Raw genomic sequence first — 143,809 nt, forward strand, 5'->3', positions numbered from 1 at the left:
CTAGTAGGATGGATTCAAAGCCACTTCTGTGACAAACATTGTTTACTTACTTAGTTAGTTACTTAGGCGATCCCTCGTAGTCCGAGGATAGTGGTCCTCTACGTATAGTATCCTGGCGGTGGGTCCGTAGGTGGCTGTGGAGCCCTATTCTTGATCTGCATCTTCTCCCACAGTGAGGGCATTGGTTTCCAGGTGGAAGGCGGTCCCAGTTGGGGTTGGTTTGACACGCCTTCCTCTTGGCACGTTTCTCTCTTTCGCCCTCCATTCATGCCTCTTCAAATTCTGCAGCACTGCTGGTCACAGCTGACCGCCAACTAGAGCGCTCAAGGGCCAGGGCTTCCCAGTTCTCAGTGTTCATGCCAGAGTTTTTAAGGTTGGCTTTGAGCCCATCTTCAAATATTTTTTCCTGTCCTCCAACATTCCGTTTTCTGTTCTTGAGTTCAGAGTAGAGCAACTGCTTTGGGAGACGGTGGTCAGGCATCCGGACAACGTGGCCGGTCCTGCGGAGTTGATGGCGGAGGACCATGGCTTCAATGCTGGTGGTCTTTGCTTCTTCCAGCACGCTGATATTTGTCTGCTTGTCTTCCCAAGAGATCTGCAGGATTTTCCGGAGGCAGCGCTGATGGAATCGTTCCAGGAGTTGTATGTGACGCCTGTAGATAGTTCACATCTTGCAGGTGTATAGCAGGGTTGGGAGGACAATAGCTGTATAAACAAGCACCTTGGTATCCCTATGGATGTCCCGGTCCTCAAACACTCTCTGCTTCATTCGGAATAAAGCTGCATTTGCAGAGCTCAGGCGGTGTTGAATTTCAGTGTCAATGTTGACTTTTGTGGAGAGGTGGCTGCCAAGTGAGTGGAAATGGTCCACATTTTCTAATGTTACACCATTAAGCTGTATTTCTGGCATTGGAGAGGGATTGGCTGGAAGAGCGCTTTGGTTTTTTCGATGTTTAATGACAGACCGAGCTTCTTGTGTGCTTCTGTGAAGGTGTTTAGAGTGGCTTGTAGGTCTTCTGAATGCGCACAGATGACATTGTCATCAGCATCCTGAAGTTCTATAACAGAAACTTGGTTTTGGCTTCCAGTCTGCTGAGGTTAAAGAGCTTGCCATCTGTCTGATAGATGATTTCCACTCTGCTGGGAAGCTTCCCATCAACAAGATGAAGTATCATAGCAATGAAGATGGAAAATAAAGTTGGGGCAATAACACATCCCTGTTTGACACTCGATTCCACTTTAAATGGGTCACTTTGGGAGCCACTGCTGTCCAAGACTGTTACCATCATGTCATCATGGAGGAGCCGCAGGATGTTGACAAATTTGTTAGGGCACCCAATTTTTTGTACAGAACTTCTATTTGCGGACTAAAAACCCAAATGCACTTTACCACTGTCACTCTCAAACACAACTTTCAAGTAATCAGACCAGTGTGATGGATGAGTTGGGATTTAGATCATCCTCAACCCTGTTATTTCAATAATAATGTACCGAGAACATGGAAAGGCCGTTATCTGGGAACATTAAAAAGATTAATTTAAAAAAGACTAATAAGAAGAGGCTTTTAATTGATTGTTTTACAGTGTTACCATTATAAACCACAAAGCCAGAGAATTTATGGCCTCCAGAAGGCAGCCCTGCATCAGAAAGTGCCTCAGGCTGGGTCTCTACCATTATATAATACAGTTTGAATCTGCATTATAGGATTGGTGTAGACCCATATAATGCAGTTCAATGGTATTAGATGGTTCTGCACTGACCACATAAACATCTTTGCAGAACCATACGAGAAGCTCAGCCTCTCACTGAACATCAAGAAAACCAAAGTGCTCTTCCAGCAGTCACCAGCCAATCCCTCTCCAATAACAGAAATACAGCTTAATGGTGTAATATTAGACAAGGTTGACCATTTCCGCTCCCTTGGCAGCCACTTCTCCACAAAAGTCAACATTGACACTGAAATACAACACCGCCTGAGCTCTGCGAGTGCAGCATTTTTCCGAATGAAGCAAAGACTGTTTGAGGATCGGGACATCCATAGGGAGACCAAGGGGTTTGTTTATAAAGCTATTGTCCTCCCAACCCTGTTATAAACCTGTGAAACATGGACAGTCTACAGACATCACACTCAACTCCTGAAATGATTCCATCAGTGTTGCTGGTGAAAAATCCTGCAAATCTCTTGGGAAGACAGGTGGACAAATATCAGCATGCTGGAAGAAGCAAAGACCACCAGCATTAAAGCAATGCTCCTACACCATCAACTCTGCTGGACTGGCCATGTTGTCCAAATGCCCAGTCACTGTCTCCCAAAGCAGGTACTCTACTCCCAACTCAAGAACAGAAAATGGAATGTTAGTAGACAGAAAAAGAAATTTAAAGATGGGCTTAAAGCTTACCTTAAAAACTGTGGCATAGACACCAAGAACTGGGAAGCCTTGGCCTTTGAGCACTCTAACTGGAGGTCAGCTGTGATCAGCAGTGCTGTGGAATTTGAAGAGGCACGAATGGAGACTGAAAAGGAGAAACATGCCAAGAGGAAGGCGAGTTAAGCCAACCCTGAAAGAGACCACCTTCCACCAGGAAACCGATGTTCGCACTGTGGAAGAATGTGCGGATTAAGAATAGGGCTCCATGGTCACCTATGTATCCACCGCCAAGACATTACACTTGGAAGGCCATTATATTCAGACAACAAGGGATTGTCTAAGATAATAATAATAATAATAATAATAATAATAATAATAATATTATGTATACCCTGCCACCATCTCATTGAAGGAACTTGGGGCAGCTCACAAAAGACTCCAAAGTGTCGCACATAAAATAACCAATACGTAAGCATAAAAACAATAACAACATAAAATTATAACAGCAATCACAACGAACGCGCATAACAAAAAAATCCTTCTTTTTTCTTCATTTTCATTCCTCTTCCCTTCTCTTTCCTTACTCCACCCTTTTCTTTCTTTTCTTTCCCTCCAACCTATTTCCTCCTTCCTTCTCCTTTTCATTCTTTCTTTTCTTTTTCCCTTCTCTCCCTTCCCTTCCTCCCTTTCCCTTTCCCCCCTATTTTTTCTTTTTCTCCTTCCTTCTCCCTTCCATTCTTTCCCTTCTTTTTCTTTTGTCTTTCCTCCTTTTTCCATTCTTCTCTTTCTTTTCTTCCTTCTTCCTTCCATTCTTTCCCTTCTTTTTCCTCTCTTCCCTTCCTTCCTCCCCTTTATCTTCCTTTCTTCCTTCCTTCCTCTTTCTTTCTTTTTCTTTCTCCTTCCTTCGCCCTTCCATTCTTTCCCTTCTTTTTCCTTTCTCTTTCCTCCCTCCCTTCCCCTTTTCTTTCTCTTCCTTTATCCCCTCTTTCTTTCCCCCTTCCTTCCTCCTCCCTTTCAATTCTTTCCCTTCTTTTACCTTTCTCTTCCTTTCTTCCCTCCTCTTCCTTTCTTTTCATCCTTCCTTCCTTCTCCATTCCATTCTTTCCCTTCTTTTTCCTTTCCTTTCCTTTCCCTCCCTTCCTCCTCCTTTCCTTTTCTTTCTTCCCTGTTTCTTTCTTTTTCTCCTCCCTTCCTCCTCCCTTTTAATTCTTTCCCTTATTCTTCCTTTCTCTTCCCCCTTCCTCCTCCTTTCCTTTCTCTTCTCTCCTATTTCTTTTTCTCCTTCCTTCCTTCTCACTTCAATTCCCTTCTTTTACCTTTCTCATCCTTTCTCCCCACCTCTTTCCTTTCCTCCTTCCTTCCTTCTCCCTTTCCATTCTTTCCCTTCTTTTTCCTTTCTCTTCCCTCTCTTCTTCCTCCTTTCCTTTCTCTTCCTTCCCTCCTCTTTCTTTCCTCCTTCCTTCTCAATTCCATTCTCTCTTTCTTTCTTTACGACATTTATATGCCACCCTTCTCACCCCGAAGGATACTGAGAGCAGCTTAGAAGATATATATATCTATAGATACAATATACTATACAATTAGCATAGTACAATATAGTTTAATATATTACTATATTGTAGTATACCATTATACTGTAATATCATTAGTAATATTACATGTAATATAAATATATAAATATTATATTTTATTAGTAGTATTATATTGTATTACATTATAATTTTATTATCAATATTATATCTGTATACAATATATTATATTATTAGCATAGCACAATATTGCACTATATTGTACTATACCATTATACTGTAATATTAGTAGTATTACATGTAATATAAAAATATATTTATTATATTTTATTATAAGTAATATTATATTATATTACATTATAATTTTATTATCAATATTATATGTGTATACAATATATTATATTATTACCACAACACAATATTATACTATACCACTATCGGTATTATTACTATTACTAATATTATATGTAATATAAAAATATAATTATTATATTTTATTAGAAGTATTATATTGTATTACATTATAATTATATTATCAATATTATATGTGTATACAATATATTATATAATTACCACACAATATTGTACTATACCACTATCTATATTATTATTATTACTAATATTACATGTAATATAAAATATAATTATTATATTTATTATTAGTACTATTATGTTGTATTACATTACAATTTTATTATCAATATTATATGTGTATATAATATAATATAATATATTATTACAACACAATATTGTACTATACCACTATCTGTGTTACTATTACTAATATTACATGTAATATGAAATATATAATTATTATATTTTACTAGTAGTATTATATTGTATTACATTATAATTATATTATCAATATTATATGTGTATACAATATATTATATTATTACCACAACACAATATTGTACTATACCACTATCTGTATTATTATTATTACTAATATTACATGTAATATAAAAATATAATTATTATATTTATTATTAGTAGTACTATATTACATTACATTATAATTTTATTATCAATATTATGTGTTTACAATATATTATATTATTATATTATTACAATATTGTACTATACCACTATCTATATTATTATTATTACTCATACTACATGTAATTTAAAAATATAATTATATTTCATTATTAGTAGTATTATATTGTATTATATGATAATATTATCAATATTATATCTGTATACAAGATATTATATTATTACCACAACACAATACTGTAATATACCACTATCAGTATTATTACTATTACCAATATTACATGTAATTTAAAAATATAATTATTATATTTTATTATTAATATTATGTTGTATTACATTATAATTTTATTATCAATATTATATGTGTATACAATATATTATATTATTACAACACAATACTGTACTATACCACTATCTGTATTATTATTATTACTAATATTACTAATATTAAATGTAATTTAAAAATATACTTATTACATTTTATTATTAGTAGTATTATATTGTATTACATTATAATTTTATTATCAATATTATATCTGTATACAATATATTATATTATTACCACAGCACATCAGTAATATATTACTTACTTACTTAGGCGATCCCTTGTTGGACGAGTAAGATGGTCTTCCATAATGGGTTTCCTTGTGGGTTTATAGGTGGCTGTGGAGCCCTATTCTTGACCCGCATCTTCTCCCACAGTGAAGGCATTGGTTTCCAGGTAGAAGGCGGTCCCGGTCGGGGTTGGCTTGACGCGCCTTCCTCCTGGCACGTTTCTCTCTTTCACCCTCCACTCATGCCTCCTTGAATTCTGCAGCACTTCTGGTCACAGCTGACCTCCAGCTGGAGCGCTCAAGGGCCAGGGCTTCCCAGTTCTCAGTGTCTATGCCAGAGTTTTTAAGGTTGGCTTTGAGCCCATCTTTCAATCTCTTTTCCTGTCCTCCAACATTCCGTTTTCCGTTCTTGAGTTCAGAGTAGAGCAACTGCTTTGGGAGACGGTGGTCAGGCATCCGGACAACGTGGCTGGTCCAGCAGAGTTGATGTTGGAGGACCATTGCTTCAGTGCTGGTGGTCTTTGCTTCTTCCAGCACGCTGACGTTTGTCCGCCTGTCTTCACGAGAGATTTGCAGGATTTTCCAGAGGCAGCACTGATGAAATCGTTCCAGGAGCTGCATGTGACGTCTGTTGACAGTCCACGTCTCACAGGCATAGAGCAGGGTTGGGAGGACAATAGCTTTATAAACAAGCACCTTGGTCTCCCTACGGATGTCCCGGTCCTCAAACACTCTCTGCTTCATTCGGGAAAATGCTGCGCTCGCAGAGCTCAGGCGGTGTTGTATTTCGGCGTCAATGTTGACTTTGGTGGAGAGGTGGCTGCCAAGGGAGCGGAAATGGTCAACGTTTTCTAATGTTACACCATTAAGCTGTATGTCTGGCATTGGAGAGGGATTGGCTGGTGACTGCTGGAACAGCACTTTGGTTTTCTCGATGTTCAGTGACAGGCCAAGCTTCGTGTATGCTTCTGCGAAGGTGTTTAGAGTGGCTTGTAGATCTTCTGAATGTGCACAGACGACGTTGTCATCAGCATACTTGAGTTCTATAACAGATGTTGTTGTAACTTTGGTTTTGGCTTTCAGTCTGCTGCGGTTAAACAGCTTGCCATCTGTCCGATAGATGATTTCCACTCCGGTGGGAAGCTTCCCATCAACAATTAATCTATTACTGATGCGCTGTGGTAATAATATAATATATTAATACTATAATATATTAATATATGAGCCTTAAAGTGGAAAATATAAGTCATTTTCCTTGAAATTAAATTAATTCCATTCCAGAAAGCTTATTGCAGAAGCTATTATTATTATTATTATTATTATTATTGTATGTACTTTGTCAGAAATCTTGCTACAACTCCATTCAGGTGTTACAAAATCACCTCAGGGAGCCATTCCTCACACTGCGCATGCGCGCGAGCCCGACTTCGACTCCCAGAGCAACAGCTTTTCCCGCTCTTTTCGCCTCAGCGCAACTTTGTCCCCCCATTGCGCATGCGCACCCTCCGCCGAACCTCTCCAGCCAGCGTTCGCTCGGGGACTCCACCTCCTTCTGAGCTCATCCTCCCTTCTGCGCCTGCGCGTTAGACCGCCCTTTTGGACCGTACCACGCTCAAACCATAGAAAGGGGGGAGCGTTCCGAATGGCTAGCTCTTTCCAGGCGAGACACGCCTCGAAAAATGTTTGGAAGTTACAATATATTTTTTGTATTACTCCTCAGTGCTTAAAGCGGATTATTCTTCCTCAGGACTAACGGGTTTCCCACGCTTTGGAAAAATCACCCCCTACTCGAGCGGAGTGTGGTTCATTCCGAGCCCGTCGCTTCATCTTGACGCTTCGGAGAGGAAGGAGGGCGCCGCCATTTTGTCGGCAGGAAAGGAAACGGAGGCCTGGGCCCGGGGAAGCCTTTCTGGATTTCCTCACGCCGTCGCCGGTTATTTATCGTCCCTTTCCGGCCTCGGGCCACTGGTGAGCGAGAGTATTCGGGGTTTGCGAAGAGAGAGATCGGAGTAGGCCGCGGGAGGGCTTTGAGGCCTAGTTTAGTCGTAGTGAGGGCGTGAGGCCTACCTTGTGTGGCTTGGGGCTCAGGCTGTTCCTGTATTGCTTTCGCCTTACTATTTATTGTGGTTGTCGTTGTGGCTTGGCACACAAACGTCTATGTCAGGATTGCCGTTTTGTTTTCGGACTTAATTATCTTTCAATTCCGCTTTATCTCTCCATACCGGGACTCACAATTAAAAACATAACAATACAACTTAAAATATACAATAATAAAACAATATCATCATTATATACTATTATATATTATCAGTAGCGTTATAACTAATATGTTACTATGATTATATTACAAAATATACAATAATAAAAACAGTATTATCATTGTATTGTCGAAGGCTTTCATGGCTGGAATCACTAGGTTCTTGTAGGTTTTTTCGGCCTATAGGGCCATGTTCTAGAGGCATTTTCTCCTGACGTTTCGCCTACCTCTATGGCAAGCATCCTCAGAGGTAGGGAGGTCTGTTGGAACTAGGAAAAGGGGTTTATATATCTGTGGAAAGACCAGTGTGGGACAAAGGACTCTTGTCTGCTGGAGCTAGGTGTGAATGTTTCAACTGACCACCTTGATTAGCATTTAATGGCTTGGAAGGAATCTTTCTTTGAGAGGTGATTTGATGTGCCTGATTGTTTACTCTCTGTTGTTTTGCTATTGTAATTTTTGAGTTTTTTAATACTCAAAGAAAGATTCCCCCAGGCACTTCCAAGCCATTAAATGCTAATCAAGGTGGTCAGTTGAAACATTCACACCTAGCTCCAGCAGACAAAAGTCCTTTGTCCCACACTGGTCTTTCCACAGATATATAAACCCCTTTTCCTACTTCCAACAGACCTCACTACCTCTGAGGATGCCTCTAGAACATGGCCATATAGCCCAGAAAACCTACAACAACCCAGTGATTCCGGCCATGAAAGCCTTCGACAATACATTAATTATCTTTCTATTCCGCTTTATGTCTCCATACCGGGACTCACAATTAAAAACATTACAATATAACTTAAAATATACAATAATAAAACAATATCATCATTATATACTATCATATATTATCAGTAGCGTTATAACTAATATGTTACTATGATTATATTACAAAATATACAATAATAAAAACAGTATTATCATTGTATTGTCGAAGGCTTTCATGGCTGGAATCACTAGGTTCTTGTAGGTTTTTTTGGCCTATAGGGCCATGTTCTAGAGGCATTCTCTCCTGACGTTTCGCCTGCATCTATGGCAAGCATCCTCAGAGGTAGTGAGGTCTGTTGGAAGTAGGAAAATGGGTTTATATATCTGTGGAATGGCTGGGGTGGGGCAAAGAGCTCTCTGCTGAAGCTAAGTGTGAATGTTTCAGCTGACCACCTTCATTAGCATTGGAAGGCCTGGCTGAGCCTGGGAAAATGTTCTGTTGAGAGGTGTTAAGATGTGCCTGGTTGTTTCCTCTCTGCTGTTTTGCTGTTGTAATTTTAGAGTTTTTTAATACTGGTAGCCAGATTTTGTTCATTTTCATGGTTTCCTCCTTTCTGTTGAAATTGTCCACATGCTTGTGGATTTCAATGGCTTCTCTGTGTAGTCTGACATGGTGGTTGTTGGAGTGGTCCAGCATTTCTGTGTTCTCAAATAATACGCTGTGTCCAGGCTGGTTCATCAGGTGCTCTGCTATGGCTGACTTCTCTGGTTGCAGTAGTCTGCAGTGCCTTTCATGTTCCTGGATTCTTGTTTGGGCAACGCTGCGTTTGGTGGTCCCTATGTAGACTTGTCCACAGCTGCATGGTATACGGTAGACTCCTGCAGAGGTGAGAGGATCCCTCTTATCCCATTTTCCCATTTCCAACAGACCTCACTACCTCTGAGGATGCTTGCCATAGATGTAGGCGAAACGTCAGGAGAAATGCCTCTAGACAACATGGCCCTATAGCCCGAAAAAAAAAGTACAAGAACCTAGTATTATCATTAATACTATTGTATATCATCGGTAGTATTATTTTTTTATTTTTTTATTTATCGTGTCATCCGCCACCAGAATATTGTATTACATTTCTGACAGAACAAAACAAACAGATAAAAACACACAAATTTTGCAAACTTGGTAGCTGATTAAATGTCCTTTGGCCAGTATCTGGCCCCTTGGAGTGCCTCTGGTGTTGCTGCAAGAAGATCCTCCCTTGTGCATGTGGCAGGGCTCAGGGTGCATTGCAGCAGGTGGTCAGTGGTTTGCTCTTCTCTACACTCGCATGTCGTGGATTCCACTTTGTGGCCCCATTTCTTGAGGTTGGCTCTGCATCTCGTGGTGCCAGAGCGCAGTCTGTTCAGCGCCTTCCAAGTCGCCCAGTTTTCTGTGTGCCCAGGGGGGAGTCTCTCATCTGGTATCACCCACGGATTGTGGTGCTGGGTTTGGGCCTGCCACGTTTGAACTCTCGCTTGCTGAGGTGTCCCAGTGAGTGTCTCTGTAGATCTAAGAAAACTATTTCTTGATTTAAGTCGTTGACGTGCTGGCTGATGCCCAAACAAGGGATGAGCTGGAGATGTCTCTGCCTTGGTCCTTTCACTATTGGCTGCTACTTCCCAGCGGATGTCAGGTGGTGCAATACCGGCTAAACAGTGTAATTTCTCCAGTGGTGTAGGGCGCAGACACCCTGTGATAATGCGGCATGTCTCATTAAGAGCCACATCCACTGTTTTAGTGTGGTGAGATGTGTTCCACACTGGGCATGCGTACTCAGCAGCAGAGTAGCATAGCGCAAGGGCAGATGTCTTCACAGTGTCTGGTTGTGATCCCCAGGTTGTGCCAGTCAGCTTTCGTATGATATTATTTCTGGCACCCACTTTTTGCTTGATGTTCAGGCAGTGCTTCTTGTAAGTCAGAGCACGGTCCAGAATGACTCCCAGATATTTGGGTGCGCTGCAATGCTCCAGTGGGATTCCTTCCCAGGTGATCTTCAGAGCTCGGGATGCTTGTCTGTTCTTAAGGTGAAAAGCACATGTCTGTGTTTTAGATGGATTAGGGATCAGTTGGTTTTCCCTGTAATAGGCAGTTAGAGCACCTAGAGCTTCGGAGAGCTTCTGTTCAACCATCTCAAAGCTCCCTGCTTGAGCGGTGATGGCACAATCATCAGCATAGATGAAACTCTCTGTCCCTTCTGGCAGTGGCTGGTCATTTGTGTAGATGTTGAACATGGATGGAGCGAGCATGTATTATACTTAATGCATTAATATTATTAATTAACATTATTTATTTACTGTATTTGTATGTTGTCTTTACTAATATAATATATTGTATATACATATAAGAGTTATAATATTATAATGTAATATAATTAATGCTAGTAATAATAAAATATGATTTACATTACATGTAGTATTACTAATAATATTACAATATATGGGTATAGTGCAATACACACACACACATATACAATTTATAATACTGATATTGTACTATGCGAATACAATATATCTTATTTTCTTACATATATAAAAAATGCTCTGCATAATGAGTACCTTTAAAACAAAACAAAAAACCTTAAAAACAAGAAAAAACGATGAACGAAATCACACCAAATTTGGCAACATGTCTCACAACCCAAGGAGTGACCATCACTCAAAAAATATGATTTTGTCATTTGGGAGTTGTAGTTGCTGGGATTTATAGTTTACTTACAATCAAAGAGCATTTCGAACTCCACCAATGATGGAATTGAATCAAACTTGGAACACACGACTCTCATGACCAACAGAAAATACTATAAGGGTTTGGTGGGCATTGACTTTGAGTTTGGGAGTTGTAGTTCGCTTCCATCCAGAGAGCACTGTGGACTCAAACAATGTGGGATCTGGACCAAACTTGGCACAAATATTCCATATGCCAAAATATGAACACAGATGGAGCTTGGGGGAAATAGACCTTGACATTTGGGAGTTGTAGTTACTGGGGTTTATAGTTCACGTACAATCAAAGAGCATTCTGAACCCCACCGACGACGGAATTGGGGCAAACCTCCCACACAGAACCCCCATGACCAACTAAAAATACTGTGTTTTCTGGTGGTCTTTGGTGACCCTTCTGACGCCTGGCTGCTTCCTTCCTGGGGAATCCTTTGTTGGGAGGTGTTAGCTGGCCCTGATTGTTTCCTGTCTGGAATTCCTCTGTTTTCTGAGTGTTGCATTTTATTTACTGTCCTGATTTTAGAGATTATTTTTTTTACATTTTTTTAAAAGAAAAAAAAGCCCCACAAAATCATGGCAATCAAGTTGGTTATTGTATTTGTGTGTCACAGTCTGTGTTTTAGGGAAATAACAGAAATATATCTTGTAAGCCACTCTGAGTCCCCTTCGAGGTGAGAAGGGCGGGATATAAATGCCGTTAAATAAATAAATAAATTCCAACTGTATTGCACAGATAATTATGCTGGGCCAAATGCTTTCTCCCAAACCCAAGTTTTCACTTGTTTGTGAAATGATAGCAGGGAAGGGGCCCATTGACTCCTACTAGGGAGGAGGTTCTACAACCGAGGGGCCGCCACTGAAAAGGCCCTGTCTCTCATCCCCACCAGTTGCACCTACAAAGCTAGTGGGACCAAAAGCAGGGCCTCCCCAGAAGATTTTAACCTCCGTGATGGTTCATAGAGGGAGGTGCGTTGGGACAGGTAAGTTGTATGAACTTGCCATTCGGGATCTTCAGGAGAGAGGCTCTTCTCTCAGTCCCACCTCCCATCTCAAGCTGGGTTGCTGGGAATGAGAGAGAGTGGGCCGCCTTGGTGGCTGCTCCTTGACTCTGGAACTCCCTTGGCCCCTTTCTTGCTGTCCTTCTGGCGGCAGGCTAAAACCTTTTTATTTATTTATTTATTTTTATTTATTATTTGTTTAAAGATAAAGATGTTTAAGTCAGGGGGTGTTGTGGTTCTATATGTTTTATGGTTTTAACTTGAATTGTTTTAAATATTAATTATGTGTAATACTGTTTTAATATTTGTTTATTTTAAGTTATATTGTAATACTTTTAATTTTGAGCTGCTTTGAGCCTCCGTGTGGCGAGAGAAGGCGGGATATAAGTAATCATAATAATTATGATGATTATTAACTGCATCTTTTCATCTTTCACATCCGGAAGCACCATCACGGCGGAGATGTCGGAGTACATCCGGGTGACGGAAGACGAGAGCGAGGAGCCCATCGAGATCCCGTCTGAGGATGATGGGACGGTGCTTCTCTCCACCGTCACGGCTCAGTTTCCCGGGGCGTGTGGCTTGCGGTACAGGAACCCCGTGTCACAGTGTATGAGAGGAGTCCGGTTGGTGGAAGGCATTCTGCACGCCCCGGATAATGGCTGGGGAAATCTCGTCTACGTTGTGAATTATCCCAAAGGTGTGTGATCAGAGGTTTCCTGTCAGTTAGTTGATAGATCCAAAAACCTGTACAGTTGGTCCCCGAGTTACAAACACCTGACTTACTAAACAACGCCTAGTTAAGAACAGGAGTGAGACAACAGGAAGTGAGAGAAATCCTATATGGTATTATTATTATATTTTTATAAAATTACATTAATTGAGGTATCAGTAGGTTAAATGTTTTTGAATATTTACATAAACTGTAATTTAAGATAAGACTGCCCAACTCTGATTAAGCCATTATCCTAACCTTTTTCAATGTAAATGTCCTTACGTATCCTTCCAATAATAATAGAGAGTAAAATAATAAATGGAATAATAATAAAATAATGGAAACGTAATAACAGTAATAGAGTGAAATAATAATCTAATAATAGAGTAAAATAATGGAAATGGAATAACAATAATAGAAAAAAATAAATATAATGGAGTAAAATAATAAATGGAATAATAACAATAATAGAGAAAAATAATAAATGGAATAATAATAAATAGGGTAAGATAATGCATGTAATAAAATAGTAATAATAAAAATATTGTAAATATAATAATATTAAATACACTAAAATAATAAATGGAATAAAAATAATAACAGAGTAAAGTAATAAATAACTGACTTGAGTATAAGCCAAGGGGGCTTTTTCAGCCTCAAAAGGGCTGAAAAACCCAGCTTATACTTAAGTATATATGGTAATCGAGCATTTTACATTACGTTTAACCCCACTTCCCAAAACCCTCTAAATGATATTCAAAAAATGGTTACGTGGAGGGCATGAGTCCATAGAACCAAGTTATACTGGTTAGACTCCAGTGTGACATGTCTTCCTAGAAATTTCAGTTGCTGATAATTTAGTAAAGAAAATCCTTGTTTGAATAAAAATGCCTTAACCAGATGTTGGAAGCAAAGTAGCATTGACTTCTCCGTGCTGATGGTCATATCCCTTTAGACAACAAGAGAAAAATGGATGAGACAGATGCCTCCTCGGCTGTCAAAGTGAAACGAGCTGTGCAGAAAACCTCTGATCTGATTGTATTGGGCCTTCCCTGGAAGACAACAGAACAGGATTTGAAGGAATATTTCAGCACATTTGGAGAGGTTCTCATGGTGCAGGTATTTATCTTTTTGTGTTTATGATTCTAATCTCCTTCATAAAACTTTGGATGTTATTGCTGGGCATGAAGCACTGAAATTGGTCTCCTCGTACTTTGGTTTGCATTTAATTTGGAGGAAAGAATAATAATAATACTAATATATTATAATTATATACTTTATATTACATGTAATATTACTAATTATATTACAGTATAATATTATAGTACAATATAGTAATATATAATATTAATATTGTGCTATGGTAATAATATAATATATTTGCATTTTACTTGTAAGCCGCTAATAATATAATATAATATATTGTATGTATATATATATATCTTGTAAGCTGCTCTGAGTCCCCTTTGGGGTGAGAAGGGCGCCATATAAATGTTGTAAATAAAGAAATAAATATTCCTTCCAGGGATTTATTTATTTCTTTATTTACGACATTTCTATGCCACCCTTCTCACCCCGAAGGGGACTCAGAGCGGCTTACAAGATATATATACATACAATATATTAAATTATTAGCAAAGTACAATATCAGCATTATTTTATTTTATTGTATATTGTACTATACCATTGTATTGTAATACTAGCTGCCCCCTGCCACGCGTTGCTGTGGCCCAATCTGTGTGTATGTTCTTTGTGTGTGTGTGTGTATATTTATGTATATGTGTGTTTTCGTGTGTGAGTGATTTTGCGCATTTATTTATTTATTACATGCGTTGTAATGTAATTTTTGTTTTTTGGCTTTTTAAGTCTCTTCTGCTGTGTTTGTCAGTGTTTTTATGACTGATGGTCACTCATTGGCCTGATACGCATATTGTGTCCAAATTTGGTGTCAATTCATCCAGTGGTTTTTGAGTTATGTTAATCCCACAAACAAACAAATATTACATTTTTATTTATATATATTATTAGTAATATTACATGTAATATAAAATATATAATTATAATATATTATGAGTATTGTGTTACATTATAATATTATAAATATTATATGTTTATACAATATATTATATTTAGCCAGACATTCAAGCAGCTTTTGTTGGACGTTGATGATAGCTTCTTTAAACATGCACAGTTTGCGTCCTTAATATCCTTAGCCTCCCTGTAATACAAAGAAATATTTTCTCTTCGATTAGTTAGATGCAATGGCTCTTGATAGGGGACGTTTGATGGGAGTTGGTCTCTAAGCAGCAACAGTTTGTGTGATGAGAATGTCATCAGAACATTTGAATACTAGTGCGCTTTAATTCAAGTATGGGCCATTGGTGTGGAGTTCCATTACATAATTTCATTTACCTTCTTGCAATCCTAGGTAAAGAAAGACATCAAAACTGGCCACTCAAAGGGCTTTGGTTTTGTAAGATTCACAGACTATGAAACCCAGGTGAAAGTCATGTCTCAGCGCCACATGATAGACGGAAGATGGTGTGACTGCAAACTCCCAAATTCTAAGGTACTTTATATGGCTTTTCCTCCGCTCCTTAAATATGTCACTCTAGTTATGTAGTGTTCCAAAAATTAGATTATCTGCAGTTGGAAATACATTGGTTTGTGATCCAAAGTCCTGTGCTGACATTAGATCCTAATGCCTCGTGGAGCTCTGATTGAAATGTCTCTATCAGGGGTCCACAAACTTTTTAAACACAGGGCCTCAAACTGTTGGAGGGCTGGATTATAATTTGGAAAAAAATGAATGCATTCCTATGCACAGTGCATGCATCTTATTTGTAGTGCAAAAAACACTTTAGAACAATACAATAATTAAAATGAACAATTTTAACTAATATAAACTTATTAGTATTTCATTGGGAAGTGTGGGACTGCTTTTGGCTGATGAGATAGGATTGTTGTTGTTGTTGTTGTGTGCTTTCAAGTCTTCAGACTTAGGTTGACCCTGAGCGAGGGCCGGGTAAATGACCTTGGAGGGCTGTATTCGGCCCGTGGGCCGTAGTTTGAGAATCCCTGGTCTATATGAATTCAACCAAAATTTTTATTTTATTTTATTTATAACATTTCTATGCCGCCCTTCTCACTGCGAAGGTGACTCAGAGCGACTTACAATATATATATATATACATAAAATATATTATATTATGAGCATAGTACAATATCAGTATTATATATTACTACGTTGTACTATACCATTATATTATTATAAGTAATATTACATTATAATATTATAAATATATGTTTTAATGTTATATTATATTATTAATAAAGCACAGGAGACAATATGGAACTGTCTTCTGCCCCCCTCTCTCTTCACTGACCAGAGCAGCAGTTGATGCCGGCGGGGGGGCAGGGGCTCCCAATTGATTACATAGGCAGGAGACAAAATACCTTAAAGGTAACGGCACTCCATGCAGTCATGCCAGCCACATGACCTTGGAGGAGTCTACGGACAACGCCAGCTCTTTGGCTTAGAAATGGAGGTGAGCACCAACCCTCCAGAGTTGGTTTTCCCTTAATGTCAGGGGAAAACCTTTACCGACCTTAAACTTTAGACGGCACAGTTCCAGGACTGGTATATGATTTCTGTAGTTAGTCACCACCTGCTTAGTTTTGAAATCTTATTTCCTACCTATTAATTATGTTATATATTCCTATGTCTAACTTTGGCTTCGGTGTGTGGGTTATTACAAAGTAGAAGCCCCTGGTGGTGCTCGGGTTAAACCGCTGAGCTGCTTAACTTGCCGAAAGGTCAGTAGTTTGTGGAGAGCAAGGTGAGCTCCCACTGTTAGCCCCAGCTTCTGCCAACCTAGCAGTTTGCAAACGTATGAATGTGAGTAGATCAATAGGTACCACTTCGGTGGTAAAGTAACGGTGTTCCATGCAGTCATGCTGGCCACATGACCTTGGAGGTGTCTATGGACAACGGCGGCTCTTCAGCTTAGAAATGGAGATGAGTCCCAGAGGCAGACGCGACTAGACTTAATGTTACCTTTAGGAGCTTCGTATTAACATACATCTTTTGTTCTGCATTGGTACCAGCAAAGTCCAGACGAACCTTTGCGTAGCAGGAAGGTGTTTGTTGGGCGATGCACCGACGACATGACGGCAGACGAGCTCCGTCAGTTTTTTTCGCAGTATGGAGAAGTGGTCGATGTCTTCATTCCCAAACCCTTCAGAGCTTTTGCCTTTGTGACATTTGCTGATGATCAGGTATCTGTCCAAAGTGCCCTGGGTATTTCCCCTGTTTGTGAATAATTTCTCATTGCGTGTGCATGGCTTGTGGAAAGTGGGCAGGGAGAAGTTTTCCTCTATGTTTCATAATAATAATAATAATCTTTATTTATACCCCGTCACCATCTCCCCAATGGGGACTCGGGGCGGCTAACATGAGGCCAAGCCCAAAAATGCAATACAACACAATGGAATGCAGAAAACAAAAATTACATCAGAAAATAATCACAATAGCAAAGTAAAATAATAAAGCAACTTCACACAAAATAAAATCAAACAGGATGGGAAGGCCAAAATGATAAAATAATAAAATGATAATAAAATAAGAAAACCCTGGGTGAGATAGGAATAAAAATATGTAAGTGAGGGAAGCCCAAGAATGATAAAAACAATGGGGCAAATGCCACGATATAAATCATATATCAAGCCTGGTAAATAAATCCAGACATGTTATTAGCCAATAAACAGATTGCTGAAGGATGTTTGCTCGGCCCTTATGGGGCATTGAGTGTTGAAAGGAGGCTCAGGTGAATTGCCGTATATAGACATTAATACATTTAGATACACACAAAACAAAAGCCAGGAAATTGGGTGGGTTTGAAAGAGAGCCATACAAACAAGGACATGAAATACATCTCCTTTCTCTCCTTGTCTCCCTTTTGCTTGGAAAAGAAAACACACTCTTCAGGGAGGGGAAGATGAGAGAGAAATCTATATAAATAAAAATGTAATGTTCGTTTGTGGGATTAACAGAACTCAAAAACTACTGGGGGAATTGGCACCAAATTTGGACACAAGACACCGAACAACCCAATGTATGTCCTTCACTCATAAAAACCCTGAAAAACACAGCAGAAGGGACTTAAAAAGCCCCCAAAAGCTAAATGACAATACAGAAAAAAGGAAGAAAGAGGGAGGGAAGGGGAGAAAAGAAAGAAAGAAAATAAAGAGGGAGGGAAAGAAAGAAGGAAAGGGAGAAGGAAGCATGGAAGCAAAGAGAGAAGGAAGGAAGGAAAGAAAGAGGTAGAGAAGGAAGAAAGGAGAGAAAGAAAGGGAAAGAAAAAAGAGAAAGAAGGAAGGAAAGAGGGAGTGAAGGAAGGGGGGAAGATGTAGAGAAAGAGGGAGGGAAGGAAAGAGAGAAGGAAGAAAAGAGACGGCAGAAGAGAAAGAAAAAGGGGGAAGGAAGGAAAGAGATAGAGAAGGAAAGACAGGAAGGAAGTAAAAAGGAAGTGAAGGAAGGAAGGAAAGGAGAGAAAGAGGGAAGGTTGTGATGGGTACAGCTAGTCTATATAAATGAAAATGTCATGTTCGTTTGTGGGATTAGCATAACTCAAAAACCACTGGACGAATTGACACCAAATTTGGACACAAGACACCTATCAGGCCAACGAGTGACCATCACTCAGAAAAACACTGAAAAACACAGCAGAAGGGACTTAAAAGCAAAAAAACCCAAAAACTACATGTGCAAAGCCACATTGTATATACTCGAGTATAAGCCGACCTGAATATAAGCCGAAGCACTCAATTTTACCACAAAAAATTGGGAAAACATATTGACTCGAGCATAAGCCGAGGGTGGGAAATGCAGCCACTACAGGTAACCTTCAAAATAAAAATAGATACTAATAAAATTACATTAATTGAGGCATCAGGAGGTGAAATGTTTTTTAATATTTACATAAATCTGTAATTTGAGATAAGACTGCCCAACTCTGATTAAATCATTACATATCTTCAATGTAAATGTAGTTACGTGTCCTTCCAACAATAATATAGAGAATAAAATAATAAATATAATAATAATAAAGTAAAATAAAGGAAATGCAACAATAACAGTAATAATAGAGTAGAATAATAATTGTAATAATAGAGTAAAATAATAAATGCAATAATAATAAAGTAAAATAATAAATGTAATAATAATCATAAATAGTGTAAAATAATAAATATAATAATAATAGGGTTAAATACTGCAAATGTAATAATAATAAAGAGAGTAAAAAATACATGAAATAAAAATAATACTAATAACCGAGTTAAATAATAAATAACCTTGACTCGAGTATAAGCCAAGGGGAGTGTTTTCAGCCTAAAAAAGGGGTTGAAAAACTAGGCTTATACTCAAGTATATACACACACAAAACACATATACACAGACTGGGACACAGCAACGCATGGCAGGGATGGCTAGTATATCATATATTGCAAGCAATGGCCTCCAGGCTCCACTGACCGGCTTGACCCCATGATAAGCTGAAAAAACTGGGCTTATCTTTGAGTATATACGATAAGTTATGGAAAGCTAGTTCTTTGGATCCAGAACCTTGTTTTGTTTTACTCCTGGGCTGCCAAGCAATGGTTTGTTTACAAAATATCTGCATCATAGTAACCTAGTTGAGCAAGGAGCTGTATTAATTGCAGTTGAGATTAGTCATGGGTCCGGTATTAGTGTTATCCATTTATTTCGTGTTTCCGTTTCGTACCGTCCATTCGGATGTCACAAAGCAGTACAACCCCCTTTGTCACTGAAGCTTAGAAATGTTAACTGCAGCTTATGTAAGGCAGTGAGTTTCTAAAGGGACCAAATGGCCGCTTGTATAAAGCAGGAACAGTATGAGGTATAGTGCTTTCGAAATGAAAATCATTCAGTCGCTCCAATTTTTAGGATAAGCAAACTCCCCATTACTGCAAGGGGAACAATATTACTTGGGAGGTCGTTATTGTGTTCTCCAAATTAAGCCCTGTAGACTAAATAGTTGCTGTTGTTTTAAAGCAGTGTTTCTCAACCTTCCTAATGCCGCAACCCCTTTATACAGTCCCTCATGTTGTGGTGACCCCCAACCATAACATTACTTTGCTGTAATTTTGCTACTATTATGAATCGTAATCTAACTATTTCCATTGCTACTTCATAACTGTAATTTTGATTCTGTTATGAATTGTAATGTAAATATTTTCGTTGCTGTTTCTATTGTTCGCGTTTTTGGTTTGCGTTCGGTTTCTCCTTACTGTAATTGTTGTTTGGGCTTGGCCTCATGTAAGCCACTCCGAGTCCCCATTGGTGGTGGAGTTTGGGGAAAATAGACTTGACATTTGGGAGTTGTAGTTGCTGGGATTTATAATTCACCTACAATCAAAGAGCATTCTGAACTCCACCAACAATGGAATGGAACCAAACTCGGCACACCGAGCTCCCATGACCAACAGAAAATACTGGTTTTCATAGGTATTGACTTGAGTTTTGGTGACCTTGAGTTTTGGAGTTGTAGTTCACTTACATTTAAAAAAACTGTTGACTTCAACAATGATAGCTCTCGACCAAACTTGGCACGAATACTCAATATGCCCAAATGTGAACACTGGTGGAGTTTGGGGAAAATAGACCTTGACATTTGGGAGTTGAAGTTGCTGGGATTTATAGTTCATCTACAGACCACTTTTTCCATCAGCCCACTTTGGTTGGGATTCAATGTTTACTTTTAAGCTCTTTTTTGTATTTATATATGAATTATTGTATGTTTACTTTTAAGCTTTTTTATTGTATTTCTATTTGAATTACTTCTAAGCTTGTTATTGTATTTATACTCGAATTATTATCTCATGTTTATTATTGTATGTTTAAATTGATATGTTATGTTTATTATTATATGTGTAATGCGGCATTGTATGCCATGGATTGTAAGCCACCCTGAGTCCCCCACTGGGGTGAGAAGAGTGGGGTATAAATGTAGAATAATAATAATAATAATAATAATAATAATAATAATAATGAGGGTTCTGAACTCTACCAATGATAGAATTGGGCCAAACTTCCCACCAAGAACCCCCATAACTAACAGAAAATACTGTGTTTTCTGATGGTATTTGGTGACCCCTCTGACACCTTGTGACCCCACCCACCCCCCAGGTTGAGAAACATTGTTTTAAAGTTCTTTGCACATGTAATTCTCTTCTCTGTCTCCTGTTCACAAAGTTACTCAGTCTTCCTTCCTTTATTCTTACAGGTTGCCCAGTCCCTTTGTGGCGAGGACTTGATCATAAAAGGAATCAGCGTCCATATATCCAATGCTGAACCTAAGCATAGTAACAGTAGACAACTAGAAAGAGGTGGAAGATTTGGTGGTAATCCAGGAGGCTTTGGGAATCAGGGGGGATTTCCTAACCGGGGCGGAGGCGGCGGAGGAGGAGGGCTGGGAAACAACCAGGGGAGTAACATGGGGGGCGGAATGAACTTTGGGACGTTTAGCATCAACCCCGCCATGATGGCGGCGGCTCAGGCAGCGCTCCAGAGCAGCTGGGGGATGATGGGCATGCTAGCCAGCCAGCAAAACCAGTCTGGGCCTTCTGGGAACAACCAACCCCAAGGCAATATGCAGAGAGAGCAGAACCAGGGGTTCAGTTCAGGGAGCAATTCCTATGGGAGCTCCAATTCGGGCGCAGCGATCGGGTGGGGCTCATCAAACACAGGCTCTGGCAGCGGGTTTAATGGCGGTTTTGGCTCAAGCATGGATTCCAAATCGTCTGGCTGGGGCATGTAAACAACGTAATACTGATTCTGTGGTGGGAAATCAGATTCCCGCCCTTCCCCTTAGAGCTCCTGGTAAGTATATAATGACATGCATATACTATAAAAAGAATAAATAAACAAACAGACAGGAGTTGGGAGGGGGATCCAAATCAATTTGTTCAGCGTGTAGTATATTTCGACAGTATTTTTGACACTTTTTTTTCTTTTGTAAGGAAGAGGAAAGGAAAAAAAGAGAAAAGATTAAATGGAATTTTATAGTTTTTTTCTTACCATGAGTTAGGAATATGGGAGTGGTTTGGAAGTGAACTGTTTTGCCTGATTTGGTAAACAACGCACTGCAATTTGGATTAGGGATTTGTAAAAAGAAAAAAGAGAAAAATATCTTAAAATTCCTCATTTTGCATGTTTCGAAAATGCAAGCCATTTTTCAGAAACTGCATCCTTTTTTCTTTTTTTTTTGGAAAATTAATTTGATCCCCCCGCCATAAGAATTTTTCTCTCTCTCTCTTTCTCTCCCTCCCTGTTTTCCCCCCAAAATGTCCCGTGCGGAGAATGCAATGTTGGTGTCGGCTTCTTTTCCTTTTAACACTGTCTTCCCCTCCTCATACTAAAAAAAAGTACGGTATGAAGACCTCATTTAAATCCTTGCCGCTCATCTCATTTCCAAAAACAAAACATGTGTTTGGAAGAAGCACTTCAAAAAAAATCAAAACACATTCAAAAAAACAAAAACAAAAAGCCTGCCTTAGGAAATACTCCATGCTTTCCTCATCCAAGACTCCTTCCATCACGCTGCACATTCTACTACGTCTTAAGACGGTGGGTGTTCCATTTTTTATCCGCTACTCTTTTTTTTATTTCATGGAGAGTCGTACTCAACGCTATGAACGCAAGGCTTGTGAGATGGAAACCGGAAAGGCTTGTCTGAACTTTTTGGAGACCTTTGTGTGGGCTTCGATTGGTGTTGCCGAGGAATGAGAGGGCTTGGTATGTGCGAGAAAGAAAGAAAAAAAAAAGGAAGGAGGCGCATGCAGAGAGAGACTTGGTGGTGCATTATGGGATATATAATATTTTTTTTGGTCCCCCCTTGGCACGATGTCCCTCGATCCCGTGGCTTTTTTGGTGAGAGAGTGTGCGGAGCGCAATGGGAGCGGACGTACGAGTGTTTTTTTGTTTTTTCTCTTGGCGTTCAGACGGACATCCCAATCTGGAAGAACTTAAAGGGGGACGTAGTGGGAGGGGGTGTTTTTTTTACTTAGTTAACCAATTAGTTGAATGTGTTAAGTGACAAGAATATCTGTAATACTTTTTTTCCCTCCTTTATGTCAACTCTGCTGTGAATGCTGTATGGTGTGTGTTCCTTTCTGTTCAATGATCCTGTAAGTGTGGTAACGTGACTTGACGGTGGGGCTTTTTGGACGGGGGCGTCTGGCTCGGCGGGGCGTTTTGCGGACCTTTTGCGGCAAAGCGCTCTCCTGAGCTCAGAGGTTCCCTTTGTGGGTGGAAGTTTCTCTGTCTGTAAGATATCCATATGAATGCTGTTTGCTGCAGTTCTGTGTTTGGATGCTTTTTATAAGATTTGTCAATGTAGGAAATTCTTAAATAAAACCGATTTAAGTAATATGTGTGTGTGTTTGAAAGCCCCCCCCCCCCCCCAATGCAATGAGTTCATAGCTGTTTTGGGGGGAAATGCATTTTTTAATTGGGTGAAAACTGTAAACATGTCTTTGTTTTTTAGTTTGCCTCTTTCATTGGTGTACTTGACACTCAATAGCTCAGATCCAGTCCCATCTTCATAGCGTTTTTGTGCAACACACATCTGAAATCTGGCTCTGCCAAATGAGGTACCCCTTTTCTCTTGAACAATTCCATTTAGGGTGCTAGGGGCCGTTCCGCACAGCCCTATATTCCAAAATATCAAGGCAGAAAATCCCATATTATCTGAATGTGGACTAAGATAACTCAGGGCCCTTTCACATAGCTCTATATCCCAGGATATCAAGGCAGAAACATCAGGAGAGAATGCTTCTAGAACATGGCCATACAGTCCGAAAAACCTACAACAGCCCAGTTGTCGTTCACCTGCATCCAGAGAGCACTGTGAACTCAAGCAATGATGGATCTAGACCAAACCTGGCATGAATATCCAATATTTATTTATTTATTTGCGACATTTATATGCCGCCCTTCTCACCCTGAAGGAGACTCAGAGCGGCTTACAGGATATATATACATACAACATATTAAATTATTAGCATAGTACAATTTCAGTATTATATATTACTATATTGTACTACACCATTTTATTCTAATATAAGTAATATTACATGTAATATAAAATATGTAATTATATTATTAGTATTATATTGTATTACATTATAATATAAATATTATTTGTATATACAATATATTATATTATTAGATTTGGCTTGGATGACTAGGACGGTTTTAAATGGTGTATTTTAATATTTTGATCAGTGTTTTTAATGTTTATGTGTGTATATAAGAATTGGAGTCCCAGCATTGAATGTTTGCCGTATATATGCTGTGCTCCGCCCTGAGTCCCCTTCGGGGTGAGAAGGGCGGAATATAAATGTTTTAAATAAAATGATAAATAAATAAAATCCCACAATATCTGCTTTGAACTGGGTTATCTTGAGTCTGCATTCAGATAATGTGGGATTTTCTGTCTTGATATCCTGGGATAAAAGGCTGTGTAGAAGGGCCCCCAGTTCAAAGCAGATATTGTGAGATTTTCTGCTTTGATATTCTGGGATGTAGGGCTGTGTGGAAGGGTCGTAGGAGGTGGAGAGCCCATACTTTCTTTAGGCCTCCATTATAGAACCTCTTTATTGCATTCTCTAGATTACCGAAAGGGTGGCACACTGAGTGGGTGGCTCAGCTCATTTAGATACGGGAAACAAGTCTTTAACCAAAGACAAACAAAGTGTTTTACTGTGTTTATGATCAGGGCCAACAACATCATGGACTTAGTAACTCTAAATACCGTATATACTCAAGTATATGCCAAGGCACCTAATTTTACTACAACAACCTGGGAAAACTTATTGAATTAAGTATAAGCCAGGGTGGGAAATGCAGCAGTTACTGGTAAATTTCAAAAATAAACTGGGGTGGGGTGGTTGAAAAAGTGGAGAAATGAGGTGGAAAGGGGGTAGCTGGAAAAGTAGAACGGATTGGAGTGGGAAAGGGAAACAACTGAGGTGTGAAATGGGGGCTGGAAACTGGGAAATGTTGGGATGGAAAGGGGGGTGGAAAAGTGGAAAAGACCTAGTTTATAAACTTGAGTGTGAAGGGGGGTTGGGAAAAGGTGGGGAAATTGGGGTGGGAAAGAGGAGCAGCTGGAAAAGGTTGGAGTGGGGAAAAAAGAAAGATTGCGAAATGAGCAAGATTGGGGTGCAAAAGGGGGCTGGAAAGGTGGAAAGATTGGAGTGGGAAGGGGCAAATGGAGAAGTGGGAAAGATTGAGGTGTGGGACTGGGAAAGATGGATGAGAAAGGGGCTGGGAAAGTGGGAAACTGCAATGGGAAAAGGTACAAGACTGAAATGGGAAAGTGGCTAGAACCTAGGAAAGGCTGGAATGGAAAGCGAGCTGGAAAAGTTGGAGAGAGGAGCTGGGGATAGTAAAGACTGGGGTGAGAAAGGGGTGCTGGAAAGGGGGAAGTTGGAAGGACTGAGGAGAGGAAGGTGTGTGGCCTCTCCTCTTCTCTTGGCATAGCAACCCAGCTGAGTCACTGTGCTGAGGGGATAGAAAAGAAAGGCATATGTGGGGAGAGGAAGTCGTGTGCTAGGAGGAGAGAAAAGTGAGGAGAGGAAGGCGAGTGCGAGCAGGAGAGGAAGGCGTGTGCAAGGGGGAGAAAAAGGCGCGTGTGAGGGGGAGAAGAAGGTGCGTGCAGGGAACTGAGCACGGTGACCGAGGAGTAGAGGAAGGCGTGTGCGAGGAGATGAAGGTGCGTGCAAGGAGGAGAGGAAGGCAAGCGAGGAGGAGAGGAAGGCGCATGCAAGGAGGAGAGGAAGGCGTGTGCAAGGAGAAAAAGTCACGTGCGAGGAGGAGAGGAAGGCGTTTGCAAGGAGGAGAGGAAGGCGTTTGCAAGGAGGAGAGGAAGGCGCGTGTGAGGAGTAGAGGAAGGTGAGCGAGGAGAGGAAGGTGCGTGCTAGGAGGAGAGGAAGGCGCATGCAAGGAGGAGAGGAAGGCGTGTGCGAGGAGAGGAAGGCGTGTGTGAGGAGAGGAAGGCGTTTGCAAGGAGGAGAGGAAGGGTCATGCAAGGAGGAGAGGAAGGCGTGTGCGAGGAGAAGAAGGCGTGTGCGAGGAGGAGAGGAAGGCGTTTGCAAGGAGGGGAGGAAGGCGCGTGCAAGGAGGAGAGGAAGGCGCATGCAAGGAGGAGAGGAAGGCGCGTGTGAGGAGGAGAGGAAGGCTGGTGCGAGGGGGAGAGGAAGGCCGGTGCGAGGGGGAGAGGAAGGCGCGTGCGAGGAAGAGAGGAAGGTGAGCGAGGAGAGGAAGGCTGGTGCGAGGGGGAGAAGGCGCATGTGAGGAGGAGAGGAAGGCACAAACTCCCCTCCCCTCGACACAGCGGCCCAGCTGAATTTCTCTGCAGAGAACTGAGGGTCCTGGTCGGAAAGTGTGGGGCTGAAAGAAGGGCTTATTTCAGCCCCACGCCTACCCACCAAGACCCTTGCTCAAGTATAAGCTGGGGGGACTTTTTCAACCTAAACAAAGGGCTGGAAAACTAGTCTTAGATTCATGTATATACAGTAATTGTTAAACTGCTAGAGCAGTGGTTCTCAACCTGGGGTCCCCAGATGTTTTTGGCCTACAACTCCCAGAAATCCCTGCCAGTTTACCAGCTGTTAGGATTTCTGGGAGTTGAGGGCCAAAAACATCTGGGGACCCCAGGTTGAGAACCACTGTGCTAGAGTCATTCCCCCCCCCCCCTCGGTTTATACTCGAGTGGATACGTTTTCCCTGTTTTTGTGGTAAATTTAGGTGCCTTGTCTTATACTCGCCTATGTACGGTAAATTATGTCCCTGCCAAATAACGAGGAGCTTGCAGTGTATTATTGTGTGCTTACCTTGGTCTTGGTGTTCACTGCTCACATCCAGTCTCGACACCCCGAATCCTGGCTCTCGGTGTAAAACAAATCTCTGTGTTTTCCTGAGGAGGACTATTGGTTAATCAGTTGCTTAGCCTTTTCTGCACCTAAATCCGATCCATTGCCAAACTGTATACCATCTGAATTTTGCATTTTAGCATTTGCACTAATCCCCGCTACTGCTTCTGAGTAACACTTAATATGGTATTCTCGGATCTCCCAAGCCACCCCAGGAAGGATCACGAGGGTAAGTTGTATACATCACCAGCATGGTTTCAATACTTTCTTTCAGCTTGTTTTGATTTATTTCCCCCTTCTTAAAGTGTAAGGCCAACTCTCAGCAGAAGGGGAAACGGGGTACCTTAATGCTGTAAAGTATGCGAAGGGTTCGACGCTCCCCTTCCTCGCATCCTTGAGTATATTAGAAATGTTTTCAAACATTATTCATATCTCGCATTTCCTTCATTAGTGTTTAAAGTGAGCTAATAAAAGGCATTGTCATAACTTGATTGTCTGGAGTCGTGTTTTGCTTGAGCTTTCCGTAGGCCCACATCGATGGCCCTAATGCAATTTAAAGTGGATGAATAAGGAACACAGTCAGTTTGCCACTCTTAGAAGGATCGTCTTGCTAATGAGCTTCATTTAGTAATAAACAGCATAGTAATTTAACCGAGGCCCTGTGTGAGCAAATGTGTTGTGTGTTTTGGTTACCTGCTGAGCGTCTCTTAATTACGGAGGCTTTGCTACTCAAATAGATGTAATGTTGACGATTTCCCTCTTACAGTCCAAATTTGTGTGGGTGTGAATTGAATCCCAGAGCACATTGGTCTCAGCAGTTGCAAATATAATGTTGCAGCTGACTGAACAGCGCTTCACGGGGGGTCTTGTCCTGTTCTTCTGAGTTGTATGCATCTGTGCTTTCTTTGTATAGCTGTTTCTGACTGTCAATACAGACTCCTTATAAGATCAAAAGGGAGCCACGGTGGCACAATGGGTTAAACCCTTGTGCCGGCTGAACTGCTGACCTGAAGGTTGGCAGTTCGAACCTGCAAGACGGGGTGAGCTCTCGCCTGTCAGTCCCAGCTTCTCAGACTGGGACATGAGAGATGCCTCCCACAGGATGGTAACCCATCCGGGCATCCCCTAGGCAACATCCTTACAGACAGCCAATTCTCTCACACCAGAAGGACTGCTGACCGAAAGATCGGTGGTTCAGATCTGGGGAGTGGAGTTTGCTCTTCTCTGCCAGCCCCAGCTTCCCATGCAGGGACATAAGAAAAGCCTCACACATCCGGGCATTTCCTGGGCAATGTCCTTGCAGACAGGCAATTCTCTCACACCAGAAGGACTGCTGACAGAAAGGTCAGTGGTTTGAATCCAGGATGCGGAGTGAGCTCCCATCTATCAGCCCCAGCTTCTCATTCAGGGACATGAGCAACGTCCTTGCAGACAGCCAATTCGCTCACACCAGAAGAACGGCTGACCAAAAGGTCAGCGGTTCAAATCCGGGAGACGGCGTGAGCTCTCATCTGTCTGCCCCAGCTTCTCAATTGGGGACATGAGAAATGCCTCCCACAGGATGGTAACATCCGGGTGTCCCCTGGGCAACGTCCTTGCTGACAGCCAATTCTTTCACTCCAGAAGGACTGCTGACCGAAAGATCAGTGGTTCGAATGCAGGATGCAGAGTGAGCTCCCGTCTATCAGCCCCAGCTTCTCATTCAGAGACATGAGAGAAGCCTCCCACTGGATGGTAACACATCCGTGTGTCCCCTGGGCAACATCCTTGCAGACAGCCAATTCTCACACAACAAGGATTTCTGACCAAAAGGTCGGTGGTTCAAATCTAGGGAGCAGGGTGAGCTGTTGTTTTTTAGACCCAGCTTCCCATGCAGGGACATGAGAGAAGCCTCACACAGTATGATAACACATCCAAGTGTCCCGATAAGCAACGTCCTTGCAGACATCCAATTCTCTCACATCAGAAAGACTGCTGACTGATACTCTCCATCCACCGCATTCCCTGCATCAACCCAGTTTGTAACTATATCCAAAAAAAAGAAATCAGATTTGTCTGGTATGACTTGTTTTTGACTAATATTTTGTTTCTAAGTGTTTGCAGACCACTTTGGTAATGATCTTTTCCAGAATCTTGCTAGGACCTGTTCCCAGGTAGGTACCCTGTTTTCCCAAAAATAAGACATCCCCTGAAAATAAGACCTAGTAAAGATTTTGCTGAATTGCTAACCCCCCCCCCCAAAGTAAGACCTAGCAAAGTAGCCAGGTACTTGAGAGCCCATATTTTTTGTGGCCCTGTGTGTGAGGGCCACTATATTTGTTATATACTGACAACTACTGTACAGTATATAATAAATTTCCTTTTTTTTTGTTCAACAACAAATGTGACTTTTTCAGGGAAATGGGGTATATGTAGAATTGTGGCATTCCGATTACTTGCGTTGCAATAGAGGAATGTATTATTTTATTGGAATAACATCATTCCTAAGAATTGCGTGCAATGGTGTCTTCAATCCATGAGATGTAATTCATGACTTTAGTGTACACGCCATACAGCCCTGCAGCCCCGCACTCCAAACCCCAGGATACAACACCACCAACAAACCACGTCCTGGTGTCCAAATCATAAAATACTAATGAGCCACCGCTATCTCCGCTGCAGGAATCGTTTCCCCCGTGGTCGTACCCGGCACAAAGCATATTTTCCGTCAGGACTAGTGGCTTCCCCTCCAAGCTATGGCCGGCGTAGGCAGCTTTACACTTCTTGGGATCCACAACGGGTAACTCAGTATACAACAAGAAAGGGGACTGCCTCCTTTTCTCGGTTTTCCCCCACCCAGCCACCACTCCGATGTCGCTCGTGTTCACGTGGAATCTGCCACTTCTTCCTGGCAAACAAATCGGGGTGATGTTGGCATTGATAGGGACTTTGTGTCTCAGTTTGATCAGAGCAATGTCGTTGTCAAAGTTGATGCCGTTGTTGGCGAAATCCGAATGGACAAAAGCGGATTCGGCCCAGGCTGGGTGGTAACGGGGGGAACGCTTGTTCAGAAGCCCCAGCTTCAGCGTCAGGGAGGATGCGTCCGCGGGATTGCTGAGGACGTGGGCAGCTGTTAAGATCCAGTTGTCGTGTAAGAGAGCTCCGCCGCCTGTTGCTCCTTGCGCGTCGGTGATCAGAACCTGCCAAGGAAACTGGCCAGGCCGTGCCCTTTTGCCACCAAATATGCGCTGCAGGGCGTTCGCCGATTGGACTCCACAAACTGGCAAGAGAAAAAGAATATCCATAAGTCATGGTTTTGATATGACAATTGAAACTTGATTGTCTTAGATTTAGTTCTCTTACTATTAACTTCTGGGAGTTAAAAGTCAACGTTTCTTGCAAGCCAATGGCATATCAAGGCTAATGAATGCTAACTCAGTGGTTCTCAGCCAGTGGGTCCCCAGATGTTTTGGTCTTCAACTCCCAGAAATCCTTACAGCTGGTCAACTGGCTGGGATTTCTGGGAGTTGCAGGCCAAAACACCTTGGGACCCACAGATAGAGAACCACTGATCTAGATCTATATAGTGACCTTAGGATGCCCTCAAGGACCATCTAGATCTATATAGTGACCTTAGGAGGCCCTCAAGGATCATTTAGATCTATATAGTGGCCTTAGGAGGCCCTCAAGGACCATCTAGATCTATATAGTGACCTTAGGGGGCCCTCAAGGACCATCTAGATAAGTGGTTCTCAACCTGTGGGTCCCCAGATGTTTTGGCCTTCAACTCCCAGAAATCCTAACAGCTAACAGATGCCATTGGCTTGCAAGAAATGTTGACTTTTAACTCCTATAAATCAATAGTAAGGGAACTGGAGCCCACATTTGGAGAGACAAGGATTCCCTAATCTCAGTGCATCTGTTTTAATTAATGTTTCCTGTATAATATCATGAGACAGTGTAACGGTTTGTGCAATGGACTATGACTGAAGGCCAGAGCTCAGGACTGGAAACGTTGGGTGACGTTAGGCAAGTCACAGTCTCCCAGCATAAAAGGACTTTAAAGGGGGTTATTTTCTCTTAAGCATCTTAATTTCACCTTGTACAGCTCTGAGATGGGATGTCTACAGTGGCGAAGTGATGTAGCTCTGCTAAAACGCAAGCTGTCTATATAAAGTTCAACTCCTGTTAGGTCTCGGAGGATTCCTATCCAAAACTGTTGGGTAGATTTTGGCCTTCTAAGATATACTTGAGCGTTTCTCAACCTGAGGGTTGGGACCCCTGGGTGGGAGGGTCGTGAGGGGGTTTCAGAGGGGTCACCAAAGATAATCACAAAACATATTGCTGATGGTCTTAGAAACCTGTTTGGCAGAGAAGGCTGAAGATCTCTTCCTTCAGTGAGGGCCCCTAGTCTAACTACTAGATCAGCGGTTCTCAACCTGGGCGTCGCGACCACAAAGGGGGGGGGGGTCGCTAGGAGGTTTCCGAGGGGTCACCAAAAGCAATCAGAAAACATATTTCTGATGGTCTTAGGAACGCCTTTGGCAGAGAAGGCTGAAGATCTTTCCGCCTGTCCTTCTCTTCCTTTTTGGAAACAGATGGTGAATCCTCCCACCAAAAGCCTTCCTCCACTTCTCTTCTCAGCCAAGGGGAGGGCTGTTTCTGAGGCTCCAAGCGGGAGAGCAGGCGTGGTCGGCGCATGTCAGCATGATGCGCATGTGCGGTCAAGGGAGAGTGTGCAAGGCTGGAGGGAGACTCATGCGAGGCTGGAGGGGAGGGCTGTTTCTGAGTCTCCCAAGTAGAAGAGCAGGTGTGGTCAGTGCATGTCAGCATGATGCGCATGTGCGGGCAAAGGAGAGTGTGCGAGGCTGGAGAGAGGCTCACGCGAGGCTGGAGGGGAGGGGAGGGCTGTTTTTGGTCCAGTGAATGTGCTAGAGCACCAGTCTCAATGTCTATCCATGTGTGGGGAAGGGAGAGCGTGCAAGGCTGGAGGGAGGCTCCAGCTTATACCAGCTGGATCATCAGGAAGTGGCAGTCCAAACGCCTGTAGGCTCAAAACTTCACCCGTGGCATTTTTATTTATTCAGGAGCGAATCAAAACAGTTGTACCCTTGGCATAAACATAGATGGAATAATGGTCTGGCTTAATGCATAAGGCAGCTAGCTGCCTGTGTTCCTGTAGCTGTGTTTGGGAAATGTGAAGGGAAAGTCCAGATGCATTTGTTCTAAATCAGAACAAGACAGATGAAATATTCAAGACACTCTTAACTTGGATATATCGCCAGCTAGCAAAACATAAAGTACTGAGTATTTTTCCCCTGAACACAAAATGAAATTTATTGCCTTGGCTGTAATGAAGAGAGATTTTAAAACTGGATATTGGCTGTTTTATGCTTCTGGCTTTTGAGAAATCACTTCCATCAAGCAGAGTTAACTTCCCATCTGTGACCGAAACATGTTTTCTGACCCAAATATTGGCAGAATTGTGGAAAGTCCATTGTGTTCTTGTAGAGCCATTATGTACCTTTGCCCGAAATATGGCTTAACCTAAAACTATTATCTGAGTGACTCATTTCTAGTTCGTTGTTTGCCTTTTAAATGTTCAGTCTGATGGCTTTGTTGCTACAAGGGTTGAATGAAAAGTAATGCCTCCACCTACGTAACTCCTAAACAGGTAGCAGTACTGGTATGCGGCAGGTACTGGCTTGTTCAGTAGACTCTCCTCTACAATTCCATTTTGGCAGGAAGCCTTAGCATTGAACGGTTGTGATGTTAAAGTGCGAAGTATAGAACCCTGCGCAGACGGTCGGTCAATGCAACTTAAGCAACATGCAGTCATTGAATTCTTGACAACAGAAGGTGTCACCCCAAAGGAGATTCATCAGAGAATGCAAGCTGTTTATGGGGATTGTGTTGATATGTGTCATTGGGCGAGTAAGTTTAAAGATGTTGCGGTGACACCTTCTGCTGTCAAGAACTCAATGACTGCACATTGCTTAAGTCGCATTGACTGACTGTCTGTGCAGGGTTCCATCCTTTGCACTTTAACAACACAACCGTTCAATGCTAAGGCTTCCTGCCAGAATGGAACTGTAGAGGAGAGTCAACTGAACAAGCCAGTACCTGCTGCATACCAGTACTGCCATCCGTTGAGGAGTTACGAAGATGGAGGCATTACTTTCATTCAACCCTCGTACATAATCTTTATAGGTTTCTTATAAAGATATTGTGGGAAATTAGAAGGAACTATACAGTAAAGTCTTGCTTAATCGACATTGACGGCTGGACAGAACGTCAGATAAACAAAAATGTCGGATAATACAGAGTCTCCTACTGCCCACAGGTTGGGAACCACTACTCTAGTCAGTCTATATACTCTTTTGAAGTGTCATGCAAAACTCTCAAACATTTTTGAGCGCCTTGTATGTGGCAGCTTCTCACATTACCTGGTTCACAGACAGGAGGAGCTTTCCTTCCCTTGGCATCTCTCCAGTAGCCATCAGGGGCACATTGGTAGTCGCCTAAATGAAAGAACTGAGTGAAAATCAAAGCAGTTTCAGTGACCTTTCAGGAAATAGTGAGCTCCTCGGATCATTGTGACAATCATTCTTTTTTGTTTACAGCTCCCTTGTTGCAAAGAGAAAGTATCCCGTTTTTATACTTTGAAGTCTTCTAGGCTGTAGGTTAGCAAATGATAGTTCAGGGTCCACTTTGACCAGGGACCACTTGACCAGGGACCACTTTGACCAGGGACCACTAGACCAGGGACCACTTCGATCAGGGACTACTTTGACCAGGGACCAGTTAAACAGGGACTATTTGACCAGGAACCACTTTGACCAGCGACCAGTAGACTAGACTCCACTTTGACCAGGGACCATTTCAATCAGGGACCACTTCGATCAGGGACCATTTTGACCAGGGACCAGTTAACCAGGGACTATTTGACCAGGGACCATTTTGACCAGGAACCAGTTAACCAGGGACTATTTGACCAGGGACCACTTTGACCAGGGACCAGTTAACCAGAGACCACTTTGACCAGGGACCACTTTGACCAGGGACAGGCTCCGATTTCTCTTACCAGAAAGCCCTGCTTTCAGAGCATAGTAGGGGCTCTCACAGGTGTATTTGATCTCTGCCTGGTATGTGGTAACATCAGGCCCCGTGGTGTAGACGAGGGTCCCATTTGCTGCGTCTACAGCTGGGCCACAGTCAACAACTGCAAAATGGAAAAGCATATTTAAAAAGTCTCCTGAGCAAATGGGAAATCCAAAAGAAACCTTCCTGTGACAACATATTCTGTGGATACCAATGTGTTGGATTTGAATGCAGATGACTACTGCAAATCCAAAGACCCTTTCTCAACCCCTTGTTGTTGACCTACTGGTACACTGAGCCATTGGCTTGTCCCAGGAACCATCCTTTTGACATATCGCTGTGAAGGATTCCATAATCTTCTCGTTCTGAGATGGAGAGAAAAGAATACATCCATGCATTTTTTCCTTGGAAAAAAAGATACCTGTGACATCTCATATGGGTGTTTTCCCTTGTGTGGAAACCAGGGTTAGAGAATGTGTTTGTTGTTGGCTATTGGTAATGATTATGAGGTGAAATCTGGTGTTTTCTTGCTGTGAATTTTTGCTTCTGTTTTTCCTCCCACTCCCAAATTTGAAATGCTGTTCTCTGTATACCCTACAGAATACTTTAAAACAGTGGTTCCCAACCTTTTTTGACTAGGGACCACTTGATCAGGGACTACTTTGACCAGGGACCACTTTGACCAGGGACCACTTTAACCAGGGACCTCTTGATCAGGGACCACCTTGACCAGGAACCACTTGACAAGAGAACACTTTAACCAGGGACCACTATGACCAAGGACCACTTGACCAGGGACCACTTTGATCAGGGACCACCTTGAACAGGAACCACTTGACAAAAGAACACTTTGACCAGGGACCACCTTGACCAGGGACCACTTGAACAGAGACAGCATTGACCAGGGACCACTTGACCAGAGACCACTTTGACCAGGGACCACTTGACCAGGGACCACTTTGACCAGGGACTACTTTGACCAAGGACCACTTTGACCAGGGGCCTCTTGACTAGGGACCACCTTGACCAGGGACCACTTGACAAGAGAAGACTTTGACCAGGGACCACTTTGAACAGGGACCACTTTGATCAGGAACCACTTGGACCAGGGACCACTTGGACCAAGGACCACTTTCACCAGGGACACTTTCACCAGGGACCACTTTCCAACATTAGTAGCAAAAGGGTTGTGAAACAGTTTTTGGTCAACTTTAGATTCGGTTTGGTTATTTGGGGTGCTGATTCAGAAAATTGCATTGGGTAGACCACATCAGCTCTGGTTTCTGATACAGAACATATGCCATCCAGTAGTCACCATCTACCCGCCCACCGAAAACCTTATTTATTAAGCCTCAGCACTATAAGACAGTTTGGCAAGACTAGTCGCTCTTGTTGCAATGGTGTAGTAGCAGTGAGACGGTGGACCATATTTTAATTCTTGCTCCACGATTCACAGGTTGGGAACCACTGCTTGAAAAGATATAAACAGTAGAGGATGGAACAGACTGAATTTGAAGTGCAATGGAACATGTTCTGTAAGTTACACACACATTTTTGGAACAAAAACACAGCAGCCACAACTGTTTTACCTACTTCCAAGACTACGTAGCCCGTATCACAGAGGAGTTGGTAGGAGTCTTTCATAATATATTGTGTTTGCGCTGGAGAGATGTGGCCATTGGATGGTGCTTCAGGGTTGGGGCATGGCAGAGCTGCAGAAAGATAAAAAAACAAATGTTTCGCAATCGTTTCCCAGCAAAGCGGACACATAACCTGTGACTGCCTCGTTGAACCCACAATTTCAATTCTGTTTGAGCCTTTTCTTTCTGGTCAGCTGCCAGGAGGCTCTCTTGAGATTGCTCAATCTCAGTTTTCACATTCTGGCCTTCAAAATGTTTTGGGCTTTGCCTCCCATCACGCCTTACCATTGGGCACGCTGCCTTGGTTAGTGAGAAGCTTAGTCTGAAATCATGTAATTATTTACATTTATATTCTGCCCTTCTCAGAGTGGATCACAGAACACATATACGGCAAACATTCAATGCCATTATACAGTGACAAGACAGAAAACTGTACATAGGTAGAGGTATATATATAGAGAGAGAGACTTTTCCTATCTTTGGCGTCTTGGAGGCTGTGCCCTGTTCTGATCATGGGGGGGGGGGGGGTGCACTCGCTCTACTTTCCCTGCCAAAGAGCTTTTTTCATAAACTTCCTCTTTGATCTAATTGCCGGCATTTATCTGCCATTTTCCTTAAGAGTGCCTTAAATACCTCACCGCTTTAAGCACTACCTATTTATCTACTCACATTACTGCTTTCAAGACTGCTAGGTAGGCAGAAGCCGGGCTAAAGGTCAGGAGCTCACCCCAACCCGGCTTTGAACTGTCAACCCTTTGGTTGGCAAGATTTTCTGCAACTGGCGGTTAACCTGCTGTGCTAAAGCCCGGCCCAAATCATTCACTGATTTGAGCACGTTCCTTGAACGCCCAAAATTCCTCGGTTCATTCCTTCATTATACTGTCCCTCTGGGCCTAGTCTTTCCCTATCCAAAGAAAGAGAACAGAGCATTGTCTCTGTTTATTTAATTAGGAAATGCCTGGGCCGGGCTTCAAACTACCAACTTTCCTATTAGCAAGATTTTCTGCATCTGGCACTTAACCTGCTGTGCTAAAGCCCGGCCCAAATCAATAACTGATTTGGGCACGTTCCTTGACTGCCCAAAATTCCTGGGTCCGTTCCTCTATTATTCTGCCCCTCTGGGCCTACTTTTTCCCTATCCAAAGTAAGATCTTGGAGCATTGTCTCTGTTTATTTGATTAGGAAGTGCCTGACCCGGGCTTCGAATTTCCACCCTTCCGATTATCAAGATGTACTACAGTTGGTGCTTAACCTGCTGTGCTAAAGTCTGGCCTAAATAATTCACTGATTTGCGCATTTCCTTGAATGGCCAGAATTCTTGGGTCCATTCCTTCATTACTCTACCCCTCTGGGCTTACTTTTTCCCTTTCCAAAGAAAGAGATCTGAGCATTGTTTTTGTTTATTTGATTAGGAAGTGCCCGACCCAGGCTTCGAACTGCCACCCTTCTGATTTGCAAGATTTTCTGCAGCTGGTGCTTAACCGGCTGTGCTAAAGTCCGGCCCAAATCATTCACTGATTTGGGCACTTCCTTGAATACCCAGCATTCCTAGCTCCAGTCCTTCATTATTCTTCCCCTGTGGGCCTACTTTTTCCCTATCCAAAGAAAGAGATCTAAGCATTGTCTCTGTTTATTTGAGTAGGAAGTGCCTGACCTGGGTTTCGAAGTGTCAACCTTCTGATTAGCAAGATTTTCTGCAGCTGGTGATTAAGCTGCTGTGCTAAAGCCCGGCCCTAAACATCACAGATCAATAGGGCTGAAGAACTTGGAGGCAGGAGAGTTGGCAGCAAGATTGAGTTCTGAGCAGAGCCTGGAAATATTACGTTCTTGGACTATATTTCCCAGAAACCCTCAGCCATCCTGGCTACTGGGCCTTGCCAGATGTTTGATGAGGCCAACCCCATGCTTGCCTTGGCTCTGTTGCAAACCATTGAGGAGGGGGCACCATGAACTGAACACTCATCTAGGGCCTTATGGTCATTTCGGTCCATTTCTACTTCTTCTTCCACTGCTGTGATTCTTCCATCTTATTTTTTCTTTCTCGCCACAGAAAACCCATTAAGGAGTGAAAGACAGAACGGCTGGACAATGGCTTTTGATTGGTAGCGCTAGGAGCCGGCCATCTTGGAAGCACCCCATAAGAAGGCGAAATGCGCTGGAAGAGCCCCGCTGGACCAGACAGAAGCCTGTCTCTTGTTATGGTCAAGCAGAAGCCCATGAGCAGGACACTCAACGTAGATATGCCCACCAACCTCTGCCAGTGCACACTTCTGTTAAAACAATAATATAGCCTCCTACCTGTTGTGTTATATCTGAGCTTCCACCCAGTGTGAGCTCCGGAGAGGTCCGTTGTGAACTCAATATCCACAATGTGGCTGCGTGTTTCAATTTGTGGAGGAAGGGTCTCTCCGCAGAACGGGCCGAACTCGCGCTTGGGTGTTTTTACCTGGAACACGGAAGAAAGACACTTCACTACTCAGCTAGGCCTGTCTCTTCAGCGTCCATCCGTGTGTCGGCAAACCTGCGCTTGATGAAGATGCCGTCTCTTTTCTCTCCTTCCCACAATCCTTGTTTGCCCTTTTATATGCTTCCATGTCAATTTTTTTACAAAGTCAAATAAAAACGGATTTTAAATGTGACTAACACAAAACAAAATTTTGCTATTTGCAATGAAACAGCAGGGGGGAAAATGCATTTTGAATTCAAATGTGGCTGTAGAGATGTATGTTTCAAATCTACTGTTGCAGAAAATAGTAGAATTATCTCCCCCAACATACTACATTGGCCATTACTGATCAAGTGAACTTCAAAGGCAAGGAGAGACGGGTGAAATCACTGAATTACAACTTATTAAGAAGCTAAGCTTTCTCACCTGTGGTTTGCATTAGAATAAGGGTTTTTTAAAAAAAAAAATCTGCAAAGCAATGGTTCCTAACCTGTGTTTGACCAGGGACCACCTTGACCAGGGACCACATTGACCAGGAACTACTTTGACCAGGGACCACCTTGACCAGGCACCACCTTGACCAGGCACCACCTTGACCAGGGACCACTTTGATCAGGGACCACTTTGACCAGGGACCACCTTGACCAGGGACCACTTTGACCAGGGACCACCTTGACCAGGGACCACTTTAACCAGGGACCACATTGACCAGGGACTACTTTGACCAGGGACCACCTTGACCAGGAACTACTTTGACCAGAGACCACCTTGACCAGGCACCACCTTGACCAGGGACCACTTTGATCAGGGACCACTTTGACCAGGGACATCTTTGACCAGGGACCTCTTTGACCAGGGACCATTTTGATCAGGGACCACTGTGACAAGGGACCACTTTAACCAGGGACCACCTTGACCAGGGACCACTCTCCAACATTAGTACCAAAAGAGTTACGAATCAATTTTTGGTCATCTTTAGATTCGGTTTGGTCATTTGGGGTGTTGATTCTGAAAATTGCGTTGGATAGACTACATCAGCTCTAATTTCTGATACAGAACATATGCCATCCATTAGTCGCCATCGGCTTGCCCACAGAATACCTTGTTTAATAAGCCTCAGCACTATAAGAGGTTTTTGTGAGACAAGCCTCTCTCCAATGTAGGAACTATGAGGCCACATACCTTTTTTTTCCGGACCACTGATGGTCCATAGATCACTTGACCAGGGACCACTTGACCATGGACTACTTTGACCAGGTACCACTCTCCAACATTAGTACCAAAACTGTGAGGCCACAGACCATATTTTAGTTCTTGCGGACCACTGGTGGTCCATGGATCACTTGACCATGGACTAGTTTGGCTAAGGACCACTTTCCAACATTAATACTAAAAGAGTTACGAATCAGTTTTTGGTCAACTTTCAATTTGGTTGGGTTATTTGGGGTGCCGATTCCGAAAATTTCCTTGGATAGACCTTTACCTTTACAGCTAATCTAGAAATACTGTATAAGGCCAACTGACCTTAAGGATGTCATAGGGACACGGCACTTCTGGATGGCTTTCCACGTCAAACGTTTCCACGAATTCCAGGATGACCATAAATCCTTCTTCCACCCGGATACCATAATGGCATTTGGAGAGTTTGGGATACGGGTTGGGATAATTCGGGCTGGTAAACTCTCCCGTCCTTGTTGTCAGCACCCTGCTTTGGCAGTCAGCTGCAAAGGAGAGAGCAAGGGGAAAAGAGGGACTCTTGAGGAAAACATTGAACGATGTATGCCTTTGCTCTGTTCCGAAAACAGTAACGGTGCTTCTAGTAGATGTGCTTTCGGGCACTGGATCCAGAAGGAGTTTGTCATGTCCTTCATGTGGTTCCCCGGATTGGCATATCGCTCATGATGAGCAATCATAGTTATTTCTAAGTCACATCTATCTTCATAAAGAATGTCTGCAAATCTCATAATAGAACAATGTTTATCAACATGGAGGTCAGGACACCTGGGGGGATTATGAGGGGGATTTCAGAGGGGTCGCCAAAAGCCATCAGAAAACATATTTCTGGTGGCCTTACAAACCCCTTTGGCAGAGAAGGCTGAAGATCTCTCCGCCTATCCTGCTCGTCCTTTTTGGAAACACATGTGGAATCCTCCCACAAAAAACCCTCCTCTGATTCTCCTCTTAACCAAGGGGCTATTTCTGAGCCTCCAAGCGGGGGAAGGCAGAGCAGGCGTGCTCGGTGCGTGACAGCGTGGTGCGCATGTGTGGGCAAAGAAGAGCGTGCAAGGCTGAAGGAAGGCTCACACTAGTGAGTCCCTTCAAGGCATGGGGGTTTTGTGTGGGATGTTTGGCCCAATTTTATCATTGGTGGGCTTCAGAATGCTCTTTGATTGTGGGTGAACTATAAGTCCCAGCAACTACAACTCTCAAATGACAAAGTAAATTCCCTGGCCCCAGTGTTCAAATTTGGGCGTATTGAGTATTTGTGCCAGATGTGGTCCAGTGAATGTACTAGAGGACATTCACTGGTTGGAGAGACTTTAGCATTCGGTCGGGACCCCAGAGGAGGTCATGAGGGGGTTTCAGAGGGTCACCAAAGACCATCAGAAAACATAGATTTCTGATGGTCTGAGGAACCCCTTTGGTAGAGAAGGCTGAAGATGTCTCTGCCTGTCCTGCTCTTCCTTTTGGAAACAGACTATGAATCCTCCCACCAAAAGCCCTCCTGTGCTGTAATTGGCAGGCCTGTCAGCCAAGGGGAAGGCTGTTTCTGAGACAGTAAGTGGGGAGGGGAGAGCAGGCATGCTCGGTGCATGACAGCATGTGTGCATGTGCACATGTGAGGCTGGAGGGAGGTTCGCATCAGCGAGTCCCTTCAAGGCATGGGGCTTCTGTGGGGGAAATTTGGCCCAATTGTTGGTGGGGTTGTAGGTGAACTATAAATCCCAGCAACTATAACTCCCAAATGTCAAGGTCTATTTTCCCCAAACTCCATCAGTGTTCACATATGGCATATTGAGGATTTGTGGCAAGTTTGGACCAGATCTATCATCGTTTGAGTCCACAGTAGGTAGGTGAACTACAACTCCAAAACTCAAGGTCTCTCTGGATGTAGGTGAACTACAATTCCCAAGGTCAATGCCCACCAAACCCTTCCAGTATTTTCTGCTGGCCATGGGAGTTCTGTGTGCCAAGTTTGGTTCAATTCCATCGTTGGTGGAGTTCAGGATGCTCTTTGATTGTAGGTGAACTATAAATCCCAGTAACTACAACTCCCAAATGACAAAATTAATCCCACCATTCTTCAAATTTGGGTGTATCAGGTATTTGTGCCAAATTTGGTCCAGTGAATGAAAATGCATCCTGCATATCAGATATTTACATGACAATTCACAACAGTAGCAAAATTACAGTTATGAAGTAGCAACAAATATAATGTTATGTTTGGGGGGGTCACCACAACATGAGGAACTGGATTAAGAGGTCGCGGCATTAGGAAGGTTGAGAAATAGTGACCTAGAGCTTCGGAGAGCTTCTGTTCAACCATTGTAAAGCTCCCTGCTTGAGCGGTGATGGCATGATCATCAGCATAGATGAAACTTTGTCTTTTCTGGCATTTGTAGGGATCACCACAACATGAGGAACTGGATTAAGAGGTCACGGCATTAGGAAGGTTGAGAAACACTGACCTAGAGCTTCGGAGATCTTCTGTTCTACCATTGTAAAGCTCTCTGCTTGAGCGGTGATGGCATGATCGTCAGCATAGATGAAACTCTTTGTCTTTTCTGGCATTTGTAGGGGTCACCACAACATGAGGAACTGGATTAAGAGGTTGCGGCATTAGGAAAGTTGAGAAAGACTGACCTAGAGCTTCGGAGAGCTTCTGTTCAACCATTTCAAAGCTCCCTGCTTGAGCGGTGATGGCATGATCATCAGCATAGATGAAACTCTTAATCGCTTCTGGCATTTGTAGGGGCCACTACAACATGAGGAACTGGATTAAGGGGTCGTGGCATTAGGAAGGTTGAGAAACACTGACCTATAGCTTCGGAGAGCTTCTGTTTAACCATTTCAAAGCTCCCTGCTTGAGCAGTGATGGCCTGATCGTCAACATAGATGAAACTCTTAATCACTTCTGTCGTTTGTAGGGGCCACCACAACATGAGGAACTAGATTAAGGGGTTGCGGCATTGAGAAGGTTGAGAACCACTGTCCTACAGGAGGGAGGATGTTGGTGACTAAAACAAGTGGCAAGTAGAAAAAATAACGAAGGATTTGAAAGTGGGACAGTGGAATGAGCCAGGGATAGAAAAAGGAAAGAAGTGGCATCGAAGGAGAGAAAGAAAAGGAGAGCGCAACAAGAAGAGAAGTATCTCTGCTTCCTTCTTCTCCTGCTTAACACATTTGGATCACAGCGACCTGCTGCTTTCCTTCCCAAACTCTCCCCCACACACGCTGTTGCTCTCGGTTGCCGCTTATGTAGGAGTGGAGATGATTTGTGCTTGGAAGCATCCAGTGGCAACCCTTGCTGGCATGCTTGCGGCCACAACGGTGTCCTGCCGGGGAGGGCAAGGCAGGACAGATCCGTTAACAAGTGCCGGAGGGGACTTCGCTTCCCAACAGCGCCTGGTGCTTCCTGGGGTCCGGCGATGATGATGCTCTCAATGCTGCTGGCAAGAACTCCCTGCCAACCGGTTTATGGAGGTGGATGGAGCAAGGGTTGACACGTACGCTGGGAAGCGTTTTCTTGTCACAGCAGTAAAGCGCTGGAGATGACGCAAAATGAGCATTCAAGCTATCAAGCCTTTCACCCGTTGTTGTTCTTCGCCCCCAAGTCACGTCTAACCCTTCTTTCCAGACGAAACTTTCCAAAGAGAAAGTTGGCCTGAACAAAGATCTCACTTTAAAACACTGTTTCTCAACCTTCCAAATGCCGCGACCCCTTAATAATGCTTTTAGTAATGAGACACTGAGCGCTTATGTTTTTACTGGTTTTATATGGTTTTATATTATAGATTAATTGTTTATAATGGTAATTTATGTTGTTGGAGGCATCAAATTGTGTCGACTGTAAACCTCCTTGAGTCGCCTTCGGGCTGAGAAAAGTGGTATATAAATATGGTAAATAAATAAATAAATAAATAAATATGCCATACGCCCAAATTTGAATACTGGTAGGGTTGGGGTGGGGGAGTTGCCTTGGAGGTGTCTACGGACAACGCCAGCTCTTCAGCTTAGAAATGGTGATGAGCACCACACCTCAGAGTCGGACACGACTGGACTTAATGTCAGGGGAAAACCTTTACCTTTGGGGGGGATTGATTTTGTCATTTGGGAGTTGTAGCTGCTGAGATTTGTAGTTCATCTACAATCAAAGAGCATCCGCCCTGAGCCTCCTCCAGGGTGAGAAGGGCAGAATATAAATGCTGTAAATTAAAAATAAACAGATACCAGCAAACATTCAATGCCGTGTTAACAGTACAATGAGACACATAAACAAAGGCAAAGGCTTCTCCTTTCATTTCCGGCTTTAAAGGCCAATGCACATCTCTGGCTCTTTGGGAGGTGCTGTTCTCCATTTCCAAACCAAGGAGCCTGTATTGTCACCACCTGGTTGTGTGACCAACATGACTGCTTGGAGCATCTTTCTTGCTGAAGCAATACCTATTTATCTACTCACATTTGCATGTTTTCAAACTGCTAGGTTGGCAGGAGCTTGGACTAACAGTGGGAGCTCACCCCGTCCCACAGATTTGAACTGCCAACCTTCAGCAGCACAGGGGTTTAACCCATTGCGCCAACATGGCCCAATGAGCAAATATGACAGGTTTATGCCTCAACATTTTGTGTCGTCAAGGGAATGGTTATGCCCCTCCGTATTAACTCCCCGACTATCCAGTATGTATTAAGAAAACCCTGGCTATTAAATAGGACAGGTATCTTGTTCGCCTTCCAGTCCTGACAACCAAACATTTTAGAATTAGTCCTCTTTTTGTGTTTTATACCTTTTTATATGGAGCCACAGGGAGCTTCTTTTATGATGAAGGGCTGTATTTTTTACGATGTCATAGTTTTGCGAGAGTGAAAAATCTATTTCTGTCTGTCTCTCTGTCTAGGTATATAAAGGCTTGCACAAGAAGAACAGTGTCATTTTTCACCCAGCCCTGGGCCATAAACTCGAGGGGTGCCGGGAGAGCTCTCAATTATACTTAGGCCTATATTTTTATTAGAGATACGCTGCATGGCCCACGAGAGACCTGAACTCTGAGAAACGAGCCTGTCTCAACTTGTGAACTCATGATGGCTGGATCATTAGGTCCGGAATTAACAACGGGCTGTAAATTACATTACCAAGCAACTGAAAAGCATAGCAGAATCCGAAGTGGAGGTGGAGGGGAATGAATTGACATGATGGGTGACTTTGGAGTTTAAGAGCAAGGTGAGATCGAGACAGAGAGAAAGGGATGGAGAGTCGACCCTTATCTTTGGTGATTCCTCCCTTTTCCACTTCTTGTGCATGTCTCTTTTGAGTCTTAGCCCAGTTAGAATGGATGCCCAAAGAACTTCGAACTGGGCTAAGATTCAAAACAGACAAGAACAAGCAGTTGAAAAGGGGAGAAACCACCAAAGAAGAATTCAAAACAATAACCAACTCCTGTACGGAAAATGTTTGCAAGGCTAAAGCACAAAATGAACTCAGGCTTCCAGCAAAATTAAAAATAATTTAAAGGATTTCTTTGCTTAAGTCAGTAGAAAAAAGAAAAACAAGGAGGTGATAGGCCCTCTGAGAGGAGAAGATGGGGCAATGCTGACAGGGGACAGGGAAAAGGGGAACTACTCAACGCTTTCTTTGCCTCAGTCTTCTCACAAAAAGAAAGCCGTCCACAACCTCAGCAACATGGAGTGGACAAAGGCCATGGGGAAATCCAACCCCAAATAGGGAAATAAGTTGTCCAGGGATACCTGGCCACTCTAAACAAATTCAAGTCTCCAGGGCCAGATCAACTACATCCAAGAGGAACTAGCGGAAGTTATTTCGGAACCACTGGTAGTCATCTTTTAGAGTTCTTGGAGAAGGGGAGAAGTCCCAGCAGATCGGAGGAGGGCAAATGTGATCCTTCTCTATCTTCAAGGGAAACAAGGGTGACCCAAACAATTACCAATGCCTGGTCAGCCTCATGTCGATACCAAGAAAGATTCTAGAAAAGATCATTAAGAAAGATCTTAACTATCTTTTTGACACCTGGAGACCTTAATGACACCTGGAACTTTTGAGTAGAGAATTCTACGAAATTACAAATCCCAGTGGATGGAGTTAAGATGGTGTCGAACTGCTAGAATTGTTCCTTCTCTCCCAATTTCTTTCCTTCCATTTTGGGACCCCGTGCCGACTTCCCCTTAAGACAATTCTTTGATCGGCTTGTGCTCCTTATCGGCAGCTCACTTTTGGAGGACCAGAGGGAGGCATTAAGCCTTGAGAAAACTCAGAAGGCACCGAGGAAAGTAATTCCTTTATTAACAGCAGGGGGCAAACCTAGGCGGGAAGGAAAGAGACCCGAGCTAGTCCCAGATTGAAGTTTGCAGCAGGAAAGCTGCAGGCGGTTCAGGAGGGAATCTCTCCGTACGTCTTATCTCTGTCTCCGCCTAAGTCTCGAAGAAGCAGATTTAGTTATTTCATTCATGCTGGAAAATAAAGAAGGGAGGAGAGAGAGGGGGACAGAAGAGAAAAGAAGCCGGTAAATAAATACAACCCTCCGGAGCAGGACGTATTTTCATTTTTCCTTCTTCATAACAGTGCATTTGATTTATTTTATGTGTTGCATTGGAAAGTCTGGTGAAGGATGATGTCCTGTCCGCACCGTGTCGATAACCGAAGCAGCACGAAGGACACAAAAGGATCAAAAGTAACTTACTACTGAACAAGACAGAGAGGAAAGGGGGAAAACCAATAGTGCCTCGCCAGTTAAGCATAGATCTGCCGCGGGTTAAACGGCTGAGCTGCTGAATTTGCTGAGTTAGTCATGGGGGTCCTGTGTGCCAAGTGTGGTCCAGGTCCATCATTGGCGGGATCATGCAAATTCTGCACAAATGGAGAGAGTAAGGAACACTGGGGTGTCTGTGGTGGAGGAAACGCAGAAAACCTAGGATGAAATTGTCACCATGTGAAAGCCTTCACTTGGGTGTGGGCAGTGTGGTGTTGGTGGAGGACATTGGCAGGACTCTTGGACAACATGTTCACGGGCAAGTTTGCTCTGGTTTATACAAATTTCACACCAATGGGGAGAGAGAGAAACACTGAGATGCCTGTGGTTTTTGAGGAAAAACAAAATCTAGGCTGGAATTTTCCCTGTATGAAAGCATTCCTTGGGTGATGGGCAGAATGATGTTGGTGGAGGACATTGACATGTTCACTATAACCTGCAATATCATTGGAGGGAGGGCCATTGGTGTCTCCTGAGTAGTGGGAGCTATCGCTGTTTGTGGAGATAGGAGGTTGTCTGTGGAAGTGGACATCCCAGCTACATACACACATACATATTTTCACTTTTATTAAGTGTATATAGATATAGATAAAGGAGCGCCTGATGGCACAGTAGGTTAAACCGCTGAGCTGCTGAACCCGCTCACCAAAAGGTCAGTGGTTTGAATCCAGGGAGTAGGGTGAGCTCCCATTGTTAGCCCCAGCTTCTGCCAACCTAGCAGTTTGAAAACATGCAAATGTGAGTAGATCAATAGGTACTATTTTTGCGCTCCATGCAATCATGCTGGCCACATAACCTTGGAGGTGTCTACGGACAACACCGGCAAATGGAGATGAGCATCACCTCCCAGAGTCAGACTCGACTAGATAATGTCAAGGGTCTGGGATGCATGTGGTGTTGTTTCTCCCTATCTCCATTTGTGGTGGCCACTCACCGGTGCAGGTCTTCTTGTCTCTGTGCAGCAGATATCCAACCCGGCAGCTGCAGTAAAAGCCGCCCAGGTGATTATGGCAGTGATGATCACAAATCGGCTCACCGTCGAGCTGCTGTTCACACTCATCAACGTCTGGAGGGGTTGGAAGAGAGAGAGAGAAAAGAGCAGATGAAATTTGGCTCACTTCAGGAATGATGGAACTATTTTGAATAGAGGTTCAAGTAGCCATGAAAGGGCTCATTCTCATGAAATGAAGTGAGAAAAGGAAACCATGGGTGCATCTGGACTGTAGCATTAATGCAATCTGACCCCACTTGAACTGCTATGGGGTAGTTTGACAAGCTCCTCCAATTTCCGGGCTGTGGCGCACCTGGTTGGGAGTCAGCTGCATTAAAAATCACAATGAGTTCAAAGCCAGCCCGGGTCGGAGTCTAGCTTGCTGTCAACCTTTACTGCCCGAAAGACAGTTGCATATGTTACGTAGGAAACTTAGGTACCACTTATGCGGGGAGGCTAATTTACGATGCCATAAAATTCTCCAGCAGTGTGAAAAAGAAAGAGGAAGTACTCCGTCAGTGTCACAAGTGGACAGTGAAGTGACAGCTCCGGGGAAGATAATTTAACTAATTTATGATGCCATAAAACTATCCGGCAGCGTGCAAAAGAATGAGGAAATACTCCATTGGTGTCACAAATGGATGGTGAAGTGACAGCTCCGGGGAGAATAATTTAACTAATTTATGATGCCATAAAACATAAAACAGCAGCGTGCAAAAGAATGAGGAAGTACTCCATCAGTGTCACAAGTGGATGGTGAAGCGACAGCTCCCCCGGTGGCTGGAATTCAAAGCATACCCTCATGAAGCTGGACGTTAAATAGCCTCTGTGTGTCTGTCTATATAGGTTGTATGTCTATGGCATTGAATGTTTGCCATGTATATGTGCATTGTGATCGGCCCTGAGTCCCCTATACTATAAATACTGTAAATAAATAAATAAGATTCACAAGGCCACATTCCTAGGAGAGGCCCTTCACAGCTTTTCTCAGAACAACTGTCTGAAGATGATTTGTTAGGTGTAGAAGTTAATGAGAGAGAAGATAATGAGCATTTAGATAAGGGTGAGAAGGGCAGAATATAAATACTATATCTATCTATCTATCTATCTATCTATCTATCTATACACACACACACACCCTATTCCTTTTCTGGGCCTCCCCATCTCTGCCAATGTCCCGCTCTCACCTTCAGCAGCATAGAATGCTTCAAAGCCGGTGAATTCCTTCTCGTTGGAGTAGTCCGAGCGAAAGGTCACTGCCAGGTTGTTGTCCAGCGAGTGGTAGGTCTTGTCTCTCGGGGCTTCCTCCGTGTCGGTGCTCTGGTGCCCACACAGAGTGGCCAATACATTTCCTCCTGAACGCAACTGGAAAATGGGAAGTGTGTGATTGGTGGTGAGGGAAGAACAACAAGCTATCGCCAACTTTGGCCGACCCTCCCAACATTTGATGGGTGAAAACTAGTAGCAACATCTGAGTGTGGTCAAGATGGCAAAGAGGTATTAATGAAGAAGGCAAGTTTGGAAAGGCTGCAGTGGTTTGCTTTTGCCTGAGCCAACTGGGAAGAATAAGGTTCTGTCCTCTTGCCTCATTACTTAATAGAATCCCAACTACTTGCATACTTGGAACTGAAGGAGGCTGAGAAGAAACGAGAAAAGTGGGGTGAGAATTGAACCCAAGAAGAAAAGAGGACAGAGAGGTGAAAATTATTGTTATCATTACTATTATTCTATTGTTGAAGGCTTTCATGACTGGAATCACTGGGTTGTTGTGAGTTTTCTGGGCTGTCCTGGGACCATGAGCCCCATAACCCCTGTATTGTATACTATGATGAAGAACCATCTCCATGCTTCTACTTTCACCTACTTTCACATAGTCGTATTCACACAGATAGGACAACTCCAGGTTGAAGTGGGTGAAGTAGAGTCGGATAGCATAGCCCCGGGGCACCGTGATGTTCCAAGTCCGCTCCTTGCTGTTTGGATAGATGTTGGGGAAATCTGGAGATGCGATCCTTCCATACATCTTCTCCAGCTGAAGGACATCTCCAAGCACCCCGTAGCAAAGGATGGCCAAGAAGAAGCAAGATCTATACAAGATGGAATGGTGGGTAAAATTACTTTCTTGAGGAGTAAGTTGGGTGGAGAAAGAGTGGTTGGTCCAATGTCACCCAATGAGCTTCAGAAGTAGAGGAGACCTGAAACTAGGCCTCCTAAACCTTAGTTCAACTATGCTTCCACAACAATCTTGGGAAGTATGTCAGGTGGAGAAAGAGTGGTTGGTCCAATGTCACCCATTGAGCTTCAGAAGTAAGTGGAGACTTGAACCTAGGCCTCCTAAACCTTAGTCCAACTATACTTCCACAACAATCTTGTGAAGTCAGGTGGAGAAAGAGTGGTGGGTCCAATGTCACCCAATGAGCTTCAGAAGTAGAGGAGACTTGAAACTAGGCCTCCTAAACCTTAGTTCAACTATGCTTCCACAACAATCTTGGGAAGTAAGGTGGAGAAAGAATGGTTGGTTCAATGTCACCCAATGAGCTTCAGAAGCAAGTGGAGACTTCAACCTTTTCCTCCTAAGTCTTAGTCCAACTATGCTTCCACAACTATCTTGGGAAATAAGTCAGTGGTTGGTCCAATGTCATCCAACGAGCTTCAGAAGTAAGTGGAGACTTGAACCTGGGCCTCCTAAACCTTAGTCCAACTATGCTGCCACAACAATCTTGGGAAGTATGTCAGGTGGAGAAAGAGTGGTTGGTCCAATGTCACCCAACGAGCTTCAGAAGTAAGTGAAGACTTGAACCTTAGACTCCTAAACCTTAGTCCAACTATGCTTGGTTGTTGTGTGCTTTCAAGTCATTTCCAATGAAGCTAGGATGAGCTTTCTTGGCCAAATGGGGCACTTGGAGGGTACATTCAGCCCTCGATATCCACATATGCTGTGCCCATGGATTCAGCTATCCATGGCATGAAAATATAATTACAGAGAGAAGATTCTTGACTCTTAGTAGAAGAAACATCTTAAGGAGAACCTACCTCATCACTGCAAAGCACTTCTTGAGGCCGACAGCTTTGTTTTGCAGTCTCTTCCTGGACTATTTACACTGCCAGGGATTCGTAGTCCTGCAAGTTCAGCAGTATTTGCCTGAATGTTGAACTCTGATCCTTATCTCATCCTTTCCACTAGGTCGGACCAAAAGGAAAACACAACCGATCCCACTCCAAGTTGTTTCCTTTCTCTCTTCTCTGTTTCTCAAAAAGGGAGACCGAATGGTTCAGTCTGCCACACCTTAGGTCTGAGTGCTGAATTCGAAAGTATTTCAAGGAGTATTAAGTAAGCAATCGAGAAATGTTTGTGTTGGAAAGGAGAGCAAAGTCAGGCCGGTGAAAGCAGGGGGTTGTTCAGGGAAATGCAGGATTACGTTCTGTAAAAAGTGAGTGTGGCAATATTGGTTTGCTTTCGACAGCTGGGTCTTCCCCACTCTTGTGCAATGTGAGTAAATAGACCGAGAAGCCAGCCTTCCATTCTGAAGTCAGGACAAAAAACAGAGGAGAAAGGGAAAAGGTTTTTACACTTTGCTAGGAGATGTGCTCCGGCATAGCTGTAGTTGTGGGAATTATAGTTCACCTACAATCAAAGATTGAAGAGCATTCTGAACTCCACCAACGATGGTACTAAACCAAACTTGGCACACAGAACTCCCACGACCAACAGAAAATACTGGAAGGGTTTGGTGGGCATTGACCTTGAGTTTTGGAGTTGTAGTTCAGCTACATCCAGAAAGCACTGTGGACTCAAACAGTGATTGATCTGGACCAAGCTTGGCACGAATACTCAGTATGCCCAAATGTGAACACTGGTGGAGTTTGGGGGAAATAGTCCTTGACATTTGGGGGTTATAGTTGCTGGGTTTTATAGTTCACCCACAAAGAGCATTCTGAATTCCACCAACAAGAGAATTGGGCCAAACTTGGCACACAGTACTCCCATGACCAAGAGAAAATAGTGGACAGGTTGGGTGGGCATTGACCTTGAGTTTGGAGTTGTAGCTCACCTACATCCAGAAAGAACTGTATACTCAAACAAGGATGGATCTAGACAAAGCTTGATGTGAATACTCAATATGCCCAAATGTGAACACTGGTGAAGTTTGGGGAAAATAGACATTTGGAGTTGCAGTTGCTGGGATGTATAGTTCACCTACAATCAAGGAGAATTCTGAACTCTACCAACAATGGAATTGAACCAAACTTGGCATACAAACCTCCCATGACCAACAGAAAATACTGGAAGGGTTTGGTAGGCATTGACCTTGAGTTTTGGAGTTGTAGTTCATCTATATTCAGAGAGCACTGTGGATTCAAACAGTGATGGATCTGAACCAAACTTGGCAGAAATATTCAATATGCCCAAATGTGAACACTGGTGGCGTTTGGGGAAGATTTGGGAGTTGCAGTTGCTGGGATTTATAGTTCACCTACAATCAAAGAGCATTCTGAACTGTACCAACAATGGAATTGAACCAAACTTTGGATACAAACCTCCCACGGCCAACAGAAAATACTGGGTTTGGTGGGCATTGATGTTAAGTTTTGGAGTTGTAGTTCACCTACATGCAGAGAGCACAGTGGACCCCTCTGACACCCAGGTTGAGAAATGCTGTTATAAGTAAAGTGGTGGGATCCCTATCTAGTGAGCCGGCATCCTTCCTTATTTGCCGAGAGAGAATTTCTCATTACTCGGACATCATCTTCCGCCCCTTTGCACTCGGAAGGTCTGATGGAGGAGGAATTCCATCCCTCGCTCGCAAGATGAATTGGATCCAGCCGTCCTGTAATTACTCTGCCATCCGATCACAGTCAGCCCTTGTTATCTGCGGAGGTGTCTTGTCACCGGCAAATCCCTCGCTATCTTGCCAGCCGTTCAATTCCAAAACATCAAACTGAGGCCTTTTAAAAAAAAAGCAAAGATCACAGAAAAAAATATTTAAGATGAAGGAAGTGAAAAACAGAAAATTCTCGTAGAAGAGGCGGGTTGATCAATGTACAGCTTTACTTGCACGGTGGCACTAAAAGGTTTCCTTGTCATGTGATGATTCATCTTGCCTTGTTCTTGTAATAGGATTGAAATCCTGACTTGGTGCATTCACATTGTAGAGTTAATGCGATGAGATGTAATTCACACTGGGCATGAATATTCAGCAGCAGAGTAGCAAAACGCAAGGGCAGATGTCTTCACTGTGTCTGGTTGTGATCCCCAGGTTGTGCCAGTCAGCTTTGATATTATTTCTAGCACCTACTTTTTGGTTGATAGTCAAGCAGAGCTTCTTATAAGTGAGAACATGGTCCAGAGTGACTTCCAGGTATTTTGGTGTGTTGCAATGCTCCATTGAGATTCCTTCCCAGGTAATCCTCAGAGCTCAAGATGTTTGTCTGTTCTTAAGGTAAAAAGCATACATCTGCATTTTAAATGGGTTAAGAATTAGCAGGTTTTCCCTGTAATAGGCAGTAAGAGCACCTAAAGCTTTGGAGAGCTTCTGTTCAAGCGTTTCAAAGTTCCCTGCTTGAGCGGTGATAGCACAATCATCAGCATAGATGAAACTCTCTGTCCTTTTGGGTAGTGGCTGATCATTTGTGTAAATGTTAAACATTGATGGTGCAACCTGGTTTTCCCTGTAATAGGCAGTCAGAGCACCTAAAGCTTCGGAGACTTTCTGTTCTACCCTTGCTTGGGTGGGGATGGCATGATCATCGGCATAGATGAAACTCTCTGTCCCTTCTGGCAGTGGCTGGTTATTTGTGTAAATGTTAAACATTTACAGTGTAAGCAGGTTTTCCCTGTAATAGGCAATCAGAGCACCTAAAGCATTGAAGAACTTCTGTTCAACCATTTCAAAGCTCCCTGCTTGGGTGGTGATGACACAATCATCAGCATAGATTAAACTCACTGTCCCTTTTGGTACTGGCTGATCATTTGTGTAAATGTTAAACATTGACAGTGCAAGCTGGTTTTCCCTTTAATAGGCAATAAGAACACCTAAAGCATTGAAGAGCTTCTGTTCAAGCATTTAAAAGCTCCCTGCTGGGGCATTGATGGCAGGATCATCAGCATAGATGAAACTCTCTGTCCCTTCTGGCAGTGGCTTATCATTTGTGTAAATGTTAAACGCTGATGGTTGAAGCTAGCTTTTCTTGTAATAGGCAGTAAGAGCACTTAAAGCGTTGAAGAGCTTCTGTTCAACCATTTCAAAGTTCCCTGCTTGGGTGGTGGTGGCACAATCGTCAGCATAGATGAAACTCTCTGTCCCTTCTGGCAGTGGCTGGTTATTTGTGTAAATGTTAAACATTGATGGTGCAACCTGGTTTTCCCTGTAATAGATAGTAAGAGCACCTAAAGCTTCAGAGAACTTCTGTTCAACCATTTCAAAGCTCCCTGCTTGAGCGGTGATGGCAGGATCATCAGCATAGATGAAACTGTCTATCACATGCGACTTGCAATATAGTGATTAAACAAAATTGTTTTATTGATCAGCTAATTGACCTTATCAAAATACATCTCATCCAAATAAAAGTATACATATACAGAAAGAAAAAGTGAAGGTAACTGATACACAAATACCTTAATCCTAAATATGTTCTCATCCCCCTTACACTGTATGCCAATTTGATCAATATACGTTAATCTCCTTTTAATATAGTGATGGGGCTGAAGCCCATTAAGGTCTGGTAAGGGCAAATATGTGTTTGCCCAGCCTTGCTTTAAAGCATACCTCTGGACTGGATTCACTGCCCCACAGACCTGGAAGCCAAGGCTCTGTCCAAATTGCAGCAAGAAATGGATATTTGTTGTTGACCAAGAGAGAAAGGAACGGCTTCGTTTGAACACAGCGGAGGCAGAGGAGGAAAGAGAAAGGCCAAGAGGAGGAGGAGATCTGTGTCTCAAATCAAAAAGATTGCCTGACATCCGAAAGACAGGAACACGGAGTGAGCCCTCCCAAAGCAGCAGAGGTGTGCGAGAAGGTGGCAGGAAGCCTCAACGAAACAAGAAAATGGAAGGACTGTGCGAGACGGCAGAGCCGGAGAGGGCAAGCAAATGCTTTTAAGTGGAAGAGGGCAGCGGGAGATACACTGGCCCTCTTAATGGGGTCTTCGGTGATGGAGGCCGGGTTGCGTCGGAGTTTCGGCTTGTGGCAGTGGAAGAAACGGAGGGCAGCTGATCCAAACCACGCCACGGCTGCATTCCAGGATGTTGTGACAAATCTGAGCTTGCTGATGTTCATCATGAGAGTCTTTATAGTCGAGTCCCTGCAAGGAGAGCCTCCAAAATCTTGATCTGGATCAACAGACTTTGAAGAATTTGTAGGATTTCCTTAGGCAAGAAATAGAGGTTGTTTTGCCAGTTGATTCCTTGGCAATCCCTCGTCCAGACACTAACCAGATCTGATCCTGCTTAGCTTCCAAGATCAGATGGGGTTTGGTGCCTTAGACATGTGTGCAGAATCATTTTCATCTGTATTGTCGAAGGCTTTGATGGCTGGAATCACTAAGTTCTTGTGAGCACAACTGACAAAAGTTCTTTGTCTCACCCTGGTCATTCCACAGATATATAAACCCTTTTTCCCAGTTCCAACAGACCTCACCTCTGAGGATGCTTGCCATAGATGCAGGCGAAACGTCAGGAGAAATGTCTCTAGAACATGGCCATATAGCCCGAAAAAACCCACAAGAACTTACATTTTCATCTGTTTTTTCATCACCTTAGTTATCTTCGGGAACACATAATGGGAAGCCCCCTCCCGGTACGAAAATCAGCTCGACTCGAAAGCAAACGGGATTGGGTACCGGCTCCTCACCTGCTTTTCGTTACATGTAGTATTCATCACATGGCCCGTGGAGAACTGCTGCATTATATTATTATTATTATTATTATTATTATTATTATTATTATTATTATTATTATTTCCGGTATTTCTACCACGTCTCTTCTCTACCCCCGAAGGGGGACTCAGGATGGCTTACATTTGGCAATGATTCGATGCCGCTATATATCAACAATTACAATAATCCCACAATAATTAAAATACATAACAGTACATAAAGCATTAATTAAAACAATAAACAGTATCGTCAGCTGTAGTGCCTTTCCAGTCAATTTCCAATCAAAGTGCTAAATTACGTCTGTTGTCCAAAAGCCTGATCATTATATGGTATCTTTACAATACATTGCAGGATTAAACCTTGCTGTGTTTAACATGTTTAACATCCCTTTTCTCCAAAATGGAAGCCATGGAAGCCATGGAGAAGCAAACATGTTCCCCTAACCAGTGCCCATCCCAGTCCAATGATTTACAGCTTCTTCTTAAAGCGACCCTGTTGTAGTCCAGCCTTTGATTGTGCCTGCTCCTGATCTCACTGGGGATTCTGGGTCTGTTAGTCAACCTGATGACACTAGGGATTCTGGGCCTGCAAGTCAGCAAGAGATTTTATGCCCTGAAAATGAGCGGTCTGTGTCTGAAGGCCACATTCCTGAAAGGTAGTTTACTAAAGAAGCAACGTCAGAAACAGAACTGAGCTCAGAGGATAAAAATGAAAGTCCAGGTGGACAAACTACTGAATAGTTAGATAAAAGATTTATGTTCCGTCAACATAGAGCTTCTCGGGAGAGTTTATGAAGGTCAAGATGCCTATTAGCCAAGAAGTCATTATCAGTTTCTTAGGGGAGAAGGCATGATTTTCTGTCTAAATTAGCTAGACCAGCAGACCGTTTAGATAGTCGAGGCAACATTGGTGTTTGAGTACAGAACTTAAGTCAAGTCAAGAGATTTCTAGTTCCATGTTACCTCTTGTTCATGTTTTATGTTTCCAAGCTTTTAAAGACTGTTCCTGAATCTCATGTTTTGGATTTATTCTGCTTGTGTATTCCTGGTTTTTGATGCTACTCATGTACTTCAAATTCTGTGGATTATTCCTAATATTTGGACTTTGGTTTCTTTTCTTCTGTTCAGGCTTTTTATTTGTATGTACAGAAAGCACCACGATGGAGGTCAACTTGGCTGCCTCTACCCGAGTTTCGTGGCCAATTCGTTAGCTTTTGCCTTTTCCAACTTGGTGATGCGGGCCACCGACTTCGGCCCCAGGACGTTCCTGCCCCAATGGTGGCGGATCTCGTCATATCTCTCATTGCAATAGGTCCACCAGTTTGGCCAAGGCTCCCTTGTCCTCCGGGTTCACTTGGGTGAAGACAGGTGCTGGTCTTGCGGTGGACGAGGCGCCACAGACAGGCCTTGCTCTTGATGATGCAGTAGGGGATCCCAATTTTCCGGCTTAAGACAGTCAGGAAGACCACTAGCTCAACAGGGTCCAAATCGTGGGCAATGACCACCAGCTGGTCTTTCTTGTTCTCCACCAACGTGGTCACAGTGTTGACCCCTGCCCTTAGGACAGGGGGCCTCTTGGTGGAGACGTTCCCCTTCCCAGCTGCCTTCTGCTCGGCCCTGGCCACCAGCCGCTGCTTCTTCTCCTGCTTGTTCTCCGACCAGTACTTGTGGGCCAGCTTCAGCAACTGGGCGGCTGTCTGGCGGTCCAGGGCCTGGGTGAAGAGGTTGATGATGTGGGGCACCTTGAACTGCTTGTAGAGGATGGCCCTCTGGCGCTGGAGCCGGATGTAGCGTGGCCACTTCACAAAGTGCATCAAGTCCCGCTTGGGCTGGATGTCCTGCCTGATGCCGAAGTTCTTGGTAGGCTTCTCGAGCGGGTTGACGACCTTCTTGGCCTCCTGTTTCTTGACCATGGCAGGCACTGATGCCACCTTCTTCCCCTTGGCCTTCTTCCCCTTTGGCATCTTGTCCAGTGGCAGTTTAGACAAGAAAACTTTGGTTTCTTATACTATTTTGCTGAACTGCTTTTCATGTGTATCCTTCAATAGCTTCCTTTGCTATTTTACCTTTGAACTGGAGTGTGTGTTAAGCACAGCCTTGGAGTGCAACAAATCCTCTCCTGATCAACTACAAATCATAGGACTTTGACCCCAATTTAAGGGCCATGGTTGCCCCAGGAATCTGTAGTTTTGGAAGGCACTAGAGCTCTCCATCTCAAAATTATACATCATTTGGATTCCTCAAGATGAGATTTGTGTCCTGTGCTTCTAGAATGTGAAAGAGATCCTGCTTGCCCCCATCTAACTTGTGGAACTGTTGAAATGCCCACATCCTCCATAAAGCACTTGACAGGCAAAGAAGATTTAGACAGATTGAAGGCGCAAAGCATGAATTAACTGTCCTCTACAAAGACCTGTTTTTCTCCAGCTTCCGAAAGAGAGGCCTGGCGTCTCAGTGGCATCCCGCTAATGGGACCTGATGGAGTCTCATGGAAAGGCCTTAATGGGTTCTGAAAGGTCTGTTTTGTGCACGGCACCCACCTTCCGCCGTTCCCGCACCTCGAAAGGACATTGTCTTTCGGGCATAATTGCAATCTCACACTTTCAAGGTCCAGGGGACAGGTGGGCAGACAGCTGCGTGGGCAGAAGGGTGACATTTTGCCAGCGGTTTTGGAGAGATCCAATCAAGGGGGGAGGGTCCACCTTGGAAAGGAGTGCGGGGGTCTCAAAGCTGGCGGAGGATCCCGTTCCATTAGTGTGTTCGACAGAGCCGAGAATCGGCTCTGGGGTTTCATCTAGACTTTAAAGGTACTGAGAGTGTGATGGAGTGGTTTGAAGGTGGGACAACGTACTGTGTGACCCTCAGCAAGTCACACTCTCTCAGCTTCAGGAAGGCTGTGGTGAAGTTCCTCAAAATACATCATGAAGGTCAGCTTGGTCGGAGTGATAGATCCGGACTCTGGGAGATTTAGGCGTGTATCTACGAGGGTTATTTGGAAAATACAAAGAATGAAGATATTTTAATAAAACTTACATGGATTGTAGCATAGGGATTACATTATTTTTCCACATAATCACAATTCAGTTCAATACATTTTGTCATCTGTAGGACAGGTTTGTGATTCCTGTGTCGAACTTTACACTGTAAACAGAATGAGTATGCTAAGCTCTAACCTTCACAAAGCCAGTTGATGAGCTACTGACGACTGGCACTGCTCGTTTGCTTCTGCTGGCTTCCTGCTACACGGCAGTGATACCAACTTCCTCTGAGAAAATTCCCCACAAGATCTACATGCTTTGTAAGCTTACTTTCCTGATATCCCTCATACAGCTCAATCTTCGCCCTTGGAAGGAAACAGAATGAGGACGCCCATCTCTTTCACCACAACACCAGTCGATGAGCTACTGACAACTTGCATTGCTCGTTCACTTCCACCAGTTTCCTGCTACACGGCAGTGATACCAGCTTCCCCTGCAAAAATTCCCCATGAGAGCTACGTTCCTTGTGACCTTACTTTCCAGATAACCCTCATATACTGTAGTTTGACTCTGTTTGAACTCAATGTTATGGTATTCTGGGAGTTGTAGGTTTACAAAGTCTTTAGTCAGGCTTTAGCACAGCAGGTTAACTGCCAGCTGCAGTAAATCTTGCCAACTGAAAGGTTGACAGTTTGAAACCCGGGTCAAGGTGAGCTCCTGGCTTTTAGCCCAGCTCCTGTCTACCTAGCAGTTTAGAAAACAGCAATGTGAATAGATAAATAGGTACCGCTTCAGGTCTATATTCCCCCAAACTCTACCAGTGTTCACATTTGGGCATATTGAGTATTCATGCTGAGTTTGGTCCAGATCCATCATTGTTTGAGTCCATAGTGCTCTCTGGATGTAGGTGAACTACAACTCCAAAACTCAAGGTCAATGCCCACCAAAACCCTTCCAGTATTTTCTGTTGGTCTTGGGAGTTCTGTGTGCCAAGATACATTCTCTCCCCACCCCCACCCCACCCCCGCAAAATTAAATTAGGTTTCCGAGTGGCCGAGCTAAAACCCATCTCAGCCCATCTGCGTGCCATTTGTGGCCAAAGGACTGTCCATCCGTTCTCATTAGCCGGCCTTGGAGGCCGTGGGTGGAAAGGGGCCGAGACCTGGTCAGCTGCCCTGCATGCTGGGCTAAAGAGTACCATATGGAGGCCCCCTAATCTCTGTTAACAAGCATCAGAAGAGCTAAATTGGAAGAATAATGACTCGTCCCTGGGCATGGCAGCCACGGCGGGCCAAGCTTCAGCACCAATTTATCAGAGCCAATTTCGACCCTGTTAAGTGGAGCCTGGCCGGCGAGTGGGAGAGATTAATCCGACGTCAAAAAGAGCAATGGGATATGCTTTTAATTCCACTCCCCCCCCTCCCCCCACCACCACCATTTTACTGATCGCCTTTCATCTCTGATTGCAAATGGAACACATTCCCCAATTGTGCCATAGCAGAAGAAGAGGACACTGGAGTCCAGCGACAACTCCCATCATCAGAAGGGGATGATGGGAGATCCAACTCAGGAACAACCTTCTCCATCATTGTGGGAACTATGATATACAAAAAATGAATATATTTTAATAAAACTTACCTAGGTTGTAGTATAGGTATTTCATTATTTTTCCACGTAATCACAGTTCAGTTCCATACATTTCGTCATCCCGTCGAACGGGTTTTTGATGCCTGTGTCATAGAGGTTTCCCATTGCCTTTTTCAGCCAGTTTGTCACTTCGATTTTCACCTTCGCCTCATCAGAAAAGTGTTTTTCACCCACGTGTTCCTTCAATTTAGTGAACAGATGATAGTCACTGGGTGCGAGATCGGTGGCTTAAAACATTTTAACTTCGCACTTGGAGGGAAACAGGATGAAGATGCTCATCTCTAACCTTCAGCACAATGCCAGTTGATGAGCTACTGACAATAGGCACTGCTCATTCACTTCCGCTGGCTTCTCGTTACATGGCGGTGATACCAACTTCCCCCATGAAAATTCCCCATGAGAACTACGTGCCTTGTAACCTTACTTTCCAGATATCCCTCATACAATGCAAACTTTGCACTTGAAGAGGAACAGAATGAGGATGCTCATCTCTAACCTTCTGCACAATGCCAGTTGATGAGCTACTGACAATAGGCACTGCTCATTCACTTCCGCTGGCTTCTCGTTACATGGCGGTGATACCAACTTCCCCCGTGAAAATTCCCCATGAGAACTACGTGCCTTGTAACCTTACTTTCCAGATATCCCTCATACAATGCAAACTTTGCACTTGAAGAGGAACAGAATGAGGATGCTCATCTCTAACCTTCTGCACAATGCCAGTTGATGAGCTACTGACAACTGGCACTGATCGTTCACTTCCGCTGGTTTCTCGCTATATGGCAGTGATACCAACTCCCCCCTGGGGGAATTTTTCTGGGGAATTTTCATATCTAACCTTCAGCATAATGCCAGTTGATGAGCTACTGACAACTGGCACTGCTCGTTCGCTTCCACTGGCTTCTCGCTACATGGCAGTGATACCAACTTCCCCCGAGAAAATTCCTCATGAGAACTACATGCCTTGTAACCTTACTTTCCAGATGTCCCTCATACAATGCAAACTTTGCACTTGAAGAGGAACAGAATGAGGATGCTCATCTCTAACCTTCAGCATAATGCCAGTTGATGAGCTACTGACAACTGGCACTGCTCTTTCACTTCCACAGGCTTCTCGCTATATGGCAGTAATACCAAATTCCTCCGTGAAAATTCCCAGGGAATTTTCATATCTAAGCTTCAGCACAATGCCATTTGATGAGCTACTGACAACTGGCACTGCTCGTTCACTTCCGCTGGCTTCTCGCTACATGGCAGTGATACCAACTTCCCCCATGAAAATTCCCCATGAGAACTACGTGCCTTGTAAACTTTCTGGATCTCCCTCATACAATGCAAATTTGCACTTGAAGAGGAACAGAATGAGGATGCTCATCTCTAACCTTCAGCACAATGCCAGTTGATGAGCTACTGACAACTGGCACTGCTCGTTCGCTTCTGCTGGCTTCTCGCTACACGGCAGTAATACCAACTTCCCCCGTGAAAATTCCCCACAAGAGCTCTGTGCATTGTGACCTTACTTTCTGGATAACCCTTGTATTTGCAATATAGTAGCAGAGGTATGTAGAAAATAAAATGTATTATTATAATTAGTAGTAGTACTAGTTTGATGACTGTTATAGTTCTCTGACTGTTATAGAAGTTTAATGAAGTTACTTAGTGCTGCAGTTCAAGAGAGCTGTGTGTACTAGAGCTCCCTAGCAGATAATAGGGAGTACTATAGTATACTATACATGCAATGAGACCTTGGTGGTCCAGAAAAATCAAATGGCTTCCCATCCACCTCTTTTCTTCCTTGCTGGATCCATCACCTGCAGACGCTGACCTATGAGTCACAGGCTTCCCTTTTCAATCCCTCCCCGGCAATTACATTGCTCTCCATGGGGTTTCCGCATGACTGCTCTGCTTACTAAATCCTCCCCATCGTTTAGCCTGGAGACGGGAAGGCTGAGAGATGATATGATAGCCATCTCTGAAGATCTGGAAGAAGGTCTTCATGCAGCAGCTTGGTTCCTGCACTTCCTGGGCCTTAGCAAGAAAAGACTCTGAATCTTAGATATGTTAAGGTTTCTAAGCAAGGCTTGTCCAAAGTCTGGCCTGCGGGCCAATTGCGGCCCATGTTCAAATGTCCACCGGCCCACAGCTTCTGTCAAGCAATATGCAGCACAGTTGACCATAAAATAGTTCATTTGCTTTTAATGTCAATGGTTCGAAGAATGTCAGGCAGAATGGTCGGCCCTCACTCATTTTCACCTCACCAAATCTGACAAAATTCACAAAAAGCTTGGACACCCCTGGCCTAAGGCATCTTGCCTAACCCCCTGCCATGAAGGAATACACAGCTAAAGCACTCCTGAAAGATGTCCATCTAACCATTGTTTGAAGACCTCCTGTAGCATCTTTTTGCTTTTTGGCTTTTTAAGTCCCTTCTGCTGTGTTTTCCAGTGTTTTATGGCCTGATAGGTGTATTGTGTCCAAATTTGGTGTCAATTTGTCCAGGGGCTTTTGAGTTATGTTAATCCCACAAACAAACTTTAAAAAGTATCTTAAGACCTGGCTCTGCCGTTGTGCTTTTGGAGAGTAGTCACATAATCTTAAGCTATTGTTCCCCTCAACGTGCTTGTCCTAGGAGTAAACCCCCCCTTGTATGAAGGTCGGTCTATCACCTTGCCTCTCCATGGGTTCTCACTCCTAAATAATTCTGCTCCTTCATCTCACCCTGAGTTTTTAAATCATTTTATGTGCATGCGGCCTGTTCACTGTTATTATGTTTAGTTTAGCGTGTTTTTTTATATTATTTGTTGTATTCTTATGTTTTGTACTTTATTGTGATGTTATTTTGTTGTAACTTGTATTTTATTTTATTGTAATTTGTTGTTTGGGCTTGGCCTCATGTAAGCTGCTCCGAGTCCCCGTTGGGGGAGATGGTGGCAGGGTATAAATAAAGTTTATTATTATTATTACTAGCCGTCCCCTGCCACGCGTTGCTGTGGCCCAGTCTGGTGATCTCGAAAATAAAGTAATGAGAAAGTGTTGGTTTCTAATATATGTAATGTCTTGATGCTTGTGGGTAAACAGTACTTCTTGTTGTTTCTTTGTCAGTAGAGATTGTCTGGTTTGCCTACTCTGGAACATGCAACATATTATTGTCCTTCTTTAGGGACCCCTTTCAAATATATCATACTATATCTCTCTCTGTGTGTGAATCATATCTCTCTATATCTATGGCTGGATGGGTTTGTCAGGAGGGCTTTGTTTGCGTTTTCTTGCCCTGGTGAAGGGAGTTGGATTGGATGGCCTTAAGTATTTTCTGTTGGCCATGGGGGTTCTGGGTAAGAAGTTTAGCCCAATTCCATCATTGGAGTTCAGAATGCTCTTTGATTGTAGGTGAACTTAAATCCCAATAACTACAACTCCCAAATGTCAAGGTCTCTTTCCCCCAAACTCCATCTGTGTTCATATTTGGGCATATGGAATATTCATGCCAAATTTGGTCCAGATCCATCATTGTTTGAGTCCACAGTGCTCTCTGGATGCAGGTGAACTACAACTCCCAAACTCAAGGTCAATGCCAACTAAACCCTTCTAGTGTTTTCTGATGGTCATGGGAGTCCTTTGAGCTAAGTTTGGCCCAATTTGGTCATTGGCGGAGTTTAGAATGCTCTTTGATTTTAGGTGAACTATAAATCCCAGCAACTACAACTCCCAAATGACAAAATCAATTTTTTGAGTGAAGGACATACATTGGGTTGTTAGGTGTCTTGTGTCCAAATTTGGTGTCAATTTGCCCAGTGGTTTTTGAGTTCTGTGAATACCACAAACGAACATTACATTTTTATTTATATAGATTAAAGGTGTGATGCACATTGTGATGCTTGTATGTGTATGCATATTATTATAAAGGGTATATAAACCAAGATAATTATTTTGTTCATGACCCTGTTTCCTGGAATACCAGCAGGGTCCATATCCAGTTAGTGCCAACCAAACATAAACCGTACTTTTACAGACCTCAGGGACTCTCTTTTGTCTCTTTTCCTCAAACCTTCTCCCTGCCATTTCAACGTGACGTAGCCCATGTCCGCAATGAAGAAAAGCTCCCCAAACCCCATGCAAATTCTTAAATGAGGGTGCCATAAAACTGAGAGAAGAGGAAGTGAGGTAACACAGAAACACGGAACAAGAGAACCATTTCACTGTGCGTGCAAGGTTGTTTGTCTTCCCAACTCTTTTCCTGTTCTTCTCTGATTCAAGAAGTTTGGGAGCGAAACAGAGAAAACAACCCAGTGTGCTTGAAAATTGGCCTGTGTTTGCCTCTTTGCTGTCGGCATCCTTCTTATCTGCAAACAAGCAGGCGATTCCCCCGCTTCCATACATTCTTTGCCCCATACCGCTCTCCATCACTATCTTTCCCAAAGCCCTGTGGTCCCAAACATAGTAAGATGGAAAGCCTCATTGCAACAGGGCTCCTCTCTTGCTCAGCATCGTCCCATCAGAGCCGGCAGCAATTGAAGTTGCGGCTATTCCTGATACCCCGACACCCCCCTTTTCCTTCCATGCGTACCCCCACCGTTGCCTTTCCAAAAGGCCACATTGTGCTTTTCCCCTTGCTTCTTTGCCTGTTGTGTCATCCCGCTGTTTTGATGCCTCGTTGAGCCAGCTCTGTGATTATGTTGTCTCTCCTGAGGCAACCGGAGGCCAGAGATTTCGATCCCACTCTGGCTGATTGTGAGGAATTTGGCCAAGCATGAGAGGGACTAATAATAATAATAATAATAATAATAATAATAATAGGCTAAATGTGACACACACACACCCTTTACTTGTAGCTGTTTGATCATCATCTGAGATTAACTCACATCCATTGGGCTTCTCTTTATTAGTATTGTTGTTGTTATGTTACAAAGAACTTCCTAATGTGTCTCCTCCTTTGGAGGTTTTAAGCAGAGGGTGGATGGGTATCTGTCAGGAGTGCTTTGGTTGTTTTCCTGGAAGAAAGGGGATGGACTGGAAGGGCCCTGGGGTCTCTTCCAACTCTTCTGTTACAGGTAGTAGCACTATCGCTTTGCCCTTCCATTTCCCTTATGGATTGGCCCCAGCTCTTCACTTGAACCCACTCTGAGTCTTAAAAGGAGCCAAACCTAATTTTGCAGGACTCAATGCTCCAAAACAGCGTTTCTCAACCTGGGGGTCGCGTCCCCTGGGGGGGTTGTGACAGAATTTCAGAGGGTCACCAAAGACCACCAGGAACCATATATTTCTGATGGTCTTAGGAACCCCTTTGGCAGAGAAGGCTGAAGATCTCACCCTGTCCTTCTCTTCCTTTTTGGAAACAGACAGCGAATCTTCCCACCAAAAGTCCTCCTCTGCTATGATTGTCTGGCCTCTCAGCTAAGGGGAGGGTTGTTTCTGAGACTCCAAGTGGGAAGGGGAGAGCAGGCATGCAAGGCTGTGCGGGCGAGGGAGAGCATGCAAAGCTGGAGGGAGACTCACACCAGCAAGTCCCTTCAAGGCATGTGGGTTCTGTGCGGGAATTTTGGCCCAATTCTATCATTTGTTGGGGTTCAGAATGCTCTTTGATTGTAGGTGAACTCTAAATCCCAGCAACTACAACTCCCAAATGTCAAGGTCTGTTTCCTCCAAACTCCACCAGTGTTCACATTTGAGCATATTGAGTATCCATGCCCAATGTGGTCCAGATCCATCATTGTTGGAGTCCACAGTGCTCTCTGGATGAAAGTGAACTACAACTCCCAAACTCAAGTTAAATGCCCTACAAACCCTTCCAATATTGGCTGTTGGCCGTGGGAGTTCTGTGTGCCAAGTTTCGTTCAGTTCCATCGTTGGTGGAGTCCAGAATGCTCTTTGATTGTAGGTGGACTATAAATCCCAGCAACTACAACTGTCAAAATCCTTCCCCCCAACCCCACCAGTATTCAAATTTGGGCATATCAGGTATTTATGCCGAACTTGGTCCAGTGAATGAAAATACATCCTGCATATCAGATATTAACGTTACGATTCATAATGGGAGCAAAATGACAGTAATGAAGTAGCAACTAAAATAATGTTATGGTTGGGGATCACCACAACATAAGGGAAGGTTGAGAACCACTGACGTACTAGGTCTTATTTTCAGGGGATGTCTTATATTTGGGAATTTTTTGAGAATTCTACAAAACTATAAAACCTAGGGTTCTAGAGTTACCTGAGGGCTGAGAAGGGGGGGTATACAAATACAGTAAATAAATAAATAACTTCTATAGGTTGTCATAATGGTTGTTTAGATAGTGTGACATTTGTGTAGCCTGCCCGCTATCGAGGTGTATCTGGTCCAGATTAAAACCAGGACGTCCCAGAGAAGAAGGAAACAAGAAGGAATCGCTTGGGCTGGGATAAGAGGCACGCCGAGGCCTTGCTTTATTTGTTCACGGAATCACCGTAATGCGACGGTTTGCATCATTGGAAAACGAACAAACGAACGAAAAAGCAGAGCCGAAACCACAAATGGGCAGAGAGATATGCTCTTTTACAAAGGGATGAGCCGTTGGTTGCATTCGAGATGGGAAAACCGGAACAAGAGTCATTCACCTTTCGAGCAATCTTTTTCCAGACCCGAGAAGAGCAAGCCCGCAAGACCTGAAGACCAGACCTCTGTTAGACGGACAAGGATCGACCCGGCGATGGATTTTTGTGTTTTTCTGGCAAGTTGAGACATTACGGGGAAGGGAACGTCGGGGACTTTGGAGGTGCAAAGGGCGAAAGGAGTGTTAGCAAGCGGTGAAGGTCTTCCAGAAGAAGTTTTTGCACGGGGCTTTGCGGTCCCGCTGGGTGAGCTGGGACAACCTCCCCAGCACCGACGCCTCGTCCTCCAGTTTGCTCTCCAGCGGATCTTCCGATTCGGAAGGAGCCGGCTCCCGACCCACTTCGGCCCCGTCCAAGAGCTCTGCCAGCATTTTCAGGATCAGGACTTTGCGGGCTTTGGTTTGCTCCTAGGAAGGCGACACAAACAAACAGGGGACGAGAGAAGAAGAATTGGACAGAGATGTGAAAAGAAGGTAAGGAATGGTAAAAAGTACAGTGGCATCCTTGATGAAAGTCTTAGCCCGGCAAGAAAGAGCGATGGAAGGAGAAAGAAAATCCATTCAAGCCTTGAGACAAATGGAGGATGATCATAACAACAACAACAACAATTTTATTTATATACCGCCACCATCTCCCCAATGGGACTCAGGGCAGCTCACAACAACACTCCAAAGTGCTGTACACATAAAATACGATGCTCCCTATGTTCATCATTTCATTCCTTCCTCGCTTTACCCTATTCTCCCTCTCGTCTCTCTTTTTTCTTTCTCTCTTTCATTCCTACCTTCATTCCTTCCCTCCCTCTCTCTCCTTCCCTTTCTTCTTTTTTTCCTTCCTTCCTCCTTACCTTATTTTCCCCTCTCTCTTCACTCACTCTCTTTCTTTCCTTTCTTCATTCTCGCTCTCTCTCCATTCCATCCTTTCCTTATGTCCCTCTTTATCTTCTTCCTTATTTCTTTCCTTTCTTCTTATTCCCCCTCCTCTTCACTCACTCTCCTTCTTTCCTTTCTTCATTCTCTCTCTCTCTCTCAGTTCCATCCTTTTCTTATGTCCCTCTTTATCTTCTTTCTTCCTTCTTTCCTTCCTTCCTCCTTACCTTATTTTCCCCTCTCTCTTCACTCACTCTCCTTCTTTCATTTCTTCATTCTCATTCTCTCTCTCTCTCCGTTCCATCCTTTTCTTATGTCCCTCTTTATCTTCTTCTTTCCTTCTTTCCTTCCTTCCTTCCTCCTTACCTTGTTTCCACTCTCTCTTCACTCACTCTTTCTTTCCTTTTTTCATTCTCTCTCTCTCTCTCTCCATTCCATCCTTTGCTTATGTCACTCTTTATTGTCTTCCTTCCTTCCTCCTTACCTTGTTTCCACTCTCTCTTCACTCACTCTCTTTCTTTCCTTTCTTCATTCTCTCTCTCCATTCCATCCTTTGCTTATGTCACTCTTTATCTCCTTCCTTCCTATGTTTCTTCCTTCTCCCCCTCTGTCCTTCCATTTCTTATCCTCACTCTCTTTCCTACCTTCATCCCTTCTTCCCTTCCCCCTCTCTCTTCCTTCCTTCCTTCCTTCCTTCCTCCTTACCTTATTTCCTCCTTGCTCTTCACTCACTCTCTTTCTTTCCTTTCTTCATTCTCTCTCTCCATTCCATCCTTTTCTTACGTCCCTCTTTAACTTCTTCCTTCCTTCTTTCCTTCTTTCCTCATTACCTTATTTTCCCCTCTCTCTTCACTCACCCTTTCTTTCCTTTCTTCATTCTCTCTCTCTCCAGTCCATCCATTTCCTATGTCCCTCTTTATCTTCTTCTTCCTTTTTTCCTTCTTTCCTTCCTTTGTTTCTTTCTCCTCTCCCTCTGTCCTTCATTTCTTATCCTCTCTCTTTCTCTTTCCTAGCTTCTTCCCTTCCCCCCTCTCTCCCTTCCTTCCTTCCTTCCTTCCTTCCTTCCTTCCTCCATCCATACCTTATTTCCCCCTCTCTTCAGTGACTCTCTTTCTTTCCTTTCTTCATTCTCTCTCTCTCTCCATTCCATCCTTTTCTCATGTCTCTCTTTATCTTCTTCCTTCCTTCTTTCCTTCCTTCCTTTTTTCTTCCTTCTCTCCCTCTGTCCTTCCATTTCTTATCTTCTCTCTCGTTCTACCTTCTTCCCTCTCTCTCCCACTTCCTTCTTTCCTTATTTCCCCTCTCTCTTCAGTCACTCTCTTTCTTCCTTTCCTTTCTTCTCTCTCTCTCTCCATTCAATCCTTTTCTCATGTCCCTCTTCTTCCTTCCTTCTTTCCTTCCTTTTTTCTTCCTTCTCTCCCTCTGTCCTTCCATTTCTTATCCTCTCTCTCATTCTCTCTTTCCTACCTTCTTGCCTCTCTCCCCCCCTTTCTCCTTTCCTTATTTCCCCTCTCTCTTCAGTCACTCTCTTTCTTTCCTTTCTTCATTCTCTCTCTCTCTCTCTCTCTCTCTCTCCATTCCATCCTTTTCTCATGTCCCTATTTATCTTCTTCCTTCCTTCCTTCTTTCCTTCCCTTTTTTCTTCCTTCTCTCCCTCTGTCCTTCCATTTGTTATCCTCTCTCTCGTTCTCTCTTTCCTTCCTTCCTTCCCTCCCTCCCTTTCTTCTTTCCTTCTCCCCCCCCCCCCCCGCTCTCTTTCTTTCCTCTCCACGTCTTCTCTCTTTAACTCTCTTCTCTCCCCTAATTCTCTCCTTCTTTCATCCTGTATTCTAAACCTCTCCATCAATTCCCTTTTTGTCAATTCCTTTAAAGCCATCGGTTTAATATATTTTTGAAGAGGGGGAAACCCTCCTTTGTGCTGGGATCTAAGCGCTTTGCATTCCTTCCCCATTAAAACCCATTCAAAGGGATTCGCAAAGTGACAAATGAGTAGCTGACCCCTGAATCAATTGCCCGGACAGGTTCTGTGCGCAAAGGTCATGAGAAATAAGTCCCATATTCCCGAACCCTGACAGCCTTTTGGGACTTACCCGGCTGCTCTGTGCTGAAAGCTTGTCTTCGCCAGGCAAAGCGGATGCCCTCACGGTCCAAACCAGGAGCAGAACCGCAAGGAGCCGTCCCATCAGCTGCATGGTGGAGCCAAGTCTCGCCTGTTTGAGAGGAAGCTGAGAGGCAGAGCAGCGACTGTTTCTTCTTCTCTCCAGTTACCAAAGGAGCCTTGGAGCATCGCCTTTTATGAAGCCCTCTCCCCCTCTTCACCAGTCCCCAGTGGGGTACCAAGTGACGCAGGCGGAGCAAGTCTGCCTGGCAGGCCAATGCCTTTCCAAGGGAGGGTCGAGGGAAATGAGCCGATCCAAAGAAACCACAAGCCCGGGATTGCACGCCAAAGCTGTGGCGGAAAGTGGGAAAGCATAATAGCGGGGGCGTGGAAGTGTTTTCCAACACACCGACACCCGAATGCTGAAGTGACTGAAAGTAATATATATTAGTCATGGACCCGAAATTTGTCCCATCCGTTTGATTCGTGTTTGCGTTTCGTTCCGTCCATTCGGATGGCACGAAACGGGAAGTCCCCTCCTGGAATGAAAATAGACTCAAAACGAGAAAAGAAGGAATAGGGGGGGAAAAGAAGAAAAAGAAAGAAAACAAGAGAAAGAAAAGGAAGAACCCACTTCAAAAATAACAGACAACTATTTACTCTATTTTTCTATCTTTTTCTTTTTTATCTTATTTTTTCTTCCCCCCCCCCCCCCCCCATATTCTTCTCTTCTTTTTTATTCATTTGTTTTTTAACGGAAATTCTTAATAAAGATTGTTTTTTTAAAAAAATGAAAATAGACTCAAAACGAAAAGCAGGTAGGAGCGGGTACCGGCTCTAAGCCTGCTTTCCCCATCGATTGCCGTGAGTGTAGGCCCAAAGCTGAGTGCCGCTCCTTATTCGGCACTCAGATGCAGGCCCTGCCAGGCCCGAGCACATAGCCCCGGGCACTTTGGGCCTATGGGTGAAGTTGTCCCTCCAAATAATAGTCTGAAAAAATAGTCTGAAAAAATGGATCTTTCAACCCCAAAAACAAAAAATGAAAATTTGACCTCCTGATTTTGGGGGGTTGAGTCAAAATGGATCGAGGACCCAACTGAAAGCCGGGTGACTAAATGGATCACGGTATGCCCCAAATGCACACTATGCATGGCCGTCCCCTGCCACGCATTGCTATGGCCCATATGGGGGTTCTGTGTGGGAGGTCTGGCCCAATTCTATCATTGGGGGGTTCAGAATGCTCTATGATTATAGGCGAACTATAAATCCCAGCAACTACAACTCCCAAATGTCAAGATTTTATTTTCTCCAAACTCCACCAGTGTTTACATTAGGGCATATTGAGTATTCGTGTAGAGTTTAGTCCAGATCCATCATTGTTTGAGTCCACAGTCATCTTTGGATGTAGGTGAACTACAACTCCAAAACTCAAGGTCAATGCCCACCAAACCCTTCCAGTATTTTCTGTTGGTCGTGGGAGAAATGTGTGTGCTGAGTTTGGTTCAATTCCATCGTTGGTGGGGTTAAGAATGCTCTTTGATTGTAGGTGAACTATAATATAATATATGACAAAATCATTTTTTTTGAGTGAAGGACATACATTGGGTTGTTAGGTGCCTTGTGTCCAATATATATATATATATATATATATGAAAGGATACAGAAAAATAATGGTTTAAACATTTGACAAGAGTCGGGTTCACACCTCCACTCAGTCATGGATAATCCTGAGCAAGTCACATTCTCTCAGTCTCAAAGGAAGGCCGTGGCAAACCTCTGAATCAATCTGGCACAGAAAACCCTAGAAGAGTTCTCTGACTAAAGGTCAGGATTGAGTTGAAGCCACTGAACAATAACAACAGTAATTGGAAAAACCCCAAGGAGCCATGAATGTAGGGAAGCAGATGCCCAAGTGTTGACTTGAGGTCCTTCAAACATCTGAGGAGCCTTCCAGGTGTTTGTAGGAGATGAACAGATCTTGTCGTCTTATTGAGGATATAGCCAGGCTGTCTTTTAGTAGAAGGTGGAGCAAAGTTGTCTTCTTGTAGAGGGTGGAACAAGATCATATTCTTGTAGAAGATGGAGCCAGATTGCCTGAAGATAAAATGAGGCTGTCTTCTTGTAGAAGGTGGAGATTATTGTCTTCTTGTAGAAGATACAGTGAGATTGACTTTTGTAAAGGGTGGAGCAAAGTTCTCTTCTTGTAGAGGTTGGAACAACATCATCTTTTTGTAGAAGATGGAGCCACATTGCCTGAAGATAAAGCGAGGTTGTCTTCTTGTAGAAGATGGAGCAAAGTTGTCTTCTTGTAGAGGTTGGAACAAGATCATTTTCTTGTTAAGGATGGAGCTAGGTTGCCTTCTTGTTTAAGACAAAGATGTGTTGTCTTCTTGTAGAAGATGGAGAAAACTGACAAGAAGACAATATCTCCCCATCTTCTACAAACACCTGGAGGACTCTTCAGATGTTTGAAGGACCTCAAGTCAATTCTTGGGCATCTCCTTTTCTACATTCATGGCTCCTTGGAGCCAGGTTGTCTCCTCCTCCAGAGGACTGTGCCTGGACCAAGACCCAAATTCCAAGGAAGAAGGTTCCAACTAAACGTTATAAATAACCCCACATATTTAATGATTTCCAACTGGGTTGAGGTGTCCTCCTCTTATCAAAGATCTCATTAATCATATTATAATCTGTTTTATTATAATTATAATTTGGTGCCTCAGTCGTGTCAATGTTGGAATTTCATCACAGTCTTGCTTTCAAGTGCTCTTTGTTTCATGTACCAAGTTTTTGCCAAGCTGCAGATTTGTGGTTGGGATTTTTCCTGCTGTCTTGATTCATGGATTCATGTACCTGGGTTCATTGATTTTTATGTAACTATGCATCTTGTTTCCCCTTGAAGCTTATGGACTATTTTATATATTGGAACAAAATCCTTAATAAGCTATTGATGTTTGTTTCGTTTTCTCATTTTGCTTAGATAGAAAGCCTTTTGTAAACAGAGGCTAAGACGATTGATTCGTTTACAGGAAAAGAGAGATAACAAAACTTTATCTGGTGGGAAGGTCAAGAGAAATGCTTTCCTTTCAGTTGTGGGGTCTGGAAAAAGCCTTATATTGATTTGTGGGAAAGCGTTGTCTCAGTCGGGTCAACGTTGGAATTTCATCATGGTCTTGTTTTCAAGTGCTCTTTGTTTCATGTATCAAGTTTTTGTCAAGCTGGGATTTTTCCTGCTGTCTTGATTCATTGATTCACATACTTAGCTTTATGGATTTGTATGTACCTGTGGATCTTGTTTCCCCTTGAAGCTTATGAACTATTTTATATATTGGAACAAAATCCTTAATAAGCTATTGATGTTTACTTTGTTTTCTCATTTCGCTGGACACACTTGGGAGGCAACGTTTGCCTCTGTTTGCTGGAACGTACCGATTTGGGCATCCTAATTTTTGCCAACATTTTTTTCCAGAACTCCTGCTGCACTCCCCAATTTTGGAGTGTTATTAAGGATATAAACTGAAATAAAGGCACTCATGGGCGCTAATAGCTAGCTAGGCATATATGTATTGAAATTGCGATTGCATATAAATATATTGATTTCTGGGAAAGCGTTGCCTCAGTCGGGTCAACGTTGAAATTTCATCACGGTCTTACTTTCAGGTGCTCTTTGTTTCATGTATCGTTTTTGTCAAGCTGGGATTTTTCCTGCTGTCTTGATTCATTGATTCACATACTTAGCTTTATGGATTTGTATGTACCTGTGGATCTTGTTTCCGCTAGAAGCTTATGAACTATTTTATATATTGGAACAAAATCCTTAATAAGCTATTGATGTTTGCTTTGTTTTCTCATTTCTCTGGACACACTCGGGAGGCAACGTTTGCCTCTGTTTGCTGGAACATACCGATTTGGGCATCCCAATTTTTGCCAACATTTTTTTTCCAGAACTCCTGCTGCACTCCCCAATTTTGGAGTGTTATTAAGGATATAAACTGAAATAAAGGCACTCATGGGCGCTAATAGCTAGCTAGGCATATATGTATTGAAATTGCAGTTGCATATAAATAGGGGTTTTAAGGGATATTGTTCATTTTGGTGACGGCAGGGAGAAAAACATAGAAATCGCCCCCAGCCGAAAGCCTTGATATGAGATTATGTTATGTAAGGCAGCTCTACAGAATGTAAAGCAGGAAGTTAATTCACTTACTCTCAGGTTACAGTATTGCTTACTCTCCGATTATGGTATATACCACCGACTTTGGTGGTATATTTCCCCCATTTTGGTCTTCTGACATAAATCCTAGAGATCCCACAATTGATATGGGATATACCTGATGTACCCAAACACAGTCGCCTCTCATCATGAAGGGATGCTGGCTCATTTGCATATTTAATTAAATGCAAGGCTCCCGCTTTGCATATCGTTTGAGTGAACCAAGGGGGAGCACTGGCTCGCCGCAGATTACAAGATCGCCCTCCAGCAAAGCCGTGTAAGCCCTTTCAGTTGTCCAAGGGAGATATCGGATATCTCAGTGTGAGAACGCATTAGCATTTGGAAACCAAGGCTTCAGGTCTTAGTGCTATCAAGGATTTCAAAAAGCATATATCCCAGACCCTATACTTGTTTTACATAGTGTAAATAATATACCAAAGTATCACTATATCATTTAACACCAACGCCAGAATCAACCATCTCGAGTATTTATGTTTTTTTTATTGTTAGCAGCTTTGGGTCTCTTTGTAATAGAGATAAGGTTGTGGGTGAACTACAACTCCCATCATGCCAGGTTAACCCCATGAAATCTCATCAGTACTTCAAGTTTGTTATGTTGGGCAACTTTGCTCTCAATGCATCATTGGTGGGATTCAGTGTGCTCTCTGGCTGTAGGGTAAACTACAACTCCCACTATGGTGAGTCAGTCCCCTCAAAGCCCTCCAGTAAGTTGAGTTAGTCATGGGGGTTCTGTGTGCCAAATTTGGTCCAGGTCCATCATTGGTGTGGTCATGTAAATTCCACACCAATGGAGAGAGTAAGGAACACTGGGATGCCTGTGGAGACACAGAAAATCTAGGATGAAATTGTCCCCATGTGGGCAGTATGGTGTTGGTGGAGGACATTGATAGGGCTCTTGGACTACATGTTCACGGCAAGTTTGCTCTGGTTCATGCAACTTTCACACCAATGGAGAGAGAGAGAAACACTGGGATGCCTGTGGTGGAGGAAACACATAAAATCTAGGCTGGAATTGTCCCCAAATAAAAGCATTCCACATACATATTTTCATTTTTATTATGTGTATATAGATACAGATAAAGGAGCCCCCGGTGATGCAGTGGGTTAAACCGCTGAGCTGCTGAACGTGCTAACCAAGAGGTCACAGGTTCGAATCTGTGGAGCGAGGTGAGCTCCCACTGTTAGCCCCAGCTTCTGCCAACCTATCAGTTCAAAGCCATGCAAATGTGAGTAGATCAATAGGTACCACTCCAACGGCAAGGTAACAAAGCTCCATGCAGTCATGCCTTCACATGACCTTGGAGGTGTCTGCGGACAACGCCTGCTCTTCGGCTTAGAAATGGAGATGAGCACCAACCCCCAGAGTCAGACACGACTAGACTTAATGTCAGGGGAAAACCTTTATCCTTACCTAATACTAATATCATATTGAAATTGAGCAATTTTAAACAGCCGCGGATAGTGAGATCCGTTCCGCAGATACCGAACCTGAAGCACGGATACCTAATGGCTTGAAATGGGGTACAGTGGGGTTAATCTAGACAGATAAAATATAATACCAAATGCATATATTAAAATACAGTAAAATAGGCTGAGAAGGCTCTTGTAAACAGTACAATCTCGGTCTGGTTCTGTTTTTCAAGGGATGGATCTCTCCGAGGTGCTGAAATGAGAAACTATGCAGAGCCTGTCACTCTCCGAGCAAATCTCTCTCATCTGAATGCCGTCTGAGCTGGAACAGGAGGTTGCCTGCGATAAAACCGTACCAATCTGAGTCCAGCCTGAGGCCGAGCCACTTAGATTAGCACCTCTGCCAAAATAATTTGGAAAATGGGCTTTACTCTTCATAGAGTTTGAAGAGTCCAACCCTTTGCCATACAGGGAACACATAACTTCTATTTCCAACCTCCGAGACTGTCTATTCCAACCTCAGATGGATTCAAGAGCGATTCCATAGTGCTGTGGTTCTCCATCTTCCTAATGTTTTAGAAGTGGGATGACAGGATTCAGTGATGCCAAACTTGGATAGTTGGAGGCTGTATGATCTTCATGTTCCCAAGGAAGTGTCCTCATAGGCCTTTCGTAGGGCAAGAATCACCCAGAGGAGGTTTATGAGGGCCTTCCTCTGAAGTAGAGCCTGCAGCTTGGGATATGTGTTGGTGGACTCCCTTCCGGGCCTGAACTGGGCCTGACCATGCTAAGCAGTAGAGCCTGCAGCTTGGTGGCATCAGAAGACTCCTAAAGAGCCGGATCTACACCAATATGGGAAGTCCCCATCCAACTTAGTTCAAGTTGGTCCTTCTAGAGCTGAATCTACACCATTATGGGAAGTCCCAATCCAACTTAGTTTGAGTTGGTCCTCCTAGAGCCGGATCTACACCAATACGGGAAGTCCCCATCCAACTTAGTTCAAGTTGGTCCTTCTAGAGCTGAATCTACACCATTATGGGAAGTCCCAATCCAACTTAGTTTGAGTTGGTCCTCCTAGAGCCGGATCTACACCAATATGGGAAGTCCCCATCCAACTTAGTTTGAGTTGGTCCTCCTAGAGCCAGATCCACAGCAATAGGGGAAGTCCCCATCCAACTTAGTTTGTCCTCCTAGAGCTGGATCTACACCAATATGGGAAGTCCCTATCAAACTTAGTTTGAGTTGGTCCTCCTAGAGCCGGATCTACACAAATATGGGAAGTCCCCATCCAACTTAGTTTGAGTTGGTCCTCGTAGAGCCAAACCTACACTAATATGGGAAGTCCCAATCCAAGTTAGTTTGAGTCGGTCCTCCTAGAGCTGGATTTACACCAATATGGGAAGCCCCCATCCAACTTAGTTTAAGTTGGTCCTCCTAGAGCCGGATATACACCAATGTGGGAAGTCCCACTTTAGTTTGAGGTGATCCTCCTAGAGCTGGATCTACACCAATATGGGAAGTCCCGATCCAACATAGTTTGAGTTGGTCCTCCTAGAGCCCGATCTACACCAATATGGGAAGTCCCAATCCAACATAGTTTGAGTTGGTCCTCCTAGAGCCGGATCTACACCAATATGGGAAGTCTCAATCCAACTTAGTTTGAGTTGGTCCTCCTAGAGCCAGATCTACACCAATATGGGAAGTCCCAATCCAATTTAGTTTGAGTTGATCCTCCTAGTCCAGATTCTTCCTCCAGAAAGGCCCGATTCTTTGGGGAAAATACTCACCGAGTTGTCCTCAGCAGAGGCCTGCTCCACAGCTATCATGGAGCAGATCAGGAGGAGAACGGCAAATAACACGGCAGGGAACTTCATGGTGGCTTCAACAGTGGTTGTCTTTCTGAGAGAAGAAGAGCTGCTCCTTAGATCTTCTCTACAAGTGAAGGTTGATCCTACTAGGGAGGATTGCTTCTTTATATAGGCCTCTCTCCCGGACACCTGGAACAAAAGCTGGTTCCTTTGTTCTTCTAATGTACATCTTGCAAGGAACACCTTGGATTTGCCCTTTTGCAGGGCAGGATTTATTGGGCACACTGAGTCTCATCCTGCCTGGCAGTCTCCAATCTTCCTTTGGGAGCTTCCCAGAATCTTGAAGGGGATCAAACACTAATCCCCATTGTCATTGTATTCATCAATGGGCCTTTGAACATCTCAAAATCTGGGGAAAAGAGGGTTGGCTCATACAAGGAAAACCTGCCTGTCTATTGGAGAAGCATCTTCACGAGGAGATAGGAAGCTGCCTCATACTATTACACTATGGCAGTATTTCTCCACCTTCCTAATGCTGCAACCCCTTAATACAGATCCTCATATTGTGGTGACCCTCAACCATAAAAATATTTTTGTTGCTACCTCGCAACTGTAATTTTTCTATTGTTATTAATCAACTTGCAAATATCAGGTATGCAGGATGTATTTTCATTCACTGGACCAAATTTGGCACAAACATCCAATATGCCCAAATATGAATATTGGTGGGGCTGGGGGGTGGGGGTTGATTTTGTCATCTGGGAGTTGTCGTTCTTGGGATTTATACTTCACCTACAATCAAAAAGCATTCTGAACTCTCCCAACAATGGAATTGGGCCACACTTGGCATACATTTCCCATGACCAACAGAAAAGACTGGAAGGGTTCGGTAGTCATTGGTCTTGAGTTTGGGAGTTGTAGTTCACCTACATCCAGAGAGCACTGTGCACTCAAACAATGATGGATCTGGGCCAAACTTAGCACGGATACTCAATGTGGCCAAATGTGAACACTGGTGGAGTTTGGGGGAAATAGACCTTGACGTTTGGGGAAAATAGACCTTGGAAGTTCTTGTTGCTGGGATTTATAGTTTACCTACAATCAAAGGGACCCTTGAATCCCACCAACAATAGAATTGGGCCAAACTTCCCACACAGAACTCCCATGCATTGAAGGGACTTGCTGGCGTGAGCCTCCTTCCAGTTTCGCCCTCTCTCCCTTACCTGTACATGTGCACCACTCTGCCATGCACCAAGCACGCCTGCTCTCCCCTCTCCTCTTGGAGTCTCAGATAGAATTGGGCCAAACTTCCCACACAGAAGTCCCATGCCTTGAAGGGATTTGCTGGCGTGAGCCTCCCTCAAGCCTCGCACGCTCTCCCCCGCCTGCACATGTCCACCACTCTGCCATGCACTGAGTATGCCTGCTCTCCCCTCCCCGCTTGGAGTCTCAGATAGAATTGGGCCAAACTTCCCACACAGAAGTCCCATGCCTTGAAGGGACTTGCTGGCGTGAGCCTCCCTTCAGCCTCGCACGCTCTCCCCCGCCTGCACATGTCCACCACTCTGCCATGCACCAAGCACGCCTGCTCTCCCCTCTCCTCTTGGAGTCTCAGATAGAATTGGGCCAAACTTCCCACACAGAAGTCCCATGCCTTGAAGGGACTTGCTGGCGTGAGCCTCCCTTCAGCCTCGCACGCTCTCCCCCGCCTGCACATGTCCACCACTCTGCCATGCACCAAGCACGCCTGCTCTCCCCTCTCCTCTTGGAGTCTCAGATAGAATTGGGCCAAACTTCCCACACAGAAGTCCCATGCCTTGAAGGGACTTGCTGGCGTGAGCCTCCCTCAAGCCTCGCACGCTCTCCCCCGCCTGCACATGTCCACCACTCTGCCATGCACCAAGCACGCCTGCTCTCCCCTCTCCTCTTGGAGTCTCAGATAGAATTGGGCCAAACTTCCCACACAGAAGTCCCATGCCTTGAAGGGACTTGCTGGCGTGAGCCTCCCTTCAGCCTCGCACGCTCTCCCCCGCCTGCACATGTCCACCACTCTGCCATGCACCAAGCACGCCTGCTCTCCCCTCTCCTCTTGGAGTCTCAGATAGAATTGGGCCAAACTTCCCACACAGAAGTCCCATGCCTTGAAGGGACTTGCTGGCGTGAGCCTCCCTCAAGCCTCCCACGCTCTCCCCCGCCTGCACATGTCCACCACTCTGCCATGCACCAAGCACGCCTGCTCTCCCCTCTCCTCTTGGAGTCTCAGATAGAATTGGGCCAAACTTCCCACACAGAAGTCCCATGCCTTGAAGGGACTTGCTGGCGTGAGCCTCCCTCAAGCCTCCCACGCTCTCCCCCGCCTGCACATGTCCACCACTCTGCCATGCACCAAGCACGCCTGCTCTCCCCTCTCCTCTTGGAGTCTCAGATAGAATTGGGCCAAACTTCCCACACAGAAGTCCCATGCCTTGAAGGGACTTGCTGGCGTGAGCCTCCCTTCAGCCTCGCACGCTCTCTCTGACCTCACATGTCCACCACTCTGCCATGCACTGAGTATGCCTGCTCTCCCCTTCCCACTTGGAGTCTCAAATAGAATTGGGCCAAACTTCCCACACAGAACTCCCATGCATTGAAGAGATTTGCTGGCATTAGCCTCCCTCAAGCCTCGCACGCTCTCCCTCACCTGTGCATGTGCAACACTCTGCTGTGCACTGAGTATGCCTGCTCTCCCCTCCCCGCTTGGAGTCTCAGATAGAATTTGGCCGAACTTCCCACACAGAACTCCCATGCTTTGAAGGAGCTTGCGCGTGTAAGCCTCCCTCGAGCCTCTGACACTCCCCCGCCTGCACATGTGCCCCACTCTACGATGCACCGAGCACACCTGCTCTCCCCTCCCCGCTTGGAGTCTCAGATAGAATTGGGCCAAACTTCCCACACAGAACTCCCATGCCTTGAAGGGACTTGCTGGCATGAGCCTCCCTCAAGACTCGCACGGTCTCTCACACCTGTGCATGTGCACCACGCTGCCATGAGCAGAGCATGCCTGCTCTCCCCTGCCTGCTTGGAATCTCAAAAACAACCCTCCCCTTGGCTGAGAGGTCGGCCAATCTCATCAGGAGGAGGGCTTTTGGTGGGAGGATTCGCCATCTTTTTCCAAAAAGGAAGAGAAGGACAGACGGAGAGATATTCAGCCTTCTCTACCAAAGGGGTTCCTAAGACCATCAGAAATGTGTTTTCTGTTGGTTTTTGGTGTCCCTGCTGAAACCTCCTCGCAACCCCCCTTGTGGTCGTGACCCCCAGGTTGAGAAACAGTATCTAGTAGTTAGAGCAGGGGCCCTCATTGAAGGCAGAGATCTTCAGCCTTCTCTGCCAAAGACGGCGAATATGTTTTCTGATGGTCTTTGGTGACCCCTCTGAAACCACCTTGTGACCCCCCCCCCCCCCAGGAGTCCTGAGCCCCCAAGGTTGAGAAATGCTGCACCATGGTTACCCTGGTAAATTAACACTGATCCCTAACAATGTAAACTCTGGGAGAAAGGCAAGGTGTAAACCCAATCAATCAACGAAAGGCGTTGCACAATGCCAGTGAAGTGTGTTTTGATGGCTGGAGATCCACCATGTTTCCTTAATCCATTCAGTCCCGTTTCCAAACAACTTTACCTTCTGCCAAAAAAGGACACAAGTACACATCTTTATCCAACACTTGGATTTCTTTAAATGGACTTTGGAGAGCGGCTCCAAAGATTGCTCCTTTCAACCTATAAGCAAAAATGGGTCATCCTTCGAAGAAGATGATTTCTCTGCGTTGCTGGCAAAGGATCTTCGCACAACGTCTCCCTTGGATGCCAAATCTTGCCCCTGTTTAGGGAAACATGAAGACAAGAAAGTGATAATATCTTGTATTATAGTGATAATGTCTTGTATATCTAATAACTGTTCCCTTTGAGCTTCCTTCTAAGTTAGGTCTCATCACTGTTGGTTGTTCCCATCTCCAACCTCATTGGCTTCAATGAAGTGGCATTTGTTTGGGCTGGGGTAGAAAGTGAAAAATGGCAACGGCTGTATTTCCCCCTGGAGAGAATACCTTTTGAGGGCTGTGCTATAGCACAGCTGGTAAATCACCAGCAGTAGCAATAAGCTCTATCAACCAAAAGATTGCCAGTTCGGAGCACGGGTCGGGGTGAGCACCCAACCGTCAACCCTGCTCATTATTTATTATTATTTATCTATTTACAGCTTTTATATTCCACCCTCTCACCCCGCAGGGGACTCAGGGCGGATTACAGTGTACACATATATGGCAAACATTCAATGCCAATTTTTGACATACAAACATATACAGAGGCTATTTAACTTTTTCTGGCCGCCAGGGGAGCTGTCGCTTTCATTGTCCATCTGCGATGCTGATGAAGCACTTCCGCATTCCCCGCATGCTTCCCCGCTGGAATGCTTTGCTGGAGTCTTCTTTATGGCCTCATAAATCAGTTAATTTAGCCTCCCCACACTTTAAGGTGGTACCTAATTTTCCTACTTGACAGATGCAACTGTCTTTTGGGTTGCAAAGGTCGACAACAGGCTACACAATTGGTTGTAAACCCACTCCAACCTGGGCTGGCTTTGAACTCATGACCTTTTGGTCAGAGTGATCTTAATGCAGCTGACACTCAGCCAGCTGTGCCACAATCCCGGTGCGCCCCATAAAATACCTCCCCACTTAAGTGGCACCTAATTTATTTACTCACAGCTGTTTTCAGACTGCTTAGGTGGACAGTGAGCTGGACTGAAGGTCGGGCACTCACCCTGACCTGGGCTTCGACCTGCCAGCCTTTCAATTGAAAAGATTTATTGTAGCTGTTGATTGACCAGCTTTGCGAAAGCCTGGCAACTTTTGCTGGAGGTTTATTTATTTATTGTATTTATATACAGTGTTCCCTCGCAACTTCGCGGTTCGCAGTTTGTGGACTTGCTGTTTTGCGGGTTTTTGCCTCCCAGTTTATGAATGGTTGCCATTGCCAAGAGCAGCCTTCTCATCCTGCTTCCTGGCAATGATGGAGTATGGAAGGGGTTTGTACTCTCCCTCTTGGGAGAGAGATTGCAAAGCAAAGCAGAGGTAGATAGCAAAAAAGAAAAAGATGTGCAGTGCCTTTAAATCTCTCCTCTCTTCTGCCTCACCCTCAGAACTTGATATACATATATAGCATCCCTACTTTGTGGATTTTCACTTTTCACGGGTGGTCCTGGAACGTAACACTCGTGATAAGTGATGGAACACTGTACCGCCTGTCAGCGTTAGTGTAAGTAGCCCACAGACTGACTCTAGCACTTGTAACTCTAAGTGTGATAAAGTAATTCATAAGTAGAAAATAAACTGCCGGGAGCAGTTCCGCAAGCATCCTGAAGATAAAGCTTGTTGACGGCAAAACAAGGTCACTCTACGGACAACCGAGTAAGAGAGTCTGTATATTGTTTTTGTTACAAGTCTGCATATCTCTGTTGAATGAAGAGAACTCACTGAAGATATTGTATTATGTTATGTTTTTGGTGAGAGCAACTCTTCTGTTTTGTTTTGTATGCAGTGAATACAACTTTATTTTCAGGACGTTTGCAGAACTGTTCCCGGCACAAAACAAAGGCTTTTCGACTCAGAATGAGCCCTCAAGCAAAGCATAGAACGCAATGCTCAAAAGTACAAACATACATGAGATAACAATACACTCAATTATCCCATCAATTAACAGTGTCAGCTGCAACAGAAACAGCCCTGATCCTTTCCAAGACTTAGGAAAGGTACGTTGCAAACTCTTAGGAAAGGTACATTGCAAACCTGCTGTGTCAGCTCCACTGGCTGCCGGTTCAGTTCAGAGCACAATTCAAGGTGCTGGTTTTGACCTACAAAACCCTGTACGGTTCCGGTCCAGTGTATCTGTCCAAACGTATCTCCCACTACGTCCCACCCCGGAATTTGAGATCATCTGGGGGGGCCCTGCTCTCGACCCTACCGCTATCACAAGTGAGGTTGGTGGGGACGAGGAGCAGGGCCTTCTCAGTGGTGGCCCCTCGCCTGTGGAACTCACTCCCGGGGGAAATCAGGGCATCAACATCCCTCCTCTCCTTCAGGAGGAAGGTAAAGACGTGGTTGTGGGACCAGGCCTTTGGGCAATCTGATAACTAACCAGACGAATAGGACCAACAGGACTGACAATTGTGGAATTGGAAATTGAACTATGAGATAGCGAACACTGACCGTCAATGAGGAGATATTGGTTTGTATTGGTTTTATTGGTTTTATGATTGTAACGCAAGAATTGTTGTTTAATTGCTAATTGATGTTATTTTGTTTTATTGCTGTTATGTGATGCGGGCATCGAATTGTGCCTTGCTTTTGTAAGCTGCCCTGAGTCCCTTTCGGGGTGAGAAGGGCGGGGTAGAAGTAACCAAAACAAACAAACAAACAAACAAATAAATTAAAAAATAGTAGCAACACCACCTTTCTTACCCCTAGGGGACTCAAGGTGCTTTACAACATACTAAAGGCAAAAATTCAGTGCCAACATACAGTACACAAAGAAATCATAATCTATGAACTTAAAATTGAACCATAGAATCGAACCATAGAATCACTTTGGAATCGAAGGATTTGGTGTCTGACCAAGAGGAGGCCATTCCACAGCTGGCTGCCCTATTTTGATCCTGGTCTTAGAAATCTTTCCACTTACGTCATCTGCAGTCTTCTCCTCGGCTTCGGTAACACAGATGGACCAAACCAGAAGAGCTACAGCAAGGAGAAGAGATCTGGCTTTCATGATGGATCTGGCGGAGGTCTCAATCAAAGGGAAATATAGCCACCAATTACTTCTGTCTTGTGTTCAGATGGTAATGTCCACCCTCTTTATATAACTATTGCGTTGCTGGACTGAACCCAAGGCCTTTTGGTGGAAGCAGCCAACCATTTCTTACATCCTTTCTGGATGGATGGTTTTTTCCTTAATTCACTAACCTCTTCCTTCATTGTTCCCTTATTTGTTCCAATTTAAGTAGGAGAATGTGTACAGTCAATTCCAGAATAGGTTCACGCACCATTACTTTCCCTTCTCTGTGTATCATTAACATCTTGAATGGACAACCTTCCAGAGCTTCCTGGACTGCAGGGTCTCCAGGTCTCCTCAGGACCTGGACCCTGTTCTCCGGTTCTCGGGGTCAGAGGAAGGAAGCTCAGAGTGAGAGCGCTGCCTTGAAAAGTGTGTGTTTTTATGCATACATCTCACTCCACACTGTTGGAAGCTCCCATCTTCCTCTCTTGCTGTTGGGCCAACTGAAGTTTAGATAGGAGAGCTTTCCCTGCCTATGACACCCTGCTGTTTCTCTAAACCATCTGTCGCACACCAAGGCTGTAAGCACACCTTTGAACCCACAAACACTCCAAAGTCCTTTAGCAAATAAACCGTTTATTGAATAATTGCAAACAGTATTAGAATGGTAAAAAAGCAAGGAAGATTATGCAAGGAGGTCTAGCAATATTCCAACCCGGCAGGGTATCCTATAGAGTCCATGAAAGAGTACAAAGTTAGTCCTTAGTTCCACAGCAAAATCCACGAATGCACAGTCCTTAGAATTCACACAGGAAAAGGATCCATAGTCTCTTGAAAAGCCAAGGAACAAGATTGCATAGATCCAAAATCCACAGGAGAAATACACAGGAAAACCTTCACCAACAACTTGAACATGAGTCTTGAACAGAGGTTTCCCTGAATCTTGACATGACATACAAAGGACTTAACCGGTAACCGACGTTGCGCTCACTGAAGGCAAAGCTGTGAAAGCCCCAATATTTATTCAAAAAGACCGACACAAAATGCATTCCGATTCCCTTGAGAACTCCTCTTTTCTCTTATCCTGACAGACCTCCTGACTCCCCCTTGCAGGTGACGATCTTGATGGATTTGACCCCTTCTATCAAAGTTTGATTCCTCCCGGTTGCTCGTTAATACATTCCTTTCACTTTCCTTATCTATCAACTCAAGCTGGTTCCCATCTGACTGTCTGTAAACAATTCTATCTAGAGAACTAACAATTAGGCTTGGGTAAGTTGGTTGGTTAGTTTCTAAAATCATAATTAATTCGGATTAAATTACCTTTTGATCCAATTTCGAGCCATGCAGGAATAGTGGGAGGAGCAATTCCGAACTGAAACAGCTTCCCCATTGTTTGGAATTATTTTCGGATGTGGCTTTGCACGCCCGGCGATGCAAAGAGGGACGAGGTGGGCGTGGCTAAGAACAGCTCTTCTTGAAGGCCACTGGGGGAGTGGCCTTCAGGAAGAGCTGTTCTTAGCCACGCCCACCTCATCCCTCTTTGCATCGCAGGGCATGCAAAGCGACATCCGAAAATAATTCCAAACAATGGGGAAGTTGTTTTAGTTCGGGGACTCCAGCAGCCGCTCCTGGTCCAGATAAGTGCAGGAGGGAGAAGCGCTCTCGCTTGGCCACGCCCACCCGGTGCCGCCTCCACCATTTGCGGACACCTTCCTTGCCACCTGGGATCGCCTGTTAAAGAGCAATGGCGTCCACTCTGCTGCACTTCTCCATCCACAGACTTCTCCCTCCACACGGGATGGAGAAGCCTGTGGAGGGAGAAGTGCTCTCTGCTCTCCCGCATGGCCAAGTGATGTTGGCTTTTATGGCCCGGAAGCCTGGCCACGCCCACCTGGCGCCGCCTCCACCATTTGCGGACGCCTTCCTCGTCACTAGGGATTTTCTGTTGTAGAGCAATGGCGTCCGCTCTGCTTCGCTCTCTGTTCTCCGCAGGAGAGCAGAGAGCGCTTCTCTCTCCACAGGCTTCTCCATCCTGTGTGGAGGGAGAAGTCTGTGGAGGGAGAAGCGCAGCAGAGCAGATGCCATTGGCGGTGGCGAGGGGCTTTGTGCGAGGCCAAGACAGGCCACACGGGCCAGATAGATGCCCTTGGTGGGCCGCATGTGGCCCGCAGGCCGTAATTTGAGGGCCCCTGCCTTAGACAAACAACTTACTACTTAATAGGCACTAGGCTTGGGTGGTTTTGTTCGTTAATTTCGTAATTCGTTATTAATTCGTATTTAAATTAGCTTACGATCCAATATTGAGCCATGCAGAACTACTGTGAGGAGTAATTAAAAATCGAAACAATTTTTCCAATTTATTTCGCATTATTTCGTAATTGTTTCGTAATTGGTTCAAAATTGTTTCGTAATCGTTTCGTAATTGTTTCGTAATTATTTCCGTATGTCTGGTGCAAGTTTTATAGTTGTTGTTTGTTTTATCAGTGATAAAAAATAAATTATCACACCAACAGTCAACAACAGAGGGAGAGGGAAGCTTCAGAAGTTCCCCTGTCCCATTTGGCGGGTTTTTTAGCATATTGCGCAATCGCGTCCGTCATTAATGATTTGATTCATAATTTTACGAAATTTCGTATATTTCGAACTTTTTTAAAGGAAAATTTCGGAATTCTTTTAAAAAATCGAAACGCAAGGGCCCCTCCAAAAACGAAATGAGTTTAGAACCAATTTTTTCCGTAGTTACCCAAGCCTAATAGGCACCCATGAAGTCATTTCTTTTCCCATGAATTTCCCCGCAACTTTTCCGCATAATCGCTCTGACTGGTGCTGCTTATTTTCTTCTCTAATCTGTAGTGTAAACGAAGATTTTTGTTGACCTCTGTAGCTCCAGGTGTTTTTCCCTGGGAGCCTTTTGTATCATTTATCTCTTCGCTGGACATCTTATCTAATGTTGCAGTTTCTGGCTCCTCCGATTGACCTTGAAGCCATGCATTTTCTGAGTCAGGTTTCCCCCAGAGAGAACCAACTTCATCACTTTGTGCCTCAGGAAATCTCACAGTTCTCTCTAAACCAGTGTTTCTCAACCTGGGGGTTGGGACCCCTGAGGGGGTCACGAAGGGGTATCAGAGGGGTCGCCAAAGACCATCAGAAAACACAGTATTTTCTGTTGGTCATGGGGGTTCTGTGTGGGAAGTTTGGCCTAATACTATTATTGGTGGGGTTCAGAACACTCCTTGATTGTAGGTGAACTATAAATCCCAGTATCTACAACTCCCAAATGTCAAAGTCTATTTCCCCCCAAACCCCATCAGTGTTCACATTTGGGCATATTGAGTATCCGTGCCAAGTTTGGTCCAGGTCCATCATTGTTTGAGCCCACAGTGCTCTCTGGATGTAGGTGAACTACAACTCCCAGACTCAAGGTCAATGCCCACCAAACCCTTCCAGTATTTTCTGTTGATCATGGGAGTTCTCTGTGCCAACTTTAGTTCAATTCCATTGTTGGTGGGGTTCAGAATTCTCTTTGTTTACAGGTTAACTATAAATCCCAACAACTACAACTCCCAAATGGCAAAATCAACCCCCCTGCCAACCCCACCAGTATTTAAACATACCGGGTATTTGTACCAAATTTGCTCCAGTGAATGAAAGTACATCCTGCAGATCATTATTTACATGGTGATTCATAATGTTAGGGTTCTGGTTGGGGGTCACCACAACATGAGGAACTGTATTAAGGAGTCGCGGCATTAGGAAGGTTGAGAACCACTGCTCTAAACCATCTTTGAACCCATCAGCCTCAGGCTGTACCACAACAGCAACCTTCTATGTTTAATGCATCTTATTGACTGACATTATCATGACTGATGCTTATGACATCACTGGGGTCCACCTACTGTGACATCACAAGAGGTCATCCCAGGTCTCTGGTCTGCAAAGCAGGGGAAAAAGCTCAGGACAAGAGCACCAAACACTTGTAAGCTCTGGACTGATAGATCTATTTCCATATTTTGTGAGCCTCGGCATTTAATTTACAGGAACCCAGCGTTGAAGGATGTGTTCTTGCATGGAGATGCCTTGAGGATTTATTGTTGTCATCATAGGATGGGATATGAAATTAGGATGGGTTGGGTCATTGCTGACATTGTTTAGTCCTGTTTCCATACCTTTGGACCTCCCTCCCCTTGAAAGAACACAGGAGCCTATATTTAACCCAACACTTATTTTATTTATGTAATTTGGACACATTTGAGGCGAGACAAGTGTGTTCCAATCCAGGCGTCATTCGGAGGCGCCATTGAATCAGTGTTGGGAAGAGCGGCCCCAACGGTGGCCGTCTTAGCCTTTAGTATCTCCAGAATAGGACTTGTATTTGTAGGGGTAGGATCTTCGTTCAATGGATCCCTTGAATTTCTCGTATCCCTTGAATTCGATGTTTTTCCGCTGTGGAGAGGAACAAGAAGGGAAGAAAGTTCTAGTACCAGAGAAAAAAAATATCTTTAGGAATTTCTAGGTCTCCCAGCATGGAGTTCATTGGAAAGACTTAGAGCACCGTTTCTCAACCTGGGGTCGGGATCCCTGGGGGGGGGGGGGGGGTTCAGAAAGGTCACCAAAGACCCTCAGAAAATATATATTTCTGATGGTTTTAGGAACCCCTTTGGCAGAAATGGGTGAAGATCTCTCCACCTGTCCTCTTCCTTTTTGGAAACAGATGGTGAATCCTCCCACCAAAGACCTCCTTCACTGTGGTTGGCCAGCCTCTCAGTCAAGGGGAGGGCTGTTTCTGAGACTCCAAGCGGGGAGGGGAGAGCAGGCAGGCGAGGGAGAGCGTGTGAGGATGGAGGGAGGTTTGCACCAACTATTCCATTCAAGGCGTGGGAGTACTGTGTGGGAAGTTTGGCCCAATTCTATCTGAGACTCCAAGCGGGGAGGGGAGAGCAGGCATGCTCGGTGCATGGCAGAGTGGTGCGCATGTGCAGACAAGGGAGAGCGTGCAGGGATGGAGAGAGGCTCACACAAGTGAGTTCCTTCAAGTTCCTGTGTGGGAGGTTTGGCCCAATTCTATCTGAGAGTCCAAGAGGGGAGAGCAGGCATGCTCTGCAGATGGCAGTGTGGTGCACATGTGCAGGTGAGGGAGAGTGTGTGGGGCTGGAGGGAGGTTTGCACCAACTATTCCATTCAAGGCATGGGAGTACTGTGTGGGCCAATTCTATCCAAGACTCCAAGAGGGGAGGGGAGAGCAGGCATGCTCGGTGCATGGCAGAGTGGTGCGCATGTGCAGACAAGGGAGAGCGTGCAGGGCTGGAGGGAAGCTCACACAAGTGAGTTCCTTCAAGGCATGGGAGTTCTGTGTGGGAAGTTTGGCCCAATTCTATCTGAGACTCCAAGAGGGGAGGGGAGAGCAGGCGTGCTCTGCACATGGCAGTGTGGTGCACATGTGTAGGTGAGGGAGAGTTTGTGGGGCTGGAGGGAGGTTTGCACCAACTATTCCATTCAAGGCATGGGAGTACTGTGTGGGAAGTTTGGCCCAATTCTATCTGAGACTCCAAGCGGGGAGGGGAGAGCAGGCATGCTCGATGCATGGCAGAGTGGTGCACATGTGCAGACAAGGGAGAGCGTGCAGGGATGGAGAGAGGCTCACACAAGTGAATTCCTTCAAGGCATGGGAGTTCTGTGTAGAAAGTTTGGCCCAATTCTATCTGAGACTCCAAGCGGGGAGGGGAGAGCAGGCATGCTCAATGCATGGCAGAGTGGTGTGCATGTGCAGGCGAGGGAGAGCATGCAGGCCTGGAGGGAGGCTCATGCCAGCAAGTTCCTTCAAGGCATGGGAGTTCTGTGTGGGAAGTTTGGCCCAATTCTATTTGAGACTCCAAGAAGGGAGGGGAGAGCAGGCGTATGAGGCGCATGGCAGAGTGGTGCGCATGTGCAGGCAAGAGAGAGAATGCAGGGCTGGAGGAAGGCTCATGCCAGCAAGTTCCTTCAAAGCATGGGAGTTCTGTATGGGAAGTTTGGCCCAATTCTATCTGAGACTCCAAGAGGGGAGCGGAGAGCAGGCGTGCTCGGTGCATGGCAGTGTGGTGTGCATGTGCAGGCGAGGGAGAGTGTGTGGGGCTGGAGGGAGGTTTGCACCAACTATTCCATTCAAGGCATGGGAGTTCTGTGTGGGAAGTTTGGCCCAATTCTATCTGAGACTCCAAGCGGGGAGGGGAGAGCAGGCATGCTGGGTGCATGGCAGAGTAGTGTGCATGTGCAGGCGAGAGAGAGCGTGCAGGGCTGAAGAGAGGCTCACACAAGTGAGTTCCTTGAAGGCATGGGAGTTCTGGAGTTCAGAAAGCTCTTTGATTGTAGGTGAACTATAAATCCCCTTAACTACAGCCCCCAAATGTGAAAGTCTATTTTCCCCAAACTCCACCAGTGTTCAAATTTGGTCATATTGTCTTTGGTCCAGATCTATCATTGCTTGAGTCCAGAGGGCTCTGGGTGTAGGTGAACTACAACTCCAAAACTCTCTCCCCCTAGAGGTGAGAAAAGCGGAATATAAATACTGTAAATAAATAAATTAAATAAATAAAGTCAATGCCCACCAAACCCTTGCAGTATTTTCTGATGGTCATGGGAGTTCTGTGTGGAAAGTTTGGTGGAGTTTGAAAGAGTTCAGAATGCTTTTTGATTGTAGGTGAATTATAAATCCCAGCAACTACAACTCCCAAATGACAAACTCAATCCTTCCCCAACCCCACCAGTATTCAAATTTGGGTGTATTCGGTATTTGTGCCAAATTTGGTCCAGTGAATGAAAATACATTACAATTCATAATAGTCGCAAAATGACAGTTATGAAGTCGCAACAAAAATAATGTTATGGTTGGGGGTCACCACAACAGGAGGAACTGTATTCAGGGGTTGTGGCACTAGGAAGGTTGGTATTTCTCCCTTTCTATTATCTGTTCCTGGTCCTGTTTAAAAGTGGAAATGGACCCAAGCTGGAGATGGGTCCAAAGTTAAAGTCTCTCCAACCACAAAGAGCAGCCTCCATGTTTTTGTATGACATCGGAAGACTCCTAAAGGGCTGGATCTACACCAATATGGGAAGTCCCCATCCAACTTAGAGTTGGTCCCCCTAGAGCCGAAGCTACACCAATATGGGAAGTCCCCATCCAACTTAGAATTGGTCCCCCTAGAGCTGAAGCTACACCAATATGGGAAGTCCCCATCCAACTTAGTTTGATTTGGTCCTCCTAGAGCCAAATCTACACCAATATGGGAAGTCCCCATCCAACTTAGTTTGATTTGGTCCTCCTAGAGCCAAATCTACACCAATATGGGAAGTCCCCATCCAACTTAGAGTTGGTCCCCCTAGAGCAGGATCTACACCAATATGGGAAATCCTCATCAAACTTAGAGTTGGTCCCCTAGAGCCGAAGCTACACCAATATGGGAAGTCCCCATCCAACTTAGTTTGAGTTGGTCCCCCTAGAGCAGGATCTACACCAATATGGGAAATCCTCATCAAACTTAGAGTTGGTCCCCCTAGAGCCGAAGCTACACCAATATGGGAAGTCCCCATCCAACTTAGTTTGATTTGGTCCTCCTAGAGCCAGATCTACACCAATATGGGAAGTCCCCATCCAACTTAGAGTTGGTCCCCCTAGAGCCACATCTACACCAATATGGGAAGTCCCCATCCAACTTAGTTTGGGTTGGCCCTTCTAAAGCCACATCTACACCAATATGGGAAGTCTCCATCCAACTTTTGAGTTTGAGTTGGTCCTCCTAGTCCAGGTTCTTTCTCTAGAAAGGCCCAATTCTTTGGGGGAAATACTCACCGAGTTGTCCTCAGCAGAGGCCTGCTCCACAGCTATCATGGAGCAGATCAGGAGGAGAACAGCAAAGAAGATGGCAGAGAACTTCATGGTGGCTTCAACGGTGGTTGTCTTTCTGAGAGAAGAAGAGCTGCTCCTAAGATCTGCTCTACTAGCGAAGGTTGATTCTACTAGGGAGGGCTGCTTCTTTATATAGGCCTCTTTCCCGGACACCTGGATCCAGATCCGGTTGCTTTGTTGTTCTAAGGTACATCTTGCAAGGAACAACTCGAATTTGCCCTTTTACAGGGCAGGATTTATTGGGCACACTGAGCCTCATCCTGCTTGGCAGTCTTCGGTTCCTTTTGAGCTTCCCAGTGCCTTCAATCTTGAAGAGCATCAAGTGCTAATCCCCATTGTCATTTGATTCATCAATGGGCCTTTGAATGACCCAAGATTTGGGGAGGGGGGAGGGATTGCCAGCATAAGGGAAACTTGGACGCCCATTAAAGAAACATCTTCATGGGGAGGTAGAAAGTTGACTCATACTAATCCAAGCCCTTGGTTCATCTAGCCTTGTCTTCCCAGTTGTTGGTTCCTCTAGCCTAGTCTTCCCAATTCTTGGTTCATCTAGCCTAGTCTTCCCAGTTCTTGGTTCATCTAGCCTAGTCTTCCAAGTTCTTTGTTCATCTAGCCTAATCTTCCCAGTTGTTGGTTCATCTAGCCTAGTCTTCCCAGTTGTTGGTTCATCTAGCCTAGTCTTCCCAGTTGTTGGTTCATCTAGCCTAGTCTTCCCAGTTGTTGGCTCATCTAGCCTAGTCTTCCCAGTTCTTGGTTCATCTAGCCTAGTCTTCCCAGTTGTTGGTTCATCTAGCCTAGTCTTCCCAGTTCTTGGTTCATCTAGCCTAGTCTTCCCAGTTCTTGGTTCATCTAGCCTAGTCTTCCCAGTTCTTGGTTCATCTAGCCTAGTCTTCCCAGTTCTTGGTTCATCTAGCCTAGTCTTCCCAGTTCTTGGTTCATCTATCCTAGTCTTCCCAGTTCTTGGTTCATCTAACCTAATCTTCCCAGTTCTCAGTTAATCTAGGCTAGTCTTCCCAGTTCTTGGTTCATCTAGCCTAGTCTTCCCAGTTCTTGGTTCATATAGCCTAATCTTCCCAGTTCTTGCTTCATCTAGCCTAGTCTTCCCAGTGTTGGTTCATCTCGCCTAGTCTTCCCAGTTCTCGGTTCATCTAGCCTAGTCTTCCCAGTTGTTGGTTCATCTGGCCTAGTCTTCTCAGTTGTTGGTTCATCTAGACTAGTCTTCCCAGTTCTTGCTTCATCTAGCCTAGTCTTCCCAGTGTTGGTTCATCTAGCTTAGTCTTCCCAGTTGTTGGTTCATCTAGCCTAGTCTTCTCATTTCTTGACATCACTATGGAGGGAGGAGCCGAGATAGGCAGTATCGATGCCTTTCTTCCACCATTACCATTTTGGGACAGAGTAAGTATAGCAAACATATGTAAATATTCCATCTTGAATCATCTCAGATGTTACTGGTCTTCCCTGTTTGGACTGGGAACAATAGGGTTTTGGTTTCTTCATGGAGCACAATGTTTTTATTGTTCGTATTATTTAGCCCAAAACAGGATTTTTTTCTTTCTAAAGGTCAAATTCCAAATTTGGATTGTTAGATAATGAGGAAATGAATAAATCTGCCACCATCTTCGTACAAGGCTATGGGAGGTGCAGTTCTATTGGGAATGCTGTGTCCCGTTCTGAGTATTTCTTCCTCCAAAAGATTCGGGATGGACAAAAAGAAGAATTTCTTGCCAAAGGGCAAATGAGTGTGAGATATTAAATTGCAAAATGGGAGGTGGAGGAAAATTTCAGCTGAAAATTTCAGGTTTCGAAAGGCCACGGATATGAAGGGCTGCCTGGCGAGTATCGCTAACCGCTAATGTTCCAGATCAGAAATCAGGATATCACCAGTCTGGAGGCAAACAACAAAAGCTTTATTCAATCTGCCAAAGAGATGCTATGTATTGCAATGGATGCCAAAATGTGCAAATGATGATGTGACTGGATAATGACAATAAAATAATAATAATAATAATAAGAAATCAAATATAATCCATCATAAGTTCATAGTCTTGGAAAAAGGAGGAAAGGCAGGAGTTTAAGGGGAGGTTTGCTGATCAGTCTCAGGATCTCTGTGCCATTCTGAGTATCTCTGTGTTTCTTCCTCTGTCAGAATATTTCTGAGTTTTTCTAACATTTTAGGAGCAAATGATTTTATGCTCCCTCTGGTGCAAATCCCAACTTTCTTAGCAGCTCCTTTGATGGCATTCCAAAAAGCTGATACTTGTTCATAGCAAGGAGGACGAGGGAGAAGAAGATGAAGAAGAGGGAGGAGAGGAAGGGGAAAGAGAAGAGGAGAAGGAAAAGAGGAAGAAGAGGAGGAGGAGGAAGAATTTGAAGAAGAGCAAGAGAAGGAGGTGGAAAAGAAGAAAGAGAGGGAGGAAAAAGAAAAGGAACTGGAGGAGAGGAAGAAGACGAGGAAAAGATCAAGAATAAGAGGAGTAGGAAAAAGAGGAGGAGAGGAAGATGAAGAATTCAAAGAAGAGGAAGAGAAGGAGGTGGAAAAGAAGAATGAGAGGGAGGAAAAAGAAAAAGAACTGGAGGAGAGGAAGAAGATGAGGAAAAGGAACTTTAGGAGAGGAAGAAGAGAAGGAAAAGATGAAGAATAAGAAGAGGAGGAGGAAAAGGAGGAGAGGAAATGAAGAATTTAAAGAAGAGGAAGAGAAGGAGGTGGAAAAAAAGGAGAGGGAGGAAAAGGAAAAGGAACTTTAGGGGAGGAAGAAGAGAATGAAAAGATGAAGAATAAGAGGAGGAGGAAAAGGGGGAGGAGAGGAAGATATAGATTTTGAAGAAGAGAAAGAGAAGGTGGTGGAAAAAAGGAGGAGAGAGAGGGGGAAAAGGAACTGGAGGAGAGGAAGAAGACAAGGAAAAGATGCAATATTAGAGGAGGAGGAAAAAGAGGAGGAGAGGAATGAAGTACAAAGTCTGGGTTGGGGTGAGCACCTGACTGTCAGCTCAGCTTACTGTCTACCTAAGCTGTTCGAAAACAGCTTGAGAGCTGTAAGTAGAGAAATTAGGTACCGCTTAAAAGCGGGGGGGGGGGGGCAGTATTTTACGGCACCATTAAAGGAAATACCAGAAATGCCGGCAATCAAAGGAAGGAAGTCTATGATGGTCTTCGTCATAGAGGATGGAGTGACAGCACGCCATGTGGCTGGAATTGAGCACAACCTCCAGGTTGCCAAAGATGGATGCCGACACAACATATTTCTGTCTGTCTGTTTGTTCTGTCTGTTTCAACAGCATTGAATGTATGTGTTCAGTGATCCACCTTGAGTCCCCTTGGGGAGAGAGGGTGGAATATAAATAAGAAAAAATTGAATGTATGTGGTTAGGAATATCAATTTATCCATATTTTCCTCAATTTTCATATCCGTTATGCCCAATAGAAATAACTCGGGTTTTATTTTATTTTTATTTTTGAAATTATCTTTATTGAGTTTTGTTTGATTACAGTCCAGTGCAGGGGGTGTAGGGGTTCTGAGGGAGGGGTTAAAAAGGGTGGGAGAGTTGGGGTGGGAAAGGGCGAGGGGGAGACGGGGGGGGGGGTACAGAGAGGGGAAAGGAAGTAAAAAGAAAAGAACAACAAAAAACAAAGAAAAAAAAGGTTGTGCACGTCAGCGTGATCGTCCCTCCACCCGTGTGCAGGGGCGGCTCTTCCATTACGCGAAGTAAGCGGTCGCAGAACACTTTTTTTTGCCAGGGGCGCAGAGGCGCCTCTGTAAATGCCCCTCGACTGCCACTTGAGTAGCGTCCCCTCAGCTCACAACAGCCCTAGCAGTCCGGGGGGAGCCTCGGCTTTCTTGCCTCGCTGCCGGGCGATCCTCTTCCCAAAGGGGCCGGGCCCTTCAGCCTCGCCTCGCCCCTCTCGTTCCTGCTCCACCCAGCCACCTGGTACACGAGCAGAGCCAGCGATCAATCGTTCTCCACGTTCGATCCCTTCCCCGTGACCGGCTCCCTTTCCCGATCTCCCGGCGCTCCAGTCGCCTCCTCTCCTCTCCCCAATCCACGGGTGGGCCAAGGGGGGAGCTGCCACGTCTGGCCCGCTTCGGGTCCGGAGGCGTTTCTGAAGACCCCAGCAGGCACACCAAAAGTCGGCTCTTCTCTTGACTTTCTCTTCAGCCATTGGGACCAAGAGAGAGAGAGAAAGAGAGAAAGAGAGCCCCTCTGGCTGGAGGTATCTCCCACCTCCGCTCCCTCCTTTGTTTTTGCGCCTACCTTCAGGAAAGGTGGGCATCTCCACCTCTCTCTCTCTCTTTCTCTCTCTCTCTCTCTTGGTCCCAATGGCTGAGGAGAAAGTCAGGAGAAGAGGTGACTTTTGGTCCACACGCCGGGGTCTTCAGTCACGCCTCCGGACCCAAAGCGGGCCAGGCAAGGGAGCAAGTGCGGCAAGTGTAGTTACTGGGATGTATAGTTCACCTACAATCAAAGAGCATTCTGAACTCCACCAATGATGGCATTGAACCAAATATGGCACACAGAACTCCTACTGTTTGCTTACCTTTGAAAATTACCTAGGGCCGCCTCTGCCCGTGTGACTTCCCAAAGTCTTCCAAGACGTCTTGAAGTTTTGTCCTTGTTCTTCTTCTTGTTATGTACTGGTAACTTTTCTCTCCCCAATCTTTCCTTCCTTAAATGCATTCTAGATCTATTACCATTGGTATTTCTCTTTTATTCATATATTCTTTAAAATCTGACCAATCAGTTCTTCTAATTGTGCCGTTAATGCTCTGTGATAGACTGTCCATCTGGATGATGTCTCGTGCTTTGATTATCCAGTCTTCCTGAGTTGGTATTATTTTTTGTTTCCACCTTCTTGCTAATACTAACCTTGCTGCTGTGCTTAACAAAAATAGAATTTTTTCTTGATTTTTATTCATTTTGCTTTCTTTTTGTATCCCTAACAGGTATGTTTCTGGGGCTTGTGGGAAATTTAAGATTTTTTGAGTGGCTTGGTGTATTTTTTTCCAGTATTCTTTAACCTTTCTGCAAGTCCACCATTGGTGGTAGAATGTGCCTACTTCCTTACCGCATTTCCAGCATCTGTCCGATATATTTTTCTTAAATTTCGCTATTTTCTCTGGTGTATAATACCAGCGAAAAAACATCTTGTACCAGTTCTCTTTAAGATCACTGGCTATTGTGTATTTAATTTTTGTGTTCCAAATTTCTTCCCATTGGCACATCATAATGTTATATCCCAAATCTTTAGCCCATTTCACTTGGCATTCTTTGACTTGCTCCTCTTCTGTATCCCAGAGTAATAGTTGTTTGTATAGAATTTTTATTAATTTTTTATTTCTCTCCATAACGATATCCCATAGACCTTTTTCTTGATTGAAACCTGCGCCGGGAGCTAGACAGGGGGAGTGTGTCCCTGTTGGTGCTCCTGGACCTCTCAGCGGCCTTCGATACCGTCGACCACGGTATTCTTCTGGGGCGCCTTGCGGAAATGGGTCTCGGGGGCACTGCTTTGCAGTGGCTCCAGTCATTTCTGGAGGGCTGTACCCAGAAGGTGTTATTGGGGGACTCCTGTTCAACGCCACAGCCTTTGACTTGTGGGGTTCCACAGGGCTCTATATTGTCCCCCATGCTGTTTAATATCTACATGAAGCCGCTGGGTGAGATCATCCGGAGTTTCGGGGTGCGGTGTCATCTGTACGCAGATGATGTCCAACTCTGTCACTCCTTCCCACCTGCTACTAAGGAGGCTGTCGAAGTCCTGAACCGGTGCCTGGCTGCTGTAATGGACTGGATGAGGGCGAACAAATTGAAATTGAATCCAGACAAGACAGAGGTACTCCTGGTCAGTCGCAAGGCCGAGCAGGGTATAGGGTTACAGCCTGTGCTGGACGGGGTCGCACTCCCCTTGAAGGCGCAGGTTCGCAGCTTGGGTGTGATCCTGGATTCATCGTTGAGCCTGGATCCCCAGGTTTCAGCGGTGACCAGGGGAGCATTTGCACAGCTTAGGCTCGTGCGCCAGCTGCGCCCGTACCTTGGGAAGTCTGACTTGGCCACGGTGGTACACGCTCTGGTCACATCCCGCCTTGACTACTGCAACGCTCTCTACGTGGGGCTGCCCTTGAAGACGGCCCGGAAGCTTCAGCTAGTCCAGCGCGCGGCAGCCATGTTACTAACAGGAGCAGGCCGCAGGGAGCATACAACGTCCTTGTTGTTCCAGCTCCACTGGCTGCCGATTTGCTACCGGGCCCAATTTAAGGTGCTGGTGTTATCCTACAAAGCCCTAAACGGTTCCGGCCCAAAATACCTTTCGGACCGCATCTCGGCCTATGAGCCCACGAGGACCTTGAGATCGTATGGGGAGGCCCTTCTCTCGATCCCGCCTGCTTCACAGACACGTCTGGCGGGGACGAGAGAGAGGGCCTTCTCGGTGGTGGCCCCCCGGCTGTGGAACACCCTCCCTGTTGACATCAGACAGGCGCCCTCCCTTATGTCCTTCCGTAAGAGCCTGAAGACATGGCTATTTGAGAGGGCATTTAACTGAGTGCTACAGTAACTGGAAATGACAACTGGAACGGAATATGGATTACGAGATTGGTTATGATTCTACGATAAGATGGAGTGGATTTTTTTAGTATAATTAGATGATTGTGTATTAGTGATATGTTGGTTTTTTGTCGTCATGGCTTTATTGTAAATTGTCTTTTATATGTTGTACACCGCTGTGAGTCGCCCTAGGGCTGAGAACGGCGGTTAACAAATGCAGCAAATAAATAAATAAATAAATAAATTTTCATCTTCCCTGTATCCCTCACGGATTTGGAAATAATTCAGCCATGTAATTTTCCCGTTTAGCTTTTTGAGTTCCTCGTAAGATTTTAACCCTAATTTGCCATCATTCTTTTTTTTCAAGCATTTGACGATATGTTAGCCAATTTCCTTCGCCTAACTCTTTCTTATGTTTCGCTTCCATTACTGATATCCATGGTGGTGTACCTTTGAACAACCTGATTGTATACTTTTCCCATGTTTTAATTAGGGCTGCCCTGATATAATGGTCGCTGAAACTTTTTTCCTTTTTCCTTTGGCCGTACCACAGATAACTGTGCCACCCTGCCCTGAGCTCGTGCCCTTCTAGAGTTAAGATTTGGTCATTTTCCAATGTAGCCCATTCCTTTATTGCTACCAGGTTACATTAGGGCTGGGCTGTTTCGTTTCGTTAATTCGTAATTCGTTAATAATTCGTTAATTTTTTTAATTACAAAACGATAACGAACCATTCTGGAGCAATTTATAAAAAAAAAGAATTTTTAAACACGTTTTGTAAATGCTTCGTATTCCGTTATTGTATTCGTTTCGTTATTGTTCTGAGGTCGTTTCGTTATTATTTCCGCATGTCTGGGGCAAGAAAATTGTTCCGAATCACCGGAATGGTTTGAAATAACTCGGGTTTTAGAGGGATTTTAATTTTCTGAAATTTTGGTAGGTTTTTTTGGATTTCTTTCCAATATTTTTTTGCCTTTTTGCAATGCCACCACATGTGGTAGAATGTTCCTTCTGCTATTCCGCATTTCCAACAATTAGGTTTCAAATTTTTATAGCATTTACTTAATTTGTAGGGGGTCATATACCATCTAAAAAATATCTTTGTCCAATTTTCTTGCCTGTCGTATGCTCGTAAATATTTTCTTTTCCCAAATTAGTTCCCATTCTTCTAGCCTTATCGATCTGCCCACGTTTCTTGCCCATTTTATCATACATTCTTTTACTCCTTCCTCCTCTGTGTTGCATTCCAGCAACTTTTTGTATATTCTGGATATTTTTTTTTCCTCCCTGTCTCCCAAATTACATCCCATTTATTTCTTTTTATCTCAAATCCTATTTTTTTGTCATTACCAAAATATTCTTGAATCTGCCTGTATTGCAGCCAGGTCATGTTGGGATAATTTTTATATATTATTATTATTATTATTATTATTATTATTATTATTACCTTAAGGAGAATGAAATGAGACGCAACCTCACGTTCATATCGCTTAAGCTTTATTTGCCACTGGAGATACTACAAGCGGGGCAGAAGACCAGGGTTTCCAAAGAAAGTAGGACCAATGGTGCTTTGTCCATGCTGGAAGGGTACGTGTTGAATTTCTTAATGTGGACATAATGGGGTTGCTGGGAGTTAGAGTTATGCTCTCCAATTCCGGAAAGGAAAGTACCTGGTTGGATTCGAAGGTGGCCATTTTTTCTGCAGAGCGGTGGATTTCGTGGCAAATCTATGCGGTGGTCTGGTGCTGGTTAATAAAAATCATAATCATCATCATCATAATCATCAAAATATTCAAAGACGCCTGAAAACATTGATGCTGCTGCGCCACCTGCTAGGCCTGCGCCCATAAGGCCAAACAGTGATCTGACGTCGCGTTCCTTAAGTTCTTCGCTTTTGATGTTCGATTCCTGCAAATAGAAGAGAATTCGCATCAAGAATCCAACGTTTACAAAGTCCAAAAGATTGGGGAGGGCTGGGTGGTGCCAAACTTGGTGACCATCCAAAGCATCTTATATCATGTCCAAGACCATGGCTGAAAGCCTACGTTGCCAACTTTAAAAGCCCCCCAAAAACCTCCCTTAAAAGCCAGCAGAGAGAAGGAGGGTGCCTCCTAACAGAAGCAGGACTTCTTCGTTGCAATATGGTGGAAAGGGGATGGAAACACAACTTTCCTTCTGACCCCATCTACAGATGAAACAGACCTCCTTTGCCTCTTGCAGCTGCTGGCTCTTAAGAGGGATTAGGAGGGCTTTTCGGGTTGTGGGACATTCTAGATGATAAAATGTGGTTTCATCTGGGGGAGCAGATAGTGACTACTGGATGGCATATCTTCTCTACCAGAAACTAGAGCTGATGTGGTTTACCCAATGCAGATTTCTGAATCAGCACCCCAAATAACCAATTCGTAACTCTTTTGGTACTAATTTTGGAGAGTGGTGCCTGGTCAAAGTAGTCACTGGTCAAAGTGGCCCTGGTCAAAGTGGTCCCTGGTCAAAGTGGTCCCAGGATAAAGTTCCCTGGTCAAAGTAGTCCCTGATGAAGGTGGTCCCTGGTCAAAGTGGTCCCTGATGAAGGTGGTCCCTGGTTAAAGTCACTGGTCAAAGTGGTCCCTGGCTAAAGTTACTGGTCAAAATGGTCCCTGGTTAAAGTCACTGATCAAGGTGGTCCCTGGTCAAAGTGGTCCCTGGTCAAAGGGGTCCCTGGTCAAAGGGGTCCCTGGTCAAGGTGGTCCTTGGTCAAAGTGGTCCCTCATGAAGGTGGTCCCTGGTCAAAGTGGTCCCTCATGAAGGTGGTCCCTGGTCAAAGTAGTCCCTGATGAAGGTGGTCCCTGGTCAAAGTGGTCCCTGGTCAAAGGGGTCCCTGGTCAAAGGGGTCCCTGGTCAAGATGGTCCCTGGTCAAATGGTCCCTGGTCAAAGTGGTCCCTGGTCAAGATGGTCCCTGGTCAAATGGTCCCCTGGTCAAAGTGGTCCCTGGTCAAAGTGGTCCCTGGTCAAAGTGGTCCCTGATCAAAGTGGTCCCTGGTCAAAGTAGTCCCTGGTCAAGGTGGTCCCTGGTCAAAGTGGTCCCTGGTCAATGTGGTCCCTGGTCAAAGTGGTCCCTGGTCAAGGTGGTCCCTGGTCAAGGTGGTCCCTGGTCAAAGGGGTCCCTGGTCAAGGTGGTCCCTGGTCAAAAAAAGGTTGGGAACCACTATCATAGAGTCTCAACCAATTCAACATAGTTTTTGGTAGCCACAAAAACAAAGTTTCTGGAGTATAGCAACTACTTTCAAAGTAAGGACTACACAATTAAACAGGAAATGACACTTTCAAACCAGGAACTTATTTTTTTCCAAATTTTGTTACATACTGTAATCATCATCTTCATCATCTATCCTTTATGTCTCTAAAACAAGACCCACATAGACTATATATTTGTGTGGCACTGGAAAACTCTGGGTCAAGACCCAAAAGATCTACCACACATTGGGTTGGTGTTTCTAGACCCGTGGTTCTCACCCTGTGGGTCCCCAGATGTTTTGGCCTTCAACTTCCAGAAATCCTAATAGCTGGTAAACTGGCTGGGATTTCTGGGAGTTGTAGGCCTAAACACCTGAGGACCCACAGGTCAAGAACCACTGTTCTAGTCCAAGTTCTTCCTCCTGAAAGTCCAGATCCTTGGGAGATATCCCCCACAATACTTTCCTCAGCCCAGGCCTCTTCCACGTTGGTTGCACACGAGATCAGGAGAAGAACAGCAAGGGAAGTGGCAGACAACCTCATGGTGGCTTCAACAGGAGTTGCCTTTCCAGGCAAAAGAAGAGCTAGTAGAACAAATCTGAGTGTTTGACCTTCTTTATATAAACCCTTCAATAGGATATCTGGAAACGCTTCAATAGGATATCTGGAAACAAACCCAGTTCCAAGGTACACCTTGCAAGGAACAACTTGAGCAGGACAGAAAATACTGCGTACACCGTGACTCGTTCTGCTCAACAGCCCTTGACCTTCCTTTTACATGTTGGTGGAGCTTTCCAGGATGATCCATAACCATTGTAATTGTCAATGGGTCTCTGAACATCTCAAGATCTGGCCCTGGCCAAGTGGAAAGGAAAGGCTTGGTCAACGCAATGGAAAACCAGGTGCCCATTAACTCTCCTTTTCTGCTCCATTGCTATTCAAACGTTGGGTTATATAGCTGGACATGGATCTACATCCTTCTTTGGTCAGGAAGGAATGTCTATATATATATATAAGGAAGGAAGAAACCACCCATTGAGGCCAAGCCGACTTGAGGAACGTCTTACGTTCTCCGTTGACCCAACTGTGTTGTCCCACCATGAAGGTCTCCTCCAGCTTGCTTGTCATCATGTTGTTGATCTGGGCCATGACTGTCATTGACGAGACATTGGGCACCACAGACGCAGTCCAAGACAACGTGGTAAGTGGGGAAAGATACTTCAGGGATACTAATAACAGGTTCCAAGTTGGACCTTGGTCAACCGTAATGCTTAAAGTCTCCTTCGGGAGAGATAAAGCGAAGTATAAATAAATATAAATATAATAATATTAATAGGAGTCAGAGAGATATTAATGGTTCATAGGGGGGTATGGGGGTCATAGTCATAAGGATCCCTTTAAAGAAATTACTGATTGTAAGATGCACCCCAATTTCAGTCCCGCAGCCACCTACAACAAGAGGTAAGATACTATCAGAAATATTAAAAATTAATGGGGTATTTTGATTATAAAAGTGTGAGTCAAGCACTGAAAGAGTTAGCAGGCCGAAGCCTGTTAGAGTCAGTGCGCCCACAGTAGTGTTGTCCTGAGGAGTGTGAAGTAAACCTCTGTGTGAGAGAAGCCTTGTGTGAGAAAGCCCCTTGTGTGAGAAAGCCCCAGCTGCTGCGTGTAAAGCTACTATGTATTTGTTTATTTGTGTTATGGCAACCTAGTTCTTGTACATTGTAATAAAATAATATGGTTGCATTAAGAAAAGCCTCCCATGGAAGAGATAACATTGGTCTCTGTGTATAGCTACTCATACTCTGCTATACATTTATGGGGAGGGCCTTTTGTTAATAAGTCCACTTTGTCTGTAGACACCTGGTAGATTGTGTGGCTGGCATACCTGCATAGAGCTCTGTTTACCTTCCCACTGAGGAGGTACCTTTTGATCTACTCTGTATGGTTTCGAACTGCTAGGTTGTCAGAAGCTGGGGTTAACAGCAGGAGCTCACCCCATCCCACGGATTCGTACCTCCTTCCAGTCAGCAAGTTCAGCAGCTCAGTGGTTTAACCTGCTGCGCCGCCACGACCCAACTAGCACCTAACTAACTAACAACTTCGTAACTAATAACTGCTATCTAACTTTGTAGAGGCTTAGAGTGAGTCTATCCAAGGAACTAAAATTTGATTTCTTCTTCTTCTTTCCCTCTTAGAAGGAAGTGTCCCATGTCGAGGTCCGAGAGCTGAACAAGAGACAGAAAAGACTGATCACCTTTTTGGGGAAGTGGGCGCTGAGGTTGACCCACTTTGTCTCCTCACACCGCGACCTGATCAAGCGGTTCTTTGAACTGTTCTCTGACCACGACCCGAATCACGAGTAGATCCCCTTGGAAGAACTTCCTGCACCTTCCATGACTTCCCGTGTGATCCACAACTCCCACCAGACGCCCTAGAGGTTATCACATTTGAAAGGACCCAAAAGGCCATAGGTCCAACCCCATTCTTCCATAGAGACAACTCCTGAAGATGCCCAAAGCCCTCCCAAGAAGCACCATCAAGAAGGTGTTCTCTACAACTTCTGCCAGACATCCTAGAGGTCATCTCATTTGAACGGACCCCCCATAGGACCCCAAAGGCCATAGGTCCGACCCCATTCTTCCATAGAGACAACTCCTGAAGATGCCCAAAGCCCTCCCAAGAAGCACCATCAACAAGGTGTTCTCTACAACTTCTGCCAGACATCCTAGAGGTCATCCCATTTGAACGGACCCCCCATAGGACCCCAAAGGCCATAGATCCGACCCCATTCTTCCATAGAGACAACTCCTGAAGATGCCCAAAGCCCTCCCAAGAAGCACCATCAACAAGGTGTTCTCTACAATTTCTGCCAGATGTCCTAGAGGTCATCCCATTTGAACGGACCCCCCATAGGACCCCAAAGACCATGGATCCGATCCCATTCTTCCATAGAGACAACTCCTGAAGATACCCAAAGCCCTCCCAAGAAGCACCATCAACAAGGTGTACTCTGCAACTTCTGCCAGATGTCCTAGAGGTCATCCCATTTGAACGGACCCCCCATAGGACCCCAAAGGCTATTGGTCCAACCCCATTCTTCCATAGACAACTCCTGAAGATGCCCAAAGCCCTCCCAAGAAGCACTATCAACAAGGTGTTCTCTGCAACTCCTTCCAGATGTCCTAGAGGTCGTCTCATTTGAACGGACCCCAAAGACCATGGGTCTGACCCCATTCTTCCATAGAGACAACTCCTGAAGATACCCAAAGGCCTCTTAAGAAGCACCATCACCTAGAGGTTCTCGGGGCACCATCAACAAGATGTTCTCACTAACGCCTCTTTTCATATCATTTCTGGAGACCAACCTGGTCTCAAACCACTTCTACACCTTGTTTACTTTATTTGTGAATGTGAGATTGCTTGCTGAGAATAAAAGCTTGCCTTCCGAGATCTCCTCTCCTTGATCTCTTTGTGGGTCTTTGCTCAATACCAAATGAGTCCAAACTTTGAAGCCACTATTTGAAGGGTCTGGACTCAATTGGTACTTCGATGAGCCACATACATTTCTGCTTAACATGGGAACTGCGACCAAAAGGAGCAGGTCTGGGATGGCTCTTCATCATAGAGGATGGAGTGACAGCACCCCCCTGTGACCGGTATTGAGCACAACATCCAGGTCGCCCAAGTTGGATGCCGACACAACATACCTCTACCTGTCTGTTTGCCGTGTATGTGTTTTGTGATCCTCCTTGAGTCCTCTTAGGAAGATAGGACAGAATATAAATAAGAAACAATCAGGGACAGCTAATCACCTCTCAACAAAGGATTCCCCCAGACAGTAAGAAGTCACACCTTGGAAACTGCTAGGCCATTAAATTCTAATCAAGGTGGCCAATTGAAACATTCACACCTACCTCCAACACACAATAGTTCTTTCTCCCACCCTGGACATTCCACAGATATATAAACCCCATTTTCCTAATTTCCAACAAAGGATTCCCCCAGGCAGTAAGAAGTCACCCCTTGAAAACCCAGTTTTGTAGTTTGTGATGACTCTTCATCATAGAGGATGGAGCGACAGCACCCCCTGTGGCCGGAATTGAGCACAACCTCCAGGTCACCAAAGTTGGGTGTCAACACAACATACCTCTGTCTGTCTGTTTGTCCTGTTTGTTTCAACGGCATTGAATGTTTGCCATGTGTGTGTTTTGTGATCCGCCCTGAGTCCCCTAAGAAACAATCAGGGATAGCTAATCACCTCTCAACAAAGGATTCCCCCAGGCAGTAAGAAGCCATACCTTGAAAACTGCATAAAATAAATAAAGTGTGTTGTTGTTGTTACTAGCTGTACCCACCAAGCGTTGCTGGCCAACCTTTTATTTATTTATTTATTTATTTATTTATTTATGTACGGTATTTATATTCCACCCTTCTCACCCCACAGGGGACTCAGGGCAGATTACAATGTACTTATACATGGCAAACATTCAATGCCATAGACACACAACATATATAGACAGACACACAGAGGCTATTTAACATTCCAGCTTCTGGCCACCAGGGGAGCTGTCGCTTCACCGTCCGTTTGTGACACTGATGAAGTACTTCCTCATTCTTTGCATGCTTGCTGGAGATTTTTTTTTATGGCCTCATAAATCAGTTAAATTAGCCTCCCCACATAAGTGGTACCTAAATTTCCTACTTGACAGATGCAACCATCTTTCGGGCTGCCAAGGTCGACAACAAGCTACACAATTTTGGTCAGAAGCTCATTCTGACCTGGGCTGGCTTCGAACTCATGACCTTTTGGTTAGTTAATGCAGCTGACTCTCAGCCAGCTGCGCCATTTCCTCTTTCTCTCCTTCTTCCTTTCTCTCCTTCTTCCTTTCTCTCCTTTTTCCTTTCTCTCCTTCCTTCCTTCCTTCCTTCCTTCCTTCCTTCCTTCCCTTTTTTAAATTTTCGTTCTCTCCTTCCTTCCTTCTCTTCTTCTTCCCTTCCTTCCCCTTTTCTTTCCCTTCCTCTTTCTCCTCTTCCTTCTTTCCTTCCTTCCTTCCCTATTTTTCTTTTGTTCTCTCCTTCCTTCCTTCTCTTCTTCTTCCCTTCCTTCCCCTTTTCTTTCCCTTCCTCTTTCTCCCCTTCCTTCCTTCCTTCCTTCCCTTTTTTAAAATTTTGTTCTCTCCTTCCTTCCTTCTCTTCTTCTTCCCTTCCTTCCCCCTTTTCTTTCCCTTCCTCTTTCTCCCCTTCCTTCTTTCCTTCCTTCCTTCCTTCCCTATTTTTCTTTTGTTCTTCCTTCCTTCTCTTCTTCTTCCCTTCCTAACCCCCTTTTCCTTCCCTTTCTCTTTCTCCCCTTCCTTCCTTCCTTCCTTCCCTTTTTTCTTTCGGTCTCTTGAAGCCGAGCACCCCCCCCCCCCCAAATAAGGGATAGTGACTTATAGTTCTGCAAAGGGCAAGGGCACCAGACTACACAATAGGGGTTAAGTCTTGATCACATTGCCAAGGCACTAACAACAACAAGGACCCCACGAGACTTTTGGGGAACGGCTGGATCTTGGGACTTCTGCCCTTCATGAGAGTTGTAGTTTCCCAAGGACCAGCTTCGATCCCAGCGTGGCAGAATTCCACCCAATGGCCCAGTGGGAAATCAACAGACTTTCCTTTTGGGGCTTTAATGTTTTGGACTTGCAAGGACATCTTTCCCGCTCATGAACTTCCCTCAAAATGAACTATGGACTCATATTGCTTGAAAATAATTTCTTTATTAAATGTCTCTGGTGGGTGGGATGGAGAAGGGGTGATGGATATGAATTTCCTATAATTTCTATATACTTTCCTTCTATGTATTTCCTTCACAAGTCTGACCTAGCCAGGAACTCTTTTGCCCTTTGGGAGGCTGAAAAGGCAATCAGGAATCACAAAAACACCTATTTACTTGGAACTCACATCTGAACAATGGGACCTGGAGTTACTATTTGACTTTAGGAGGGGGTCATCAGACTGTGATTTCCTCCTCTGCCAAGTTTCCCTTCACAACAAACATCCTTCCCAGCCTCACCTTTTACCTTATCTGATCCTGGAAGGGGAAAACCTGAATCAAATGATGATTATCCCTAATCACCGATCCATCACAAGAACAATAAAACTAGTTTCCTTGGCTGGCTGATCCCTCGGGCACAGGAAATCCAGGACAGTGGAAGGTCATCATCTTCTCTGGACGCATCGTTCCTCTTCCGTCCCGCCTCCCTCTCCCTGATTTGCTAAGGAGCCGAAGAGCGAGGGGAGTTTGGAAACTCTCAAACCTGTATTTTGCTATAAATATGCCTCTGAGCAATGTACTGGTATGCTTGTATGTGAGCTATCACTACAATTGCATCCGCTTCAGCTGAATCGCTCATTAAACCTCGATGCCTCTTCTTCGCTTTGGCAAGAGTCTCATTTCAATTTTTAATATTAATAAAATTGCTGGAATTAGGCTTCTCCGAAGGCTCGCCAAAGTAGCGTTCCCTCTTTGGTGGGAACTAAGGGTCCTCTCCCCTTGGAGTCGACCCTCCTAAGGTTCCTATTGACTTCACTCTCCTTCCTTCCTCCTCTTCTTCTTCCCTTCCTTCCCCTTTTCTTTCCCTTCCTCTTTCTCCCCTTCCTTCCTTCTTTCCTTCCTTCCTTCCCTTTTTTTCCCGTTCTCTCCTTCCTTCCTTCTTTTCTTCTTCTTCTTCCCTTCCTTCCCCTTTTCTTTCCCTTCCTCTTTCTCCCCTTCCTTCTTTCCTTCCTTCCTTCCCTTTTTTCTTTCATTCTCCCCTTCCTTCTTTCTCTTCTTCTTCCCTTCCTTCCCCTTTTCTTTCCCTTCCTCTTTCTCCCCTTCCTTCTTTCCTTCTTTCCTTCCTTTCCTTTTTTCTTTCATTCTCTCCTTCCATTCCTTCTCTTCTTCTTCCCTACCTTCCCCTTTTCTTTCCCTTCCTCTTTCTGCCCTTCCTTCTTTCCTTCCTTCCTTCCCTTTTTTTCTTTCATTCTCTCCTTCCTTCCTTCTCTTCTTCTTCTTCCCTTCCTTCCCCTTTTCTTTCCCTTCCTCTTTCTCCCCTTCCTCCTTTCCTTCCTTCCTTCCCTTTTTTCTTTCATTCTCTCCTTCCTTCCTTCTCTTCTTCTTCTTCCCTTACTTCCCCTTTTCTTTCCCTTCCTCTTTCTCCCCTTCCTTCTTTTCTTCCTTCCTTCCCTTTTTTTCTTTCGTTCTCTCCCTTCTTCTTCTTCTTCTTCTTCTTCTTCTTCTTCTTCTTCTTCTTCTTCCTCTTCTTCTTCCCTTCCTTCCCCTTTTCTTTCCCTTCCTCTTTCTCCACTTCCTTCTTTTCTTCTTTCCTTCCCTTTTTCTTTCGTTCTCTCCCTTCTTCTTCTTCTTCTTCTTCTTCTTCTTCTTCTTCTTCTTCTTCTTCTTCTTCCCTTCCTTCCCCTTTTCTTCCCCTTCCTCTTTCTCCCCTTCCTTCTTTCCTTCCTTCCTTCCCTTTTTTCTTTCGTTCTCTCCTTCCTTCTTTCTCTTCTTCTTCCCTTCCTTCCCGCTTTTCTTCCCTTCCTCTTTCTCTCCTTCTTTCTTTCTTTCTCTCCTTCCTTCCCTTTTTTCTTTTGTTCTCTCCTTCCTTCCTTCTCTTCTTCTTCTTCCCTTCCTTCCCCCTTTTCTTCCCTTCCTTTTTCTCTCCTTCTCCCCTTCCTTCTTTCCTTCCTTCCTTCCCTTTTTTCTTTTGTTCTCTCCTTCCTTCTCTTCTTCTTATTCCCTTCCTTCCCCCTTTTCTTCCCTTCCTCTTTCTCTCCTTCTTTCTTTCTCTCCTTCCTTCCTTCTCTTCTTCTTCCCTTCCTTCCCCTTTTCTTTCCCTTCCTCTTTCTCCCCTTCCCTCTTTTCTTCCTTCCTTCCCTTTTTCTCTTTCGTTCTCTTCCTTCTTCTTCTTCTTCTTCTTCTTCCCTTCCTTCTCCCTTTTCTTTCCCTTCCTCTTTCTCCTTCTTTCTTTCTCTTCTTCCTTTTTTTCTTTCATTCTCTTCCTCTTCCCTTCCTTCCCTTTTTTCCCCTTTCCTCTTTCTCTCCTTTCTTCCTTCTCTACCTCTTCTAAGACTGCAACTCCCAACAGTCCTACTGATCAATCTACCTACCTACTTACTTACCTATCTATCTATCTCTATATAAACTATCTATCTGGAGGATTGCTGGGAGTTGCAGTCCAGGAATAGGAAATGGGAAATCTGCAGGGATTGGGATGCTCTCAAAGAAATCCAAGGAGAAGAAAGCTTGCATTTTGGAAGCCGTGTATTTGGATCATCCTCCTCTCCTAAAGGACCTGGTCTAGGGGACGTTGGGAGCTGTAGTCCAGAAGAGAGTGTGGATATGCTATTCTGTGTTATGTTTGCCAGGGGAGTTGTTTTTTGCGCATGCACCGTAGCTTCTTTTTGCATTTTTGGATTTTTTAAAGTCTTTTCTGCTGTGTTTTTCAGTGTTTTTATGAGTGATGGTCACTCGTTGGCCTGAGAGGTGTATTGTGTCCAAATTTGGTGCCAATTTGTCCGGTGGTTTTTGAGTTATGGTGATCCCACAAACGAGCAGAATATTTGTACACACACACACACACACACACACACATATATATATAAAGCCACTATTTGAAGAGGTTGGACTCATTAGATACTTAGATGAGCCATATTAATTTCTGCTTAACGTGGGAACTACCTGAAGGAGAACGAAATGAGACGCAACCTCACGTTCACATTGCTCAAGCTTTATTTGTTACTGGCGCTACTACAAGTGGTACAGACCAAGGTTTCCAAAGAAAGAAGGACCACTGGTGCTTTGTCCATGCTCAAAGGGTACGTGTTGAACTCCTTAATACGGACAGAGTGGGGTTGCTGGGAGTTAGAGTTATACTCTTCAGTTCCAGAAACGGAAGTGCTTGACTGGATTGTAAGGTGGCCATTTTTTTCTGCAGAGCGGTGGATTTCGTGGCAAAGCCATCTGGTGGTCTGGTGCTGGTTAATAATACTCATCATCATCATCATCATCATCATAATCAAAGTAATCGTCAAAACTAAAGCTTGAAAATATTGATGATGCTGCGTCAACTGCTAAGCCTGCAGTTAAAAGTCCGGCCAGCGATCTGGTGTTGCGTTCTTCGCTCTGGATGTTCGATTCCTGCAAACAGAAGAGAATTGGCATCATAACCTCAATGTTTACAAACTTCAAAAGATCGGGGAGGCCTGGATGGTGCCAAACTGGGTCGCCACCCAAGACATCTTATGTTAAAGACCTATGTTGCTTACTTTAAAATGCCCCCCAAAATCCTCCCTCAAAGCCAGCAGAGCGATGGAGGGTGCCTCCAATCAGAAGCAGGACCTCTTCGTTGGAATATGATGAAAAGGGGATGGAAACCAGACTTTGCTTCTGTCCCCGTCCACAGATGAACACACCTCCTTTGTCTCTTGCAGCTGCTGGCTCTAAAGGTGGATTTGGGGGGCTTTTCGGGTTTTGGGAATAATGCCATGATTGGGGATGGCTGGGGATGGCTGGAAGGTGCCAAACTGGGTCACCACCCAAGGCATCTTATGTTAAAGACCTATGTTGCTTACTTAAAAAGCCCCCCAAAATCCTCCCTTAAAGCCAGCAGAGAGATGGAGGGTGCCTCCAATCAGAAGCAGGACCTCTTCGTTGGAATATGATGGAAAGGGGATGGAAACCGGACTTTCCTTCTGCCCCCATTCACAGATGAAACAGACCTGCTTTGCCTCTTGCAGCTGCAGACTCGTAAGGTGGATTTGGGGGGCTTTTCGGGTTGTGGGAATAATGCCATGATTGTAAACATTGCATATAATATAATATACATTTCCAAAGCAAAACTCCAAAGATTGGAGAGGGCTGGAAGGTGCCAAACTGGGTCACCACCCAAGGCATCTTATGTTAAAGACCTATGTTGCTTACTTTAAAATGCCCCCCAAAATCCTCCCTTAAAGCCAGCAGAGAGAAGGAGGGTGCCTCCAATCAGAAGTAGGACCTCTTCATTGTGATATGATGGAAAGGGGATGGAAACCAGACTTTGCTTCTGTCCCCGTCCACAGATGAAACAGACCTGCTTTGCCTCTTGCAGCTGCTGGATCTTAAGGTGGATTTGGGGGGCTTTTCAGGTTGTGGGAATAGTGCCATGATTGTAACCATTGCTTATAATATAATATACGTTTCCAAGGCAAAGCCAAGGTTAATAAACAACACCTGACCCCAGAAGAGTCCTCTGTATATCGGAAGTTTGTGATGCACACTGGAAATGCCATCCAACACTATTAGTAAATTCACTAATAGGGTTTGGTTGCATTTACTCAAGATTCCTATGGATTTAAATCAGTTGTTCTCAACCTTCCTAATGCTGCGACCCTTAATTCCTCATCTTGTGGTGACCTCCAACCATAACATGATTTCAGTTGCTATTTCACAACTGTAATTTCGTTACTCTTACGAATCGTAATGTAAATAACTGATATGCAGGATAGATTTTCATTCACTGGACCAAATTTGGCACAAATGCACGACGCACCCAAATTTGAATAATGGTGGGATTGATTTCGTCATTTGGGAGTTGTAGTTGCTGGAATTGATAATTCACCTCCAATCAAAGAGCATTCTGAATTCCACCAACAATGGAGTTGAACCAAACTTGGCACACAGAACTCCCATGACCAACAGAAAATACTGGAAGGGTCTGGTGGGCATTGACCTTGACTTTTGGAGTTGTAGTTCACCCACATCAAGAGAGCACTGTGGACTCAAACAATGATAGATCTGGACCAAACTTGACACAGATACTCAATATGCCCAAATGTAAACACTGTTGGAGTTTGGGGAAAATAGACCTTGACATTTGGGAGTTGTAGTTGCTGGGATTTATAGTTCACCTACAGTCAAAGAGCATTCTAAACCCCACCAGTGATAGAACTGGCCAAACTTCCCATGATCAAATGGAAAAATACAGGCAGCTAATCATTATTTTCAGGAAACGTTGGCCAGGATTCTGCATCACACTCTACATTATGAATCTCTAGCTACATCACAGTAGTCTCTAGCTCAGTGGCTCCCAATCTTTTTTTGACCAGGGACCATTTTGACCAGGGACCACTTTGACCAAAGTCCACTTTGACCAGGGACCACTTGACCAGTAACCACTTTGACCAGGGACCACTTTGACCAGGGACCACTTCACCAGGGACCACTTTGACCAGGGACCACTTTGACCAAGGACCACATTGACCAAAGGCCACTTTGACCAGGGACCACTTGACCAGTAACCACTTTGACCAGGGACCACTTCACCATGGACCACTTTGACCAGGGACCACTTTGACCAAGGACCACTTTGACCAGGGACCACTTTGACCAGGGACCACTTTGACCAAGGACCACATTGACCAAAGGCCACTTTGACCAGGGACCACTTCACCAGGGACCACTTTGACCAAGGACCACTTTGACCAGGGACCACTTTGACCAGGGACTGCTTTGACCAGGGACCACTTTGACCAAGGACCACTTTGACCAGGGACCACTTCACCAGGGACCACTTTGACCAGGGACCACTTTGACCAAGGACCACATTGACCAGTAACCACTTTGACCAGGGACCACTTCACCAGGGACCACTTTGACCAGGGACCACTTTGACCAAGGACCACATTGACCAAAGGCCACTTTGACCAGGGACCACTTGACCAGTAACCACTTTGACCAGGGACCACTTTGACCAGGGACCACTTTGACCAAGGACCACTTTGACCAGGGACCACTTTGACCAGGGACCACTTCACCAGGGACCACTTTGACCAGGGACCACTTTGACCAAGGACCACTTTGACCAGGGACCACTTCACCAGGGACCACTTTGACCAGGGACCACTTTGACCAAGGACCACATTGACCAAAGGCCACTTTGACCAGGGACCACTTGACCAGTAACCACTTTGACCAGGGACCATTCTCCAACCAAAAGGGTTACGTATCAGTTTTTGATCAACTTTAGATTTGGTTTGGTTATTTGGGAATGCTGATTTCGAAAATTGCATTGAGTCGACCACATCAGCTCTAGTTTCTGATACAGAATATGTGCCATCCAGCAGTCGCCACCAAGGTTGGATAAGTGAGACTCTACTTTACTTTCAAAGTAAGGAACACACAATTAAACACACTTTTAAACCAGGAAGAATTTTTTTTCAAATTTTGTTATCTTGTGTAATCATCATCATCATCATCATCATCATCATCTATCCTGCTTTATCTCTCTAAAACGAGACCCACATAGAATGCCATCCTCTGGGTCAAGACCTATATGGGAAGATCTACCACAGTTTAGTTTGGGTTGGCCTTTCTAGACCAGTGGTTCTAACAGCTGGATTTCTGGAAGTTGTAGGTCAAAACACCTGGGGACCCAAAGGTTGTGAACCACTGATCTAGATCTATATAGTGATCTTAGGAGGCCCTCAAGGACCATTTAGATCTATATAGTGACCTTAGGAGCCCTTCAATGACTATCTAGATCAGTGATTCTCAACCTGTGGGTGCCCAAATGTTTTAGCCTTCAACTCCCAGAAATCCTAACAGCTGGTAAACTGGCTGGGATTTCTGGAATTTGTAGGGCAAAACACCTGGGGACCCACAGGTTGAGAACCATTGATCTAGATCTATATAGTTACCTTAGGAGGCCCTCAAGGACCATCTAGATCTATATAGTGACCTTAGGAGGCCCTCAAGGACCATATAGTGCCCTTAGGAGGCCCTCAAGGACCATCTAGATCTATATAGTGACTTTAGGAGGCCCTCAAGGACCATCTAGATCTATATAGTGACTTTAGGAGGCCCTCAAAGACTATCTAGATCAGTGGTTCCCAACCTGTGGGTCTGCAGATGTTTTGGCCTGCAACTCCCAGAAATCCTAACAGCTGGTAAACTGGCTGAGATTTTTGGGAGTTGTGAGTCAAAACACCTGGACCCACAGGTTGAGAACCACTGTTCTAGACCAAGTCCTTTCTCCCAAAAGTCCAGCTCCCTGGGAGACGTTCCTCACCATGCTTTCCTCAGCCCAGGCCTCTTCCATGTTGGTTGCACACAAGATCAGGAGAAGAACGGCAAGGAAAGTGGCAGACAACCTCATGGCGTCTTACTGGAGTTGTCTTTCCAGGCAAAAGAAGTGCTGTTCCTTGGGTCTGTTCTACTAACAAGGGTTGGTTTGGCCTCCTTTATAAAAACCACTCAGTAGGAAATCTGGAAACAAATCCAGTTCCAAGGTACACCTTGCAAGGAACAACGTGAGCAGGACAGAAAACATTGCGTACACCGTGACTCGTTTTGCTTGGCAGCCCTTGACCTTCCTTTTGGTTGCTGGTGAAGCTTTCCAGGACGATCCATAACCATTCTAATTATCAATGGGTCTCTGAACATCTCAAGATCTGGCCCTGGCCAAGTGGAAAGGAAAGGGTTGGTCAACGCAATGGAAAACCGGGTGCCCATTAACTCTCCTTTTCTGCTCCATTGCCATTCAAACGTTTGGTTATATAGCTGGACATGGATCTACATCCTTCCTTGGTCAGGAAGGAATGTCTATATATATATAAGGAAGGAAGAAACCACCCATTGAGGCCAAGCCGACTTGAGGAACGTCTTACGTTCTCCGTTGACCCAACTGTGTTGTCCCACCATGAAGGTCTCCTCCAGCTTGCTTGTCATCATGTTGTTGATCTGGGCCATGACTGCCGTTGAGGAGACATGGGGCACCACAGACGCAGTCCAAGACAACGTGGTAAGTGAGGAAAGATACTTGAGGGATACTAATAACAAGTTCCAAGTTGGAACTTGGTCAATGATAATCCTGAAAGTCTCCTTCGGGACATAGATTTAAGATACGGCTGCAATTCTTAGACGCGCCCCATTTTTGGAGATGTTTATATGGGGGTGTGTCTTGAGTGGGTCACTCCAAAGACATTGATTCCTTCTTCTTTTTCCCCTATTGAAAGGAAGTGTCCCATGTCGGGATCCGAGACCTGCTTCTTATGGACAAGAGACAGAAAAGGGGTCTGTTCAGCTTTTTTGGGAAATGGGTGAAGAAAGTGTTCCACTTTGCCACCTCACATGGAGATCAGATCAAGCAGTTCTTTGACCTCTTCTCTAACGACCACGACCCGAATCATCCCCCCAGTGAGGTCCCCGGATACTAAAGGCTGTACCAGAGGTCATTCCATTTGAAAGGAGCCACCAAAGGCCATGGGCCCGACCCCACTCTTCCATAGAGACAACTCCTGAAGATGCCCAAAGCCCTCCCAAGAGGAACCATCGACTAGATGTTCTCACCAATGTCTCTTTTTGTGTCATTTCTGGAGACCAACCTGGTCTCAAACCAGCTTCAAAGCTCTACACCTTGTTTACTCTTTTGTGAATGTGAAATTGCTCGCTGAGAATAAAAGCTTGGCTTCCAACATGTCTTCTCCTTGGTCTCTTCGTAAGTCTTTACTCAACGTCTGCGTTCAGAGGTTGGAGGCTTGCAATTATTACTATTATACTACTACTACTACTACTAATAATAATAATAATAATAATAAGTATACTACTATTATACTAACAATAATAATAATAAGTATACTAATAATAATAATAAGTATACTTCTACTACTACTACTAATAATAAGTATACTACTACTACAAATAATAATAATAATAATAAGTATACTACTACTAATAATAAGTATACTTCTACTTCTACTACTACTACTAATAAGTATACTCCTACTCCTACTACTCTTACTAATAATAATAAGTATACTTCTACTACTAAGAAGAAGAAGAAGAAGACGAAGAAGAAATATACTACTACTAGTACTACTACTACTACTAATAATAATAATAATAGTAATACATGCCTCTCCTTACGTCTCAATAGGGTTAAAACAGAGACATAAAATACAAGACTATTAAAGTACACATAACAGGATACACACAGTTAACATCTGCTGGCAAAATAGTAGTAAAATCATGGTGAATTCTCTTCAAAACTCTCTAGTGCATTCCGTTGCTGATCAGTTCCTCTGTTTGTTATGTGCCATAGAAGAGGGTTAAAGGAGAGGCAGTGGGTGAGGTCATGCAAATTCCACACCAATGGAGAGAGAGAGGAACACTGGGATGTCTATCGCTGATCAATTCCTCTCTTTGTTGTGTGTCATTGAAAAGAATATGAAAGGGTTAAGGGAGAGGCGGAGGGCGGGGTCATGAAACTTCCACACCAATGGAGAGAGAGAGGAACACTGGGATGTCTGTCGCTGATCAATTCCTCTGTTTGCTGTGTGTCATAGAAAAGAATAGGAAAAGGTTAAGGGAGAGGCAGAGGGTGGGATCATGCAACTTCCACACCAATGGAGAGAGAGAGAAACACTGGGATATCTGTTGCTGATCAATTCCTCTCTTTGTTGTGTGCTATAGAAAAGAATAGGAAAGGGTTAAGGGAGAGGCAATGGGCGGGGTCATGCAAATTCCACACCAATTAGGAAAGTCAGAGACGCTGGGCTGTCTGTGGTGGAGGAAACACATAAAATCTAGGATGAAATTGTCCCAGAATGAAAGCACTTGGGTGGTGGGCAGTATGGTGTTGGTGGAAGATGTTGGCAGGGCTTTTGGACATGCTCATGGCCCTCACTATAACCTGCAAGGTCACTGAAGGAAGTCCTTTGGTGTCTCCTGAGTAGTGGGAGCTATAGCTGTTTGTGGAGGCTGGAGCTTGTCTGTGGAAGTGGACACTCCAGCCAGCCACATACACACATACTTATTTCACTTGTATTGTGTGTGTGTATATATATATATATACACATATCAATTACATAAATTGATAAAGTCAATCTAGATAAGAGTCTAGATGGGTCAAGAGAACCATAACATCCTAGAGTTGGAAGAGCCAGGAAGAAAGGCACTATCAAAGTCCTCCTAACAGATGGCCACCCAGCCTCTGAATCATAGAATCATATACCTAGAAGAGACCCCAAAGGCCATCCAGTCCAACCCCCATCATTCAGAAACACCCCTAACAGATGACCATCCAGTTCCCAATACTTTTCCAGCATCCATCCTCTGGTTGCGGCATCTACCTCCCAAGTCATTGAATCACAGAGTTGGAAGGGACCATAAGGGACATCTAGTCCAACCCCATTCAATTAAAACATTCCCAACATATGGCTATCAATTGGTTCTGTTGGCTTTGTCCAATGCATGTCTGGGATTTGTAGTGTTAGAATTCCCCTCCAGAAAACTTGAGTCCAGGATCATCCCCAGACTGAGAGGCCACCACCTTCTCTAGAACCTTGCCCAGGATGGGGTGATTTGTGCTGGATGATAATTCCTCAGCTGAGTGGGATCCAGTGCCGGTTTCTTTACTAAAGGTCTTACTACCATTGTTGTATGTCAGCTTGTTTAGCCTAGGATTGTGTCTGATGTTCATGATGGGAATGATGTTTATGTTGAGGTTCATGATGGGAATGGGGATGATGTTCCTGATGGTGGGCCTGGGTCTCTTGGCAATGGGAATGAGCGTTTGCTTGGGTCTGAGCTGTCTCAGGAAGACGCAGAAGGCCACATTCCTGGGAGAAGCCCTTCACAGCTTATCTCAGAACAACTATCTGAAAATAATTTGTCAGGTGCAAAAATTAATGAAGAAGAATATAATGAAGCTTGGACAGAACACAAAGTTTTAGTAAACAGAGACAAAGTCTTCAGAGACTGAGACAATCAGTTCATCTACAGCAGCGTTTCTCAACCTTCCTAATGCCACGACCCCTTAATACGGTTTCTTATGTTGTGGTGACCCCCCCCCCCCAAACATAACATTATTTTCGTTGCTACTTCGTAACTGTATGTTTTGCTACTGTTATCAATTGTAATGTAAATATCTGGTGTATTTTCATTGACTGAACCAAATTTGGCACAAATACCCAATACACTCGAGTTTGAATACTAGTGGGGTTGGGGGGGGTTGATTTTTGTCATTTGGGAGTTGTAATTGCTGGGATTTATAGTTCTCCTACAATCAAAGAACATTCTGAACTCCACCAACAATGGAATTGAACCAAACATAGCACTCAGAACTTCAATGACCAACAGAAAAAACTGGAAGGGTTTGGTGGGCATTGACCTTTAATTTTGGAGTTGTAGTTCACCTACATCCAGAGAGCACTGTGGATTCAAACAATGATGGATCAGGACCAAACTTGGCACAAATACTCAATATGCCAAAATGTGAATACTGATGGAGTTTGGGGGAAATAGATCTTGACATTTGGGAGTTGTAGTTGCTGTGATTTATAGTTTGCCTACAATCAAAAAGCATTCTGAACCCTACCAACAATAGAATTGGGCTAAACTTCCCACAGAAACCCCATGACCAACAGAAAATACTGCATTTTCTGATGGTCCTCAGAGACCCCTCTGGCACCCCCTCCAACCCCTCCAGGGGTCCCGACCCCCAGGTTGAGAATCACTGATTTACAGCAAAAGAGAGATAACAAACCATTATCTGGTGGTAAGGTCATGAGAAATGCTTTCCTTTCAGTTTTGGGATCTGAAAAAAGTTTTATAAACGAATCATGGGAGAGTTGCCTCAGTCGGGTCAACGTTGTTATTTTATCATGGTCTTCCCTTCAAGTGCTCTTAGTTTCATGTACCAAGTTTTTGCCAACCTTAAGATTTACCTATGAGATTTTCCTGCTGTCTTCTTTTGTGGATTCAAGCGCCTAGTTTCATAGATTTTTATGTACTCATTGATCTTGTTTTCCTTTGAAGCTTATGGAGTATTTTATATCTTGGACTTCTACTGGTTTTTGCTACTTTTTATTGCTTTGCCTACATATATTCTTCAGTAAACTGCTTGCTGATTTTACCAAGCTAATGTGGTGTTTAAGGTGAGAGGTGTTCCTGCTCTGGTGTACGACAGCCATTTGGTTTTGAGATTTGATGGGCAGAAGCGGTTCTGCAACGTTGACCCGACTGAGGCAACAGAGTCACAAAGGATAAGGCAACTGGGATCATATTTTTATTAGTGACTTAATTATAGTGAAGAGACACAGAGACTCAAAAGGAGGCAAGTTTGGGAAGCACCAAACAGCACAGGATCAAGAGATACAGACTATTTGGAAATGGGTTCACATTATGGGATTCCACCTAAACACTAGGAAGAACTGCAAGATCTACAAGGCAAGTGGGATCATATTTTTTATTAGGGACTTAAGTATAATGAAGAGACATGGAGACTCAAGAGGAGGAGGAAACATGTTGTGTTTACAAATTTGTGAAGAACCAAACAACACAGGATCAAGAGATACAGACAGATAATGGATTCAAATTATGGGGTTCCACCTAAACGCTAGGATGAACTTTAGGTTCGACAAGACAATGGACCGGACTTCTTCAGAAAGCGGAGGACTCGTTCTTCTCACAGGAGCTGGACAGGGATCTTGGATTTGATGACCTTCTAAGGGGATCAGGTCAGGTTGTGTGGCGGGTCATAGATGAAGTCAAGGTCTCCTCGGGAGATCTAGTCGTGGAAGAAGGGGTGGTCATCCGAAAAGACCTCAGCGATTTCATTTAGGAGATCCTTGTGGTGCGAGACGACGTGTTTGGCTTTGTCAAGCAGGCCTCGTCTTCGTCTCACAAGCACGACACCCATTTCGGAACGGGAGGCCCTCTATGGACAACAAAACAACAACAAACAAGCAAGCAAAAAAGATTATGAACGAGGAAAAGTGTCCTTACAATTATGAGTTTATTAGTCAAAGCAGAAGGAACATTGTCAACTAAAGGAATGTTTAGTGCAGCGGTTCTCAATCTGTGCTCCGGGGAGCCCTTGTTGAAGCAAAAATTTCTTGTGGAGTCCCAAGAAATGTTTATATTATATTATACTATATTAATATACATAATAAAAGTGAAAATATGTATGTGTGTATGTGGCTGGGGTGTCCACTTACACAGACAAGCTTCTGCCTCCACAAACAGCCATATCTCCCACTACTCAGGAGACACCAATGGCCCTCCCTCCAATGACATTGTAGGTTATAGTGAGCGTATTGAACATGTCAATGTCCTCCACAAACACCATCCTGCCCACCATTCCATCCTAGACTTTATGTGTTTCCTCCACCACAGACATCCCAGTGTTTCCGACTCTCTCCATTGGTGTGGAATTTGCATGACCCCGCTTCTCTTTCCTCCCTCCCCTCCTCCCCTCTTTCTCCTTCCATCCTTCCCTTCCTCCTTTTTGTCCTTCCTTTCTTCTCCGTTTCCTTACTCCTTTCCTTCCTTCCATGCTTCTTTTCCTCCATTTCGTCCCTCCTTCCTTCTCTCTTTCCTTCTTCCTTCCATTCCTTCCATCCTCCCTGTTGTCCATTCTTCCTTTTCTTCCTTCCATCTTTCCTCCCTCCTTCCCTCTCTTCCCTCTCTTCCCTTTTGTCCTTCCTTCCTTCTCTCTTTCTTCCCTCCTTCCCTTCATTCCATCGTTCTTTTCCTCCATTTTGTCTCTCTTTCCTTCTCTCTTTCCTTCCTCCTTCCATTCCTTCCATCCTTCTCTTCCTCCCTTTTGTCCTTCTTTCCTTTCCTTCCATCCCTTTCCTCCCTCCTTCCCTCTCTCCCTCTTTCTCCTTCCATCCTTCCCTTCCTCCTTCCTTCTCTCTTCCCTTCCCTTCCTTCCATTCTTCTTTTCCTCCCTTTCATCCTTCCTTCTTCTCTCTTTCCTTCCTCCTTCCATCCTTCTCTTCCCCCTTTTGTCCTTCCTTACCTTTTGTCTTTCCTTACTTCTCTTTCCTCCCTCCTTCCCTCTTTCTCCTTCCATCCTTCCCTTCTTCCCTGTAGTCCTTCCTTCCTTCCACTTATCTTCTTTCCTTCCTTCCATCTTTATCTTCCACTCTTTTGTCCTTCCTTCCCTTTCTTCCCTCCTTCCCTCTCACACTTTTTCCTTCCACCCTTCCCTTCCTCCTTTTCGTCCTTCCTTCCTTCTCTCTTTCCTTCCTCCTTTCCTTCCTTCTATCCTTCTCTTTTTGTCCTTCCTTCCCTTTCCTCCCTCCTTCCCTCTCTCCTTCTTTCTCCTTTCATCCTTCCTTCTTTCTCTCTTCCCTTCCTCCTTCCCTTCCTTCCATCCTTCCCTTCCACCTTTTTGTCTTTCCTTCCCTTTCCTCCCTCCTTCCCTCTCTCCCTCTTTCTCCTCCCATCCTTCCCTTTCTCCCTTTTGTCCTTGGTTCCTTCTCTCTTCCCTTCCCTTACTTCCATCCTTCTTTCCCTCCCTTTCATCCTTCCTTCTTCTCTCTTTCCTTCCTCCTTCCATCCTTCTCTTCCCCTTTTTGTCCTTCCTTACCTTTTGTCTTTCCTTACTTCTCTTTCCTCCCTCCTTCCCTCTTTCTCCTTCCATCCTTCCCTTCTTCCCTGTAGTCCTTCCTTCCTTCCACTTATCTTCTTTCCTTCCTTCCATCTTTATCTTCCACTCTTTTGTCCTTCCTTCCCTTTCTTCCCTCCTTCCCTCTCACACTTTTTCCTTCCACCCTTCCCTTCCTCCTTTTCGTCCTTCCTTCCTTCTCTCTTTCCTTCCTCCTTTCCTTCCTTCTATCCTTCTCTTTTTGTCCTTCCTTCCCTTTCCTCCCTCCTTCCCTCTCTCCTTCTTTCTCCTTTCATCCTTCCTTCTTTCTCTCTTCCCTTCCTCCTTCCCTTCCTTCCATCCTTCCCTTCCACCTTTTTGTCTTTCCTTCCCTTTCCTCCCTCCTTCCCTCTCTCCCTCTTTCTCCTCCCATCCTTCCCTTTCTCCCTTTTGTCCTTGGTTCCTTCTCTCTTCCCTTCCCTTACTTCCATCCTTCTTTCCCTCCCTTTCATCCTTCCTTCTTCTCTCTTTCCTTCCTCCTTCCATCCTTCTCTTCCCCTTTTTGTCCTTCCTTACCTTTTGTCTTTCCTTACTTCTCTTTCCTCCCTCCTTCCCTCTTTCTCCTTCCATCCTTCCCTTCTTCCCTTTAGTCCTTCCTTCCTTCCACTTATCTTTTCCTTCCTTCCATCTTTATCTTCCACTCTTTTGTCCTTCCTTCCCTTTCCTCCCTCCTTCCCTCTCACACTTTTTCCTTCCATCCTTCCCTTCCTCCTTTTCGTCCTTCCTTCCTTCTCTCTTTCCTTCCTCCTTTCCTTCCTTCCACCCTTCTCTTTTTGTCCTTCCTTCCCTTTCCTCCCTCCTTCCCTCTCTCCCTCTTTCTCCTTCCATCCTTCCCTTTCTCCCTTTTGTCCTTGGTTCCTTCTCTCTTCCCTTCCCTTACTTCCATCCTTCTTTCCCTCCCTTTCATCCTTCCTTCTTCTCTCTTTCCTTCCTCATTTCCTTCCTTCCATCCTTCTCTTCCCCCTTTTGTCCTTCCTTACCTTTTGTCTTTCCTTACTTCTCTTTCCTCCCTCCTTCCCTCTTTCTCCTTCCGTCCTTCCCTTCTTCCCTTTAGTCCTTCTTTCCTTCCACTTTCCTTCTGTCCTTCCATCCATCTTTATCTTCCACTCTTTTGTCCTTCCTTCCCTTTCTTCCCTCCTTCCCTCTCACACTTTCTCCTTCCATCCTTCCCTTCCTCCTTTTCGTCCTTCCTTCTCTCTTTCCTTCCTCCTTTCCTTCCTTCCATCCTTCTCTTTTTGTCCTTCCTTCCCTTTCCTCCCTCCTTCCCTCTCTCCCTCTTTCTCCTTCCATCCTTCCTTTTCTCCCTTTTGTCCTTGGTTCCTTCTCTCTTCCCTTCCCTTACTTCCATCCTTCTTTCCCTCCCTTTCATCCTTCCTTCTTCTCTCTTTCCTTCCATCCTTCCCTTCCTCCTTTTCGTCCTTCCTTCCTTCTCTCTTTCCTTCCTCCTTTCCTTCCTTCCATCCTTCTCTTTTTGTCCTTCCTTCCCTTTCCTCCCTCCTTCCCTCTCTCCCTCTTTCTCCTTTCATCCTTTCCTTCCTTCCTTCCTTCCTTCTTTCCTTCCTATGCTTCAAAGTCACTGAAAAGTCATTCATGATATTCTTTCCTTCCTTCCTTCCTTTGGCTTGTAAAAACTGCAACACTCAAGATCCCATAATGTTGAACCATGGGGTCAAATTGCATTAATCCTACAGCGTGGACGCACTCTATGATTACATACCCACCTTGTGGACCATGACAATCTCAATCTTCTGCTCAAGGATTATGGTTGACCAAGGTCACGCTTGGACCCTGTTATGAGTATCCCTCAAGAATCCCAATATCTTTGTATGGAAGTGTTTACTTTCCCCACTTACCATGTTGCCTTGGTCTGCTTCCATAGCTCCACAAGTCTCGTCAATGGCAGTCATGGACCAGATCAGCAACATGACGGCAAGCAAGCTGGAGGAGACCTTCATGGTGGGACAACACAATGATGTCCTCTTGGGTCAACTGAGAAGATGAGGCGTTCCTCAAGTCAAGGGTGGTTTCTGCCCTCCTTATATATATATATACGGCCCTTCCTAACCAAGGAAGGATGTTAATCTATTACTAGCTCTAGTACTAAACGTTGGAACGGCAATGGAGCAGAAAAGGAGAATTAATGGGCCCCCAGATTTCCAGTGCGTTGGCCAACCCTCACTTGGCCAGGGCCAGATCTTGAGATGTTAACAATCATAATGAGTCTTTGTACTTGAGCTTCTTCAAGGTTGAAGGTCCTGGAGAGGACAGTCAAGGACCACTAAGCAGCATGAAGCACGGCGTACCCAATACGTTCCGGCCTGGTCAAGGGCAAATCCATGATGTTCCTCACAAGATGCATCTTGGAACTGGATTTGTTTCCTAGTGAGAGGTCTATATAAAGAAGGCCAAATCAACCTTCATTAGTAGAGCAGATCCAAGGGCTGGAAAGAGCCTTGTTGTTGAAGCCACCATGAAGTTCTCTGCTACGTTCCTTGCCGTTCTTCTCCTGATCTGGTCTGTGGTCACCATAGAAGAGACCTGGGCTCAGGACAATTTGGTGAGTATGTTTCCACAGAAAGTCCCACGATTATGGCCCTGTTGCCACAACTAAAAGAGACCCCCCGAACTCACCTTAAGAGCCAACATCTTGGGATCGTGATGCACCTTCTCTCCTGTTTGCAGGACTCATTGAACGTCCGGAACAGGCTGCTTACCAAAGATGGTGAGAAATTTTACCAACCGACACCAGATCACCCGATAGCTTTGCCGTGAAGCCACCTTCTGTGGCCACCTTCGCTTATGAAGTTTTCTGAAATTGGACTTCCGAGTCTCAGAGGCACAGAAGTGTCACTCTAACTCCCATCAGCCCTGTCCTCATTTTAAAAAGTCAACACCCCTCCCCTCTTGGCACTATCTTCCGTCTTTATTTATGTTGCTTATGGTGGCAAATAAAGCTCAGCCAATATGAAGACGTTGTGTTTCCTTTTCTTTCCCCGAAGGCCGAGAGTTCCCATATTAAGCAGAGTCTACACTGGGGGTTCACCCAGGCTTCAATGCAGTACCAAATAGGTGCATCACTTTCAAACAGTGGTACTAAAGTTTGGACTAAAATCCAAAGTGGACTTAACATAGCGATATCTATGGTACTTGGCTCTAATCTTCTCAATCCATTCAGCACTACTACTATTATTATACTAAAGTTCGGACTAAAATCCAAAGTGGATTTAACATAGAGATATCTATGGTATTTGGCTCTAATCTTCTCAATCCATTCAGCACTACTACTATTATTATACTAAAGTTCGGACTAAAATCCGGAGTGGATTTAACATAGAGATATCTATGGTACTTGACTCTAATCTTCTCAATCCATTCAGCACTACTACTATTATTATACTAAAGTTCGGACTAAAATCCGGAGTGGATTTAACAGTGATATCTATGGTACTTGGCTCTAATCTTCTCAATCCATTCAGCACTACTACTATTATTATACTAAAGTTCGGACTAAAATCCGGAGTGGATTTAACATAGCGATATCTATGGTACTTGACTCTAATCTTCTCAATCCATTCAGCACTACTACTATTATTATACTAAAGTTCGGACTAAAATCCAGAGTGGATTTAACATAGCGATATCTATGGTACTTGACTCTAATCTTCTCAATCCATTCAGCACTACTACTATTATTATACTAAAGTTCGGACTAAAATCCGGAGTGGATTTAACATAGAGATATCTATGGTACTTGACTCTAATCTTCTCAATCCATTCAGCACTACTACTACTACTACTACTATTATTATTATTATTATTATTATTATTATACTAAAGTTCGGACTAAAACCCGGAGTGGATTTCTCTGCCTCACTAGAATCTACTATAGTTTTTAACTCCTATTTTCATAGAGATATCTATGGTACTTGGCTCTAATCTTCTCAATCCATTCAGCACTACTAATACTACTACTACTATTATTATTATTATTATTATTATTATTATACTAAAGTTCGGACTAAAACCCGGAGTGGATTTCTCTGCCTCACTAGAATCTACTATAGTTTTTCACTCCTATTTTCATAGAGATATCTATGGTACTTGGCTCTAATCTTCTCAATCCATTCAGCACTAATACTACTATTATACTATAGTTCGGACTAAAATCCGGAGTGAATTTCATTGCCTCACTAGGGGTTTGGCTTAGAATGTACTATAGTTTTTCATTCCTATTTTCATAGAGCTATCTATGGTACTTGACTCTAATTTTCTCAATCCAATTAGCACTACTACTATCATTATACTAAAGTTCGGACTAAAATCCGGAGTGGATTTATCCGCCTCACCAGGGGTTTGGCTTAGAATCTAATATAATTTTTTATTCCTGTTTTCATAGAGATATCTATGGTACTTTAATCTACTCAATCCATTCAGCACTGCTACTATTGCTATACTAAAGTTCGGACTAAAATCCGGATTTAACTGTCTCACCAGGGGTTTGCCTTAGAATCTACTATAATTTTCCATTCCTATTTTCATAGCTATCTATGGTACTTGGCTCTAATCTACTCAATCCATTCAGCACTACTACTATTATTATACTAAAGTTCGGACTAAAATCCGGAGTGGATTTAACTGCCTCACCAGGGTTTAGCTTAGAATGTACTATAGTTTTTCATTCATATTTTCATAGAGATATCTATGGTACTTGACTCTTATCTTCCCAATCCATTCAGCACTACTACTAATACTATTATTATTATTATTATTATTATATTTGTATTATTATTATTATTATAGTTTTTAACTATAATTTTTCATTCCTATTTTCATTTCTAACTATGATACTTGGCTCTATCTTCTCAATCCATTCAGCACTACTACTAATACTATTATTATAATTATTATATTTGTATTATTATTATTATTATTATTATTATTATAGTTTTTAACTATAATTTTTCATTCCTATTTTCATTTCTAACTATGATACTTGACTCTAATCTTCTCAATCCATTCAGCACTACTACTAATACTATTATAATTATAATTATAATTAGATTATTATTATTATTATTATATTTGTATTATTATTATTATTATTATTATTATAGTTTTTAACTATAATTTTTCATTCCTATTTTCATTTCTATCTATGACACTTGGCTCTATTTTCTCAATCCATTCAGCACTACTACTAATACTATTATTATAATAATTATAATTATATTATTATTATTATAATTATTATATTTGTATTATTATTATTATTATAGTTTTTAACTATAATTTTTCATTCCTATTTTCATTTCTATCTATGATACTTGACTCTAATCTTCTCAATCCATTCAGCACTACTACTAATACTATTATTATAATAATTATAATTATAATTATATTATTATTATTATTATATTTGTATTATTATTATTATTATTATTATTATTATAGTTTTTAACTATAATTTTCCATTCCTATTTTCATTTCTATCTATGATACTTGGCTCTAATCTTCTCAATCCATTCAGCACTACTACTAATTCTATTATTATTATTATTATTATTATTATTATTAGTTTTTAATATTTTTTTAAAGATAAATCAAAACATACAATCCACCATTCTGGACACAAAGTGGTAGGAAAAATATAACAAATGCATAGGAGGAGGGCGACTAAAATGATCAAGGGTCTGGAGAACAAGCCCTATGAGGAGCGGCTTGGGGAACTGGGCATGTTTAGCCTGAAGAAGAGAAGGCTGAGAGGAGATATGATAGCCATGTATAAATATGTGAGAGGAAGCCACAGGGAGGAGGAGGGAGCAAGCTTGTTTTCTGCTTCCTTGGAGACTAGGATGCAATGGAACAATGGCTTCAAACTACAAGAGAGGAGATTCCATCTGAACATTAGGAAGAACTTCCTGACTGTGAGAGCCGTTCAGCAGTGGAACTCTCTGCCCCGGAGTGTGGTGGAGGCTCCTTCTTTGGAAGCTTTTAAGCAGAGGCTGGATGGCCATCTGTCAGGGGTGATTTGAATGCAATATTCCTGCTTCTTGACAGAATGGGGTTGGACTGGATGGCCCATGAGGTCTCTTCCAACTCTTTGATTCTTTGATTCTATGATTCTATATACAATGACTCCACCAAGGCTGAAAAATCCACCAATTCGAAGACCACTGTGAAGTTATTGGATGAATTACAATGACGTTTTCACGGGGACCGACAGCTAAGGCTATTTTCTTTCTTTCTTTCCATTTATCACGAGGAAACTGTCACCTTTTATCATTAAGTTTTCGAAAATATTTATTTACACCCCACTTTCTCTCTCCCGAAGGGGACTCAAAGCAGTCCGACCTTGACAGTCCAACCCAACATGGTTGGGCCTTTTATGTCTTTGCTGTGCATGCTTATCTCTATGTTGACACTCCGGATATGACATTGCCTCACTTGACCGGAGGTGTCGTACTGTTTCGACCTCTCTCGGCACCGAGTGATTGTAACTCCTCATGCTACCACATGTCTTGGGAATGTAACTCCACCAATCCCACCTTAATAAGATCCCACCCAAACATTAAGAAGAGCAGCTCATCCCAGAAATGGTGGGTTCTCCTTCTCTGGAGGCCTTCCAACAGAGGTTGGATGGGCATCTTTGGGGAAGGCTTGAGTTGGGCATTCCTGCATTGATGTCCCAAGTAGACCTCTTTCCCAAATCTAAGGTTTTATGATTCCTCTTGGAGACTAATATGGGAGAACTGCTGCACCGGAGTGCCATAACAAACACCAAACTATGCATCCCGGGAGTCTGTGGTAGCAAAAGAAGAACGATAGATATTGCCATAGCTGTGTTGTAATGTAACCCAGAGAAAGATGGGCGTCTATCAACAATGGCTTTGCTTCTCCTCCAACACTCACAGGAGCAAGGGGAGAAGTCCGTGGGAGACCCGCCGTCCAACCCTAAGGAGGCCTCAAGGAAAGCCTCGACGAAGCCGACACCGTTGATTTGCAAGAAGTTCTTCCAGGACGGTTGGACAGATTGCTGAGGTCCACCGAGGTCTTCTTCTCCTTTGGATGATGGGATTGCAAACCACCACAGGAGCATCATGGACTGCGCCACCAGCTCTCAGGCATCCCTGTGTGACTTGCAAGAAGCATCGTTTGAGCCAAAACAAGAACCTTGTGTTGCTTTAGTTTACTGATTTACTGGCATATATACCTGGCGTTGCCTGAATATTGTGGGGACAGCTGCCTGCCTACTTCCTCCAATCCACAGCACTGCAAAGAAGACCTACTTTCTCCCTTCTCCAGCTCTGAGAAGGCCTACTCTCTCATTTCTCCAGCTCTGAGAAGGCACACTTTCCCTTTTCTCCAGTTCTGAGAAGGTGACTTACTTTCTCCCTTTTCCAGCACTGAGAAGGCCTACTTTCTTCCATCTCCAGCTCTGAGAAGGCCTTTCTCCAGCTCTGAGAGGTCTACTCTCTCCCGTCTCAACTCTGAGAAGGCCTACTTTCCCCCATCTTCAGCTCTGAGGTCTTTATCAAGCTCTAAGACGTCTACTTTCTCCCTTCTGCAGCTCTGAAGCCTACTTTCTCCCATCTCCAGCTCTGAGAAGGCCTTTCTCCAGCTCTGAGAGGTCTACTTTCTCCCATCTCAACTATGAGAAGACATACTTTCCACCTTCTCCAGCTCTGAGAAGGCCTTTCTCCAGCTTTAAGAGGTCTACTTTCTCCCTTCTGCAACTCTGGGGGCCTACTTTCTCACTTCTCCAGCTATAAGTCCTACTTTCTCCCTTATCCAGCTCTGAGAAGAAAGCCTACCCTCTCCTTTCTCCAGCTCTGAGAAAAAGCCCTACTCTCTCCTTTCTCCAGCTCTGAGAAAAAGCCCTACTCTTTCCTTTCTCCAGCTCTGAGAAAAAGCTCTACTCTCTCCTTTCTCCAGCTCTGAGAAAAAGCCATACTCTCTCCTTTCTTCAGCTCTGAGAACTTTCCTTTCTCCAGCTCTGAGAAAAACCCTACACTTTCCTTTCTCCAGCTCTGAGAAAAAAGCCCTACTCTCTCCTTTCTCCAGCTATAAGTCCTACTCTCTCCCTTCTCCAGCTCTGAGTTCTACTTTCTCCCTTCTCCAGCTCTGAGAAAAAGCTCTACTCTCTCCTTTCTCCAGCTGAGTTCTACTTTCTCCCTTCTCCAGCTCTGAGAAAAAAGGTCTACTCTCTCCTTGCTCCAGCTCTAAGTAGGCCTACTTTCTTCCTTCTCCAACTTGGACTCTCAACAATGTAACGTGATGCCTGTGGCAAGAAGTTGGGTCCTGATCCATGAAGTTCAATTTGGACCTGACTTGACCCTTTTGAGAATGGTCTGGAAGAAAACTTGAATTATACATAGCAGTGTATTTACCATTGCAATCCTAGCTGTAGCCACCAGGCGGCAGTGTTGCACTTTAAGGACTGGTCTGTTGCCTAGAACTCAAACTATATCCCACAGTGCCACCTGGTGGCAATGCATCCTTACTGCATGTGGAATTGAAATAAGTGAATGCAGAGCTTTTCCCCCAAAGACCAGGTCTAAATAAAATATCCTTTTCGACAATCCAAATAGCTACTAATTTTTACCTGGTGGGCTGAGAGAGTGGCACCTCTGCTTACCAATGTTTGGCCACAGCCATAACATTGTTCCCGCTCGAAAAGTGTGTATAAAGTTGCATATATGAAGCATAAATATGTTTGGCAGTGTTTCTCAACCTTCTTAATGCTGCAATCCCTTAACACAATGCTTCATGTTGTGGTGGCACACAACCATAACATTGTTTTTGTTGCTACTTCACAAGTGTCATTTTGTTCGTTATGAATCATCATGTAAATATCTGATATGCAGGATGTATTTTCAATCACTGGACCAAGTTTGGCACAAATACCCAATACGCCCAAATCTGAATATTAGTGGGATTGATGTTGTCATGTGGGAGTTGCAGTTGCTGGGATTTATAGTTCACCTACAAGCAATGAGCCCCTTGAACCCCACCAATGATAGAATTGGGCCAAACTTCCCACACGGAACTCCCATGCAATGAAGGGACTTGCTGTCATGAGCTTCCCTCCAGCCTCGCATGCTCTCCCTCGCCTGCACATGCGCACTACTCTGCCATGCGCCACGCACGCCTGCTCTCCCCTCCCCACTTGGAGTCTCAAGATAGAATTGGGCCAAACTTCCCACACAGAACTCCCATGCCATGAAGGGACTTGCTGGCATGCGCCTCCCTCCAGCCTCGCACATGCACACCACTCTGCCATGCGCCTCACACATCTGCTCTCCCCTCCCCGCTTGGAGTCTCAGATAGAATTGGGCCAAACTTCCCACACGGAACTCCCATGCCTGGAAGGGACTTGCTGGCATGCGCCTTCCTCCAGCCTCGCATGCTCTCCCTCACCTGCACATGCACACCACTCTGCCATGCGCATCGTACGCCTGCTCTCCCCTCTCCCTTGGAGTCTCAGAATTGGGCCAAACTTCTCATACAGAACTCCCATGCCATGAAGGGACTTGCTTTCATGCGCCTTCCTCCAGCCTCGCATGCTCTCCTTCACCTGCACATGCACACCACTCTGCCATGCGCATCGTACGCCTGCTCTCCCCTCCCCCTTGGAGTCTCAGAATTGGGCCAAACTTCCCATACAGAACTCGCATGCCTTGAAGGTGCTTGCTTGTGTGAGCCTCCCTCCAGCCTCTGACACTCCCTCGCCTGCACATGTGCCCCACTCTGCCATGCGCCTGCTCTCCCCTCCCCACTTGGGTCTCAGATAGAATTGGGCCAAACTTCCCACACAGAACTCCCATGCCTTGAAGGAGCTTGCTTGTGTGAGCCTCCCTTCATCCTCGGACACTCTCGCTCACCTGCACACGCACACCACTCTGCCATGCGCCTCACACATCTGCTCTCCCCTCCCCGCTTGGAGTCTCAGATAGAATTGGGCCAAACTTCCCACACAGAACTCCCATGCCTTGAAGGTGCTTGCTGGCATGCGCCTCCCTCCAGCCTTGAATGCTCTCTCTCGCGCACCACTCTGCCATGCGCCTTGCACGCCTGCTCTCCCTTCCCCGCTTTGAGTCTCAGAAACCTGGCGAGCCGGAGAAAGGAATACACAAACGACAACAATGACAGGCGAGAGACTGTTGTGATGCTGAGGTCGACATGTATTTCTCCAATTCCAGTGTTAACAGGATGGATGGACCAAGAAATTATGACTTGTAACAAAACTCCTTGACCTGTAAAGCAATCGAACCGTGGAGTGCTTGGACTCCGACACCCATAATCCTGAGGCAAGATGGTCAGGGATGCTCGAGATTGTAGTCCAACGGGATATGAAATAATCTCAAACATATTGCTAAATACGGATAGGGCGGAAACGTATTGACAAATCTTCCCCGTCCATATTATTTCCCATTACGGATTCAGATATGTTTTGGATTTGGACAGGCAAAACTCGCTTCTAGAAACAAATCCGATAGGATTTACAACAAAATTATGACCTCTGGATACACTTGACCTCCTTGGATGCATTTCAGGAATATCCGCCCTCTGAATAAACGGGGCACCCCATACTACAAAATACATATTGGGGATACATCTCGCTAAACTCCAAATATACATTCCTCTTTTTTTCCCTCTCTCACCCTGTAACAGAACAAAAAAAAAATTCGTATTTTTCTTATGTATTTAAAGCTAAGTACAATTCTCCGCAGATGAGAATCGAGAAACGGAAATTGTGCGGAAAATCGAGCTTTTTTGTTTTTTGCGCGGAAAATCGAAATCCGCAACCTCAAGGGTATTAACCGCAGGCACAGGAATCCCTCTTTTGAGGAGAGCAAAGGCCAAAAAAGTGGGAAGAAGGGGAAAGAAAGAGATCCACGAATGGGTGGGAAAGGAGAAACGAATCAAGGAGGAGCAAAAGACTTCCAACAGGCACCAAAGACATACCTAACAACTTGTCAGTCAGTTCCTTCTGTCCCATTAGAGTCCAGAATGTCCCAAAAGGGAGGAAATGGCTAAAGGGAAACTCGGGGGATATGTTGTCAGTTATAAATACAGAGTTAAAAAGGTGGAAAGCCAGCGCCGGGAGTCGAAACGGTTTCCAATCTGGGGAAACGGTTGATTGAGAAATGGGTGAAAAGCCTGGCCCGGATGGATGGCGGTTTCGGCGACCCCGGCAGGATCCGAACCTCAAAGTCTTTCGTTCCGTTTGTACAAATACATAAATTGGAAGGAATGCGGCCCGCCGGTGTTTTTTTCAGATGGTGCTCAGCGCCTGCAGAAACAGAGGATGGAAGGAAAACAATAAAAAGAAAAAGGAAATCATTTATTGAGAACGAGGGAGAGATCTTGGAGTCCTCGTGGACAACAAGTTAAACATGAGCCAACAATGTGATGTGGCGGCAAAAAAAGCCAATGGGATTTTGGCCTGCATCAATAGGAGCATAGTGTCTAGATCTAAGGAAGTAATGCTACCCCTCTATTCTGCTTTGGTTAGACCACACCTGGAATACTGTGTCCAATTCTGGGCACCACAATTCAAGAGAGATATTGACAAGCTGGAATGGGTCCAGAGGAGGGCGACTAAAATGATCAAGGGTCTGGAGAACAAGCCCTATGAGGAGCGGCTTAGGGAACTGGGCATGTTTAGCCTGAAGAAGAGAAGGCTGAGAGGAGATATGATAGCCATGTATAAATATGTGAGAGGAAGCCACAGGGAGGAGGGAGCAAGCTTGTTTTCTGCTTCCTTGGAGACTAGGACGCAATGGAACAATGGCTTCAAACTACAAGAGAGGAGATTCCATCTGAACATTAGGAAGAACTTCCTGACTGTGAGAGCCGTTCAGCAGTGGAACTCTCTGCCCCGGAGTGTGGTGGAGGCTCCTTCTTTGGAAGCTTTTAAGCAGAGGCTGGATGGCCATCTGTCAGGGGTGATTTGAATGCAATATTCCTGCTTCTTGGCAGAATGGGGTTGGACTGGATGGCCCATGAGGTCTCTTCCAACTCTTTGATTCTATGATTCTATGAGAGGAAAATGCCTCCCGTTCAAGACTGAGAGGCAGAATAAATTGAGGCATTCTTCTATTTTAAATTTAATATGTTGTTAATGTTGCGAGCTGTTTTGGGTCTCAGTCAAGAGAGAAAAGTGGGGATATAAATGAATATAATAACAATATATTATTTATTTATTTATTTATTTAGGACATTTATATCCTGTCCTATCTCGACTTCCTTCAGCAGAGGGACTCAGGGCGGCTGACAACAAAAGCATAAATATATATCTTAGTTAAAAACAGTATAAAACATCATAAAAACAGTAAAACATAATGAATATATATGTATATGTATATTATTTATAGTTCTAACTGATAAATGTGTATACATTCATTGGAAAAATATTTATTTATTTATTATTATTTATTTGCTTTATTTCTATACCGCATTTTTCAGCCCAGTCAGGCAACTCAATGCGGTTTACACAATACAGGTTATCACAACAATGTCATAGGCAATTAAAACACATCATATAAAGCAGACAAAATCAACAACAATTATCAAATCATATCATAACGCCTCAATGAAATCAGATCCGTTCTCATCATCCTTGTGCCATTCCTATGTTCAATTTTACCGTCTTTCATGTTCAGTTGCACTATTTAGCCAAACGCTTGTTCATAAAGCCAAGTCTTAACCTTCCTCCGAAATGCCAACAGCGAAGGGGCCTGTCTGATGTCTACAGGTAAGGCATTCCATAGCCGAGGGGCCACCACCGAGAAGGCCCTGTCCCTCGTCCCCGCCAGACGCGCCTGTGACACAGGCGGGACCGAGAGCAGGGCCTCCCCAGACGATCTTAATATCCTAGTCGGTTCATAGGAGGAGATGCCTTCGGAGAGGTAAGTGGGGCCGGAACCGTTTAGGGCTTTATAGGCTAACGCCAGCACTTTGAATTGTGCCCGGTAGCAGATTGGCAGCCAGTGGAGGTGGCGCAACAGAGGAGTGGTATGCTCCCTGAGTGCCGCTCCCGTTAGCAACCTGGCTGCCGAGCGCTGGACCATCTGAAGCTTCCGGGCAGTCTTCAAGGGCAAACCCACGTAGAGCACGTTGCAGTAATCAATGCGGGATGTAACCAGAGCATGGACCACCGTGGCCAAGTCAGAATAATTACATTTATATAATTACATTTATAATTACATTTATAATTACATTTATAATTACATTTATAATTACATTTATAATTACATTTATAATTACATTTATATATATATATATAGTATGTGTGTGTGTGTATATATATATATATATATATATATATATATATATATAATTTATTTAAAATAAATATATATAGATAATTAGATATATAAAATGTATACTTATAATTAATAACATTATATAAATGTATTAATTATAAATATAAACTATAAATATAGATTAATGATCAATATAAACCATATCTATAAAATTATACAACTTTATATATAAACGTATATTTATTTATTTATTTACGACACTTATACGACATGTATGTAAATTTAATAATAAAATATATTTAATGATATAAATTTATTTATAAATGTATATAAGATTAATAATAATATATATAAATTATATATATATATATATATATATATATATATATATAAATTGTTATTCATAATGTATGAATTTATATAAATTTGTCAGTTATAGGTTTATATTATAATTATATTATAGCATTATAAATCAATAAAAGTGGAAGTTAAAGGCTCGCCTGACCTTTCGTGCAAATTCCGGCAGAACGAAGGCTGCCCGGTGGACGTCAGAGTTGTAATACTTGAGGGTCATTTCTTCCACTTGCTCTTGCGACAGCTCTTGGACGGGCTCCCGGAAGTTCGTATTCTGGAATAATGACGTATATTGTTATATATACCAGAGATGGGGGTCTTACTTTGTCCCCCAAACACCCATTGAGAGCTCCAACCGCACACCCAGCAAACCCAGCTGAGCAGAGACTCCTTTCTCCCTCTTCCTCCTCACCGGGTTCTTGCTGCAGAGCATGAAGCCAATCTGTCCACTGGGGTAAGTGGGGATGGTGCAATAGGCGTACTCCACGACGGGGAAGAGGGACTTGCAGAACTGCCGCATCTCCTTGATGAGGTCCAGGTGCAGCCATTGGCACTCACCTGGGCGGGCAGAATCATCATCATCATCATCACAACAACCACAACAACAACGGGTTAGCAAAGCTCGGAGTCAAGGGAAATTTTTCACTGCCTTGGGGTCCAGAGTAACATCCCCATAGCCCCACAAGAAGGGAAGGATGATAGCAATGAAAGGTGGGACCTCAGGAGGTCATTTAGATGGTACAACTGGAAGGTGGGACCTTATAAAGTCATTTAGACAGTAGGGTTGGAAGGTAGGACCTCAGAAGTTCATCTAGATGGTAGAGTTGGGACCTGAGGAAGTCATTTAGATGGTAGAGTTGGAAGGTAGGACCTCAGAAGGTCAGTCAGATGACAGAGTTGGAAAGTGGGACCTCAGAAGTTCATCTAGATGGTAGAGTTGGGACCAGAGGAAGTCATTTAGATGGTAGGGTTGGAATGTAGGACCTCAGAAGGTCAGTCAGATGACAGAGTTGGAAAGTGGGACCTCAGAAGGTAATCTAGATTGTTGAGTTGGGACCTGAGGAAGTCAGTTAGATGGTAGAGTTGGAAGGTGAGATCTCAAAAAGTCAGTCAGATGGTAGAGTTGGAAAGTGGGACCTCAGAAGCTCATCTAGATTGTAGAGTTGTGACCTGAGGAAGTCATTTAGATGGTAGGGTTGGAAGGTAGGACCTCAGAAGGTAATCTAGATGGTTGAGTTGGGACCTGAGGAAGTCAGTTAGATGGTAGAGTTGGAAGGTGGGATCTCAGAAAGTCTGTCAGATGGTAGAGTTGGAAAGTGGGACCTCAGAAGCTCATCTAGATGGTAGAGACCAAAGGAAGTCATTTAGATGGTAGAGTTGGAAAGTGGGACCTCAGAAGTTCATCTAGATGGTAGAGTTGGGACCTGAGGAAGTCATTTAGATGGTAGGGTTGGAAGGTAGGACCTCAGAAGGTCAGTCAGATGGTAGAGTTGGAAAAAGGGACATTGGAAGGTCATCTAGATGGTAGAGTTGCGACCTGAGGAAGTAATTTAGATGGTAGAATTGGAAGGTGGGATCTCAGAAAGTCAGTCAAATGGTAGAGTTGGAAACTGGGACCTCAGAAGTTCACCTAGATGGTAGAGTTGGGACCTGAAGAAGTCATTTAGATGGGACCTCAGAAGGTTGGTTAGATGGTAGAGTTGGAAAGTGGGACCTCAGAAGGTCATCTAGATGGTAGAGTTGGGACCTGAGGAAGTCATTTAGATGGTAGGATTGGAAGGTGGGACCTCAGAAGATCATTTAGATGGTGGAGTTGAAAGGTAGAAACTCATAAGGTCATTTAGATGCTATATTTTGAAGGCAGAACCTCAGGAAGTTATTTAGATAGTAAATTTGGAAAGTGGGATTTCGGGGGATCATCTAGGTGGTAGAGTTGGAAAGCAGAAACTCATAAGGTCATTTAGATGGTAGAGTCCAAAGGTGGGACCTCATAAGTTCACTTAGACGGTAGACTTGTAAAGTGGGACCTCATAATGTCATTTAGATGGTAGACTTGGAAGGTGGGATCTCAGGAGGTAATTGAGTTGGTAGGGTTGGAAGCTGAGACTTCAGGAAGTCACATAGATGGCAGATTTGAATGGTAGAAACTCAGGTCATTTAGATAGTAGACTTGGAAAATGGGACCTAAGGTCATTATATGATAGAGTTGAGAAGTGGGAACTCAGGAAGTCATTTAGATGATAGATCTGGAAGGTGGGACCTCAGGAGGACATTTAGATCATAGAGATGAAAGGTGGGACCTCAAAAGGTGATTTAGATGGACAGTAGAAACTGAGGTCATTTAGATGGTAAAGTGGGACCTCAGGAGGTCATTTGGATGAAAGAGATGAAAGGTAGAAGCATAAGGTCATTTTGATGAAAGAGATGGAAAGTGGGACCTCATAAAGTCATCTAGATGGTAGACTTTGAAAGTAAGACCTCAGAAGATAATCTAGATGGTAGAGTTGGGATCCCAGGAGATCATCTAGATAATCGACTTGGAAGGTGGGACCTCAGGAGGCCATTTAGATGGTAGACTTGGAAGGTAGAAACTCATATGGTCGTTTAGATGTTAGGGCTGGAAGGTGGGACCTTGAGAGGTCATTTGGACTAAAATTACCCCTTAAACAAAAAGACTGTGGCTGAACCCTGCTCACCTTGGCAGCAGAGGATGCCATCTTCCCGCAGAGCGGTCTTCATCAACTGGTAATAGGATTCCTTGAACAGGCTTTCAGCGGGACCTGGAAAGGAAGCAACATGCAGTAGGGATCCCAGAACCACGAGTCTGGGAAGGACGCGGAGGGGACCCAGACTCACCCATGGGGTCCGAAGAGTCCGTGATGATCACGTCGAAGGCCTCTTGGTTCTGCTTCATGAACTCGAACCCGTCCCCGACGTGCAGCGTGAGCTTGGGGCTGGCGTAGCCCACCGCCATGCCTGGGAGGAACTTCTTCGAGGCCTGGATTACATCCTGAAACAAGGAAAGGAAGGACGGAAGGAAGGCATGAGGCCTACATACAATCCTAGGGACCTCATCACTCATCAATGGATCGAGCCATTGTTTTGAGATACACACCCATGACATCGTATAGTTTTACCTAATCAATGGATCGAGCCATTGTTTTGAGATATGCACCCATGACATCGTATAGCATTCCCTTGACTATGCAAATTTTCCCCGATGCTCCACCAATCGGCATTCAGTTTCCATGCTCCATCCTATTTCTCCCCCCCCCCCCAACAGCATCTGACTTCATCACTTATCAATGGATCAAGCCATCATTTTGAGATACACACCCATTACATTGTATAGTTTTATGTAATCAATGGATCAAGCCATTGTTTTGACATACACACCCATGACATCGTATAGCTTTCCCTTGTCAACTATGCAAATTCTCCCCAATGCTCCACCAATCGGCATTCACTTCCACGCTCCATTCTATTCCCCCCTCCCAACAGCCTTTGACATCACCACTCATCTATGGATCAAGCCAATGTTTTGAGATACGCACCCATGACATCGTATAGAATTCCCTTGTTGACTATGCAAATTTTCCCCAATGCTCCACCAATCGGCATTCACTTCCACGCTCCATTCTTTTCCCACTTCCCAACACCTTCTAACATCATCACTCATCAATGGATCAAGCCATCGTTTTGAGATACACACCCATTACATTGTATAGTTTTATCTAATCAATGGATCAAGCCATTGTTTTGAGATACGCACCCATGACATCGTATAGCATTCCCTTGTCGACTATGCAAATTTTCCCCAATGCTCCACCAATCGGCATCCACTTTCCACGCTCCATTCTTTCCCAACTTCCCAACAACTTCTGACATCACCACTCATCAATGGATCAAGCCATTGTTTTGAGATATGCACCCATGACATCGTATAGCATTCCCTTGTCAACTATGCAAATTCTCCCCAATGCTCCACCAATCGGCATTCACTTTCCAAGTTCCATTGTATTCCCCCCTCCCAACAGCCTCTGACATCACCACTCATCAATGGATCAAGCCATCGTTTCGAGATACACACCCATTACATTGAATAGTTTTATCTAATCAATGGATCAAGCCATTGTTTTGAGATACGCACCCATGACATCGTATAGCTTTCCCTTGTCGACTATGCAAATTCTCCCCAATGCTCCACCAATCAGCATTCACTTCCACGCTCCATTCTATTCCCCCCTCCCAACAGCCTCTGACATCACCACTCATCAATGGATCAAGCCATTGTTTTGAGATACGCACCCATGACATCGTATAGCATTCCCGACTATGCAAATTTCCCCCGATGCTCCACCAATCGGCATTCGCTTCCACCCTCCATCCTATTTCCCCCTCCCAACAGCCTCTGACCTCATCACTCATCAATGGATCAGGGATGCGATACAAGCCCATGACATCGTATAGCTTTACCTCGTCGATCTCGCACTGTATTACAGACTCGACTGAGGGGTGTTTGACGACTTCCCTTAAGACGCCGCCGTCTCCGCCGCCAATGATGAGGACCTGGGCAAAAAATGGAAAAATACATCATTACATTAATATACTTGTGTTACAGCGACGTCAGTGTAGATGTGCAACTTATGGTTGTGGGTGAACTACAACTCCCATCATGCCAGGTAAAGTCCATCATTGGTGGAGGTCACAGTTTCTCTGGTTGTGAGTGAACTACAACTCCCATCACAATAGGTTAAGTCCATCATTGGTGGAGGTCACAGTTTATCTGGCTGTGTGTGAACTACAATTCCCATCCTGCCAGGTTAAGTTCATCATTGGTGGAGGTCACAGTTTCTCTGGTTGTGGGTGAACTACAGATCCCAGAAAGGAAGGCAGTTCCCCCCAAACCCCTCCAGTAATGAAATTTCAGCAATCAGGTCTGTGTATACTCGCATTCATGCACGGCAATTGGGTTTCTTGATTGTTAGACTGATATACCTAGTTATCTGTTGGTGCCAAAATTTGCCCATACCTGGAATAGATAGATAAGATAAATAGACAGATTATTATTGGGGTGATGCTCACTTTGCGTGGGTTGGGGTGGCTGCACAGCGGCAGGTTGGCGATCATCTCCTGATAGGAAAACTCGTCTCGCTCCGTGCACTGAATGACGCCGTCGAGGACCAAGACATTCCCATAGGTTTTGCTGCCGGGACAAAAGATGACATGTCAACAAAGACATCGTCATGGGAAAGGCTTCATAGACTATAATGCAAATCATAGCAACCTGGAGACACAAAGGGTCAACTTGTGTGGACCAGAGATCCAGTCTGTATCTCATCTTATTGGGTGCAGCCTAGGATGGCATTGGCCTGGCTTGCTGCAGCATCCCTGCCTTGGCTCAGGCTCGGTTTGTGTTTACTCCCACCCATTCTGTATCTAATTGGTGCAGCCCAGCCTGGCATTGGCCTTTTCCGCTGCAGCATCCCTGCCTTGGCTCAGGCTTGGCTTGTGTTTACTCCCACCCAATCTGTGTTTCATCCTATTGGGTGCAGCCTAGCATGGCATTGGCCTTTTCTGCTGCAGCATCCCAGCCTTGGCTCAACCTGTGTTGACTCCCATGCAATCCTATGGGTGCAGCCTGTATTTACTCCCATGCAATTCTATTTAGTGCATCACAGCATTGGACTTTCCTGCTACAGCACCCCAACTTTGGCTCTGCTTGTGTTGACTCCCACCCAATCCTATTTAGTGCATCATAGCATTGGCCTTTCCTGCTGAAGCACCCCAGCCTTGGCTCTGCTTGTGTTTATCAAGCAATCCTATGGGTTCAGCCTGTATTGACTCCCATGCAATCCTATCTGGTGCATCATGGCATTGGCCTTTCCTGCTGCAGTACCCGCAGCCTTGGCTCAGCCTGTATTTACTCCCATGCAAACCTATCTGGTGCATCATAGCATTGGCCTTTTCTGCTGCAGCACCCCAGCCTTGGCTCAGCCTGTGTTGACTCCCACCCAATCCTATCTGGTGCATCATGACATTGGCCTTTCCTGCTGCAGCACCCCAGCCTTGGCTCTGCTTGTGTTGACTCCCATGCAATCCTGTGGGTTCAGCCTGTGTTTACTTCCACCCAATCCTATCTGGTGCATCATAGCATTGGCCTTTTCTGCTGCAGCACCCCAACCTTGGCTCAGCTTGTGTTGATTCCTTCCCAATCCTATCTGGTGCATCATGGCATTGGCCATTCCTGCTGCAGCACCCCAGTCTTGGCTCTGCTTGTGTTTACCGTGCAATCCTATGGGTGCAGCCTGTGTTTACTCCCATGCAATCCTATCTGGTGCATCATGGCATTGGCCTTTCCTGCGGCAGCACCCCAGCCTTGGCTCAGCCTGTGTGGACTCCCATGCAATCCTATCTGGTGCATCATGGCATTGGCCTTTCCTGCTGCAGCACCCCAGCCTTGGCTCTGCTTGTTCTTACTCTCACCCAATCCTATGGGTGCAGCCTGTGTTGACTCCCACACAATCCTATCTGGTGCATCATGGCATTGGCCTTTCCTGCTGCAGTACCCGCAGCCTTGGCTCTGCTTGTTCTTACTCTCACCCAATCCTATGGGTGCAGCCTGTGTTGACTCCCACACAATCCTATCTGGTGCATCATGGCATTGGCCTTTCCTGCTGCAGTACCCGCAGCCTTGGCTCAGCCTGTATTTACTCCCATGCAAACCTATCTGGTGCATCATAGCATTGGCCTTTTCTGCTGCAGCACCCCAGCCTTGGCTCAGCCTGTGTTGACTCCCATGCAATCCTATCTGGTGCATCATGACATTGGCCTTTCCTGCTGCAGCACCCCAGCCTTGGCTCTGCTTGTGTTTATCAAGCAATCCTATGGGTTCAGCCTGTGTTGACTCCCATGCAATCCTATCTGGTGCATCATGACATTGGCCTTTCCTGCTGCAGCACCCCAGCCTTGGCTCTGCTTGTTCTTACTCCCACCCAATCCTATGGGTGCAGCCTGTGTTGACTCCCACACAATCCTATCTGGTGCATCATGACATTGGCCTTTCCTGCTGCAGCACCCCAGTTTTGGCTCAGCCTGTGTTGACTCCCATGCAATCCTATCTGGTGCATCATGGCATTGGCCTTTCCTGCTGCAGTACCCGCAGCCTTGGCTCAGCCTGTATTTACTCCCATGCAATCCTATCTGGTGCATCCTAGCATTGGCCTTTTGTGCTGCAGCACCCCAGTCTTGGCTCAGCTTGTGTTTACTCCTATGCAATCCTATCTGGTGCATCATAGCATTGGCCTTTCCTGCTGCAGCCCCCCAGTTCTGGCTCAGCCTGTGTTGACTCCCATGCAATCCTATTTAGTGCATCCTAGCATTGGCCTTTTGTGCTGCAGCACCCCAGTCTTGGCTCAGCCTGTGTTGACTCCCATGCAATTCTATCTGGTGCATCATAGCATTGGCCTTTACTGCTGCAGCCCCCCAGTTCTGGCTCAGCCTGTGTTGACTCCCACCCAATCCTATTTAATGCATCATGACATTGGCCTTTTGTGCTGCAGCACCCCAACCTTGGCTCAACTTGTGTTTACCATGCAATCCTATGGGTGCACCCTGTGTTTACTTCCATGCAATCCTATCTGGTGCATCATGGCATTGGCATTTTCTGCTGAAGCCCCCCAGCCTTGGCTCAGTCTGTGTTGACTCCCATGCAATCCTATTTAGTGCATCCTAGCATTGGCCTTTTGTGCTGCAGCACCCCAGTCTTGGCTCAGCTTGTGTTGACTCCCATACAATCCTATCTGGTGCATCATGGCATTGGCCTTTCCTGCTGAAGCACCCCAGCCTTGGCTCTGCTTGTGTTTATCAAGCAACCCTATGGGTTCAGCCTGTGTTGACTCCCACCCAATCCTATCTGGGGCATCACTGCATTGGCCTTTCCTGCTGCAGCCCCCCAGTTCTGGCTCAGCCTGTGTTGACTCCCATGCAATGCTATTGGGAGGCCTCCTGCTCACCTCCTGAAGACCAGGATCTCCTGGAAGGGCGACCTCTGGTGATGCAGGACCTTCTCCACTTGCAAGGAGAGGGCCTGCCCGGGCCACAGGCTGCACGTCTCCCGGAACCAGCCTTCTTTCAGGGCTTCTCCTCCTTCCAGGCCCGGCTCCATGCCCTTTGCCATGTCTCCCAATGGGTGCCTCTCAACCCAACCCACTCCTCGGCGGCTTCACGAGTAGGCGGGGCCCTCTTATAACCCAATCCCCAAACGCAGCCGGGTGAGACCCTCGCCTCTCATTGGTCCAGACGGATCCGGGAATGCAAATAGCCCGGGTTGGGATTAGCCAGCAAGCAGGTTAGGTTGCGCCTCCTTTCTATTCCTTTGCCGGACACGTTTGGTGGTGGGCGTGGAATGCTAAGGGAACGCGGCCCTGATTGGCCGAGGGTTTTAAAACCGGAAGGAACGCCAGCGGAGCGTTCCACGTGGCTCTCTGCAGAGGGGGAAAAAAGCGTGGATCGGGACCTTGATGGTTTACACCGGAGTAAACGCATTGAACCCAATGGGTCTACTCTAATTTTTGGCTATAATGTGAGCAGAAAAACTCCCACATCGGTTCAGGACTTGGAAAAGTTACTTTTAGTAATAGTGAAGAGGATAATGATATAATTATATTTATTATATCATTATATTATGGTATTTTTAATACTATTTTCTATGTTGTCATCAATTATATTTCTATAGTATTGTTAAATTTTGGTATTTTTCTATATTACTTTCTATATTATGTCTCTATAGTATTGTTATATCTTTCTATATTATTTTCTATACTT

At 44.4% G+C, this 143,809-nt stretch overlaps 4 protein-coding genes and 1 pseudogene across 8 annotated transcripts; 1 reads left to right on the plus strand and 4 right to left on the minus strand.

Moving 5' to 3' along the window:
- Positions 1-7,265: 7,265 nt before the first annotated feature.
- On the plus strand, positions 7,266-38,201 carry TARDBP (TAR DNA binding protein). 4 transcript variants are annotated; one of them, XM_060758898.2, is made up of 7 exons: positions 7,271-7,419; positions 12,615-12,868; positions 13,839-14,002; positions 15,312-15,452; positions 16,991-17,161; positions 21,190-21,307; positions 37,613-38,201. In XM_060758898.2, the coding sequence occupies exons 2-7, from the start codon at positions 12,631-12,633 to the stop codon at positions 37,666-37,668; spliced, it is 888 nt and encodes a 295-aa protein (XP_060614881.1). In that variant the 5' UTR covers positions 7,271-7,419; positions 12,615-12,630; the 3' UTR covers positions 37,669-38,201. The 4 variants fall into 4 exon arrangements, with proteins under 4 accessions (XP_060614883.1, XP_060614881.1, XP_060614884.1 ...); XM_060758901.2 differs by lacking the exon at positions 37,613-38,201 and adding an exon at positions 22,265-23,334; XM_060758902.2 differs by lacking the exon at positions 37,613-38,201 and adding an exon at positions 22,332-23,334 and having other exon boundaries at positions 7,272-7,419.
- On the minus strand, positions 29,278-50,393 carry MASP2 (MBL associated serine protease 2). Of its 2 annotated transcripts, XM_060758896.2 has the most exons (11): positions 50,015-50,393; positions 48,846-49,068; positions 48,169-48,346; positions 46,925-47,056; positions 39,533-39,729; positions 37,861-38,008; positions 35,516-35,634; positions 34,209-34,287; positions 33,906-34,043; positions 33,268-33,342; positions 29,278-30,101 (listed from the first exon to the last, which is right to left on the minus strand). In XM_060758896.2, the coding sequence occupies exons 1-11, from the start codon at positions 50,017-50,019 to the stop codon at positions 29,326-29,328; spliced, it is 2,070 nt and encodes a 689-aa protein (XP_060614879.2). In that variant the 5' UTR covers positions 50,020-50,393; the 3' UTR covers positions 29,278-29,325. The 2 variants fall into 2 exon arrangements, with proteins under 2 accessions (XP_060614879.2, XP_060614880.2); XM_060758897.2 differs by lacking the exons at positions 29,278-30,101; positions 33,268-33,342; positions 33,906-34,043; ... (2 more) ...; positions 37,861-38,008; positions 39,533-39,729 and adding an exon at positions 45,503-45,691 and having other exon boundaries at positions 50,015-50,382.
- A 5,644-nt stretch (positions 50,394-56,037) lies between these two features.
- LOC132764932 (large ribosomal subunit protein eL8 pseudogene) lies at positions 56,038-56,822 on the minus strand (annotated as a pseudogene).
- Positions 56,823-65,875: 9,053 nt separating this feature from the next.
- On the minus strand, positions 65,876-69,410 carry LOC132764931 (somatostatin-2-like). Its single transcript, XM_060759100.2, has 2 exons — positions 69,025-69,410; positions 65,876-66,472 (listed from the first exon to the last, which is right to left on the minus strand). Exons 1-2 carry the CDS (start codon positions 69,124-69,126, stop codon positions 66,251-66,253), a joined length of 324 nt encoding a protein of 107 aa, XP_060615083.2. The 5' UTR covers positions 69,127-69,410; the 3' UTR covers positions 65,876-66,250.
- Positions 69,411-131,521: 62,111 nt separating this feature from the next.
- Positions 131,522-143,217, minus strand: SRM (spermidine synthase). Its single transcript, XM_060758895.2, has 8 exons — positions 142,999-143,217; positions 140,069-140,189; positions 139,460-139,552; positions 137,840-137,993; positions 137,680-137,763; positions 135,396-135,541; positions 135,135-135,257; positions 131,522-132,654 (listed from the first exon to the last, which is right to left on the minus strand). Exons 1-8 carry the CDS (start codon positions 143,160-143,162, stop codon positions 132,637-132,639), a joined length of 903 nt encoding a protein of 300 aa, XP_060614878.1. The 5' UTR covers positions 143,163-143,217; the 3' UTR covers positions 131,522-132,636.
- Positions 143,218-143,809: the final 592 nt, after the last annotated feature.

This window comes from Anolis sagrei, chromosome 13 (assembly GCF_037176765.1).
Source record: "Anolis sagrei isolate rAnoSag1 chromosome 13, rAnoSag1.mat, whole genome shotgun sequence".
NCBI lineage: Eukaryota > Metazoa > Chordata > Lepidosauria > Squamata > Dactyloidae > Anolis > Anolis sagrei.

Bases quoted from the DNA above. Each gene is read 5' to 3' on its own strand.
- TARDBP (XM_060758900.2), top strand. From the start codon at position 12,631: ATGTCGGAGTACATCCGGGTGACGGAAGACGAGAGCGAGGAGCCCATC. The intron at 14,003-15,311 runs GTATTTATCTTT...TTGCAATCCTAG, and splicing joins GAGAGGTTCTCATGGTGCAG to GTAAAGAAAGACATCAAAAC. The intron at 17,162-21,189 runs GTATCTGTCCAA...TTATTCTTACAG, and splicing joins TGACATTTGCTGATGATCAG to GTTGCCCAGTCCCTTTGTGG.
- MASP2 (XM_060758896.2), bottom strand. The intron at 47,057-48,168 runs GTGAGAGCGGGA...CAACCCCTCCAG, and splicing joins AGCATTCTATGCTGCTGAAG to ACGTTGATGAGTGTGAACAG. The intron at 34,288-35,515 runs GTAGGTAAAACA...TCTCCATCTCAG, and splicing joins CGGGCTACGTAGTCTTGGAA to AACGAGAAGATTATGGAATC.
- LOC132764931 (XM_060759100.2), bottom strand. From the start codon at position 69,126: ATGCAGCTGATGGGACGGCTCCTTGCGGTTCTGCTCCTGGTTTGGACC. The intron at 66,473-69,024 runs GTAAGTCCCAAA...TCGCCTTCCTAG, and splicing joins TTTCAGCACAGAGCAGCCGG to GAGCAAACCAAAGCCCGCAA.
- SRM (XM_060758895.2), bottom strand. From the start codon at position 143,162: ATGGCAAAGGGCATGGAGCCGGGCCTGGAAGGAGGAGAAGCCCTGAAA. The intron at 140,190-142,998 runs GTGAGCAGGAGG...TTGTCCCGGCAG, and splicing joins GAGATCCTGGTCTTCAGGAG to CAAAACCTATGGGAATGTCT. The intron at 137,994-139,459 runs GTAAAGCTATAC...TCCTTGTTTCAG, and splicing joins TACAGTGCGAGATCGACGAG to GATGTAATCCAGGCCTCGAA.